General features: G+C 38.0%; 12 protein-coding genes and 2 long non-coding RNA genes across 50 annotated transcripts; 4 read left to right on the top strand and 10 right to left on the bottom strand.

Annotated features, from left to right (window-relative positions):
* The first annotated feature begins 6,171 nt into the window (after window positions 1–6,171).
* Window positions 6,172–9,081, top strand: LOC103334187 (uncharacterized). 7 transcript variants are annotated; one of them, XM_089054127.1, is made up of 3 exons: window positions 6,172–6,921; window positions 7,007–7,092; window positions 8,613–9,081. In XM_089054127.1, the coding sequence occupies exons 1-2, from the start codon at window positions 6,387–6,389 to the stop codon at window positions 7,018–7,020; spliced, it is 549 nt and encodes a 182-aa protein (XP_088910253.1). In that variant the 5' UTR covers window positions 6,172–6,386; the 3' UTR covers window positions 7,021–7,092; window positions 8,613–9,081. The 7 variants fall into 7 exon arrangements, with proteins under 7 accessions (XP_088910253.1, XP_088910251.1, XP_088910252.1 ...); XM_089054125.1 differs by having other exon boundaries at window positions 7,925–9,081; XM_089054126.1 differs by having other exon boundaries at window positions 7,907–9,081.
* Window positions 9,082–9,223: 142 nt separating this feature from the next.
* Window positions 9,224–16,408, top strand: LOC103334188 (ATPase E1-E2 type family protein / haloacid dehalogenase-like hydrolase family protein). Of its 4 annotated transcripts, none has more exons than XM_008237130.3 (2): window positions 9,224–11,517; window positions 12,853–16,408. In XM_008237130.3, the coding sequence occupies exons 1-2, from the start codon at window positions 11,195–11,197 to the stop codon at window positions 15,977–15,979; spliced, it is 3,450 nt and encodes a 1,149-aa protein (XP_008235352.2). In that variant the 5' UTR covers window positions 9,224–11,194; the 3' UTR covers window positions 15,980–16,408. The 4 variants fall into 4 exon arrangements, with proteins under 4 accessions (XP_008235352.2, XP_008235351.2, XP_088910245.1 ...); XM_008237129.3 differs by having other exon boundaries at window positions 12,850–16,408; XM_089054119.1 differs by having other exon boundaries at window positions 12,835–16,408.
* A 1,481-nt stretch (window positions 16,409–17,889) lies between these two features.
* On the bottom strand, window positions 17,890–19,174 carry LOC148916023 (uncharacterized). Its single transcript, XR_016127771.1, has 2 exons — window positions 18,623–19,174; window positions 17,890–18,520 (listed from the first exon to the last, which is right to left on the bottom strand). It is a non-coding gene; the product is annotated as an uncharacterized LOC148916023 (long non-coding RNA).
* A 1,267-nt stretch (window positions 19,175–20,441) lies between these two features.
* LOC103334190 (uncharacterized) lies at window positions 20,442–21,846 on the bottom strand. Its single transcript, XR_016127770.1, has 2 exons — window positions 20,828–21,846; window positions 20,442–20,656 (listed from the first exon to the last, which is right to left on the bottom strand). It is a non-coding gene; the product is annotated as an uncharacterized LOC103334190 (long non-coding RNA).
* A 1,250-nt stretch (window positions 21,847–23,096) lies between these two features.
* OTP86 (Tetratricopeptide repeat (TPR)-like superfamily protein) lies at window positions 23,097–26,815 on the bottom strand. The gene is made up of 2 exons (XM_089053743.1): window positions 23,412–26,815; window positions 23,097–23,300 (listed from the first exon to the last, which is right to left on the bottom strand). Exon 1 carries the CDS (start codon window positions 26,732–26,734, stop codon window positions 23,801–23,803), a length of 2,934 nt encoding a protein of 977 aa, XP_088909869.1. The 5' UTR covers window positions 26,735–26,815; the 3' UTR covers window positions 23,097–23,300; window positions 23,412–23,800.
* Window positions 26,816–27,454: 639 nt separating this feature from the next.
* Window positions 27,455–45,703, bottom strand: SPI (BEACH-DOMAIN HOMOLOG A1). 2 transcript variants are annotated; one of them, XM_008237131.3, is made up of 19 exons: window positions 44,974–45,703; window positions 43,853–43,922; window positions 43,330–43,415; window positions 42,521–42,656; window positions 42,383–42,439; window positions 41,956–42,132; window positions 40,468–40,659; window positions 40,262–40,327; window positions 39,876–39,990; window positions 38,519–39,693; window positions 37,650–38,349; window positions 37,463–37,565; window positions 36,221–37,326; window positions 34,438–36,088; window positions 31,253–34,315; window positions 30,629–30,937; window positions 30,172–30,478; window positions 29,694–29,840; window positions 27,455–29,324 (listed from the first exon to the last, which is right to left on the bottom strand). In XM_008237131.3, exons 1-19 carry the CDS (start codon window positions 45,174–45,176, stop codon window positions 28,149–28,151), a joined length of 10,839 nt encoding a protein of 3,612 aa, XP_008235353.2. In that variant the 5' UTR covers window positions 45,177–45,703; the 3' UTR covers window positions 27,455–28,148. The 2 variants fall into 2 exon arrangements, with proteins under 2 accessions (XP_008235353.2, XP_088910751.1); XM_089054625.1 differs by lacking the exons at window positions 42,383–42,439; window positions 42,521–42,656; window positions 43,330–43,415; window positions 43,853–43,922; window positions 44,974–45,703 and having other exon boundaries at window positions 41,939–42,078.
* Window positions 45,704–55,625: 9,922 nt separating this feature from the next.
* LOC103334192 (transmembrane emp24 domain-containing protein p24beta3-like) lies at window positions 55,626–56,930 on the bottom strand. Its single transcript, XM_008237132.3, has 4 exons — window positions 56,605–56,930; window positions 56,215–56,401; window positions 56,014–56,121; window positions 55,626–55,922 (listed from the first exon to the last, which is right to left on the bottom strand). Exons 1-4 carry the CDS (start codon window positions 56,830–56,832, stop codon window positions 55,789–55,791), a joined length of 657 nt encoding a protein of 218 aa, XP_008235354.1. The 5' UTR covers window positions 56,833–56,930; the 3' UTR covers window positions 55,626–55,788.
* A 129-nt stretch (window positions 56,931–57,059) lies between these two features.
* LOC103334193 (2-oxoglutarate (2OG) and Fe(II)-dependent oxygenase superfamily protein) lies at window positions 57,060–63,316 on the top strand. Of its 6 annotated transcripts, none has more exons than XR_016127956.1 (16): window positions 57,060–57,213; window positions 57,329–57,406; window positions 57,889–57,972; window positions 58,072–58,242; window positions 58,482–58,550; window positions 58,658–58,784; window positions 59,099–59,171; window positions 59,348–59,464; window positions 59,586–59,705; window positions 59,816–59,834; window positions 60,057–60,141; window positions 60,307–60,635; window positions 61,321–61,436; window positions 61,530–61,617; window positions 61,748–61,845; window positions 62,726–63,316. XR_016127956.1 is itself a non-coding variant. In XM_089054679.1 (16 exons), exons 1-15 carry the CDS (start codon window positions 57,091–57,093, stop codon window positions 61,831–61,833), a joined length of 1,689 nt encoding a protein of 562 aa, XP_088910805.1. In that variant the 5' UTR covers window positions 57,060–57,090; the 3' UTR covers window positions 61,834–61,845; window positions 62,726–63,316. The 6 variants fall into 6 exon arrangements, 4 of the variants coding, with proteins under 4 accessions (XP_088910805.1, XP_088910804.1, XP_088910807.1 ...); XR_016127955.1 differs by having other exon boundaries at window positions 61,524–61,617; window positions 62,726–63,197; XM_089054679.1 differs by having other exon boundaries at window positions 61,744–61,845.
* A 2,207-nt stretch (window positions 63,317–65,523) lies between these two features.
* Window positions 65,524–69,027, bottom strand: IDD12 (indeterminate(ID)-domain 12). Its single transcript, XM_008237134.2, has 3 exons — window positions 68,161–69,027; window positions 67,640–68,039; window positions 65,524–66,697 (listed from the first exon to the last, which is right to left on the bottom strand). Exons 1-3 carry the CDS (start codon window positions 68,339–68,341, stop codon window positions 65,893–65,895), a joined length of 1,386 nt encoding a protein of 461 aa, XP_008235356.2. The 5' UTR covers window positions 68,342–69,027; the 3' UTR covers window positions 65,524–65,892.
* Window positions 69,028–73,278: 4,251 nt separating this feature from the next.
* LOC103334195 (heat stress transcription factor A-2b) lies at window positions 73,279–77,225 on the bottom strand. 14 transcript variants are annotated; one of them, XR_016127940.1, is made up of 5 exons: window positions 76,427–77,222; window positions 74,872–75,370; window positions 74,215–74,271; window positions 73,963–74,070; window positions 73,279–73,854 (listed from the first exon to the last, which is right to left on the bottom strand). XR_016127940.1 is itself a non-coding variant. In XM_089054624.1 (4 exons), the coding sequence occupies exons 1-4, from the start codon at window positions 76,730–76,732 to the stop codon at window positions 74,051–74,053; spliced, it is 882 nt and encodes a 293-aa protein (XP_088910750.1). In that variant the 5' UTR covers window positions 76,733–77,222; the 3' UTR covers window positions 73,279–74,050. The 14 variants fall into 14 exon arrangements, 3 of the variants coding, with proteins under 3 accessions (XP_088910750.1, XP_088910749.1, XP_088910748.1); XR_016127941.1 differs by having other exon boundaries at window positions 73,967–74,070; XR_016127936.1 differs by having other exon boundaries at window positions 73,279–73,719; window positions 73,790–73,854; window positions 74,215–75,370; window positions 76,427–77,215.
* A 2,901-nt stretch (window positions 77,226–80,126) lies between these two features.
* Window positions 80,127–91,023, top strand: LOC103334197 (kinase superfamily protein). 2 transcript variants are annotated; one of them, XM_089054620.1, is made up of 22 exons: window positions 80,133–80,567; window positions 80,744–81,002; window positions 81,296–81,401; window positions 81,501–81,642; window positions 81,851–82,115; window positions 82,293–82,657; window positions 84,924–84,997; window positions 85,620–85,770; window positions 86,090–86,273; window positions 86,376–86,473; window positions 86,567–86,607; window positions 86,778–87,275; window positions 87,708–87,765; window positions 88,136–88,220; window positions 88,327–88,401; window positions 88,490–88,573; window positions 88,713–88,856; window positions 89,698–89,770; window positions 90,034–90,116; window positions 90,216–90,270; window positions 90,468–90,573; window positions 90,677–91,023. In XM_089054620.1, the coding sequence occupies exons 1-21, from the start codon at window positions 80,288–80,290 to the stop codon at window positions 90,531–90,533; spliced, it is 3,186 nt and encodes a 1,061-aa protein (XP_088910746.1). In that variant the 5' UTR covers window positions 80,133–80,287; the 3' UTR covers window positions 90,534–90,573; window positions 90,677–91,023. The 2 variants fall into 2 exon arrangements, with proteins under 2 accessions (XP_088910745.1, XP_088910746.1); XM_089054619.1 differs by having other exon boundaries at window positions 80,127–80,567; window positions 90,034–90,270.
* A 1,208-nt stretch (window positions 91,024–92,231) lies between these two features.
* On the bottom strand, window positions 92,232–96,858 carry EOL1 (ETO1-like 1). The gene is made up of 5 exons (XM_008237137.2): window positions 95,959–96,858; window positions 94,131–95,846; window positions 93,549–93,840; window positions 92,846–93,155; window positions 92,232–92,624 (listed from the first exon to the last, which is right to left on the bottom strand). The coding sequence occupies exons 1-5, from the start codon at window positions 96,084–96,086 to the stop codon at window positions 92,404–92,406; spliced, it is 2,667 nt and encodes an 888-aa protein (XP_008235359.1). The 5' UTR covers window positions 96,087–96,858; the 3' UTR covers window positions 92,232–92,403.
* A 1,647-nt stretch (window positions 96,859–98,505) lies between these two features.
* On the bottom strand, window positions 98,506–102,321 carry LOC103334199 (uncharacterized). Of its 7 annotated transcripts, none has more exons than XM_089054612.1 (8): window positions 101,727–102,321; window positions 101,442–101,591; window positions 101,169–101,321; window positions 100,988–101,038; window positions 100,587–100,682; window positions 100,204–100,506; window positions 99,762–100,119; window positions 98,506–99,308 (listed from the first exon to the last, which is right to left on the bottom strand). In XM_089054612.1, the coding sequence occupies exons 1-8, from the start codon at window positions 102,256–102,258 to the stop codon at window positions 98,687–98,689; spliced, it is 2,265 nt and encodes a 754-aa protein (XP_088910738.1). In that variant the 5' UTR covers window positions 102,259–102,321; the 3' UTR covers window positions 98,506–98,686. The 7 variants fall into 7 exon arrangements, with proteins under 7 accessions (XP_088910738.1, XP_088910740.1, XP_088910739.1 ...); XM_089054614.1 differs by having other exon boundaries at window positions 98,506–99,298; window positions 99,755–100,110; XM_089054613.1 differs by having other exon boundaries at window positions 99,762–100,110.
* Window positions 102,322–108,975: 6,654 nt separating this feature from the next.
* LOC148916022 (uncharacterized) lies at window positions 108,976–114,023 on the bottom strand. 2 transcript variants are annotated; one of them, XM_089054610.1, is made up of 10 exons: window positions 113,823–114,023; window positions 113,564–113,716; window positions 112,053–112,960; window positions 111,816–111,965; window positions 111,539–111,694; window positions 111,325–111,387; window positions 111,121–111,219; window positions 110,676–110,972; window positions 110,185–110,555; window positions 108,976–109,938 (listed from the first exon to the last, which is right to left on the bottom strand). In XM_089054610.1, exons 3-10 carry the CDS (start codon window positions 112,594–112,596, stop codon window positions 109,330–109,332), a joined length of 2,289 nt encoding a protein of 762 aa, XP_088910736.1. In that variant the 5' UTR covers window positions 112,597–112,960; window positions 113,564–113,716; window positions 113,823–114,023; the 3' UTR covers window positions 108,976–109,329. The 2 variants fall into 2 exon arrangements, with proteins under 2 accessions (XP_088910736.1, XP_088910737.1); XM_089054611.1 differs by having other exon boundaries at window positions 110,697–110,972; window positions 113,823–114,022.
* Between the last annotated feature and the right edge of the window lie 1,695 nt (window positions 114,024–115,718).

Genomic DNA, 115,718 nt, shown 5'->3' with positions numbered 1-115,718 from the left:
TTAAAATATAACGCTAATAATAAAAATTAGGCCCATAATTCAAGCCCAATGGCGCTTGAAGAACATGCAGCCCTATATTTCCTCTAGGCTTTTTATCACAAATGGTCCTTCACTTTTATGAAATTATCACGAATAGTCCTTGAGGTTTTTTGGTGACACTAATAGTCCTTAATGTTTGGGCTTTTTATCATAAATGGTCAATGCCGTTATAAATTCTGTTAAGTGTGACGTGGAAGATAAGTAGAGTCCACCTGTCCAATTACATTGTGACATGTGGATAAAAAATAATTAAATATTTTTTTTAATAAAAATTCCTCTTTTTTTTTCTGCAACCGTTCATCCCCTTCCTTACTCCGTCTCTCTCCCCCTTGACTCTCGCTCTCTACCCTTTGCTCTCCATCTCTTCTCCCTGTCAACTCCAGTCGCCAAACTTCTACTAAGCTAATCATTTGAAAAAAACACCAAATATTGTGATAGGCGTACAAGTAGTTGAATTTCTAGAAGTGCGTATCTTCTACCTCAAAAAAAATATCATAGTCCTCCATGGAATCAGCTGTCCACCCAATGATCAACCAAAAAACTAGTATATTAAGAACTTAAGCCGATTTGCTTGACTTAGAGGAACAGACCCAAATCAAATCACTATGGAAACCGTGGAGTACATAGAGTACTTGAATTTTAAACCTAGATCAGATACAAGGCACATGGTCAAACGGGGAGGCTATAAAAAGAATTGCAGTGAAGAGATTGCGAGGCAGTTTACAGTTGGTTTGTTCTTACATGGAGCAGGTCATTGGCTAAAGACAACAGGCATTCCACTTTCTTATGGTTCATAAGGAGAAGGAGACAGGGAGATGGAGAGCAAAGGGTGGAGAGCGAGAGAGACGGAGTAAGGAGGGGGATGAAAGGTTGCAGAAAAAAAATAAAAATGGAATTTTCATTAAAAATTTATTTAATTATTTTTTATCCACGTGTCACAATGAAATTGAGCAGGTGGGCTCCACTTAGTCACACTTACCAGAATTTATAACGGCAAGGACTATTTGTGATAAAAAGCCCAAATGTTAAGGACTATTAGTGTCACAAAAAAACCTCAAGGACCATTCGTGATAATTTCGTAAACGTAAAGGACCATTCGTGATAATTTCGTAAACGTAAAGGACCATTTGTTATAAAAAGCCTTTCCTCTAAGGCCTAATCATTCAAAGCTCAGCCCGAACTTTGAGTTATGTCCTCAACTGCAAAAGGACCAATTGGCAATAATTTGCCAATAACGTTAAGGACATTATTGACTATTCAGGTTTCATTTGCACATTTTTTCTTTCTTTCTCAAAGTTAGGAAGAGAACGGGAAAAAACTCGCACACGAGTATCATAAGTGCTTCGACATAAGAGCAACTCCACCCATTTGCCCCTTGCAATGGTAAGGGGGGTTATGGCATGTACTATTCACATGAATAGTAATTGCCCTTGAAAATAGTATTGTGTGTTTCCACCAGTTGCTATGGCAAAGAGTAATTACATTCTTTTTTTTTTGTTCACAAATTTTTTTACCTCAATAATTAATTTGGATAATATTTTCGGATAAGATTTTTTAGTTCATACGTGTCAATACTATTCATATCTCATAATCGGATAAAATTTTCGGTTTCAAAATTTCAAATTTTCGGTTTCAAATTTCAAATTTTCGGATAAGATATCATGCTCCATGCCCCTCCGTTTTCAATAGAAGAAGCCATAATATGATAGAGAAAAATAAAACTTGAAAGTGAATAATAGTATAAGGAGAAGAAAATATATGAGGATTTGGTGTTAACAGTGAAGAGTATTTGTTGGTATTTATAGAAAGAAAAAAAATTCAATATTTTTTTTAAAAAAATGCGATTTTTTTCATTTTTTTATTGCACAAAAATTGGCTGCCGTTGGATTGGAGAAAAAATCTGATTGGAGAGTCCAGAGTGCGACACGTGGATGTAACTCGATGACATCGGCACCAAAACTCAGTGGAGCTTGGGCGGACTTGCCCTCAGTCGACCCAGTTCTTTGGGTCTCATCTTGCGTCAGGGCTTCAATTTGTTGTTAGAAACAACTTTTGGCCCAAACCCCAGACAGAGGCTTGGACTCCTCATTGGAGTTGCTCTAAGAGCAACTCCACCCATTTGCCCTTAGCCATGGCAAGGGAGCTAGGGCAGCCATTATTCACGTGAATAGTAGTTGCCATTGCAAAATCAGAATTTTGTGTTTCCACCCATTGCCCTAGGTAAGGGCATTACTATTTATTTTTTTGTTTTATTCACAATTTTATTTACCTTAATAATTAATGTGGATAATATTTTCGGATAAGATTTACGGGTTCCTACGTGTCAAGACTATTCATAATCGGATAAAATTTCGGGATAAGATTTTTTGGTTCAAATTTCGGATGAATTTCAAAATTCAAAATTCAGATAAATTTTTGGGTTCAAATTTCGAATGAATTTCAAAATTCAAATTTCAGATGAATTTCAAAAATCAAATTTCAGATACATTTGGGTTTAAATTTCGGATGAATTTCAAAATTCAAATTTCAGATAAAATTGGGTTCAAATTTCGGATGAATTTCAAATTTCAGATAAGATTTTCATCCAATCAAATCAAGCCACGTGGCATCTTTATCTTGCCAAATTTTTCTATAAAACCAAAGGCTCACCTCATACCTCTCACACCACATCTTTCAATATTTTCATTTCTTAGAGTTTAGCATTCATACTCCATTCATTCTCAATGGAAGAATATAGGAGATGCTTGGAGAGGCATGAGAGAGAAAGAAAGGAGAGAAACCGTAGAGCCGATGAAATCAATGAGTTGCAGAGGCAAGTTGATGAACAAGTTCTCATAGCAGTGGCAATGGAAGAGGAAGAGAACCAAGGTCGCCGCCGTGGTTCACAAGTCGGCCGTCGCCGGAATGTGGACAGACATAGGCATTCTCGGGGTAAGAATCTTTTGGAAGATTATTTTATCCCAACTGCTTTGTACAATGATGTTGATTTTCGAAGGCGATTTAGAATGCAACCCCACTTGTTCAATAAAATCATGCATGATATTTGCAATTATGATGCATACTTTGTTCAAAAGTGTGATGCTACTGGGGTTTTGGGCCTTCTGGAGCAAAAGCTTACGTTATCGCATGTTGGCGTATGGAGTATCTTGATCAGTGGATGAGGTTGCCCGAATGGGGAAGTCCACTACGTTGGAGGCTTTGGTAAGATTTTGTGATGCAGATTGAAAACCACAGTACACTAGGGACTACTGCGTAGACCTACTCCCGAGGACCTCCAACGGCTTCTACAAAAAGTGAAGCTCGAGGATTTCGGGAATGATTGGTAGCATCGATTGCATGCATTGGCAATGGAAGAATTGCCCAACTGCCTGGCAAGGTGATTACAGAAATAGGAAAGGCACAAAAGTATCATCACGAAGCCGTTCTGGCTTCGACACATGGGTTTGGCATGCTTTCTTTGGAGTTGCGGAGCCCAAAATGACCTCAACGTCCTGGGTCAATCTCCGGTCTTCAACGATGTTTTGAGCGGCCAAGACCCCAATATTACCTATGAAGTCAACAATACAGTCTACCAGACGGGGTATTATCTAGTGACGGTATCTACCCAAGGTGGACCACATTTGTCAAATCCATTCCGAATCCCCGATCCCATAAGCAAAAATTATTTGCTACTTATCAAGAAGGATACAGGAAAGATGTCGAAAGGTGTTTTGGCATCCTTCAAGCTCGATGGTTGATTGTCCGAGAGTGCGGCCCGTATGTTTGATGAGGAGATCCTCCGGAGCATTATGATGACTTGCATCATCCTCCATAATATGATTGTGGAGGATGAGTACGATTATGATCTTTGGAGAGGTCTATGAACCGGATCCAATAAACATGGCCTTGACCGGATTTATGAAAGGCCCATGGGGCCAAATGGAGAACCGTTTGAGCCGGAACCGTTTGTGAGGGACGATCGTATGATGACCCGGATGATAGATCGATATACAGAGATGCAATCTTTGTATATTCATGAAAGCCGTCAACTTGACTTGATAGAGCATTTATGGACGGTGAAAGGGAATGAAGATGAATGATGGAGCGTAGATGCTTTGGTTATGTTTTAGGCCTTATGTTTTGGTTGTGTTGTTTAGTATTGCTTATGGTTTGGTTGTGTTGTTTTTTTATTTATTATTGTGCCTTGTTTGTAGTTTTTGTTTTGATTTTAATTATGTTTTGTTTGATGTATGGAATATGTTGAATAAAATTGTCTTTTATTCAAGGTTTTGTTTATTAAATAAAGAAATCCAATACAAGTCATTAAGAATTACTACTACTAAAATAAAAAACATGAAGTACACCAACTTTAATAGAAAACAAGAAAATTAAAAATACATAAAAGGTATGCCAACTAATTTAATGGTTTTGATCATTTAACCAATCCGTGTTGCTAGGCCCATCATCCTGGAAAATTCTTCTTCTCATAACATCCCTTCGTTCTAGCTTCCAATATTGTTTTGTATCAGGGGACATATGGCTTGTATCCATCGCCATAGTTTCCCGATCCGTCTTCTCCATATCTTTTTTGCGCAAATACTCCTTTTCTCGTGCACACTCGGCTTGAATTGCCACCTCCATATCTTGGCGTTTTTGCTCCAATTCAATTCTTATGCCGTTTTGCCTTGCAATTTCCTCCAAAAACTTTGAATTATGATTGCTTGAATTACCCGTTTTCTTTGCCTTCGCAGCCTTTCGGCCAATGGGCCTCGGTTCCTTTTGGATGGGTGAGTCTTCACTCATAGGGGAATCGAGAGGTGAATCCGATGTCGTTGCATCACGGAGAGGCGTCTCGTTTAACACAACGTCGGGACCCGTTGGAATAATATTGAAGCGTTTCTGATTTCACCACCTCCCAACATTCATGATGGGTGAATTTTTTTTTGCCACCCCCGGTTGCACCGAACCACATCTGTGCTTGAATGAGCTATTTAACAAAAAAATGGAAATGCAATAACTATTTAAAATATATTGGATATGCAAGTAACAAAATAAAAATAATGGAAATGCAATTCACCTTACAAATAAATTGGAAGTGCAAGAAATATGAAGAAACAATTGGAAATGCAATAAATATTAACAACATATTGAAAATGCAAGAAATATTAACAAAATATTTCAAATGCAATAAATATTAACAACATATATATATTAGGACATTAAACTTAATGATTACGAAAATTACAAAATACTTACCTCGTTAGTACGATTTTCCCCACTTCTATACAAGTTCATCGCTTTTGCCAAGGCATCTCTCCATTTTGCCATCTCTTTGTTGAGAAGTTTCCACCTACTCGACAATGCCATTTCCGTACGAGGCGAGTCCGGAATTTTATCGCAAAATTCGGCATGAATTTTTTTCCACATATGGAAAAATTTCATCTCATTGCCTGACAAGGGACAATGACAAACTCGGAGTCAAGCCTCACACAAAGAAACATCTTCCATGGTGCTCCACGCCCCTCCGGTTTCAATAGAAGAAGCCATAAAAATAAAAACTAAAATTACAAGGTGAAAGAGATGAAAATGTTGAGTGAAGAGTGAAGAAAATGTTGAGTGAAGAGTGAAAAATATGTTGAGTAATTGTAGAAGTAGAATAAAATGTATGAGAATTGATGTTGAAAGTGAAGGGTATTTATAGAAAAAAAAATCAGAATTTTTTAGGATTTTTTTTAAAAAAAATTTCGATTTTTTCATAATTTTATTGTCCAAAAATCGCCAGTAGTTGGATTAACATTTGGAATCAAATCGGACGGGGAGTGCCACGTGGCTTCCACCCGGGTGGCGTCGCAAGTCGGCGCATGCGGTTCAAATTTTTACGCCGGCGCGTGCATTGCACGCGCCAAAAAAATTTCAAACTCAGCGTGGACGACGCCACCGACGTCGTCGTGACGCCACCCACCGCGTTTTGGACCAGGGCGAAAGTTGCATTCGCCAGCCGGGTTGGTGGGTCCCACACCCCGGGCCTGGGCTTCACCGCTGGAACCAGTTTTTTGTTTTTTTCCCCCCTCCCCTCAGGCTGGGCTGCATGACTGGAACTGCTCTAAGAGCACTTAGAAGCGCACGAAAAACCTAAACGAATCCAACGAAAACCCTTTTCATTTGCGCTTTCAATCACTCAATTTCAACATATTGCAATGCAATGAAAACACACCAAGGCAACTTCATTTTTAACGTTCTCATGTGTGGTTTCTCAAAAAAAAAAATAATTCCACACGTGTTTGAAACTGCAACAGTGTGCGCCAAACCTTACCCTCTGCTCGAGAAAAACCGCGTTTCTTCTTCTTCTCTCTCTCTCAACCCTAGAAATGGCAGATTCGGAATCGAACTATATCGACGAGCATTCAGCCACCTCAACGACCATAACATTCGACCGACCGATCCCGTTGCTCCGAGGACCAGTTCGGGCTGGCCCACCCGATGACCCATCCTCTGGTCCGTACGTCCTGGCGTTTCGAGACCCCAGGACATGGGCAAACGCGTACAGAGCCTGTGAGTCCAAGATCATCGAGCAGTGTGAGGCCGGCGCCAGGATCGGGTGCGCCATCAGCGCATCGGACAAGTGTAAGCCGCCGTGGTGGCGAGCTCTGATTGGTCCGAAAGCACCGGACTTGAAGGAGAGGGAGCAGTGCGAAGAGAGAGAAATGGAGGGGTGTTTGTCTGCGGCGAAAGATAAGTGCGTTGGGTTCGCGAAGGAGAAGTGCTTGAAGCCCTTTAGAGACGCGAGAATTGCTGGCCTTCATGTAAAGCAGGCTGAGAGGTTGGTTTGCTGGGCAACTGTGATGGATCGGAGCACGTGGCTCAGTTTGATTGGATTGGACAAATTGGGTTATTTTGGTTCGGGTAATTATGGATTTGGAGCAACAAATTATAGGGCTAGTGAGTTATTTGGTTCTGATTGTGACTTTGATCTTGTTTTGGGTAGTAGCAACGGGATATTGAAGGTGTGAATTTGGAGAATGGTGTTTAAAGTTGCTGAAGAAAGTGTTGCTGATGGAGTGGGCATTTGCAAAGGTATGTTTGTATGAACTCTGATTCTTTGATTTACCATGAAAATAGTAGAAAAGATGCAAAGCTTTTTTGAATTTAGTATTAGAAATTTTCTGAGTATATCAAACTTATTGTGTTATAGTATTGGATGAGCTTCGTATGCTTTTGCAATTGGATAGGAATTTTGCACAGATTGGGTTCTATTTAGGAATCTCTGAGACTAATGCATGTAGAGCTGAACAAGCTTTTTGTTGGATCTAATATATCTTGTCCTTCTCTTTTGATGACTTCCTTTATAACTTTCCGGATACCTTGAAATTGAGTTAATTTGAATCCACAGTGTTGCTGTTGCTGTATTTTGTTTGGTGCTCGTTGGGCTGAAAGAGCCCATTTATGACCAAAAAAAGGTTGAACATCCACACAAAACAAAATCTTTAGGCCCAAAACATCCAAAAGTTTATGGTATCTTGTACTTCACGTGCATCTACACGTTCTTCCTGGTGTGAAGTCATTCCTCATAGAGGTTCTGTTTGTGCATGCTTTACCCTGAACATATTACATATGCAGATAGCTAATCTTGAAAGGATTCATTTATTTTTTTATAGGTTATCTGTGTAGACTTTTTTTTGTTTACGTATGCTTTTGTACGCAAATAGTTTCTTGAAAGCATCATTTTCATTTATAAAACAAATGAGCTACAAAGACTTTCTGCATATCTATGCTTCTTCCTTTAATATATGCAAACAGTTATCTTGAGGGGATTATTTTCTTTGTTTTAAAATATAAATGAGCTATGTATTACTTTTGGAAACTGATTTGGTTTTCTGATCTTGAATAGTTCTTTCCGTACTTTTAGGCTCCACCACTAGGTTTATGGATTCACATGAAACTTGGAAATTCTTACAAGCTATTCAACTAGGAAATTTCTGCGTCATTTAGCTGCTGACACAGTACCAAGCTGGATTGCATTATGGTATGCTGACATGAAACAATGGAAAAAATGCAGTAGAGTCTTCACACAATTTCATATACAGTATATCTGTTCTATCCTGTTGGATATCTTATCTTGTGGTTCACATTTATAGTAAAGGGAGCGCTATTCGCCCACACACAACGAATAACACTGGAGTTCTGAGGGTGACCGAAAGTGTGAATGGCGTTTCCCTTACAATACGTTTAGGAAAATAATAAATGAAACTAACAACCCGATATGTCAAATAAATAATGGCGTTTACACAGTTTACACAGTTTTACACTCCACCCGATATATCGAATAAATAATTATTATAAATGAAATCATTTAAGATAAAAAGAAAAAAATATAAAAAAGAAAATAATAAATGAAAGTAACAACCAATTATCTTTAAAAATAATAATATATTCATTTGAAGTCTTGCTTTTGGGATGTCAAAAATAACATCTCAACTTCCAACCTTCATTCTACATCACTTTGACACATCGGTTGGAGTAATGTGAGATGTTATTTCTAGTCGTTAAATATACATGTGGCACTTTTGACACATCGTTTGGAGATGCTCTTATAGGTTACATTTTAAACCGATGAAATACTGATTGATGATCAGTCTACCTACCATTAACATCATGGCTGCCGCTGTCAACGTTGTAAACAAAGCAAACACGGGTCAGCCGCGTAAGGAAAGATGCATAAAATATCTAGCGTTGAGTTTTCAAGCATTAACTGGAAGTTGCTAGGAAGTTGCAAAGACGGCCACACGGGAGGAGATAAAGTGTACAACTTGGTTTTCGGTGGATCTCGTGATTTATGAGGTAGACCATTTTGTCCGACTGGTTGGCTTTGTAGGAAATCACCAGGAAATTGCGTTTCTTGCTAATTGTCAATTGTATTTTTGTAAAGTCGGTACTTTTTTCTGCAAAAAGAAAAGTTTTTCTGGACTAACCGAAAGGACGCAAGATAGGGATCCAATGTGGAAAGCAAGTGGAGTTTGATGGACGGAATTTGTTGCAGAAATTTACTGGTTGCTGCTTTTGTGCTTTTGTGCTTTTTAGCTTTCAGATTGGACAAAAAAAACCAAAAAAATAGAATTTGTTGCAGGAAAGATGTGAAAGATGCCGCAAAATACGATCTTTTTAGGCCATTTTCCCAAGTCCAAAGCCAATCGTAATCAGCCGACTTAGCACTTTAGATTTTAAGAAGAAGATTCTATTACTAAAGAAAATTAAAAATTAAACAAGAAACAATGGCCGTAGTTTTAAGTCTATAGATTTTTTAGTGCTTTAGTTGTTGAGGAAACATCGTTGCAATTTTTGTTCATAAAAAACAGAGATGAACTTTAGTCCGGCTTGGCGGCAATTCTTTTTCCTCAAACTGTTAAACATGCAAGGACAAAAGCGGACGAATATCATTGGGTCCAACGGCTACTTGAAATTTATTTATATTGAAGTTGAATGTTTTTTATTTTTTGGGTGTTATAGTTTGAATTCAAAGTTGTAAATGATACAGAAATAAATGTGTTATAATGGTAGCTAGGACATTAAAAAATTCGATAAGCTTGGGCATATTTATAATGGGTCCCCTCGAGCCGGAGATGGAGACAATGAAACAGTGATAGACAAGTATTTTTCCTCGAGCGGGGAGCAGGAGGCTTCAAACCTAAGCACCCCTCCTTATTCAATTTCCAACCTAGCCAAGAAACACGAGAAAAAGAAGAAGGAAGAAACGTTAATCTTATTAAAAGTGTTGAACTTTTTAGGTGCATTTGGCGAATGAAGGAAAGGTATAGTTAGAAACTATGAATGCTGAGGCTTCGTGTAAAACTTTAAAACGAGCACCGGCAATGTAAACAATTAAAATGGGAAAGGTCAGTAACACGTTTCCCATTTTATGGGGTCGAGTAGTATTTAATAAAATAGTGAAATAAATATCGTATGTTACGATGATTTAATTTGATAACACATCGTTTTCGCTTTATTAAAAATGCTTAGGTTTGAAGAAAAATGCACCTAAAAAGTTCAAATTCGTGTTTAAATTACTGTTTAAAGAATTGTCTTTTTTCGATAACACATCGTTTTCACTTTATTTAAGAGATCTTAAGTTCAAATTATCATTCATCACGGACTTTTCTGAAATGCTTTTCTATTGCACCGATTCCACACAAAATGTTTGATTTATCACAAAAGTGGAAAGGAACAAATTTTTGTCCCATAACATCAATGCCAGCTGCTCTCTTCTCAGTACATTTTTGGAACTTCTCTTAGAGCATCCACAGTGAGGGGTGTATATAGGGATGTATGTTAAATATACACCCTGAGTCATCGGAATCGTCTTCAATGAGGAGATGTAAATGGATGTAAATATACATCATTACCATGGGGATATAAAATAAAATGTATATTTACATTTATTTTTACATCCTTTGCAGACGGGATCTACTAGAGAAAAGAAAAGAAAAATAAAGAAAAGTCAATATAAAAGGCTGGGACCCACGGCTACACTCCCAATTTACACCTCCCTATTGGAGCGAAAAATATGTTTACACCCCTCGGAGGTGTAAAGGGGATGTAAACGTGGCTTTACAACCCCGAATTTACATCTTCCCACTGTGAATGCTCTTACTTTCAATTCGACAGAATCCTTAGAGTAAATCTTAAGCATTTCGTTTCAATCGAGCTGGAATAACTTGGTCGATATTTTTAATAGACCCCAACCCTAGTCATTGTTTTATAGCTCTTTTGCTTCAATTTCCACTACACAGTTTTTTGTTTTGTTTTTAGTCAATGGTTCCCACCACAGTGGCGGTGCTCCCTTCTCCCGTCGCAGTTCGCACCCTAATGCAACCGAAAAAAAAATAAAAATTGAATGTTTAAAAAGACTTGAGTGCATTCTGGCTCGTCTAATTTCACACGACAAAAGCAATATCACCAATAAAAAACAAGCTGTATAGGCATTGTTATTGACCAAAATAATAGCAGCCAGAAGAATTTGCCAACAGGCACTTGTCATGAAGGATTGTGGTTTATCTATAAATACAACCCAATACATATATCAGAAAGAAGTTCTTTCTATAAACTGCTCATCTTGCTGACTTTTTATCTTTTTGCTCCGTAAAACCCTTCTACTTAAAAAACAAGAACCAAAAAAGAAGTCATGTTAAGCAGCAGCAGTGATTGTAGCACATCGCTGCTTGACGACCTTGACATCAACCTCAGAGCAAAGAGGAGATGGCGCATGGCGTATCTTGCTTTACGTGTTGTTCGGGTCATGCTAGAGCTTCCTAAAGAGATTATATCCAGGGCAAGCAACTATGAAGGCGACGATGAGATTGTTCACTACAGTATTCTGTCCAACACTGAGCATGATGACGATGCAGGCATCAAAGAAATGGCCAAGGAAAAGGAGTTGGCTACTGCTCTAAGTGATCACGGAGGATTATTTACAGCAGGCCTTGCAAATTCTGATTATACCAAAAGGTAATACATATGTTTCCTGGTTAAATTTTTACTCTTGCAGATGTAGGCTGTTAAAACAATTTTGTTGAACTTTACTGTATCCTAGGAAGAATTTGTTATACAGATAAAACTAATACCATAAGATAAACGAGATGTGGTATTTTCATGTGTTCGTATTGAGTATAAATTCGGACTGTAAAAAATGCATAACAAGAACTGCAATGGCGTAAGTAGAAGAAGAAGGAAATAGAGCCATTTTTGCAAGCTTGGGAACATGATCTAAGCAGAGTTTTCAACACGCTTTCCCTGTTGACCCAAATAGAAGTCATCATGAAGACCTCACTAAAAGGGACCCAAAGTCATGTAGACCGCACTTAGTGCAATCAAAGGTAATGTGGGCCTCAAATTAGGTTGGGAATTCTAATCTTTGATTTTGCCAGACTTGTGAAGATTGGGGTTTGAAAGTGGACACAATAGCCACCAATAATCAATTTGTGTATAACCCCATGTTTATCCTCCCTTTTTGATAATCTCTATGGTGATGGAACGGGTAATCGTGCCATTTTACTACTCAAACAGGCTTTTCTTTTAAATAAAACTTAAATTTTAATTAACAAGGAGACTATTTTGTTTCTCAATGGAAATATGTTTTTCGACCGCAAAAATGAAAGAATTTTTACATGGACGAGGATTGGAAGGGCAAATCTGACCCGCCTCAACCCTATTTTTACCATGAATGAAAATAGCTTAAGGTAAGAAATATGTCATTTCATTAAACCATCTCTCTTCTTTTTTCTTTTCTTTTTTTCTTCTTTTTTGGGAAGACATTTTCTATTGAGAGAAGCAATAATATACTAAACTCACACACTATACGAGTGCTAAAACTCGACCCTGTGCTAAAACGTCTCATTAAGTACACAGAATAGAACCACCACATTGAGGAAATGGTTTCCATTACATTTCCCCTTCGGCACATGCAGTAGTACAAGAAACCTTTGATTTGGTTGGATGACCAACTGATCACGCAATTGATGGAACTTAAAATTTCCCACCGAGCTAGACTTTGGAAGGTAGCCTTTCCCCTCCACCAAGAAACTCTTGTCATAATTTTGTCTTTTCGCAATACTTTTGTTATTTATTGACCAAATAATTTTGCTTGCAAGCATATCTCATTGATCAAATAGGCAAAATGAGAATGGAGAACACCGACTGAATTTGGCTATAAAATTGAAAGCATAGCAAGATGCATATTTAGATTTAAGTTCTTAGTTTCTCTGAACTCGGATCCTCTTCTTGACTTTATTTTCCTAACTGTGAACTCTTCAAAATTCTAACTAGTGAAAAACCATGTAGCAGCCATTATGATTATGGAAGATTGCTCACAATCACCTTCACCAGAGCCAAGAAGAGATGGCGCATGGCCTTTGCAGCCATATACGCTGTCAGGGCAATGCTTTCGCTTCCCAAAGAGATTGTAGCCAAGAGAAACAACTACAAACATCACTCCGAGATCTTCCACTCTTTTTCTCACACTGCACCGGACATCGAACTAAGCACTGCCTTGGACTTGAAACCAAGAACAAAATCTCAAACTGATGCCTACGGTTTTGTCCCCAACCCTGACTTTGACCATGCAGGGCTCACAACAATGGTTAAGGAAAGGGACTTGGGTGCTGTAAACGAGTCTGGAGGAGTTATAGGCATTGCTGCTTCTCTCAGGACAAACCCTGAAAACGGAATCTATGGAAACGATTTACATATCAACAAGCGGCGCGAAGTATATGGATCAAACACCTACCACAAGCAGCCTCCAAAAGGGTTGCTCTATTTTGTGATGGACGCTTTAAAAGACACAACCATTCTGATTCTATGTGTCTGCGCAGCACTTTCTCTTGGATTTGGAATCAAAGAGCATGGGGCGAAGGAAGGCTGGTACGAGGGAGGGAGTATCTTTGTTGCTGTATTTATTGTCATTGTTGTCTCAGCTCTGAGTAACTTTAGACAAGAATTGCAATTCGACAAGTTGTCGAAAATAAGTAGCAACATCAAAGTTGAGGTACTTAGAGACAGACAGAGACAAGAAGTCTCCATTTTCGATATTGTAGTTGGAGATGTTGTGTTTCTGAAGTTGGGAGATCAAATACCTGCAGACGGATTGTTCCTAGACGGCCGTTCCTTACAAGTGGATGAATCGAGCATGACAGGAGAGAGTGACCATGTAGAAGTTGATTCTGCCAAGAACCCCTTCCTGTTGTCTGGTGCAAAGGTGTTAGACGGCTATGCCCAAATGCTCGTCACATCAGTTGGGATGAACACGGCGTGGGGCGAAATGATGAGCTCAATATCGCAGGACACAAACGAACGAACACCATTACAAGCAAGGCTTGACAAACTAACCTCTTCTATTGGAAAAGTAGGCCTTATAGTTGCTTTCCTAGTTCTGGTAGTCTTGTTGATTCGTTATTTCACCGGTAACACAAAAGATGAGTACGGAAATAAGGAGTATAGTGGTAGCAACAAAAACATAGATAATGTGTTGAACGGAGTGGTTCGAATTGTTTCTGCTGCAGTCACTATTGTGGTGGTGGCAATCCCAGAGGGTTTGCCGTTGGCGGTCACACTAACGCTAGCCTACTCAATGAAAAGAATGATGAAAGATCAGGCTATGGTCAGAAAACTACAAGCTTGTGAGACAATGGGATCAGCAACCGTTATTTGTACAGACAAAACAGGTACTTTGACAAAAAATGATATGGAAGTCACTAAGTTTTGGCTTGGCCAAGAACCTATTGAAAAACATAATTCAATCAAACAAAATGTCTCTGAATTATTCCATCAAGGAGTTGGTTTGAACACAACTGGGAGTGTTTACATACCTCTCTCAGGATCCAAACCTAACATCTCTGGCAGTCCAACAGAAAAAGCTATTCTGTATTGGGCTGTTTCAGATTTGGGCATGGACATGGAAAAAATAAAGCTTAGTTATGATATTCTTCATGTTGAAACATTTAACTCAGATAAGAAACGAAGCGGAGTTCTTATAAAGAAAAAGGAAGATAAATCCATCCATGTGCACTGGAAAGGAGCGGCTGAGATGATAGTTGCCATGTGCTCAAGTTATTATGAAACCGACGGAGCTATAAAGTCGTTGGATGAAGAAAGTAGGTCTAACATTGAGAAAATAATCCAAGGCATGGCAGCTAGCAGCCTCCGGTGCATTGCTTTTGCTCACACACAAATTTTAGAGGAAGAAATTGAATACAGCAATGATGAGAAGACTCACCCAAGGCTCAAAGAAGATGAACTGATCTTGCTAGGAGTAGTTGGTCTCAAAGATCCATGTCGACCAGGGGTCCTCGATGCCGTGAAGATCTGCAAGTCTGCAGGAGTGCAAATCAAAATGATAACGGGAGACAATGTTTTCACAGCAAAAGCCATAGCTACAGAATGCGGAATACTGCAGATTGGGGACGAAGCAAATTATGGTGAACAAGTGATAGAAGGAGTCGAGTTTCGAAACTATACACACGAAGAGAGAATGGAAAAGGTTGATAACATCCTCGTGATGGCCAGATCTTCCCCGTTCGACAAGCTTCTGATGGTGCAATGCTTGAAGCAGAAAAATCATGTGGTTGCAGTCACAGGAGACGGCACCAACGACGCACCCGCATTGAAAGAAGCTGACATAGGACTCTCCATGGGGATCCAGGGCACCGAGGTGGCGAAAGAGAGCTCGGACATCATCATCTTGGACGACAACTTCAACTCTGTGGCCACAGTTTTGAGGTGGGGGAGATGCGTTTACAACAACATACAGAAATTCATACAATTTCAGCTTACTGTCAATGTGGCAGCTCTGGTTATCAACTTCATTGCAGCAGTTTCAGCTGGAGATGTTCCCTTAACAGCAGTTCAACTATTATGGGTGAATCTCATCATGGACACTCTTGGTGCTCTGGCTCTTGCAACCGAGCGGCCTACCAATGAGCTCATGCAGAAGCAGCCTGTTGGCCGAACCGCGCCGCTCATAACCAACATTATGTGGAGAAACCTTTTATTTCAAGCTCTGTACCAAATAGCTGTCCTCTTGATCTTGCAGTTCCGGGGAGAGTCTATCTTCAATGTCACTGGTCAAGTGAACGATACTTTGATTTTCAATACGTTTGTGCTCTGTCAAGTTTTCAACGAGTTCAATTCGAGGAGCATGGAGAAGCAGAATGTGTTCAAAGGCATTCACAGGAACAGACTGTTTATTGGGATTGTGGGGGTAACTATTCTTCTTCAAGTTGTGATGGTGGAGTTCCTCAAAAAGTTTGCAGATACAGAGAAGTTGAACTTGTTTCAATGGGTGACTTGTATTTTAATTGCAGCTGTGTCATGGCCAATTGGTTGGATTGTGAAGTGTATACCTGTCCCGGAAGAACCAGTCTTCGAAATTATCAGGAGGTCAATAGTCACATTCAAAAGAAATATGCGAGCATAGCTTGGAGACCAGGACAAGACGTCTGGTATTCGAGCGTGGAGCTCTGGCCGTGAACTTAGGGCTACAGGTCCAACATATAGAGCTCCTAGGCTCTAGATTTGGAGCTCGGCGCTCGAGGTTCATGTCCTATATCCAGATTCCAGAGCTCGAAATTTGAGTCCCGGGTCTGGATCGAGTGTTTAAGGTTTGAGGCCCAGAGCCCATGCTTGGGGCTTTTAGGTCATGTTTAGTGGGCTGGATTGGACTGGACAAATTTAACGGCTTCTTAGATATAGATCCATTTTCATTTAGATACAATAGGTATAGGATACTAATTGGACTCTCTTCAATTGCAGCCCTCCCAATCAATTGGATGGCCAGGTAAGCAAACTTTGTAACTACCATATTCGAGACATTTACAATAATGACATTGGTTGAAATTAACAAGTACATGTAACTACCACTTTTAAATATGGCTTATTTATGTACATGCCTCATGTGCTTTTAAACTTGTCTCAGATTACCACATGGACTTTGAAACATCTCAAAATATCTCCACACTTTTAAAAGCGGTCTCATGTTATCCATTCGTCGAGTATTATAGGCGTTACATTACGTCTTTGGGGCCTACTTCGTTTCAATCCTTAACATTGGAGAATAAAGATTTTTCAGCTTCAGAAGAGGGGAAAGGGGGTATTTGGATGAGAATGAGAAATTTGGAGAAGAAGGCTAGGGCTTATCCATTCACTCCGCAAGTCTAGAAAATTTGGGAAATTTGGAAATTTGGTGGTGGCTGGCGACGGGTGGCTGGCTGGCGGTGGTGATTGACCAGATATGGACATGTGACATAGTATGCTTGCCTTAAAATGAGTGGCATTGTGTGTAATTTTGATATTTTTTAATGATATTTTTGTAAAATTAGATACCACATTTTGGTTTTAGCCTTGTGCTAATTAGATAAAATTGTATTCATATCTTCCAAATTAGAAACTATATTGTGTTTTAAAACTAAACCTCCCTTAAAAAAATTTACCTTCTTGGTTATACATATAGAATTTCCACTCAAGTATAATAAAGCAACCCCCTTTTTTTTTTATTTGGATGGTTTTTTTTCAATTTGCAGATAAACAATAACCCATCAAGTATAGAACAATTTCCATTCTGTAAAATCTAGTTCTCATTGTATTCACATTTCAAAGGAGTAAACTTTACTTATTATTGTGTCAGATTAATTACCAAACTGAAAAGGAAAAAAAGAAAAGAAAAGGCAAATGCAAAAACATAAGAAGGGAAATGAAAACTCACTGCACAGCTTCATTTTCATACTGCCATGGCCTTCTTTCAATACAGTCGAGAGAGAGAGAGAGAGAGAGAGAGAGAGAGAGAGATTGTATTAGGAAAAGACCGGCGATAAAGGTAAAGAAGCCGTCGTGTGTTGTATTGTATCAAAGGCTAAATATGCTGACGTGGCAAAACCCCTTGAGTGATTGTTGGAAGCACAACTGCAATCCGAAAAGTCAATAATACCCATTCCGCTTTGGTCATGTAGAAGGGCAACAACGACATTGTCTATTTTGCATTATTCAAGAATTGGCCCCATGGTATATTGTTGTCTTATTGGAAATTATTTGCCGTTTGGACCTTTTCAGTTGAGGACAAATATTTGATTTTGTAAATGCATTTAGATGCTGCCACGTACACACGGTACTGTATCTGTACATGGGTATTTCTTGCCCCGCCCGTTACCTTATGGGCCCGTCACTAACAACGTCCACTTTCATGACCCACCTTTTTTTATCTTCTTCTTCTTCTTCATCATATTTCTTCTTTAATTCTAGGCCCATCTTTTATGTTCATTTTTTTTCTTCATATATATATATTTTTTGGTAGAGACTTTAGCTACACATTCTCTGCACATAGTAAAAGAAATATTGTGATCGAATAATGACTGCCATATGCAAAAATTCATAATAGAAATATACATTTTCAATGATACAAGCGATAGCGGGTTCGAATTTGAGACAATTAGTCTGCAAGTCAAGGTTATTTTCCATTGGAATATACCTTGTTGGCAACGCAGGCAAAGTTAGACACTAAGTACAAACATGTAGGGCAGAAATTTCACAAGCATTTTAATTCTTGAAAAGATTAAACAAAGATATCAAAGAGACTTATCAAAAGTATATACATGATGGAACAGCAGAAGCTTTATAATAGTACTTGCAGTTGCAGCCAGCCATGCACAGAGATTCAAGTGCCTTTCCCCCCCCTGTTATGCATTCTTTTACAGATGTCACCATTTAAATTGTTCTTGAACAAAACCAATACATTAAACTAAATTAAAAAGGCAATGCAATCAAAGGCTTTATTATGCAGAATAAGGACTTATTAAGATAAGATTGGAATCTCAAAAGCACCAGACATTTTTGGGTTGGAGAAATTCTGTCACTCAAAACCCTAACAATTTTGGGTAGGAAAGATTCCCCAGCATGCGCTCATACTTCCATAGCTCAAGATCATTCTCATTGGTCAAGTCAAGACTTTCTTTTGCAAAATAAAGTTCTGCTGAAATTGGCCAACAAAAGAACATGTGGATTAGACTTAGACTAACTATTCCAACCAAAAGATGAACAAAAACAAATGCTTGATTAAAATTAAACTTACCACAAAGTTAGATCCTACAAGTGGAGGCTCAACAGGAAGCCAAATAATGCTGAGGAAAAAGGAAAAGGACAGGGGAAGAGGAAAAAAAAAACGATGGAACAGTACCATGGTACTAAAATGAAAAGTAAATTAGAGCAAAATAAAGGACTACCCAAATGAGAAAAAACACATAAAGAGACTAGCCTGATAGTGTAGGGGCTAGAATTGTGAAAGTAAAGTTCGTTTTCGTGATCCCGTCAACAGGTGAAGCTACCACATGATCTGATCTTTCCTTGACTGGCCAAGAGGGAAGTTTAGATCATGCTGGCAGCTTCAACTGCTAGTGGTCCACGAGAAGCAAGCAAAACCATATCCATGTGAGGAAGAGAGAGAGAGAGAGAGAGAAAGAGAGAGAGGAGGGAGGAGGGAGGCAGAGGTCTCTGGTTTTTCTTTAGGTCTGGGATGTGTTTGGAGAAGAGGAGAAGAGAGTGATATAAATAGAGGCCAAAGAATTCCTGTGTTGAGTCTTGTGGTGATTTTGTAATTATTAGGGGACTAGAAAAGAGAATTAGTATTGTGATCAATTTAATTATGATCAGAACAGATGGCAGTGGTCCAAAGTAAGACAAATTGAATATTATCAGGCTTATGCCACCACCATGCAGACAAGGCAGTGACCTCTAGTAATTTTCACCTTGAGCTTTTATCCACTTTAAGTGGGTATCTCCTTCACAACATACATGAACCAAAAAAGAGTTAAAAACACAATGAGTTTAATGGGGACCATTGGCACGCTTCTTAGCAAATTTAGGAGAAAAGGAAAGGAAGCATCTCAACCAAAACAAGTGCATGTGACCACCCTCTCTCTCTCTCTCTCTCCCCCCGACTTGGTTTCATGCATTTTAAGTGATCTTACCTTTGTTAATTAGGGTGAACTTAGACATTCTAATCCCACACGAATGGTTTAATAATAAAAGATGAGTATGAATATGAGATGAGTTGTAAATTCGGATAGATTTTAGTTCAAAACTTATGAGCGCAAAAGTATCAACATGATATAAATGTATACAGTGATATGCAATTTGCGAGTGATTACACGTACTAACGATGGATGATAAAGTAAGTAAATAGTGAGATTTTCCCTAAAATAGAAAATGTGATTTGTGGAAATGCTTGAACCTTGAGAACATAATTGGTGTCAGCTGCACATTAAAAACAAGGTAGAAAAATGACAATGCCATGAATTAGGTAACGTTTGGGAGTCCAATGTGTAAAGTGAACAATCTGAGACCAGCAAATAGGAAAAAGATTTGTATTTATATGATCTGATAAAGTTGGGTATGACATTGACATTCTGTTGCTTTGAATTTGTTTTGATCCCCTTGGTAGGTTTAGGGGCAGATGGAACCAATAGATGCATGCAGAGTCATCCAAGTGAGAAAGTATCGAAAAGTGGAAAAACAAAATATTCTAAAGAAAAAGTTCCCAACATATTGGCTTGATTCGGATACAACTTACAAGAACTCATGATTAACTATGCATTCTCTTTTAAAAAAATATATCTCAATTGCAAGGAAGCAGCTTTTCATTGGTCTCAAAATTTATAAATATTTGTTGGCTTCGTCGAAAGAGCAACTTGGAACTTTTATTTATTTACTGGTTCAGTTAAAGCTAGTTGGATGTTGTAGTCGGTATAAGGATCTTTCTGGTTATATATGATACTCATATATCAAACCCCACCCTCATCACTTTTTTCCATCTCATATCATCAAGTTCAGATATGCGTGTGCGAGAAACCTCATCCTTTTTAATTTAGATTATCGTTTGTATTAAAAATATATCAAAGGTCAAATCAGGGTAACTTAATTGCGAATTGACTGGGCCAAAACCTCCTCCAAATTTTTACAATGTTTGTGCAAAACATAGAAATGAATGTATATAAAATATTTACAATGTTTGTGCATTAATAAATTTCCTGCGGTTGCCTTCAGATCCTTGTTCAGCATAATTTTCTCTTGCTGTCCTCCTTCCTTTTACTGTTAGGCAGTCGGTTCCCTATTTCCAATCACACAACAATACATGGTCATCCCATTCAAAATTGTATGTTCCAAATTACAAATCTTATCATCTAACCAGTTTAGGATCTGAATTACAAGCATCAGTTTAGAATTATAAAAAAATAAAAAGAAGATTGATTTAGGATCTGGTTGAGGGATATTAACATACCTTTCAAGGAGGGTCATTTGTACTACTTGGGATTAGGTTAATGAGCAGTTTATTAAGTTAAAAAAAAAGGGAAAGCAAAGAGAAAAGCTGGGCGCAAAAAGAGAAAGTTAGAACGCATGCTAAGAATGACAAAATGAATCTTAGAGCAGGGGAATATACTATACTTACAGTGATTTCTCATGCCTGCTTTATACTGCTTTCTTCTTTCAAAGTTGGAGTGGTTGGCTACTATGTATTTTGGGTCCCAAATGGGAAGGAGTGAGGCTGTCAGAGCATGACCTAGCTAGGGTTACCAATGAACTATCTATATAGATATATGTATGATAACTGTAACCAAAGCTAGATCATGCTGGCAGCTTCACTTTTTCCCTTGTGACTTTCTTTCTTTGCGCAGAGACTAGGTCAACTCCTGTTCTCATGACTGTGAGGATGAACAAAAAGAGAATGAATCTACAGCAAGGGGTAGAGCATAGAAGAGAGAGAGGAAAGAGAAAGTACAAGTTTATGAAATATTGCATGAACCCTTCTCTATTTAAAAAACTAATCTTTGCAAATGCTAACCAAAATCAAAGAAAAAAGAAACAAAAACATAACCCTTCTGTACATGATCAAAACAAAGAGGAGAGGGGAAGAACAGCATAGAGCTTAGGCAAGGGGACGTATGTCTGGGAGGAGAATGGTAAACTGAAGGAGGGCATGTGTTAATATATATAGTGGGGGAAATGAGACAGATGTTAAAGAGACGCACAAAGAGGTTCACAAAAACCTAACCCCCCCTCTTCTTTCCTCCTCTCGTGAAACAGTGAATTAAAGAGGCATTATCATGTGGACAGCGCCAAAGAGAAAAAGACTGAAAGAGATATACAGCTAAGAAGCAAACAATTGCAGAGCTATGTAGGCAGTAGCTAGCTAGCTAGATGTGATTTATAACAGCTAAGGCAGTGTTCTAGGGTCACAGGTGGAAGAAATATAGAGCGGCAGTGCAGGGGCAGAGAAGGACTCTGAGCCCTGAGTCTCTCTCTCTCAACAAAAAAAAAAAAAAACAAACAGAAGTAGACTGTGGGCTAGAAGGGTTATACCAAAAAGTCCAAAACACGATTCAAAGACACTGTTATACTGCAATTATTGGGTATTTAAAATTTCAATACAACTAATTTTTTTCATTGTATTTATTTGTTTTGGATTTGCAGGGCCATCGCAATAATTTACACATGTCTCTCCATTCGATGGCACTGAGTAGTCAGTTGTCAATTGATCATGCTAAATTTTCCGTTATGTTTTGATATTACAGGTCACTGCTGCTGCATCTGAGTTTTTTCTTTCTTTCTCATATAAAACGTTAAAAAACTTTATTGATTTTGATTAGACATCTATGAAAAAAACTGTAAATTGACATGTTAAGGTAAATGGTAGAAATCTTAAGGTTGAAATTCTTGTAAACAAAAGGAATTCCACAATCAAATTGACATCATGGTCTTGTTTGTGATATTTGAATAATAATAAAAATTGTACGTTTTACAATAACAAATGTAATAATAACTGAATAATTTTAATAGTAAAACACTTACCAGTTACCTCCAATTAAAAACTAAAGAAATCCAATAACGTGAGGAGGATCATAGCACCATGGTCAACAGATCCGACGCTGAATAATGAGGCTGTGAGCTGTGACTGCCAAAGATTTGACATTGGTCTTATTTTCTGACGAGGGTTGGGTGGAGGAGGCTGGTGAATGTGAAAAAGACAACAAACAACAACAAAAATAATGCGAATTAAAGCCGTTGATCTGATTCATCAGTGCGTGTTTCGATGGAAATGGAGATCAAAGCTGCCCTGAAAACCTATGAAGGCCAGGGCTTGTAGTAGATATGCAGGCTTCGAAAAGTACAAAATTTTGCCATCCCCCTTTTTTCTTTTTTCTTTTTTTAAGCCCCCCAAATGAAAAATACAATTTGGGTTTGATACGAATTGACTAGTCTGATCCCAATTAATTTGGATTGGTGCACTTACATATATATATATATATATATATATATATTTTTTTTTTAAAATATGTCCTCTCTGGTCAAAATAATTTCAACTTTACTGATCAATCAATAAACAAACGAAAAGAACATAAATTTCTCCTAGTTCCTGGTGTTTACATCTGAAATGGGAGTAAATGCATGAGTTGGGTTGGCTGTAAGTATCCAGTCTGGATCTGCTGCATATAGGGTAGGGTGGTGGTCCCCATTGCTTGCCCTGTTAGCCTGCTGCATATTTAGTGAGGGAAAAAGAAGAAGATAGAGAAACCTTTTATTTCTCTTGGTATGCTAAAATTACATTTATTTTGGCTGCACAAGATCTGCGCTCATTAAGCCAACAGCAGAGCCAATATAGCTAGCTACAACAATTGGTTTCACATGTTTATGGATTTGCCACTTTTGACGAAAATAATCCACAATTATTTCTGTTTCTCGTAAGATTATCCCATCTGCATAACAAGCAACCAAACAGTACAAATAGTGACATTGCCACCCCCCCTCCCCACCCTCTAATAAATCAACTAGAAATATGGTTGATTTTGATGAATATGAGAACCTACCTGTACAGTTTCATGAACTCTGGCATTTTCCTACTATTTGAAAGTATAAGGTTTCTGAATTTACATCGAAACCCATTCTCACTATGTTGTCCCATTGTAATATCTCCTTCGATGGCTGCTTAAAAGCAACATAAACCAATTCCAACAGCTCTTTCTTGGGATGCAAGGTTGGACTCAAATATGGTTTTGGAGAAGTTCTTAATGCAAGTCGAACTTTTAAGTTTCTTTCAACTACTTTGCTCATTCTCTCTGCGCAGACGGAAAGCAGAGAACTCTCAGGTGAAACCAAAGCTCCTGCTGATCACTATTTCAATGATCACCACAGCTGTGGTAATTCAAAGACGTCCATACTTTCCAAGACAGTTCAATTTCAATACAATGTTTAACCGTCACCAGAAATCGCCACAAGAACAAATCCCATCCTCAAAATGATGAAATCTATTGGCATCCCTCACAACAAGCACTTGCCTAAAAACTTTTGAAACTAGTTTAATGAAATGATGGCAATCACCACAAACCCGAAGGTTCTTTGTGATTCGGATAGGGGTTCCCTCAGGAGATTTAAGCAGACCATATGCAATGGCCAGCCTTTCACTGTGTCCATAAAGCATCTGAACTTTCTCTTCTTCCTCCACATTGTGCAAAACATATTTGGTTTGAGCCACATAGTCTACTTCTCTCTCCAACTTCTCAGTCATTTGAGCTAATTTTTGGTAAATCTCATTGGACTGAGGATGAGATTTATCCCTCGCTGTGAATGTATGAACCTTGTTTCCAATCTCAATCCAACTACATCCCGGATTTTTCTTCAACCCAATTCCCTTCATTCTCATCCTCACTTCTTCTACATCTTTCCATCTTCTGCTAGCAGCAAACATATTTGATACAAGCACATAATTTCCTGGATTCTCCGTGCCCAACTCTAAGATCTTCTTTGCTGCAATTTCTCCTAATTCTTTGTTAGAATGAACCCGGCAAGCACCAAGGAGAGCACACCATACTTCAGCAGTAGGTTCACTCTGCATGCCATTCACAAAATGGTATGCCTCTTCCAAGCGATTAGCACGACTAAGAAGATCAACCATGCAGGCAGAATGTTCTGCCCATGGCTCTAATTGATATTCAGATCTCATGATTTCATATAATCTTTTACCCTCATCAATCAAGCCCGAATGACTGCAGGCATATAGAAGAGCCAGAAATGTAATATGATCAGGAACAATTCTTTCACCTTCCATCTTCTTGAATAAATCAATAGCTGCCTTGCCATTACCATGCATGCCATACGCATTAATCATGGTGGTCCATAAAATTAGACTTTTATTTCTAATACAGTTATGTACCTTGTATGCATTCTCCAAAGTTCCAGAGCGGGCATACATATCCACTAGAGAGCTACCAAGAGATCCTTCTAAGATGAAGCCCTTCCTAAGAAGAAAACCATGAATTTCTTTCCCTTTCTTCAAAGCAGATAAGCTAGCAACAGCTGATAGTATGCTAACAAGTGCTATAGAATCAGGTTCAACGTTTGTTTCTTTCATGAGGTGACAGAGCTCAAGGGCCTCATTTGCAAGCCCACTATGAACATTGCAAGATATCATGCTCGTCCAAGACACAACATCTTTGGATTCAATCAATTCGAACATCCGGTTTGCATATTCTATGTATCCACACTCTCCATATAGGTTGACAACTGCATTTTGTAAGACAAGATCGAATAAACCTCTCCTCATAGTGTAACCATGTATTTCTTTTATCAAAGAAACACATTTCAATGCACCACAAACCAGTAAAATAATTTCCACCATCATTGCATCAGCATCCAGCCCTACCGCCTGCACCTTCCGGCACAATTCTAAGGCCCTCATGTGACAATTGTTCTGAGCGTAGCCAGCAATAATAGTTGTCCAAGAAATGAAGTCTATGTTTGGCATCTTTTCAAAAGCATGGCCCATGAAGTTCACACAACCACACCTAGCATACATATCTATCAGTGTGTTCCCAAGCTGCAAATCAGAATCGAATCCATTTTTTATCGCATAAGCATGAACTTCCATTCCAGACAATAGATATCCTAATCGACCAGATGCTGCAAGGATATTTATTAGTGAAACCAGGTCAGGTTTTTCATCAGTACTCTGCATATCATCGAACAACTGCAGAGTCTCATTATATAGACCATTTTGGGCAAAACCAGAGAGCATGGTATTCCATGAGACAATATCCTTGGCATCCAGGTCATTAAAGATTATGGCAGCCTTGTCCGTTTTACCGCATCTTAGGTACATAGCAAGCAAAGAATTTGCCACGTAAATATCTAAGCAGTGACCCGATTTCATAACAGCAGCATGGATCTCCATACCAAGTTTATCAGAAAAAGAGTCCTCACAGGCTTGAAGAGCAGCAACAAAAGTGTATGTGTTTGGCGTAAGACGCATCCTTTGCATTTCTCGAAATAGTTCCAATGCTTCAACAGATTGCCCATCCGCTGAATATGCTGAAATAATAGAATTCCAGGACACAATATCCTCTTTTTCTTTCATGCCATCAAATAACTTCCTCGCCCCATCAAGATCATTGCAGCTTGCATACATAGAAGCTAGTGAGTTGGCAACAAATGTTACCTTATTATACCCGTATTTGATAGCCACACCATGAATTTCTGTCCCAGAGCAGACATTATTAAGCGCAACACATGCTTTCAGTATACAAGGGAAAGTACAAGAATCAAGAGGAACCTCCAAAACCCGCATGTCCCTATACAGCTCAAGAGCTTTTAAAGGTTTGCCATTTGAAGCATAAGCACCAATCATTGCGTTCCAAGTAAAAATGGTTCTATGGCACATTCTACCAAACACGTTCTCCGCGTTCAAAAGGGAGCCACATTTCCCGTACATAAATACAAGCTTAGTACTGAGAAACACAGAATCATATAAATCACAAGATTTTATCAAATGGGCATGAACTTGTTGCCCTTCTGACAGAGCTTTCTTGTTCGCACAGAGCTCAAGGACAGGAGAATAAGCCCCATCTAGAGAAAGCTTAAGTGATGAATTTTGAAGTTTGAGCAAACTGCCCAGTGATTGAAAAGCTTCCTTGAGGCTTCCTTGGTCGCAAACTTCCTTCAAGGAAGGTAATTTAATGGGGTTTTGAGAAACTTTGAAGAATTGGAGAGCTGGGTTTGCCTGAGCTTTCTTCAACATTGGGACGGGGTGGACTTGTACGGCCGAAGAAGTGAAGTAACAGTGCTGGGCTGAAGCAGCCATCACAGAGGACGTGCATGGAAAACGCAAGCGCTGCTCGGGACAATATTGTAAGCACATAAGGAGCGTAAAGGCTGTGCCAGCACCATGCGCGTTTTAGAACGATAACGATGAACTCTCCATAAATTCAACGAGAGTGAACAAATGGAAACCACCCATATTTTGCTTCGTTATTCTACATTCGGTAATAAATTTTACATTAATGGAATGTTTACTAATCCGTAATTGAATTAGGAGTAATTAAATTGAGAATGAATTGAATTGAAGCGTTAGATTGAGGAGAATTAGATTCCGAATTCCTAATAAAGTTGTTTACTAAATTATATGGATTGCAGACCAAAAAAAAAAAATCATATGAACTGAGGGGAGTTAGATTCCAGATTCCTATTGAAGTTGTTTACTAAATCATATGAAATTAGGGTAGAAATTATATTAATTATTAAAATATCCTCGTTGTTGGGTTAAAGTAAATGGTATATTTGAAAATTGTGTAAGGATATAATGAGTAAAAAAAATGAATTCCTAATGAGTTAATTCTCCATGAATTAAAATATCATCTCTCACCCAATAATTGTATTCCTCCAAAATCAAGAATTCAATTCCTAATTTTGTGTAAACCCCACTTACTTTTCAATTTCTTGATGTGAAGTAAACACATGAATCCTCTATAGGTGGAAATCAATTCCTGATGAGGATTCCAATATCTAATTAATAAACACAACGTAAAGTCTTATAATCGATTAGGAAGTGGATGTAGATGTTTTTCTCCTTGCCCAAAACTAAAGAAAAATGATCGAGATGTAATAAAATGTGTGTGAATGTACAATCTTTAAATGTTGAGGCTCAAAATCCGAGAGAGATGATACATTTCACAAAAAGAAATGGGCAATAAGTGCCCATAATGCACTATTTCAAAAAGAATGGTAGCCAAGACACAAGGCACACTAAACCAATTAACCGTGCCACATTCACACTGGGACGCTCGCCCAAACGTCCCATATTCTTGACACACTTTTCCGCTATACAACTTCATCACACACTGTTAGTCCATCTATTTACATAAAAAAGAAACAAACACCTGTAGTAGACTTGGATGCTCCTTGTGCAGAAATGGAGAGCATCCTCCTATTCATCCTAAACGATGGCCCTGAGTCTTTGCCTTTCTCGACCAGATGCTTAACCTGCTGTAGCAAAGATCCTGATAGGCCGCATGCATGTGTGGTTTTGAACACCTAACATTAGCTTATAAGAAATTTCATCTTTCCTGTCAATCCTGTCAATCCTGTATAGTTTTGTCCTGTTCCAGTCCAGTCCAGGCCAGCCCTGCTGTCGCATTTCTCCATGTATCATGAGCACCACCTCCATCCTTTTCTTGATGAGGGTGGACTTGTAAAATCCTTTTTCAGGTCTCATCTAGATTCGATAGCAGCCCCAACGGCTGAAGTTATCACATTTAAGTCAAAATTTTGCATCATCACCCCTGATTCATTGAAGCTCTCAAGCTCTCATCTGGCACTGTCCATGACAGCAAATGCCCTCCAGAATCCCCACTTAGTAACTGCTTGAGGTCATTTGTAAGGTGAAGGGAAGTAACAGGATGCTTATGAGACTTGAGCACCTTGTGGAGGACCAACCTGTACTCTGGTGCCTTGTCACTGAGGTTTAAACCCCCCATTCCGTTGCTTGTTGACTTCTGTTGGGAACTCTCATGGTTGGAGTGGTGAACCATTTGCCACACCTTAACCGCCCCACTCTGATGACCCGTTACAAACCAGTTTGTATCCAGCCAATCAGAGAATGAACTACTTGTCACAGACAGAATTGAATCAGAAGGCAGTTGAGATGTGTTAACCATTGCAAGGCAGTCTCCATTAACGCTCCAAACTGCAAGTAAAATTCCAGCTGCTGTCACAATATCCCCTGTCAAGTCATTCACATAAACTGCAGAAATTGGTGCTGGGAACTCAGGGAGCTGCCTAACAAAAACCAAGGAGCTGAGATCCCATATAACAACGGTGCAGTCATCCGATCCACTCACAATCAGCATGTAAGGCTGGCTAACATGAAGACATGTAATTTTTGATGTGTGGGCACAAAGTGCCTTCTCCAACTGCAAGCGTCTCAAGACACGGGGACCATAATTACTGATTCTCCAAACAGAAACTAAGCCATCATCACCCCCAGTGACCAGAATCTGACCATCATGGCTAACACCAGTACACAGAATCTGGTTGCCCCCATGAAGATTCTCGTGTGTGGAGAGGAGTCGGTCTTGATCATAGCTCATAAATCTTAAGCTACGATCTGGAAAACCCCATGCTACGTATTTGGTATACGTTCTTGGTTTAAGCAAACAATTTGTTCCTACGACTAGGATTTTCTCATTGACAGTAACAATCTGAGTTATGGAAGATGGAGTCTTACGTATCTCATGCGGAACAAGAAGATACGAGTACTTGAGCGGATGAGGAAGCCTTCTGTCGACCTGCCTTTTCACATGGGGTTTGGGGAATAACTGTTTGGGTGTCTGCCCAAAATGATTAATTTGTGCTAGAATTGAGGCTTTCATTGCAGGATCTGTCACTGAGTCTATGTCCACACTCCCCTCATATGTGTAGTGATAAAAAACATTCACGGCTTCCTCAGCCGCCTGTCAATTATCAAGAAAATATATAATGAAAAGCATATAAAAAAGGAATAAGTAAAGTAGAAGACGAAGTCATGGAACAGAACAACAATTAACATAAGAACACAAGTGCTCACAAAATGAGATCCAGAATCTATAAATAAATAAAACCATTCAGGTAGTATTGTATTTCACATAATTTTCAACCAACAATTTTTTTATTTGATTGACCATGTAATATCTGTTTGGTTGCAAACAAAAACGCACATAATGATAAGACTTCACTGTACAACAGTTTAGTTTAGGTGCAAATTTTCATTCCCTACAATATCTTGGAAATAAAATAAAATGTGAAAAAATAAATTCATCAGTATACACAGAAATGTTACTGACCTTCCCTCTCTGTTTATATCCAAAAATGAGGTCTATCCAATGATGCAAATGTTCTGAAACATAATCAGATTCCAGTGCCTCCCTATGCTTCCTGATGAACTCTCTAGTGCTGCCTTTAGCCCATGGAGGTAAGCCAACATCACCAACCTAAAAATAGAAAATAAAGACACGTGTTTAGAATCCAAAATAAAAGAAAATTGAAAAAAAGAAAGAAAAGGAAGTAAATGGTCTATATTCAAAATCAGCACTGGCAGGTCAGCATGAGGCTAGAGGGGCTGCACACAGAACACCAACTTTCCTCTAAAATGTTCCAGTCACTTACGAGGATGCAGTTTCAAAATTCTATTTGCTGACAAAAAGGTTGTACACATCTACAAAAATGGTAAACGCACTTTGGCCACTTAAAAGAAATTTTTGGTTGGTTAGTGGCTGTTGAACATCTGACAAATTATTTTTCTAAGGCGTTAAAAAGTTTGACCTTTTCTCCTGATTGTTTCTCTCCCAAATCAAGATTGAAACGATTTTCCAAAAACTCAGGCATGTAGAAAAATTCTGGAATCAACTCCTTCACATCTGATGTGTTGCCCTTTCCAGCCGCACTGAACCAAGTATCTCTAACACTGTTAAAAAGACGATCAGCATGGTCAAATTGCCCTCCCTGTAGCTTTTGATTCTCTACACTGAAAGGAGGTAGGCGTAGAAGATAGAAGAGGACAATCCCAGCACTGGAATAATGAGAACCATAATGAAATTTGGGAACCTCTGGATCATCCCAGCTCTCGTATCTGAGTAGAAAATGGAGAAATAAGACGGATAAACAAACAATACTGATAACAAACAGGTGTCTTTGTGAAACAGGAAGAACTTCAATCAAAGAAAACACGGAACTAAAAAGTGAATTAAGAATAAATCAGTGGAATTGATGGAGGGATGACCTTTTTCTGAATTCTTCTTCACCCTCTAATGTCTGACAACCCATCGGTTTCTCAAGTCTACGAAATGTTTTTGGATCTGACAAGTCCAGATTTTCACTCTCATAATCTGCAAGAACCCATGGAAACACCGGGTATTGGGTAAGATCACTGTATCCACGTCCTGCCAGGGTGTTGAGATGCATAAGGTATTGGAAATTGCTTATTTCTCCATTTTGCCACCTCTTTGAAAAGGATTTAGCCATTGTCTTAAATAGACGGCTACCCTCATTGCTTTCTTGTTTTGCTGATCCAGAAATGGTTGTGTCCAACCTAATGCAAGGAATAGAATCATGAAGTTGAAAATTACGGGCCGAAAAATCCAGAAGATGAGGCAAAAGATATTAGGCAAGACAACCATCAATAACTTTTTTTTTTGGGGGGACAGACAACAATCCATAATAAACCAAACCAATATATAGGTAAATTTTCAGTTCATATCTTAAATGCTAATGCTCACAAGACACACACACACACACACACACTCGGTAGACTAAAACAAATCATGCAAATACATACAGCTGCAACAATGTAAAAGCAAAAAGAACAATGAGAAAATATAGAGGCAATTGGGCATTAAATTCTTACATGCTATTCCTGGGAAGATTCATGGCTACTAGATTTTTGAAAACTTCTTCCCTTTCTTTTTTGTGGAACACCAGGAGATCATTACATCCATCCATGCTAAAAATTTCAACAGCAACAGGACGCAGCTGGTAATCACGCTTCAGAATCTCATGAACACTGTTGAGTTTCCACATGTTCCAAGGATGAGGTAGATTACCACTAGTACACACTTTCTCCTTTCCCCATGCACCACCGTTATAGGCCCATGCTCTTCCCCCAACCCCCGACTTTACAGTTGCTCCCCAAGACGAAGTTGACTTGGATTGGAAATCCATACAGCCTGTAGCATCTTTCTTTACACCCAGAGCCTGATCAATAATAGAGAGTTCATCTTCGCATTCCTTTTCACAAATGCACCCGGAGTCGTCAATATAAAAATTTTCAATAACATACAGAGAAAGCTCGCCTATTAAAAATATTCCATCATGCTTGTCAAGACCCACAACTCGTTCACAGTTATATCGAAATCGTATCTTTTCAAAAGGTTCCAGATACGGTCTGATCAGGTATTCACCATTATCATGAAGTTCCTTGTCTGATTTATCATCTGTAACTTTGACATCATCAATTCTTGCAGAAGAAGATTGCCTTGGGGACCCTAGGTCAGATCTTTCTTGTACACTATCATCAAGGGGCACGGATGCTGCACTAGACTTGACACCAAACTCAAGTGCAGAGTGCAGACTTGCTTCATTGATACTACTAGCTCTGTCATCATTCCATTCATTCCTAACAGAAGCAACACCTTTGTCATTATCTGGTTCTTTAAAAAATGATCCATCATACAGCTCACCATCAAGGCCACTCTGTTTGGCACTATCAGTCAAAAGTTGAAAGAATGACTCAGAATCATTATCCGAAGCATCCAAATCGTTCTCATTTTTTTCTTTCGACAGCTCTGCTGCCCCTACTTCAAATTGTCCATCAAGAACGTTTTGGATAGTATCAATTTTCAATTTGCAGCGCTCAAATTTTTTGCGCATCCTGTATGGACCTTCAATTGGGCAAAGTTGCCACTCAGGATCTTCAGTAACAGAGGATTTTCGCATTGGGAATATTCCCCGCTCATGAACAAGTTGTTGGAGATGGGTTTGCCACTCACTCTCAGCATGCAGAACCCACCCATACTTGTCTTGACGCACAACTCTCAGCTCAGTGGACATTGCATCACGCACCAATTCCAGTGCATATCTCCGTTCATTCACCTGCTCCCAGTGCTTTAGATCTGACTTTGATGTATCCTTTGATTTTCTCCCCATTTCTCTCTTGCGACGACCTTCCATAGCTTTAATTCTCACTCCGGGAAATTTTGATGATCCAGTAATATACTGTACCCACATAATGGCAGCACACTGCTCAAGTACTTTATTCACCATCAGTTCAGAACTCTGAAGCCACTCAAAGAAAGCAGATAAATTTTCAGTCAATAACTTGTCAAATCCCCCATGTAGCACATCCAGTTGGTGCCCTTGGTTTGGTTTAGAGACCAGTAAATCTTCTAGAGCTACCCGGCGATGCACCAGGAGATACTTGACAATATCAACTGCCATGTTCTGTACATTCTGCCTTTGGTCTCGGAGCAGAGATATTAAATTCACACAAAGACAACAGTTTATGTCGGTATCCATATTGATGGGACAGAATAGAATTCGCCTGTGAGCAACTAATAACTGTAACACTGTGTAGATATCAATTCCTGAATTATCATATGAAGAGTTAGAGGACAGTCTCTTCTTTGGTTCGATGAGCAAACCTAAGCACAAAAGGAGATCATCTTCTCCTATTGTAGACAAAAATGATGGCAGAAAACAATACAGTATCATACGATTTGTATTTTTAAGAATTGAATGTACATAAGCATCAAGTTGCCTGCTCCCTCTTCCAATAGATAAGAGACTCTTTCCACTGGGAGTAGCTTCTTCAATCCGCCCATCTTTATTTGCTAATTGTAGCATAGATAATAAGAACTCCAGCGTCTTTAGTACACCAGAGGGTTGAGGAAAAGCGCCCATATAGGCACGATCTACTATCATCCAGCATAATGAATCCAAATTTGAGGACCAACGACTTTTATCCAGCTTTTTCTCATTTTCTTCATCATCACGCAAGAGACGTCTCTCTAGAAAGTTCATCAGTCTGCTAAGGCACAAGCCCTGAAATACTAACATGGAATCTGCATCAACATATAGTGGAACACTTTCCAATATGCCCTCTATAATCTGTGATACTTTCATTTGCTCGGTCACAAACTCGGAAAGAACTTCTGCAATAAAATCTAAAACAGCAGTAGCTCCAGCAGAACAAGGACCACCTCCATAGCCAGCATCATCCATTTCAAGAAGCAGTTTTGGACTAGCTGGGAAAAAGGTACTTGCAGTAGAAGGCCCTTGAGAAGGAGACTTCATTTCTGAAGATGGATCAAATTCAGTAGTAGTCGCAGAAGAATCAATGGAAGGAGAGGCAACTATGGGAGATTTGAAGTCATTAGGGCTTGCACTCCCCAGCCAAGATGTCAATGCTAGAACAGGAGAAGGTGAGGGTGTGAGTGGGAGTCTATAATTAGACTTCTCCGATAAATTGGGAGAATCAAGCATGGTAAAAGATGCAGAGCTCTGAGACTCTGTTGGTTTAATGGGCTCCAGGGTGATTTTCATGTTACGGAAGCTAAATTCATTCGTGCTGGAGGTGGCAGACACCTGGTCAGCATTGTCACCATCTAAGCTCTGAACAGCTTGTGCATTGTCTTGCACTGACTTGTGCAATTCCTCCTGGGCTGTAGTAACCTTGGTATCTGCTCTATCATCAGCCCCAGAATTTAGGGGAACAGCCGTGTCTTCAGAACTTGTACTTACCTGACCAGGAGGGAAGCTTCCAACACTAATGGAGGTTTTGGCAGACTGATCCTGTTCATGTGGTAGGCTAGAAAATGTGTTCTGTGAACTACAGGTATCATCACAATCATTCAAGTTCTTCTCTTCTGTCTTTACAGAGAGTTCCTTTGTCATCTTTACAGCATGGGCAGCTCTGCAAGACACCGGATAATGAGTTGAGTAAAAGAAAAGGTTTGAAAAAAAAATGGTAAAATTCAGGAAAATAAGTCAAAACATAACAATATATCAGAGAATATTCTCAGTTCCATTACAAACCTGACACAAGAAAAATATAGGTCAATGCAGGTTTCAAGAAATTCTGCTCGTTTGCAAACAGAAGTGAAAGGGGGGCACATTTTTGCCAAATCAACCATAAATCTCAAGACTGAAGTAGCAGCAAAAGGGGCTGATGCCTCCCCACCCATTAAGCGGGCGGCATATGTTTTATGCATCAATGCTTCACCTTGAAGCTCGCCAGCCATGTCTGCATTTCCATTCACAAGTTCTGCCACAAGGCCAGCACCAACCTGGGAAAGATTACCAGATTGGTGAGCAAGCATTGACTGAATGCTCAACCTGTCAAACGTAGATTTTGCCATAGTAATAACAGATTCCAACAATTCTACAAATTTCAGTTCCACATAACTTCCATCATTTGGCATAAGCGCGTGAAAGTCTAGCATGCGAACTTCCGGCAATCTAGGATAGACAGACCTGCCAAATATCAGACAGAACAAAATATAATATATGTCTGGGGAATCATAGAAACTTGGAAGCACACGGGCCAAGCCTTGGTAACCTCCACTGGTGCGAAATTTTAATGCAAATGTCGGGGATGAAGTAAGACAGACACCAAGAAGAGTCATGATCCATCTCATACTTGTTGGGTGAACAGATTCGTCTAGAAAATATGTAATCAATTTAGATGAAACAATCTTATGCCACTGCTCAAGCAAATCTTCTGATTTAATAGTTACTTGCAGATCAATAAGCATCTCAAGCAGCATGTTTCTCACAATTACATGCTTTCCCATGGCCTCGCGCGTTATTGGATGTCGGGGTGTCAGTTCAGGTGGATCAAATGTCATAATCACAAACCTAACCACATGTTCTAGTTCAGATGACAGAAACCCATCTTCTAAAATGACACCAAGCAATACAACTAATTTCTCCAAAACAGGAACTTCAACATCACCCCGCTGTAGAGTAACTAGTAAATGTTGAACAAGGTTTATTCGGCGCAGAACAGTAAGGTTATGATTTCTGTACCAGTGCATGGACACTAGATGCTCTAGAAAACCAAGGAGTGCAATTTGAATTGAAACCGGAGCCGTCACCCACAATGTCCAATCCAACAGGACATGTTCAACCATGTCTTCATTTGACAAGACGATGCAATTTGAGGTTTCAGCCGGCATATCAGAACTTTCAAGCTCCGAAATATGACTGAATGAATCTTTTTGTGCAGAAAAATCATCCATGTCTCCTTGAGATCCAGCTGAAGAAAATTCTTCACGGAACCTGGACAAATGAAGTTCCTCAAAACTGGTTTCCTGCATAGTTGTAGCTGGCGACAAATTAGTACGATTATATTTCAACTTCCTTGGTTCCGAAAAAGATGCTTCACAGGCAGCAATCTGGAAAAATATCTCAAGAGATTGCATGTCAAATAGTGACATTCGCCGACGCAAAAACAGAGCCAATAAATGGTATCCCCGGCATTTCTGCATGTCTCTCACATTCTGAGGATTCTGATGAAGAGCACAAGCCAGTAAAGTAAGGGCCATGTGCAGCATGTCCCTAGTCTCAGCAGCCTCAACTAAGGCCAGGATAACTGTCATCCCACCAACTGGGCAAATAGTATCACCAATTACACATTGCCTACATAGGTAAATATCCCCATGAAGACGCCCAAAACGGGGTATACCTGCAGAAAACTAAAAATAAGAACAAACAAAATAGACAAAAGAATTCTAAAATCCGAGTTCTGTCTTTTCATAGATACAATCATATTGATGTACAAATTTAGATGCAATATGCAAGGCTGTCTTAAACATACCCCCAATAGGAGAAGCAGCGGCTGACATTGGATCAACTAAATTGAGCATGGATAAATCCCCGGATGCTCGAATAGCTTCTGCACAGGTTCCATCAAATGCAAATATAAGCTTCTTTCCAGAGAGCTGTAAAGAGAGATTACCTAGTCTCTCCAAATCCCAAACAATTCCACTGCCATCTGCCTTGGAATCTCCTTGCTTACTAGCTATGTCAAGTTTCTGTGTATGAGAAGCCAAGGTCAAGTCTGCATCTAATGTATCTAAGATAGCCATGCTACCGCCGCCACATGCCGTGTTAGGGACAAATCGAAGAAGATCTGTGTCTTGGAAGAGCCCTCGATACCCTCGACCAAGAATGTACATGAAACAAATACAACCTGAGGTGAGCACCTCCTCAAAAAGGTAGCAGGAACGGACCTTCCAGGTCAAGTCACTAACTCTTGCACAAGTAACTGGGGTCCCCACCGTTACCTGCAAAGGTTTTCCAACCGGAGATGGAGAATATCCTAGTTTCCCAGTGTGTCTCAGCTTTCCATCAACATACACATAAGCAACACTGGCTTGGAACAGTCCAGCAAGAGCATTTGGTTTGCTATGTACAACTGCAAGGTGATGCCACCTGCCTTCCTCAAGTTCTAATCCTGAAAATGATAAGGAACAAGAGTTGCTGGTTGCAAGGGTTAGAACACCATCCTCATGAAGATAAAGTTCTGCATAGAATGTATTTTCATCATTTGCTGCACCAACAGAAAATATCCGTAGAACATGCCGCTCGTGATGTTGCCCAGCAGAACTGCTCCGCCTCTTAGAAGGACCAGCTTTGGACTCTGGTTCTTTAACCGGCAACTTCAAGAGATTTCGAAACTGAAACCAGCAGACAAATGAGTAACCAGCAGCTGGAGGCCATGATCTTTCTCCCAGAGAGACCTGAATTGAAGCGTGACCAATCTTGCTCATGTCCATTGCTACAAATGGTGCCAGAGAAATATTTTCTGAATCCTCCATGAGAATTAACCTTTCCATCATGTCAACAAGTATACGACCTGACTTCATCAGCCTCATTTGCAACACATAACGAATAAGCATTCGAAGTTCTGATGCAGATAACCTGCCACCACATATATAACAAACCTTTTTATACAAAATTAACAAAATCCCACCACCCTTAATTGCTAAAACTCAATTCCCACAATGAGAACTGGAAAGAGAAAGTAAACAATTCCAATACATGACGCAATTCCTACCTGTATGCCCCAAGAACTTCCACAATCTCCAGAGCATATTTAAGTATTGGGGATGAGCTCAAAAGAAAGGGCTGAATGGTTTCCAACAGCAGTTCTATGCAACCTAACAAATTTAGAAAGTAGAAAGTGAGAACACTAGACATTAGTTTAGAAAAGAAAACTAAGCATTGAATTATTTGATTCGCACCTACAGAGGTGAGGTTTTCCTGATTGAAGGGGCCAGAATGAGCAAGCCTTCCAATAAGGTTCAGCACTTCAAGCTGCATCTTTGGAGTAAAGAGCAGTAATGAACGAATAAGAACTCTAACAGCACCAGCATTGAACACTCGTTCCTTGTCAGGATGAAATGAACCTGATGTAGTCATTATTGAAAAACTTGATGACTCATTATCAAGAACATCAGGGGATGTAATACTTTCTGATGTCAAGAATGGTGGAAGCACGATTTCAAGAGCTAGTTCAAACAATAATTGTATGACTTGCTTTTCACAGTCCACACTAAGTAAGCCAGACTCCAATAGAAGATCATAGAAAGTTTGGGATGATATAATTGTGTGCAACTTTGTCCTATTAACAGCATTATCACACACTCCAGCAGTCACAACACGCAACAAATAAGTAAACACCTTAATGTAGACCACTAAAGAAGATCGATCTGAATGCTCTGCATCACTTTGGAAACTATGGAGTGTGGTAAGCAGAAGAGAAAACCCAGTGGCTTCACCAAACACTCTCTGAGCTGAGTTATTAACTCCCAGAATACGCCACAAGGCCCCCATAGTGTCACATTTTGCATCACTTTGAAGCCTGTATTGAGATCCCGAAACACTGGTCACCATTTCACTTTTTAGAATTTCAACAATCACACCTAATTCTTCAGAATGTGCCTGGTGGAAAATGAGAAACATAGTTATTTGGACAATAATGAGCACAAACAATTAGGGAAAAATGTGAATAAAAAGTTAATCAGGGATATGAAGGAACAAGAATTGAATGCAAAATCACAGAAATCCAAAATTGTACCAGAGTTACCCAAGATTAAATAAGTTCACAAACCTGGGTACTATCTTCAATGATCAAACATGACAGCACCCTAAGCACCCCTGAACGGTGTATATCAGACACAAGAAAAGGGAGAACCACAGTTACACCATTAGCCAAACGGAAAGACGACTGATTAGTTTCTGCTTTCTTTAATAATGAGACCATACAATCCCACGCAATAGCAACTGTACCATCAACTTCGAATATAGGAAGCTTCCCTGAACCAGATTCCATAAGTCTGGGTGATGAAATAATGACATCCTTATTGTCCAAGTGCTTTTTAAAGCTGCTTGAGCTGGACTTTCTCTCCAACTGATTAGAATTTCCACTTTGATGGTCTGAACCCAAAAGTAACTTGTGCTGCTTCAGCTCATCCAACAAAACTTCCAGGACACCAACTTCTCGGAGGACCTTTTTGTACTGCTGGTCAAAGGATAAAAGTTTAACAAAGAAAGAAAGTATGGTGTGCTTTAATTCTGATGATATTGGTTGCTGCAACAAGCAACAAAGTGAAAGTAATTCTTGCTCCGGAACGCAATTCACAACAGTCACAGCATACTCGAGAATTTTTAAAAGTATGTCCTGCAAAGATGGAGGAAAACCGGCCATATTTAGGATGAAAAGTGGAACAGTCCGTAACTGCTGGCACAACTTGTAGTTTTCAAGATGACTTGAAAATATTTTGAACATTCTGTTTAGAACTTCTGCTTGCAACTCCCTGTTATCTGCTTTGAGGAAAATGTCCTGCAACATCTGAACTGCTTCAAGGTCTTTAACTTTATGATTGTCCTTTTCCCAAACTTCATCAGCCAATCTGTCTGAAGACGGTGTACGACTTCTGCTATGGCCACTAGACCTGGTATGAGAAGATTTCGAACCTTTGCCAGAATAGCCTGGAGATTCAGTTGGGCCAGTTTGCGCTAGATTAACAAGAACATCAAGCAATCGAGACAGAGTGGGAGAAAGTTGTTCGGTTAAGGGGCCCTTTTCTCCCATGGCATCCTGCATGTCTACAGCATCCAGTGCATGGGAACCGGCTGAAGCAGAATTTTGGTCTGAAGATCTAAATTGAACAGAATGGAACCCCTGACTCTTAGCAATTGAGGAAAGTTTTAAAGCAAACTGAACAAGGAACTGATAACCATGGGCATTATGTATATCCTCCCTAAGCCTGACACCACCAGCCTCTACAGGCCAAAATTGTATCAAATCAGAACCAACACAATATTTAAGCTATAGGAAATCATAATAAAAGAAATACAGAATAAGGAAGAAATATTTAGTTCAACTCCCAGGACTAATAACAATTCCCCCTGATAATCTAATTAATCTAATTCAACCAAAGAAGGAATACTAATAATCCAATTACCAGGCCTATATGACAATTCCACACATTCAAGCAACAAATCCACAATGCCCATAGTGTATGTAGAATCACCACAATCAGGATTGAAATCTTTAACGGCCATTAAAAGAACTTTTATCTGCACAGGGGGAACAGAGAATCATAAGGTCAGAATAATATTAAAACGATAACAAGAAAACTATGGATCAAGGTGTGATTATTAATAAACAAAAGTCAGGATGACCTCCCTAGTCGTCCTCCACTAGCTTATGTCACCGATAAATATATTAAACTATATGTTCATTCAACATTAGTGGTATGTGGGACGCATGCATGGTCAGTTGACTAGGCATGTTCAGCATATGTAACCATGTACCAAGACAATGCATGTAAATTAAGAATTACCATACCAGATGATGTTTGCGAATATATTTTGCTGTGCTCCCATTGTCATTGACCAAAAGAAGACCAAGAATCTAGAACAATAACCAGAAGTTAACAACATTAAAATCCAAATACCAGGTTCCAAAGCTAATTAAATATTCTGTTAGTAGAAAATGTTGTTATGCAACCATGTCTCTACAAATAGAACAGGAAATATATGCAATGCACTTACCTGCATAGCATGTCTATGAAGCTGTATGATGTGGACCAGAACCAGGCCCTCCTTATATCGAGAGAAGACTGTCAAAGAGCCATTCGCAACCATCTGAAACAGCAACTGAAGTGAATCGTCCTCAATCAAACTTTGTGCTGCCAAAGGATGGTTTGCCAGTGCTTTCATAATATGCACAACACTCCCCTCTACCTGCATAATCATAGGTTAGAAACAAAAACTGGATGTTCAAAATGTAACACGGATCGATAGCAAAACAAATACAACAGGGTTGAAACACCAAGTCAAACTTACATGAAAAACTTCAAAACTAAAACAACATAAATATATATACGGTGCAACGCAATTAAAAAGTCCAAAATTTGTTCTGATAACGTAATAAAAGGTTTGGGCTAATAAGGTAACTTATAATGAACAACGCAATAACAAGCAAGCAAGACTACTGTACGTTCAGTAGGAGAACTGAAAGTTCAGAATTCAAGGGGAAAGGGTACGATATTAAGCAGGCCAAAGATGTCCAAAGATCAGATTTGACAAAACAATAAAGAAAGTAAGACTAGAACGTGGACATATATTTTTTGTAAGATCTACCAAGGAAACATTGCTTCAAGAACAAGACCAAGAAAGTCACAACTTTAGCACTTTCAGAAAAAGCTGTACTATACACCAGATTGATAACAAGTTCTTGACTATTTAATTTCTCACAAATGAAGCAGATGCTAGCAAGTGTAATAAATTATGGTCTCAATATAAATAGGGGTAAACCTCAAGAGAATACCATATTAAGACAGATCATGTCCAAAGTTTGCTCCTTAATAATCACAATTTCTTGCTTTGGGATGCCTAGGACAAAACAGTTGCCCAGAACTCCGAAGTACTATTTGATGCTTCGGGACATTACACAAGCCAAAGGTCCAACATTAAGTAACAAGACAACAATTTCTCGAAACTCACAGGTGAGGTTTAGTTCAGTTGTTGGAACACAATGTCGGACGCCCAAACCAAATCAGATGTCTCACATCTAGTTAGGATGATGAAAATTAAGCCACCACTATTATTTCATATACCAATGATAATAACACAACAGCTAAATAAACCCTCTAATCAGGATGAATGAAAATCTCCTTTCTTTTTCTTCTTCTAATCTAATGATGCATTTATGCTTATTGTAAAGCAAAACTCTACTGGTTGTAGGTTTTTTTTTTTTTTTTTGGGGGGGTCGAAATACTGGTTGTAGTTCAAATATGTGTAATATACACCTCAAACAGGGAAAATAAAATTTTCAGTAACATCAACAAACCAGGGCAGGTTCAAGAAAACAGGATGCTTGAAATTGCTACAAGGTTCTACTTCTACCAAACGCAGCACAACAGCAATCAAGCGTATTATATTGTGTTTTCAAAATTGAACTTTACATTCGCATACATCCATGCATATACTTATACCCATAAACATGCATGGTTTGGTGTACCATTAAGTAAAAGCTACCTCAAGCCGACGGACTTGACTGGCATCACCATCATATTTTTTCTCAGCTAAAGTTGGTTCTTCACGATCAGTAGCCCTTTGATTTTGATTGGCTTCATCAGGATTCAGAAGGGCATTGAGAATATGAATGAGACAGCACAATATCCCCGAATCCAGGAGAGATTGCTTATCAATAGGCTGAAAGCATCAAAGATAGAGTACAGTGGTGAATAAAAGGAAACAAGCATGAACAGATCCCAAACCTTTAAATAGCCAACACATACAATTTGTTATGACAAATTTACAATAACGATTTAACAAGTATTCAAAATCTCCAAGAATACAACGACATCCTGAGGACAGGGTTCATGAAAAGACAAAAAAATCATTTAAGACCGTCACAACCGAAGTTTTATATCTCAATCTAGTGAAAATTAAGAAAATTTACCCCAGAAGCAAGGACTTGTAAAGCAGTTAACAAATTTGAACCAGGACTGATGTCATCCTGCACAGAAGTAAGAATATGACTTCACGAAACAGATCGGAAAAACAATGCCAGCACACACTAAAACATCTAAAAACCAACCTTTGTGACTTCTGAAAAAAACTTTAGTACTTTTTCTACATCCAAATATCTTGTTCTGCTGCTAATTTTTAGCTTCTCAATATCTGTTACAAATGCTCTTCCAAGGACAAATGAGAATATATGTGTTTCAACTAACCTGTGAGTCATCAAAACTTGTAATGTTAGTCTATAACAAAAATTGTGTTTCTTTTTTCCAGGATACAAGCTCAATAAACTCAAAATAAGATAAATTGCAACTTACAGTTATATAAGTGGCAGAATTTCATTTTTACTAAAACAGGAATTCATTATCTAAGGTTAGAAACTACTTAAAAAATTCAAACAAAACCATGCATCTCCATGAAATTAAAATTAAAATAAAATAGAGGTTTCCAACTAGACATAAAGAGATTTTGGTCAAGGGAATCCAAGAAATGAATTGAGAAAAACAAATGTAAAATGGCACCGGTGATACAAGGAAAATAAAGTGGAGTAAACAGCCAATACTTCTCCATCCCAACTTCAGCAACACAAAGTTGCTGGTAAATGCTGGAACTGATCTTTTTTATTTGCAGTGGCATCAGGAAGCAAATTCAGTACACACATAAACAATAAATGAGATTAACAAGTAATCGACAAGAATTGATTCCTATTAAAGGAGCTATTTTGTACATAATTTGCATCACTATTACAGAGGAAAATTGACCCACAGCAGAGGTAATGTTATCACAACTATATGAATCATAAAATTACATCTTTTTTGTTATTTTTTCCAAGAAATTATCTACTAATCAATGCAGCAGATAAGAAAAGGAGAAGAGAATACATACATGGTAACTAATTGAGTTACATTTGCATGCTGCTTTACTAATCTACAAAAAACATCTACAGTTAAATTCAAGGCCGCTTCTTTCTCCTGCATGTACAATTAAGAAAAAACATTAGAGCCCATAACTTTCAGTTAGAAAAAAATAAATGTATCCAAGTATAAAAGCAACAAACAGTATAGTGTAGATTCTACCAAAGAAAAAAAAAATTACTTTTCTGATATTTTTGTCCTAAGTTAGATACTAGTTAGGTATTTGAATTGTGATTAAGCTGATTAGGGAGTTAATTATAGATTTTATTTTTGGAGCAGCCCTATAAATAGATCATGATGTAACTATTTGAGGACAGACTTAACTATCATATATAATTTCAAACCCCAGACTCCCTCTTGCTCTTTCTCTTCTCTCTCCTTTCCTCCCTCTTCTATTTCACACACTCTCTCTCTCTCCCCTCTTTCTCTCGCTATTGGTTGTGCATCACAGTAAAACAGAAGATAACACAAGGAGTAAATAATGAAGAGCAAACCTTTTCAGAGCTGGATGACCGGAACTCTTCCCAAAATCTCTTGAAGTCCAATTCCAATTCATGTTTGTCCCTGCTTTCACAGGCATGGATGTTAATTATCATTTAATGTTCCAGTATCAAATTGAAATATAATCTACAAACAACTGATACCATGGCATCCTTGTTCTAAGATTTATAAAAGCATGCAAGTCAGAAAAAGTTATTGCTGACCCACAAAAATCCCTGTTATATATATGCTAAAAAAGATATTATTAACTTCTTTTCTTTGGTCCAAGAAGCAGGCAGTAACTTTTTGTTACTTCTTATTCCAATCTAACCATGTTGTTTGAAGCAGAAATTGACAGTGGCATCCTTCATCCATACTGTTTTTTATAGGACTTCACCCCTATTGTTTTGTAGGAACTATGTATGAGCTTATGTGTATATATATGTTCTCTATGTGTGTGTGTGTAGACTCGCTTCTCTACCCACCAAATCCCCAGTTGTTAGCACACAAGCTATCTGCTATGTTCTACACGTCCAAGGACGGGTACATTGGCTGATCATATATCAAGACGAGGAAAACCTATAATGACTTAGGACTTCCCAACATAGTGCCATGAATGTGATGAAAATGACATCAGTATAACAATAGCCAAGGCAATGCAACCAGAGGCTATACTCTAAACCACTCCTCCACATTATAAGTTAATTGCAAAAAAAAAAAAAAAAAAAAAAAAAATTCTTGTATGGACAGCAGCGGCAGACCAGCCAAGGGGTGAGGGTAGAGGAGGCAAATCTAACAGTCTAGCAATTGATCAAACACCAAGCTGCAATCCTTAATTCAGCAAATCCTCATCGCCGCTCACTTACTCAAAAATATATATAATTTAAAAGCTTCCTTATAGTGCACAATATCATTTTAGTATAATCATAGTTGATTCTGAACTTCAAAATAAAGAACATAAAATTAAAAATCACTCAATCTAACACCTAAAACCCATTAAACCCCCACATTAACAACAAATAAGTAAATAAATAAAAGCCAATGCCGTACTGAAAACCAACCAGTTTATTATTATTAACCAACAAAACCCGCAATTCAAATAATTAATAATTGAAAAACGGGAAAATGAGTAGACCTTGAAGGAGAATACGAGCCGTGAAGAGCTGAATTAGCATTGTTATTGGAAGAGAGAGCCGCCGACGACGACGAAGAAGAAGAAGAAGCAGTGGCAGAAGCAGAAAAAGAAGACGACGGCGATTGAGTGAGACCGACCTTCTCTCTTAAGTCCTTAAGCAATGTTCCCCATTTCATTGTTTTCCCTTTCGATCCCTGAAACATGCACCTCCTCTCTCATCCGCCGAACCAGATCCAAGCTCCTCTAGAAGGATCTGATCCAGCCAAAAACCTCCCGGTCCCTCTATAATTCCTCCCTCCACAAAAACACCAAATAATCCAACCCCAAATTCCAGGAAAAGATTTTCCTGGAAAATGAAATAATTAGGAAGCTAATAATAAATGTATTCAAATGGAGCGATCGAAGTCGGGTCGGGAATCGGAGCAGCAAGATCCGGAAACTCGGATTTGATTTCGTGTTATTTCGGTTCTGAACTTGATGATCCTGTGTTCGCTGCTCTTCTTGGTTTCTTGCGCGTTTCTTTCTGTTCTGCAATGGATTTTTTTTCCGGATTTCGTTCAATTCTTTTTCGGGATTTTTTTGTTTTTTCGTTTTTTTTTTGGTTTTTGGGTTTGAGAGACGAAAAACGCGGAATAGCGGACTTTGGTTGAGAAACAAAGGCAAGAAAAAATGAATATCTCTCTCTCCTCTTTTTCTGTCTGTGCTGTGCTTGTTTTCGGACGGCCTCTCCGCGCCTTGTTCGTCGCTCCTTTCTATATCCTTCACCCTTTCTCTCTCTCTCTCTCTCTAAAATATTCAAACAAATTAAAAAAACGACAGTATATTTTATACACTCCTCGACCACGTCAGCGTGGGATCCACGTCTCCCAGCCTTCCACGTGGCGTCTTGAGATGTACGTGCAAGACGTGACTGCCTCTCCTCTCTCTCTCTCTCAGAGTGCAACAAAGCAAAACAAATGGGAGCTTTGCTTTGCAAATAATAGTTGCTTTTGAGAGGTTGGTTGTTATATTTTTTTATGTTTATTGTTGCAAGCATTTAATTATTGATGTGGCTTTTGTTTGTGCCTTAATGGCAAAGGTATAGCTTGGTAAGCCTTTTTTAAATGTTCATGGTGTACCTTTTCTTTTCTTTTTTCTGATTTTCTTTTCTAGCTTTATGATCTTTTACCCTTGCGATTTGAAGTGCGCTCTTGCTCTTATAATGCTACTTCATGGGCAAAGAAACAATCCACACTCGCGGAGGATATGAATTAAACATGAGAAATATATAATTTTTAAAAGAACGACGAAATATTTGATATTTTGAATAATGAATTTTGTGTGCAGTGCAATGGTGGAATAGTTCATAACTTCAAATTTTATTTATCCCTTTGATTAAAGGGAATTATGCATTAAAATTAAAATGTATCGAATTAATAATTCAGATTGACAGTCTAGTAGTATAATCTCAAACAATATAATAAGAGAACATGACTATCGTTTGTTAGATTTGAACCATATATATTGAACAAACAAAAAGAGAGACCATATATCTTTTCATCGAGAGGTTATAATAATTCTTAAAATAAATCGTAATTAGCGTTTACTTGAATTCAATATAAAAATATTTATTTTTGAAAATAAAAATAGTGATAAAATCACCATACAACAATTAGATTGTAAGGAACATTTTGATGGTATATCTTGACAAATGATGACATGGTAGGAACGCAGATCCGACATGTTTCATGTTCACATTCAAATGGAACTTAATTTGACCATTCTAATATGGTTTGTATGTATGGGAGATTAATGTGTTTACCAAATCTATACTAATAAGGGGACCGCATCACCATGACAACATGCTCAATGAGTTGCCACTTTTAAATTATGCGTGACTAAAAAGAATTTGCATGTTGGCTCATGTCACCTTGACCAAATAATTAGTGGAAATTGTAAAATTAGGGAATTGTTATTCTAGAAGTATTGTTTTTATTGACGGAGTGGAAATTCGAATTTGTGTGCAACTAACATTTAGGACTACCGAAATATCCATTATTATAATTGCCCGCTCTCTATTTTTATATTTCGAATCAGCGTTATAATAAATCTTTATTCATACGATTTAAATACTTAACAACCTCCTCTAACTATATATACACTGTGCACATGAACCAAATAATTATTTGTTGATTTGGTCTACTTTTGAATATATTTATAGCTCAATTGGCACATGTTGGAGGCTTTCATGCCCTTTGATTCTTCTGGAGTTGGAAACATCAGAATTATTTTAGAAGCAGTCTTGCTTGCATTATACACCAGCTACAATTGTGTCATCCAGAATTAAAACCGAATGAATATTATAGGTGAACTGGACTCTGACATAGCAACTAATCTTAGGTAAATGCAAGACAAAGAATAAATAAATTGGGGAGTAAATTCCTTTATTTTAAGAATTTTAATTTTAACTTTGGGACTATATATATATACATTTATTTATTTATTATTTTTCTTCTCGACGGTGCAAGAATTTTATGCTGAAAGGATTGGGTCAATTTACAGCACCGTGATTGACATTATCTTTTTGTTCAATCGATTAGCGAAGTGATTAAATTAATAATAATTGTAGTTAGGTGAGAGTAGAATAAGTCTTTTAATGATAGCTTGGAGGCAGTCGAAATAAGACGCAAGTGGAAATGAACCTAAGATTTGTGTCATTTTCATTTTCACCGTCCAAAATCATTAAAAAAATTTATTATAGGTAATAATTTTCCTGATACAAATAGATTTTTAACACCTTAATTAATTAAAAATTAAAAATAAAATATTAGTCGAGAACTGCACAATGCTTGAGTTATAATCTTTTCCCGCCAATCCCGTGATTTGGTCCTATGCTTAGACAATTAAATTAAACTGTCCTCATTCTACTCGCCTGTTTTTATTTTTGGTCAAACCTACTCGCCTGCTAGTAAAGGATAGGAATATTGGCCGAAACGGCAATCTCCTACCATTTTATCATATTTTACTGGTTTCGTGTTTTTAAGTTGAAACTTGAAAGCAAAAGACTCACGGGACATTTTAGAAAAAGCAAAAGGAGAGAGAAAAATTTTAAAAGAAGCAAAAATGGAAAAATGCCTTATTTATTTTTAGATTTCTAAGGAATCCAATACATTTATGTCTTTGATTTGAAAGTTGAGTGGTTTTTGTCTTTTTGAAAAAGCTTTGGCTTTTTCCAAAAGTGAAATTTTTTTAATGTCTAAAACCTAAAAAACCTAAGACTCACTAATATAGTGGTTTGGATCAATTGTTTTCCTAAGTAAAATTCAGGGTTCGAGTCATAATATTCATGCAAAGTGTGTGTAGACTTGATAATATTGTGCATGACATGTTAACACGATACAAATTTGCAACAAAATTTCAGTATTTAGGCTCGAGATAGCAACACCCTCGTCGCCAAACCCAGTCACATCACCACCCTGTCACCAACTCAAATTTGAAAATCCCCGTCATTCTCTTCTTCTTTTTATCTTTTTAATTGAATTTTTTAAAATAAATTTGCAGCTTGGGATTCGAATATAGAACTTTGAAATTATGATGAACATTAGTCATGCTTATGATAAATTTTGGGGAGAGAGAGAGAGAGAGGTGTGGTTGGTGAAGAAGGCTGGGACGGGGGCGGAGCTACTAAGTTTGGGGGTGGGGTTGGTGATGGTTGGAGGGTGGTCAGGATTAATGGTGTGGGTTGGGCATTTTTTATTGATTCAATAGCCATATCTTATTCTTCTTGATTGATTGAGTAATTAGGACTGGGGGAGGAGCAGAGAAATAGGAGAGGGGGTTGCGCAGTGGATGGTTCTATGCTTGGTTTCATTTTATTTATTTCAGTTTTAATTTTTTAAATTTTTAATAGGTGAAATAATTTGTGTCAACTCGTGTTCTGTGATTAGCGAATTGTAATGGGTAGTGTTTGTGTTTGATATTTTATACCCGTTTTCTTAAAGGGTCGTGTGGTGTCAAGCTATTAAAAAAAATTGAGTTGACACAAATATGACACAAACACTATAAACACGACACGAATATTATGTCTAAGTGTATAAATTTAATATATTATCGCTTTTCAAAATAGGAAAGTTTCTCTAAAAATTGAAACTTCAAAAAGAAGAAGAGCCTACAAGCTGCGACTGAAGACACGCGTGTAGGCTGGATAAGAGGAGAAGGCAAAAACGAAAGTCAGATATAGCGGTGGGCTCCACCATCTCGCAGACCGCGTGAAAGTGGCTCCCACATTTTGATCTCTCAATCAAACGCGAGAAAACGCGAGAGAGTTGCGGACTTGGCGATTATTATGATATTAGTAGTAGTAGTACGGGTCCTTGCTTTTTCCCAATTGCTGACTTTTGAAATTTCTTTCTTCTATCTTTTTTTATTTTTATTTTTATTTTTATCAAAAAGAAAATATGATATGTACACTTGAAATTTCTTGACCAAAAAAAGAAAAAAAAAACTTGAAATTTGAAATGCATCGCCTTCTTCCATCACATCTCATGCCTCCTTTTTCACTTTTTCTAGTAGGGTCATGACATTTAATTAGCAGGTAACAATATTATGTTATCTGACATTTGAAATATGTTGTTTTTTATTTTAAGAGAAGGTATCCTCGTATTTAGACGGGATTTCGATGTGAAAGCTTAATAGACCAAAATGCATCCGAGCACCTAGCCTTTCACATCTTACATTTATGAGATCCTATTTAAGAAAGAAGGACAAACACTAATTTATTTTTTTCACCATTCTTAAGGTTATTGTTGTTACCATTGAAGTTATAAATCCTTACGACATAAAATATTGGATTTCAAATTCACTTTTATTCAAAGTGTATACCAAAAAACCTTTGACAGAGCCATCAATTTTAAGGTGGACTGAAACTTTTTTTTTGGATAACTTTTATTTTTCAATAAGAAAGAATCTGTGTTACTCATCTTTCAATTGCTTTTATTTCTTTGACTTTGTATGATGCATAATACTTGGAGCCTAAGTTATCCGAGCTGATAAGTGGATAAGGTTCAATTCTCGGTGTTTTGCCTGGACAAAATGCATCCCAAACTTTCTTATTTGCTCCTTGAAGGCTTTGGGAAATTTCAACACGACAGATCTGGGCCGTCATCTCACCAAGCCGATTGACTGACTGGGCTTAAATTTTTAGTCGTTCGGGCCCCTCCCAATTGAAGTGCGTAAATACTATAATGAAGATTTAAAGTGAGGAGGTTATTTGAGGAGGTCAAATCTCACCATCAACAAATGTAAAGAAATCATGGGACTTAAATATTTTAAATGTTTTGACGGTCGGATCGGTCTCCTCAAATAAACTCCTCACTTTAACTCCTCATTGTAGAAGCTCCCATTGAAGTGATAACAAAAAGAAAATTGCATAACCCCACGACAAATAAACAGAACAGTAGGAACACGACAACTTGATTGAGCATTAAACAAATTAGTCCCTTTTTGCTTTGCTTATGGTCAGGTCAATTTGAGAAATAATGCCAAGCTAGCTACGCCCCACATGCCTACTGACCTAGTACATTCAAATCATTCCCAATCATAATGCTTATTTTTTTAGAAAGTGCCTTCAGTCTTCTTCCTAAGGAAAATAAAAAAGTTAAACCAAATTAAAATGAAATCAACAACTTATCATCAATATATTTGGTGCTCTGTCACGTTGATTACGTCTCATTGTCACCCAAAGTTGCAATACGGTTCTCACTTAATCTATTCAGGCTTCAGTATAGAGCACCAAAATATAGAAATTTGATCACACCAAAATATAATAGAGGAACAAGATTGAACATGCTTCCTATAAAACTAAAAATAAAAACTTCACTTAAAAAAAGATAATGGAATGTTTATAAATTGTAAACTTTGGAAAACACAGTGATCAATTTGGCTACATTTTTTTCTCAGTGACCAAATTGAATTTTCGTGTAAAACCTAGTGACCAAAAAAGTATTTAACCAAATAAATAATAACAAAAATATAATTACTAATTAAAGTAATTAATTAAGGCTAAGATATTACTTAATTACAAATATTAAACTAAACAAAAATATTGTTTATAATAAAAAAGTCCATAAAATAATATCAAATGATTAGTTATTGTTTATTAAGTAATTTATGAAACTAATTAAAAGATTTAAATACTCATTATTCACTAAATAAATAATAAATGAAGTAATTAAATAAAGCTAAGATATTACTTGATTACAAATACGGAACTAAACAAACTAATTTTTAATAATAATTTAGTGACCTTTCCGAGCAGAAGTCGTCAATCAAGAGCTATCTTGACAACTTTTGACTGGAAAGATCTATCCCGACGACATTCCGGCAAAGTTTGTCGGGATGACATAGTTGGTTTTCCAAATCTATTGATGTAGTGTTCTAACAAAATGTCACATTTTTCTTCCAACTCGAATTATATAAACATATATTGATGCATATTTTTCACAACTTTTCTAATGTGGTTTAATGCATTTCCTAATTGCTAGATCCTCTTATTTAAAAAGTATAGTTGCACAAATATACTCTTTAAATATACTCGAATATTAATCCTCTAAACTACTCTTATCGATAAACAAAAATAGGGGAAAAAAATTTGAAAGAAGAGAAGGATCCTCAAAATATATATAAAGAGTATAGCCGACCAGCTATACTCTTTTTTAAAGAAATAGAAAGAAATAGGGTATAGCCGACTGGCTATACTATTTTTAAGACACATTATTAAAATACGTATAGCCGCGCGGCTCTTTAAAAAAAAAAGAAAGGGATCCGCGGGGCAATAAGGCGTCCACGTGTAAGAATGGTATAGCCGGTCGGCTATAATATTTTTAAAAAAATACAAAAGTCGTGTATAGCCGCGCGGCTGTACAATTTTTTTTTAAAAAAAAGCACCCGTCTTGCTATTGGGAACTGGAAAGAGAAAGTAAATAATTCCAATACATGACGCAATTCCTACCTCTATGCCCCAAGAACTTCCACAATCTCCAGAGCATATTTAAGTATTGGGGATGAGCTGAAAAGAAAGGGTTGAATGGTTTCCAACAGCAGTTCTATGCAACCTAAAAAAATTAGTAAGTAGAAAGTGAGAACACTAGACATTAATTTAGAAACCTAAGCATTGAAGGGGCCAGAACGAGCAAGCCTTTCAAGAATGGTGGAAGCACGATTTCACGAGCTAGTTCAAACAATAATTGTATGACTTGCTTTTCACAGTCCACACTAAGTAAGCCAGACTCCAATAGAAGATCATAGAAAGTTTGGGATGATATAATTGTGTGCAACTTTGTCCTGTTAACAGCATTATCACACACTCCAGCAGTCACAACACGCAACAAATAAGTAAACACCTTAATGTAGACCACTAAAGAAGATCGATCTGAATGCTCTCCATCACTTTGGAAACTATGGAGTGTGGTAAGCAGAAGAGAAAACCCAGTGGCTTCACCAAACACTCTCTGAGCTGAGTTATTAACTCCCAGAATACGCCACAAAGCCCCCATAGTGTCACATTTTGCATCACTTTGAAGAGTGTGTGGTAAGCAGAAGAGAAAACCCAACAGCTTCTACTATGACATCCACAGACTCCACATTTTGAAAGTTCTCGATTAGCCACTAATTTTTATTTCAAAAAAGTTGGAATAACAAGTTGATCAGGGATATGTATGAAGGAACAAGAATTTATGCAAAATCACAGAAATTCGAAATTGTGCCAGAGTTACCATCTTCAATGATCAAACATGACAGCACCCTAAGCACCCCTGAACGGTGTATATTATCAGACACAAGAAAAGGGAAGAACCACAGTTACACCATTAGCCAAACGGAAAGATGACTGATTAGTTTCTGCTTTCTTTAATAATGAAACCATACAATCCCACGCAATAGCAACTGTACCATCGGCTTCCCTGAACCAGATTCCAAAAGTCTGGGTGATGAAATTTAAAAGAAGAAAAGGATCCTCAGCTATACCATTCAAAAAAATTAGAAAAAATCAACTACAGCCGTGCGGCAATGCGATTTTATAAAAAAATAAGTAAAACGGGAGTATAGCCGCACCGTGTATAGCCGCACGGCTATACTGCATCAAATATACTAATATTTAAACAGGATAGCCGTTCGGCAATACTCGTTAAATGTATTCGAGTATTTTAATAGTATAGCCGCGCAGCACAAGAAAAGGGAGAACCGCAGTTACACCATTAGCCAAACGGAAAGACGATTGATTATTAGTTTCCGCTTTCTTTAATAATGAGACCATACAATCCCACGCAATAGCAACTGTACCATCAACTTCGAATATAGGAAGCTTCCCTGAACCAGATTCCATAAGTCTGGGTGATGAAATAATGACATCCTTATTGTCCAAGTGCTTTTTAAAGCTGCTTGAGCTGGACTTTCTCTCCAACTGATTAGAATTTCCACTTTGATGGTCTGAACCCAAAAGAAACTTGTGTTGCTACAGCTCATCCAACAAAACTTCCAGGACACCAACTTCTCGGAGGACCTTTATGCACTGCTGGTCGAAGGATAAAAGTTTAACAAAGAAAGAAAGTATGGTGTGCTTTAATTCTGATGATATTGGTTGCTGCAACAAGCAACAAAGTGAAAGTAATTCTTGCTCCGCAACGCAATTCACAACAGTCACAGCATAGAATTTTTAAAAGTATGTCCGGCAAAGATGGAGGAAAACCGGCCATATTTAGGATGAAAAGTGAAACAGTCCGTAACTGCTGGCACAACTTGTAGTTTTCGAGATGACTTGAAAATATATTGAACATTCTATTTAGAACTTCTGCTTGCAACTCCCTGTTATCTATTTTGAGGAAAATGTCCTGCAACATCTGAACTGCTTCAAGGTCTTTAATTTTATGATTGTCCTTTTCCCAAACTTCATCAGCCAATCGGTCTGGAGATGGTGTCCAGGTATAGCCGCCCGGCGGATCGGCTATACTAACAAAGGGAAACCTGAGTATAGCTGCGCGGCTGTACTGTTCATCTAAAAAAGGGAAACCCAAGTATCGCCGAATGGCTATACTATTCATGTAAAAAAGGAAAACCCGCGTATAGCCGTTCGGCTGTACTATCTATTTTACAAAATAAGGTAAAACCGAATATCGCCGTTCGGCTATATTATTTATTAAATAACCTCGCGGCTATACTATCTATTTGACAAAATAAGATGGAACCGAGTATAGCCCCAGTTATACAAATTATAGCCGGGCGGCTATACGATTCATCTAAAAAAGGAAAACCCGAGTATAGCCGCTGGCTCGATTATTCATGTAGTATAGCCGCGCGGCGATACTATCTATTTTAGTATAGCCGACCGGCGATATTATTTATAAAAAAAAATGACAACCCTAGTATAACCGCGCGGCTATACGAATTTTTCAACATAAGGTAAAACCGAGTATAGTCGCGCGGCTGTACTAATTAGTAAAAAAATAAAACCCGAGTACCGCCCGACGGCTATACTGTTTATTAAAAAAGGAAAACCCGGATATAGCCGGGCGGCTATACGATCTATTTTACAAAATAAGGTAAAACCGAGTATAGGCTCGCGGCTATACTAGTTATTAAAAAAGGAAAACCCGAGTATAGCTGGCCGGCTAGATCATATATTTTTTAAAAATAACTTAAAAACCGTGTATAGCCGGTCGGTTATACTGCATAAAATATACTAATATTCTTGCAGTATAGCCGCGCGGCTATACTTTTATTTTTGAAAAATAACTTAAAAACTGTGTATAGTCGGTCGGTTATACTGCATAAACATATCAGAATTTTTTTTCAATATAGCCGTTCGGCTATAATCTTCAAATCTATTCGAATATTTTGACTGTATGGCAGCTTGGCTGTACGTTTAAAATACATCGGAGTATTTTAAAAGTATAGCCGATCGGCTATACGGCAATATTGTTTTCTTTTTTTGTAATTAAGTAATATCTTAGCTTTTTTAAAATACTAATTATTTACTAAATAAATAATAATTGAAATATAATTACTAATTAAAGTAGTGATTAGCTCCTTGAAGGCTTTGCCAAAGTTCAACCTACAGATCTGACCAAGCCAGTTGACTGATCGGTAAGAAATAACTGGATTTAAAGTTTTCTTTGTTGGGGCCTCTCCCAATTGAAGTGCTAAAATGATCTCAATAGAATGGTAAACAAAAGAGAAAATTGATTCGTTTTTGCTTTGCTTATGGTCAGGTCAATTTGAGAAATAATTCATGCCTACTGGGCTAGTACATTCAAATCATGCTCAATCATAGTGCAAAGCAGCTTTCTGCCTTTTTCTCACGCAGGCCTGTTGTATATATTCTCATATACAGTCCCAGTAGGGTAACACATGCAAGGATTGTTATTATGGCATTTTCTTTGTGTCCAATGTAGTACTAGTGGTAGTTGGACTGAAACGTTACAAACTTAAAAACATTTACTCATTTGTGTTACATTCAATACAAGGTCTCTTAGTTGAATTTTGATTGGAATGACGAGAAAAACTTAGTTATCACTGCCATTGGTATATGTATGTATTATACATGTGCATCTCTCTTAAACAACATACACCCGTTTCAAGTAAGTATTTCTCTGATACAACCATATTCTAATAGTTGAAAATGAAACGGAAAGGAAAATTTGTGTATTGAAGTGTTTGAAATGTGCTAGTAAAGTTTGCCTTATTTAGCTGAAGTTTCAAAATTTACCGAGAAAAAGAGAGAACAAGATAGTTATTATGAATTTATAAGAAGAAAAATAAATTAATCAAGGAAAATGAGGAAGCTTAAACTCTGTTGTAGCCAACCGTCTTGCTAAACAGATTGCGGATGTACACCACTTGAAGAGCACTTGCAGCAGCAAACACAATGTACTCTGCAAGTGTGAAGTAGATCACACGTTTTTTCGTGCTAACATTTGCTGTTAAGAAAGAAACCAGGATAATTAGAAAATTTAGGGTTGTTTAATTTGTGATTAAGAGAGAGAGAGCAAAGGGGCAGATGAGGCTTACTATATCTATGCCTGGCATCTCGTGCTTTAAGGTACTTTTGCTCTGTTGTTATAGACTCCAATGCCTCCCTCAGCTCAGCAATCTTAATATTAAGAGGGTCTATATGTTCTGCACCAAAAATAGAAAAGACAAAGATCATATGGTTTCCTAGTGTTCGTATTTTTGCTACCATGGTACAAAAAGCACGTTGAACTAACTGACCGTCTCTAGCCAAGTCATGTTCATTTGGGATGTGGCCAACATGAATGTAGAAAGATACAGTCTCCGGAGTTGAAACCGGATTGCGAAAACAGAACTTGTAGATTCCACTCTGCGGCGCCTTGAACTCAAACTTATCCCCCGATGTTCCTTTTAGAGAGAACACTATGGTACCTCTTGGAGTCATCGCCTGCATAAACCACGCAAAAGTTGCACATCCATTTGAAAACAAATCGTGCATATTTTTTTTATATGCACTCAATTATTAACCAACTGTTTTGATTTGATTCACAATTTGACAATATAACATTAGATTATTTAACAATTAAAATATTGTGATTTTCCAATATAAAGTACATGCAAATTGATAGAAATGGATGACAGGAAACTTACGGTGAAATCGATACCGGGATGATCGGAGCTCCAGAAGATGTCATGGTCGATAGCAACAAAGTTTCCGGAGACGGTATCTCCCTCGTATAAAACTTGCTCTGAGACACATTCCAAGTCTGTCACAGTGATTGAAAGAGCAGTAGCAAAATTCCCATTGCCAATGAGGCTCATAAGAAAACCATATGCTACGTAAATCTTCCCGTACGAAAATCTCTTTCTTGTCTCCATTTTGATCTTTACCCTGAAATTCAATTCACCATTGCACTGAATCTTGGGAGAGAGAGAGAGAGAGTGTGTGTGCGCTTCCTAAAATGTGAAATAAAAAAGGCTCAAATTTCGGTAAACTCGTTATGATCCGTGGGTTCGCTTCATATTTTGGTTGACCTATTGGGCCTGGAACTTGGGCTTAGCTTCCTACCTCATTAACATTATTTTTCATTATTTTTAATTTTTTTAAAATAAATTTATTTGCTATGTCTCTCTGCTATGGTCAGTAACCGAAGCTCAGCGAGAACAGCAATGGAGGAATCTCTGCAAATTCAGAGGTTGGAGGAAGCTCCTTCGGCCAGAAACTTCGAGTCTCGGATCGAATCCACGAACTTTCCCGCTGTAATTTTCTTATTATTTCACATAATAAACTGCAAATTTCTTCGCGCCCTGCTTATTCACAAGCATTGCTGGCTCTCACTTGCTCTGCGTGTTCTTGCTTTATTATTCTCAATAGGTTTTCAATGGCTGTGTTAAGAATTGGAAAGCTTTCTCCAAATGGAATCCATCGAATGGCGGCCTCGACTATCTGCAGGTTTCTCTGTTTTTTTTCAGTTTATTTTTCTTCTTCAGGTCTGCTTCGTTTTCTAAATTTTAGTAAATTAGGAACTGTGTAGTTAAAATAGTTTTGTTCGAAAAATCGGCCTAGGCGGCGCCTAGGCGCTAGGCGGGTCGGGTCCTTTTTTTTCCCTGACTTTAAAGTACCTCACGCTGCCTCTCTCTCCTCTGAGCCGTCGTCTCCTTCTCTCTCTCTCTCTCTCTCTCTAACGACAGACCACCAATGCATCATTGTATGTATTATTTGAAATACATATAATGATGTACTAAACCAGTAACCAGTTCTTTCTCCTGAATTATGCTTCAAGGAGCTAGCTGCTGCTGCATAATATTTTCTGGGATCAGCTGTTATTTTTGTTTCGGTTTCTAGTCATGTGCTCATTGCATGTACTATTGACTTCTTTCCTTTAACTGAATTGAATTTTGTGCTTGATATCATTCTGATGAATGGAAAACTAGGAACGAGTCGGATTGTGTGTTGTGGAGGCTATGCTATCTAGTTCTGCACCTGTCTTCTACGGTGATCTTAGAAGCCATGAGAGGGTAATCTATATGGTGTTTGCTAATGGTCTGGAGCTTTGAATTTTTGTCTCTTCTGGATCTCATTGGGCCTAACTAGTTTACTACCCCTTCCTTTTGTAGGTACCGCTGCCATTTTCTGCCTTCATTGGTCTATGTAAGCAACGCATGCGTCATTCAGAGGATGGTTCTGGTGTTTGTTTTGAATCAGAACAGCGTGGACTATTGGAGCCTGTATCTGAGTATGACCGTAAGCCCTATGAGGATGCTCCTCAACAAATATATTTAGCACAGGTTTAACATTCAATGGCTTTAAGATGATGGATATCTTTGTGTCTAAGTATAATCTGTTTTCTTTTCATTAATGTTGTTAATGCCATGCCTATGATTAGTCATTTTAGGATACTTTTGTTCCTTATTTGGATGAATATTTTTTAGGATGTACTTTATGTAGTATGTTAGACTTTTTAGGTTTGTTTGAAGGGTAATGGTCTCACATCTTTGGGATGTAACTTTTGTCATGTGTGATTCAGGTACCAATAATCAATACTGAAAATGAAGAGAGGGTTCAGTTAGAATCTTTGCGGGAGGATATCCAAACGGTTTGTGAATTTCCTGTACTAGTCCTTACTGTTTACTCTACAGGCTACCACTAAAGAATCCTTTTCTACATCCTTGATCTCTAATGAACACCAGTTGTTTTCTGTAGCCTGTATTTTTGGAGGATAAAGTACTAGCTTCTACAAACCTGTGGATGAACAATGCTCAAGCTAGATCAAGCACTCACTATGATCCACACCATAACCTTCTCTGCATAGTTTCTGGCTGCAAACAAGGTCAAATCACTTTCTATGGCCCTCTTAGTGCATAGGGTCTTTTTCAACTTCAGGTTCACTAGGTTTTGTATATTACCGGTGCTCTTTGTTCACGGAATGATTAGATGCAAAGAAAGAGAAGTGATCTTTGCTTTTATAGTTTACTTGCATGCCTAGAAAAGTGATTGTTTAGCCTTATTCTTGTAGGGCCGCAAATTTAAGGATTATTTCTATACTGAAAACTTGGTTTGAAGTTGCACGCAATTTTTGTCTAAAATAGAGTTTTTTTTCTTCTTATTTAATAATTTTCAATGAGAAACTTGTATGCTTCGCAGTGGTTTTATGGCCTCCTTCAGCAAGTGCTATGTTATACCCTATGCCAATATATGGGGAGGCATCAAATCATAGGTATGGCACTTTCTGTATTAATTATATGAATTCAAATTAATGTCTTCTATAATTATTTAATTATGAAAATTCAATGCTTCTATTTATTTACTCATTTGTCTATCTTTCTATCAATAAAGAGATCTATGTGCAGCCTGTCAGTGTTTTTATTTTTCCCTCTTGTGGCCTCTTGGCAGTTCCGTTCCTTTAGAGAACCCAGACTTTTCAAATTATCCAAGAGCACAATGTTTAATGGAGTACTCGCAGAAGGTTATTCTTCACGCAGGTGACGCGCTTTTCATTCCTGAAGGCTGGTAAGGTTTATTATACATCAGTGTTCATTAGGAGTCTTCTCTCTTTTCTTCCTTCCCCCCCTCCTTTTGTAATTTATAACTTGAATGAAATATTCTTAATGGCTATTTCTGTTTGCCACAGGTTCCACCAGGTAGACAGTGATGATCTGACCATTGCTGTCAACTTTTGGTGGCAGTCCAACATAGTGTCAAACATGTCAGAACACATGGATGCATATTATCTGCGCATAATATTAAGAAGGTTTGTCATAGAGTTTCTATTTTAGCTAGTAGGCAAAGCATTTCCAGAACAGCTAACTTGATTCTGTTTCTCTCTCGTGATTCATTTACTTGTCAAATCCGCATCGAAAGATTGACAGATAAAGAAATGGTACATACCTCTCTCTCTCTCTCTCTCACACACACACACACACACACACACACACACACACACAAACACACACTCAAACACACAGAGCTAGATATATATTTGTCTGTTTATTTAATATGGTGGTCATATTTTCTGTATTTTCTTCTCCCCCACCTCCCTTTTAAATCTTTGAATCAGAAGTTTATAATTGAGCACTATAAGTATATTTAATTTTTAGGACAGAACCGAGTGCTGCCTAAATCTTCTTTAGCTGAAATGGAGAACAAGAAAAAGCATACATGTGTGGTGCTTAATAATGGAGGAGTAGGTCAGTATCTATAAGCTCACTGATAGATCATCATATATTAAGATTACTAGGTATTGCTTCATTCCAATTATTTATCATAGAAAAGAAAGGAAATTTGTAATGAATCTCTATGGCCTTGGAAATTCTTTCTGCTGACATCCATAACTTGATATGATCCCCACCCAGATCAGAATGACAATGATTTGGATCAGGCATGTGAGAGAAAGGATCTTAAAGGGAAGGAACTAGAGCAAAGAACCATGTCACATGAACTGGAACCCCTCGCTATCCATGCTCTTCATGAACTTGTTTCTTTAGTTCACCATCGTGTTAATGCTGCTGAGCTAAGACAACCAGTGCGATCCACTTCAACAACTGATTCTGCAGATAGTGTGAAAGATGAATTCACCAAAGTTGTGAGAGCAAATTCATTTAGTTTGGAAGATGACCCAGTTGCTAAAATTATTTGGGCTCTTCAACCGTGCACTTTTAGAAATGTATTTCTGGCCATGGTGGTGAGTTTGAACAGTTTTACTTTCACTATATAGCTTAAACTAGTAAATTGTAATAGGTTACTAGACTTTCGTTTCATGTGAGATGTTCTTCGTTAATATAAAAAAGTGTGATAAAGCAAGGCATTTTCCATTAAGTAGGCGTGTGTTGCATGTGATATAGTAACAGCTGAAGCAAAGAGCAGGTCTTCTTACTTGGATAGGGGTAAATTTTCATATAGGACCTTCAATTTTATGGGTCGTCTTTATTCCCTATTTTGTCTATTATTCTGGATGCTCGTCCCTTATGATGATGTCTCTATGCTTTTGCTAGTGAAAATTGTCCCATCTAACAGAAAAGTGAGCTTTGGTAGTTTCTCCTTTGAAGAGGCTTGCTTGACTGCTTTTTCTCTTGTTTCTGTATGTTTTTTTTTCTAAAGGGTGTGCAAGAATGCAGCTGGGCAGGACACCCCTCCTCCCCCCTTTTTCTCATTTTAACCCTTGATTTTTAGTGACTTTCATAAGCTATACCCTTTGGTAACGCCGTCATGGCAAAGTGGTGAGGGGACTAATGCAGCTGCTCTGATTAAAGAGATTATTGTTTCTGATCAAAGATCTCTTTGTATTCTCAGCCACATTATGATAACTATATATTGGTAACTTAGTTTATGAGCTAGCGACCAAGCAACGTTTATATTATCTTTTGCAGAAAAATTTCCCAAGAACTCTGGAGGCTTTAATACTGCACTTGCTTTCACCAGTGGGAGCAGAAGTGCTTACATGTAAATTTGAAGAAATGGATCAACAGATCACTGAGGAAGATCGGTAATTGTTAATTTGTCGTTAAATCTTTTGTGAAAAGGTGAAGATCTGTATTCAGCTTCAATCTGCTATTCATATTCATCATTTCAGGAACAGATTCTACCAAGTTTTCTATGGGGCATTTGACGACCAATTCGCTGCGATGGATGCAATTCTAAACGGGAAAGAATTATTTGCACTCCAGGTAATGCTGTGCATGTTGAAACATGTCTTTTGACACTAATGATAACATCTATTTCTGTCATAAAATAGTGGAGTATAATGTGCACATATGGATTATTCTTGATTTGTTCCCATATTTTCGTGTTAGGTAGGTGGGTACTCAATAATGTTTGTAAGAAAAAATTGGGTAGGGGATGATTTGGAGCGTAAGATGTTCACTGGCTCACCTTCTGTATGATGACCATCTCTGGTATGAAAACATGATTAACCTTAGCAGACCAGTTTGTTCTGGAATAGTCAATGCAGATTCTTAAATGGTTGGAAATTAGTTAAAATTGATGTCATGGACTACCATAGTTAAGTACATTGTCCCGTTTGATATTCTTGTCATTTTAAATGTTTAAAAATATCAAAATTTGAAGCACTCTTTGTTGGTTGTCCCTAGAGTGGAGAAAGCCACTCTCCTGTTGTCCATTATGTTGTTGAGATTACCTAGTCTTGACTAGAGCTGGGCAGGGAACAGGGTCACAAGTTAGTTGTTAATATGGAACCAGGGTTCAATCTCTTGTCTTTTCCATGATCAGAGATAAGAAAAAAGTTAATTATTTTAACTTCATCATTTGATTTTGTTTGCTTGCATGACCTTAGCATATCTAATTTTACTGGAAGTTTTCTGATGGGCCGTGGGTCCTTCTTGTCATGTGAATAATGCCGTGCTGCATGGCCGCCTTATGTATGTAATTCTTCTGGATAGTTTTGGATGTATATGTTTTCCTTTATTTACAGTTGTACAGCTGGAATCCACTTCATTTGAGAACTTTGCATTCTACTCGTGAATTTTCTGATCTTTTTCAACCTATTGACAACCTTATTTTCCCCCAATTAAACAGCCTTCTTAGACTTTTCGTTTGAAAGGCCTTTGTTCTTGCCCTAGTTCTTTACATTTCCCAATCATCACCTAGATGGGGAGTTGGTGAATTTGTTTAACTCTCCATGCAACTATTGATTTCCCCTTCGTAAATGAGCAAAATTGAAAATTTGTCGGTACAGTATAAAATGTTGCTAGTTGCCCAATGATGCATACAGAGTAGATTGATGTAAATTCGCATTTACTGTATTCTTTGTTGCAGGCATACAAGAATGTGTTAGATAAGTATTTGGGAGTGGATTGGGGTGGGCCAAAACCCGGGGTCTGACGAAACTTCTTAAAGAAATTGGTCCCGTAGTATCTTGACGGAGCAAATCGATGCATATTCATTACAGAAACTTTTTCCCCCCCCTTGAATTCTCAAGAGTACTTTACAAGTGTTCATCCACAGGCTCCTAGAATTCAAGTCATCACTAGCTTTAAGCATATTGTTTTATCATTGGTTGTACATTCTATGTGATTGCATATGCTCTGCAACTTTTAGGTTCCTGATGCGCTATGTGGATTATAGTTTTTGAGTTATATGTTGCGTTACTTCACAGAGAGAGTAGAGAAAAATTGTTGGTGAAAAGAAATAGGGGACCTTTTCCTTCTTAATTTGATTTGAAAACATTGTATTTTATGTGTCGATGGAATTGATGGGAGAGGGTCAATTAAAGTATTCTTAGTTGTAACTGAGAAAGTAGAATCAGTTAAGGACCACAGGCGTGCTGGGAACATGAACAAACAGTCCATATATAGTACCCAGAAGCAAATGTTCAGAGGCTTATACAATGCCAACTATTTCTTTAAATTTTTTCTTCAAACTTACACAGCATTATCTAATTCGGATAAGTAGCATTTTTCGACTTGTTTTCTTCTATGAAATGGGTACAATTGAGCAAAATCAAGCATGAACTTAAGTTGGAGGGTGGATTCTTGTCATGGAAGTTTAAATCTTAATCCAACTTTTTCTTGGGTAAATAATTCTTGATCCCATTTTCTCAAAGCAAAACATATAAATGTGTATTAAGTTCTACATGCTTTGTTGAATTAGTAGGAGTGAGAGGGTTGTGGAAAAGGAGGAGTTGTATGGGAATTTGCAGCACAAGGGGAAAAAAGGATGGAAAAGCATGGAAAAGGGGTTTTGGGTAATTATAAGAATTGGAAGGACAAATTAAAAGAGGGGAAAAGGAGGTTTTGTTGAGGAGAGATTCCCTGGTGGAAGATGACATATGCAAGGGAATAAGGATGCTGTGAAAGAAAGAAAGAGAGGGAATAGAAGAGGGAGGAGAAGCTTTTGGTTTGTCTGGTTGTGCAGATAAAAAGATGCAGTTCCTTTTACTAGGCAAATGGCATATATTGTACCTTAACCCTGCAACTTATACATAAACTTTCTAAAAGCTTGGATATACCATAACCACCCAACCCTTCCTTTCATTAATCCCTAGGTTCTCTCTCTCTCTCTCTCTCTCTCTCTCATGGTGGATATACTGGGTTGTAGCAACAAGATCCATTCCTTTAATTAGGTCAATGATTTTTGAAAAGAACGCTTACATCATGTGTTCGAAAAAAGAAATGTTCAACAATTGACATGCACAAATGGATTAGTTAAATACAAATGAAAATTGCAACCTAATGATCCATTATATATCGAATTAGATTAGGACATTCAAATCTGATTAAGCAACTTTCTTATCGAATGGGGATTATGGTACGAGGCAATTTGACAATCTCTTTATCATCAATTTAAGCAAATCAAGACCTAAACATGCAAACATTTCTAAGCATATATAGTTTATCAAGTGTTGGGATTTGGTGATCAATAGCCGGGTCCATGTTAAAAAAAACAAAGACGACGACATTACTCCAATTATGGGAGGAGCTGCCAACCAAGCCAAAGGCTGTGAGCCAGTGATGTGGGGAAGTGCACAGAAATTGATAAAGAGCAGTCCATCCATCAAGTAAAGAGAAGACAGAATTATTTTTCAAAGTTGCATCTATCTATCTATCTGTCTAGCGAGCAAGCTACCATCTTTTTCATAAAACCGTTGACATTTTACAAGCTTTCATTTTTATTTTCCCTCTACATCTCTTTTCTTTTCTTTTTCTCTTTTGCTGGGTTTAGTAGTACCACTATGCATGTCCCCGGACCACCACCATCACACCCAGCACAGATTCACACACCATCAACTTATTAGTTTGCCTTTCTACTCACGCTCGCAGCAAGTTTTACATTCTACGGCTTAGTCTTCTCTGTCTCTCTTTAGAAAAGGCCATCTTCCCTTGAAATTTTTAAAATTTTCCACACTACCCAGTCAGTCATCCTTTCTCTCTCAAGAAATACTTCCCTATTCTCGTTGCATTGCCCCATTCGTCCTTTCTTTATTCTCTTTTAATAAGTGACATTAGGAGAATATAGGAAAAAGGGGGTCAATGCAAAACGGGAGTAAGGAAGTTTTTCTCTGCCCCAAAAAAAAGTGACATTAAAAAAGTTCTTCAAATTCTCAAATTCCAAATACCACATGATAATCATCACATACAATGGAAGAACGGTAATGATTCACTTTTGAATATAAGATATCATCATGCAAACAAATGGTTAATTATTTTGATTTGACACCTTGAAATTATCTCCATAAAAGTTTATTTAATTAATTATAGTAAAATCTTATTACATTATACGTGAAATTATATCCATGAAATTCATTGCTTCAATATAGGCTATAGCTATAAATGTTCAGTCGAAGCTATTATTCCAGTCATTTTGTTATGGCCCTCTAGCCTCTCTACCAACATGCTCTACTTCCATCTCTTATTATTTTGTTTCCATTCAATTATAATTATCGTTTTTGGCGTTAATCTATTTGTAATTAAGCTGTAAATGGAGGAGGAGGGTGTTATTGGAATTCCAGTGCATGCAATGATGCACACCGTGCATGTTAATATTAGTACTGGGAGGCAGAGTGCATTCTTTGATACGTACTCGTTGTTGGTCTACGACCAGAATGTACTCATAACACAACTAAATCTTTTCCGTGAATTAAACGGGGTCTTAGAACACAACCAAGTCTCTCATGTGATTTCCTAAAAACTTAAAAGACTTTCCAGGCAAATTGCTTCATGAAATGTAAACAAAAAGATTAATAGATAATTAAGCTAGCTAGTAAAATATGGAATTTTTTTTGTGGCCGATGGCTGAAGACTTACTCACGTACGAAATATAAAAACAACTATCACAATCCAAAAAGAGTTTAATTTCACCCATTTTCTGCCATATTTATGTCTGGAGTTTGGACGAGGGTCATGGGACGCAAGGGTCTTTTTGTCATTTCAAAAAGCTCCATATTACTCTTTTACCCTCGCGGTCAAACTTGAGGCTCAACGCAGTCAACAGTCTCCCCACGTTTCCGAGGCAGCAGCAGTGGTCTCAGCGAACCCAAAACCTTGGGGCTTCAGCAGCAGCGAATTATTATGACCACGCAGGGCCTGATCGTACGGCTGTTGCTGCTGTTGATGGAACTCTACGCCCCCGGCGTACGTTAGCATGTCCTTGACGACGTTAACAGCACCAACATTATGATTCCCCGTGCCATCCCCGGTCAGACCAAGAAAATCCCTTGTCAGGCGGTCAGTCTTCTGCCACGTGGCGAGATCCCCGGACGTGAACTCGCCTAGATAGTCGGTCGAGATCATATTCATATGGCTCGCTGTTCCAAACTCGCCCACGGTCAAGCCAGCGGACTGAGCCTGTTGGCCAGCAGAGGCTGCTGCTGATGATGCAGAACCAACGGTTGCAGCCTTTTGGAGGAGCGCAGTGGCTGACAAGTGAGCGGATGACGTGGAGGGTTTTGAGCTGGGATGTGTGCTGAGATGGAGGTTCTGGAAGGGTGAGGTCAACAAACCCTTGTGGGATTGTGTTGTTGGGAAATGGTTGTGGTGATGAGATTCAGTCTTGATGAGATGGTGATTAAGGTTAGGGTTAGGGTTTTGATGATGAGGTGGGTCCCAGGGAGTGAGGGAGATGGTGGTGAAGGGTGGTGGTGGGTTTTGGAAAGGGAAGAGAGAGATTTGAGGTGTCATAATATTTGGGTTTGTGGTGGTGTTGGTGGCGGTTAACTGGCTTGCTGACAGTTTTGCACTTTCTTCAGCCAAAGCATCACAAAATGCCCTGTGAGTTATGAAGCTGTCCTTCCTATATATATATATATGCACATTATTCACAAGCCAACACAATATATAAGTCATAATTCAGAACTTGAACAAACTGAAAAATAATGTAACAATGGAGCAGAAATTATTAGAGAAGTGAGGGACATAAACGTCAAAGAAAAATGATATATATATATTCATTAAATTACATGAATATGGATGCATGCCAATGCCATGATTGAAGCTTAATATTATATAATGCATGCAAAAAGATGGGGATGGATGAATGGATAAATTGAAATGGAAAAGAATTACGATTTGGTTGAAAAAAGAAGTCGTGCATGAAAACAAGCTCAAGAAATGAGAGATTTACATTGATGAGGGAAAAAAGAAAGCAACTGAGGTTCAGAATAGCAGCAGCAGCTGATATTCTTGCAGATTTATCAGTTTTTTTCATAATGACCGAGCTCATCTCATCAGAGTCTCTCTGTCTTCTGCAACTAATTAATGCCACATGCTTCATGTCCAAGACAAAAAAAATATATATATATATATATATATATAAAACTGGTCACGGGTTTTCCCCAACCATGAAATATATATCCCCAAAAGTTCTTCAAACTTCTTTAACTTTTTCTTAGCTTCCCCATCATTGTTCTAGACCATATGCAGCAGCAGCAGATACACTCCATTGCAAAATACCAACAAAGAAAACCAATTCGAATTGTTTTTATAAAAAAATAACTTGTGAGCAAAAGAACTTGATGAAGCATTAACTACAAGGACTTGAGGACACAACATATATAAAACCAAAAGGTTATAATTGAGTGCTACTTTCTTTCTTTCTTTCTTTAATTTCAAAGTTTCAAACACGCACATGAGCACGGCAGGCAAGTTCAGATGACAGTCACTTGTATTTATGGTGTTCATTTTGGTGCAACTTTTTTATAAAGTTAAAAAAAAAAATGAGAAGAAATTAAATCACCTGGAGAAAAGGGTTCCACAGTCGCATCTATATTCTCTTGTACCACAGGTTTTGGAGTGAGCCTTCCAATCAGATTGAACAGCATAGATCTTGGAGCACTTGTCACACTTCCACTTCTTCTCCCCATGCTTCCTGCAAAAGTGCTTCTTGATCCCAGTGAGGTCACCCAGTGCTCTTGAAGGGTGGTGATGAACACATGAGGGCTCAGGGCAGACATAGGCTCTCTTTCTGATCTGATCCTTGTTGTTCCTTTGCTTCAGCTTCCATGGAAGGTTGTGGCCTCTCCTGTGAAGCTGAAGATTCTGATCTCTCTGAAACCCCTTGTTGCAAATCTCACACACAAATCTGTTTGTGGCCAGTAGAGTCTTTGGGGATAATGCAATCACTTCAGCATCTGGGTCTGCAACAAACACATCCATAATATAATCAAACACAATATTTTTTAGTACAAGCGATAATCTTAACTATATCGAATCTAATTGAAAGTAAAGGGTAGGCTTTAAAGTGTGATTAATTAGTACCTGGGTTTCCAGGGAGACTTCTTTTCTTTTTGATTTTGTTGGTTGGGTACGGGTGCTGGTGATCAGATTGATGAGGAGAAATATTGGTGGAGAGAAGGAGTGGGTTTAAGGGGCCGAAGTCAGAAGAAAGACTATTAGCTTCCTCAGACAAAGAAGTGGAATTAGACATAGCAGGAAACATTGTTGCTTCTTGGACTGAGAGGAAAACTCCAAAACAGAGAAAAACAAATTAAATTTGAAAGGAAGCTGATGAGAGATCTCCTTAGATATTTGAGAATAGGGAGATCTTCTCTCCCTCCTTACTGCTTGTTCACTTTTGCACCTTTGAACAAATTAGCAGGAGAAATGAAAGACTTAAACCTAAGCAGAAAATAGAGAGAATCCCAGCTAGCTGCTTTTGGACACAAACTAATAAGCAGAAACAACAGGTGGCAGAAGCACAGAAACACATAAATATATATTCATTTTTGAGTGGCAAAAAAAAAAAAGCACAAAATATATATTCAATCTCGTGAAGTAGTGATGATGATGATGATGATGATGATGGGTTATTCGATCTCCATGTCACTATCTTAGCTAGGCCAGGGGTCATGGATTGCTTGTCTGAGCAACTCTGCAAAACCTATACAATACAGATGTCCCTCTCTCTCTCTCAGACCATTATCAAGAGCTGTTGTCCATGCAAATCCAACATGGAAAGAACAGACAATAAGATGTTTTTTTTTTTTTTTGACTCAGGACCTCATCACTATCCAATAAGCCTCTCCTTTCTATATGATCTCTCTCTCTCTCTCTCTCTCTCTCTCTCTCTCTCTCTCTCTATTTGAAGTTAGAGAGCGACAGGGTAAATTATGAAGAGGATATTTCAGTACTCAGTAGCAGCCTGGTGTGTTATTTTGTAGGCTTGTAGTGTACAGGTAGTGTGATGATTATAGTGGCAGACTAAGCGAGGCAAATTGGAAATTTCTTGAAACAAAAGGAAATAAAAAAGAAATAACACACAAGTAGAGGAAAAAGGCCAAGCTAGGGAACCCAAGAAAAAGCTAGAAATTCTGCAAAGGAGGTCAGCTAAAGCAAAGACGAGGAAGAAGCCCAATATCCACCCAATTCATCACTAGATTTCTTTTTCTTTTCTTTTCTTTTTCCTTTTTTTTTTTAATAAAAAAAATTCAATTATTTTTTTTGTGTTCGTTTTCATTTTTGAAGTGTGACGTTGGCACTTTCTGTCTTTTCCTTTGTTGCTGTAATAAAATACCCAAACCCTAAAAGGGCCTTGATTGATTTTGAATGGAATGAATATTAAAAGGAGCGATTTCTTACATGAAGGAGACTTAGGAAAATGAGAAGCTTAAAAAGCTTTGTCTCAAGGCAAAGGGTGGTGGTGGCAAAAGGCAATATAGATAGATAGATGGACCGACCCTTCTCAACTCAACCTTTTTCTATAATATATTGTACCCCACTATTAACATGATTGATCCATTGATTGACTATTTTATATTTAATATTTTTTTAATGTGCAATTATATAAAACACTAATAAAATTTGTCTACCTTTATTCAATCATTAATTCCTCCTAAAACCCATCTTAATTTTTCCTATTATGTTTTTTTATTTTAAATCTAAATTAAAAGAAAATGGATTCAAATTCGGATGCAGAGTTGGAAGCACATATATTGTAGCCAACTTAACTTAGGGTTCATTTGGAAGTGCTTCTAGATTCTAGAAGGGTTAAAAGCACTTTATGACAACTAAAAACCTTTCTAACAATGTTTAACATAAAATTTTAGAAGTGCTTATGGGCCATAGAAGCACTTTCTGGAGAAGCACCTATTACGTGCTTATTCAGAAAACACTCCCAAGTGTTTTTCCAGAAAACACTTCGATTTTTTTATGAAATTCTCAACAACTTTATAATAAAAGCACTTATAAGTAGAAGTGCTTCCTAGAGAAGCAGTCCTAAACGAGCCCTTATATTCACAAGTGAAAAATGAATCATTTGGGTGATGTTGAATTTTTTGATTTGAAGCCTTGCTTGCTTATTGTGAGTTCCATTCCACCTTATTTCTATCTCAACCTATAATTATTGAAAAACACATAATGATTTTTTGGGTGATTTTAAATATTATTCCAAGCTTCTCTATCTGCAATTATTTTCATCAAGTTGTCATTGAATTATTATGGAGGGTTAGAATTAATTCATTTTCTTGGTTGCCATAATATATTTGAGGATTTCTTTTCCCTTTCTGTCTCTCTTTCTTTTGTTATTATTATTCTCTCAGATCCTAGTGTACAGTGAAAGTGCTCCAAGCAAACCCCACCAAGGAGGGAATTTGGAAGGCCCTCCTCCTACCCTCTTTTCTCTTTTCTCTTAACTTTCTTTATTCCAAACCCAAATCTAAAGCCATAAGCGAATTGTCCACTTTGTCCCCATGAGTTGCCAAAATTAGCAAGCCCTTTGCCCTCTACTTTTATATCATAAGATGGTTAAAAGTGTCCTTGGCAAGGGATTCTCCTCCTTTTGAAGCCATGCGTGGCCTAATATAACATGGCAGCAACCATGCAAACCAATCCCTTAAGCCTTAGGCGTGTTGGGCATAGGACCCATCACAGTTCATCTATTTTTTTTTATTTTTTATTTTGCTCTTATAAATCCTTTTGGAATCCTATGTGGTTTCTTTTGATCTAAATCTTTTGAATATGCAGGGCTTTTTAGTGAGATTCATCTTCTTTTCTTTTGGGATAAGATGATATTTATGCTTCACTGATCATCACCTTTAAGGCAAACAGTGCAATGCACAATGGCTCATGAAATTAACAAAAGATAAATAAAGCATCAATGGACTTTAGTCAACTCGGTGAAACAGACGTTCTCACCACTTTGCACTCGACTTTGAATTCCCCTCCTCAATTTGGGTAAAGCACTCTAACTATAACATCATAGTCCATATTTAGAACTGAACTGAACAAGGCAATATTCTCTGTAAAATCACTGCCCAAAACATTTTCCACCCACCATTTTGGCTCTTCACCAAGTTAACCAAAATTTTATTGTGAAATTGTAAGGGGGCAAACAGAAACTGGATCATTTTGCTTTATTAATTGAAACTTGAGAAATAGAGCAATCCCTTGCCTTTGAATGTGTTTTGGTTTTTTGGGGCTCTTGTTTGTTGTTTAGTGTTTGGTTGAGTATGTTTTGTTACCTTTTTTTTCCTTGTTCAACACATTAATTTGGTTTTTAGCTGAAAAAGAGAAGATTAAAGGACATTTGACAAACAGGGGAGATCCTTTCAAGGACAAACAGAGGTCAAAATTTGTCCTTCAGAACCATATATTTGGATCCAGCTAGGCGCCTGGAACTGGAATTTAGTGGCTTTACAAATTGACCAAAATGTTCAATGGGACTGGCTTATTATAGTCTTAGTTTGATGATATTGTTAAGGCAATGGACAATATTCACAAGTGCACGAATCAACAATAGTATAGATATGCAAGTAGGAAGTCGAACCCACAAGGGTTTATAAAACAACTTAATCAATTAAATTGCACTAAACTTAATTAAGCAAACAATTGTTCGATTGATAGGAAAGTATTTACATTATCATGACTATAATGGTTTCATTTGATCAAGAAACTATGAGCAACCCCTCAATTAAAAATGGGATTTTGCTAATTAAACACAATCATCTACAAAGATGGTGTAAAACAACTAACTATTGTTTAATAATAAACAAAGCAGGTCCACAAGATTTGGCCAAGCTGAGAAACCCAAGTAGCATGGAGATGTGAAAGTTTTACCCTTTCAAGTAATTGAAGCGTACTGAAGTTAATGACAGCCATCTCATATTGTTTGTTTGTTCTTTGCTGATTCTAATTTGAAGCTACCTTATTATAACTCTCTTCTCTTCTTATGCTCTGTTGTGCATGCTGAGAGAGAGAGAGAGAGAGAGAGAGAGAGAGAGAGAGAGAGGCACATTTCATATTTTTTTCATGAACTGGAAAGAAAATACAAATGCGGGCCATGCCTTATTCACGGGTTCTTTCTATTGCCAGATTCTCACATGCAAGTTTTGGCTTTGGAGGCAAATGAAAAGGCAAAAAAAATACAGAGGAGGACCTTCCATGACACTTCACTTTCTCTGCTCACCTCTCCAAGCTTAATTAGTAGATAAACTTGTTTAGGCGCCTAAACTACTCATTTATGACATGGCTTAAAATATCTTAATCAATATATTAATCTACCAAGAAGAAACCCTCTTGCATTGCATCCTTTACACACTCAATAATCTTGTCCAGACTTACAAGTATCTCATATTTTGACTTTCTGACATGTTCCTATTGCTAATGCCTTGCCCTGCATGCTCTGCCTCTAATAAAATATATGCTCTGCCTAAAATCCCACCGACACAGAGCATGAAAGCTAAAAAGTGCTCGCTTCCAACCCTATGAAAAATACAAAGATTTATTATATATTTGATTTTTTTTTTAATTCAAGCAATACTGGAGAGAAGAATCGAACCTAGGACCTCAGTGCAAAGGTTAATGCTCTTATATATTTGATTTTTAAGGGAGGCTCCCAAGCCTTCAAACCCCGAGTCATTCTTTAGTGACGACCTTATATATGACCCTTAGGTAACGTCATATCTCTTAACCGTTGGATCAAGCGAACCAATTTAATTTAACGGCTAATCAATTTGATCCAAAATTTTAGAAATAGACCTCACTTAATGACCATATATCAGTCCCTCACCATAGAATTCTTGATCTCATGAAAGCTGAGTATTTCCTGGCCTCTCAAACTATGGGCTTAAAAAAACATCATCGGCGGCTGCAATGAGCCACGGGAAGTTAGTGGGCACAACTACAGACCCAATTTGATCAACACGGGCTCAAGTGATGGTCATTTTTGTGAATATTACACGTTGGCCATGTATCAATCAGGTAGAAATATTTCCAAGAAGAGAAGAAACAGGCTCATGGCATGGGGATTGTTCTCTTGTGGGGTTTGAGGGTTCCTTCTGGTGCAGGAACTGATGTGGGTTTTGGGAGGTTGATGAAATGGGAAACTGGATTTGGTCGAGGAGGCTGAGAAGATTAAGATTTCAAAATTGGACCGACCGATATCCAAATACGAGAAAAACTTTTATAAAATGGGGATGTCACCAGACAATATCCCGAGCCAATCACACACTGCCATGGGGAATGTTAAACACATGGCAGCCTAATAAGTGCACAACACTAGACTAAGCAAAAATTAAAGGGTTGTGATTTCTTGAATTGGTTTGCCTAAGCTTTTTAAGGGTGGAACAGTCCATCTTCTATTGAAACTTTCCCAGTAAAGTATTAACTTTCTATCATCCGCTAGGCACATAACTTTCTATAATCCACCTCACTAAAAATCTCAGCTTAATTACAGAATCTTGCAGACCCAAGTTTCAATGATTACTCACACAAATTAAACACATTCTAACCCTACTTGTAGAGTTAGAATCATATTATGCTCTTCAAGTTCAACCCAGTCAATCTACTTTGATACTCGGATCCTGTCTTTCTTCATCTGTACTGTAAGTAAGACATCAATTGGGTAAGGAACACATTTTTTATGGTGATGTTTTAAAGAGTGATACTGTACCAGTTTGAGAGTCCACGGCTGATGAAGTGACTGATGAGAACCGTATTTGCCCGACATGAACAAATCTACATGGTACAAATGTAACATTATGAAGTTCATATTACCCAACTGCCTCTGTTTATATCTTTACTCAAACAACATAGGACAGTACTCAGTAACAGAAAGTATCATACTGACAAAGTTATCAGCCAATAGTCACTTGGATCCAAAAACAACATTTTGTTTATGGTTCTTGGAGCTTGCAGCTACTCCTTTTCAAGTTCAACAGCTTCTCAACAAATCTACATTCATTTAAGAGGCCAAAATAGATTACAACAGGCAGAGAGAGAGAGAGAGAGAGAGAGAGAGAGAGGGAGAGAGAAACATAATTAATTTCATGTATGATACATGGAACAGTTTTTCAGATATGAAAATTAAACAAGAACCTTGAGATAAATCATCATAAAAACTAGCACAGATTCTGTCCAAGCAATGCCTGCAACCTAACCAAGATAAAGAAACAAGAGAGGGCATTATTAGATGAGAAAAGGAGGCAATTAATAAACAAGTGCAGGGTTAGAAACACCAGAAACTAAGATGGTTTCAACGGATATCAGCCTGCTAATCCCCCTATCCTGTCAATACCAAGAAATCCAGAATGAAAGTTATGGCCTAATGGCACTTGACGAGACTGTAGAGATGCAAAATGAGAGACTATGGAAACAACTGTTGGAGGCCTTAGCCTCCTACCCAAAAAGAAATGGTCAACGAGGCAGTGAACTGAAGAGGACAGAGATAGAAATGCAGAAGAAGTGCAGCTAGCTAGCTCTACTTTGGGCATGAACCTAAGTAACCTAAGCGATCAGCCAAGATAATCACATCTTCATCTTCCCCTACTATTGCACTTGGAATGCTTAAGTCTCCCTCAAATCTCTCACTAAATAGTTCTTCCCAAAATCCCTCATCGAACTCTTTCCCACTCTCTAGTGGCTCTAGCTCTTCATCCTGTTCCTTTCTTGCCTTTCCAAATCCTTGCATTTCCAATGCAAGTGCTTCTAGCTCTGACATTTCATAATCACAATCTCCAATTTCAAGAGGCTCACATTTAATGAGGTTTGTTCCCTTGCCCTTTAGGCTCGATTTGCCACCACCAACACCACTAGGTCCTTGATCAATTGGCCTCCTCCTTTTCTTAGTCATGGCTTCCTCAAGCTCCTTCCTTTTATCCTTCTGTTGGACTAGCTGCTGCATAAAAGCTGGGTTTTGCATTGCCCTTGCCAAGAAAGCCATCATTTGTTGCTGCTTCATTTCGGTCCCTTGTATCCTTTGTTCCATTGCTTGAAGGTAAGCTCTAGTATTCTGCTGCTGCTGTCTAAGCTTCACCAACTCCATCATTAGGACCTGCTTGTCGCGCCGCAAACGATCAATTTCTCCATCTAGCCCAAACCGCCCTACTTCCACACAAGGGCCTAGAGCTTGTTGTGCAGGAAGAGGCTGAGAAGGTGTCTTCTTTCTTTTAATGTTCTTAAGGAGATGCTTCTGACCCCTTACAAACCCCTCATTGGCAAACTCCCATCTGTCAGGATCAACCTTTCTAAAGCCCTGCAGAAGTTCAATTACATTTAGGACTAAATTCCCAAGAACCAATGACTTTACAAACCTAATTGCCCAATCAGATTCAGAAATCTATTAAAGCTTCTCCATTACCGCTTTCACCCAATACCCGTCAAGTAATTGATAGACACAAAAAATATATAAATCTATCATGAGTGGTGGAATGAAATTAAGGGAATCAATTAAAGCCCTGCAGAAGTTCAATTACATTTAGGACTAAATTCCCAAGAAACAATGACTTTACAAACCTAATTGCCCAATCAGATTCAGAAATCTATTAAAGCTTCTCCATTAACGCTTTCACCCAATACCCATCAAGTAATTGATAGACACAAAAAATAAATATATCTATCATTATTGGTGGAATGAAATTAAGGGAAGCCTGCACAGATAGTGCTGAATATTGTATTACTAACTTTTGAGATTTGACACCAGTAGAAATTGAGCAAGGTGAGCCATTGGGAGGAGATATTAAAGAATCAAGAGTATTAAATAAAGAAAGCACTGTGGAAAGTAACATAAATTTAAAAAAAAATGGAGGGTGGAGGGGAAAACACAGCAGATGATAAACACAGAATAATTTATTTCCATGAGCACACAGTACAATCATATGAAATTCCAGAACCTACAACAACATCCATACACAAACAAAAGATATGTAAACTTTTATTTTCACCAAAAAAGAAAGAAGAAAGAAAAAAACATTCATAATTTACAGAAAACCACCAGTACATTGAAACTTCAGCAACCCAAATGAATTCTAAGCAGATTCAAGAGAAATAATTCAACATGACGAAAGAACATTTAGGTCAATGGGAAGATTTTTTTTTTAAATTTCTATTTGTTTGATAAATTAGCTGAAAATAAATAGGTAAGAAAATTGAAAGGGACTCAGACAAACAACATACCAGAGATCAATGAAGGGTCATCCACATGAACTGGATTATTTCCATATACATTTAAACTGAAGATCTAAAACTTGATGAGAGGATTGAAGGTTTCACTAACCAATTAAAGATTTCAGCTTGGGGTGAAAACACTTACGTAAGTGTTGAGCTGCCTGACAAAGCTTGAGAAATTACTGTGCTTGAAGTATCTAGGAAGGAGATTCATAACAAAGGGATGAGGATCCCAAACAACAAAGCTTCCACCTCCTCTGCTCCAAGAAACTATCCGATTGGTACTCGGGTCATCCACCATGTCAAAGGTCTTGGTCAGAAATGGAGGAGGGCCTATGTCATTCAGACCCTCCATTGGCTGTGGCGGTATCATCACCACCGGGTCACCAGGACCCGATTGTGATGAACTTGAACCCGGGAACTCTTCCTTCACTGGGTACAGATAGTTCATGGCAATAATTGCAGAAAGATGAACAAATTCCAGATGGGTTTTGGTTCTCTTACCAATTTTACTACTTTGCTTCCAAATCAAATTCTGGGTCAGATTGTTCAACACAAAAAACAGGAAAAAACTGATATGGGTTGTCGTTGAAATGCAAGAAAGAAGACGAAGTTGTCAAAAAGCTGCTGAGTACGAACTCAAAGGCACAAACTTTTGAGATTTACTGATCAAGGAAAGGGAAATTTGAGCTGAATCTTACTAAGAACGAGCTCTTCAATGGAAAGAGAGAGGGGGAAACTGCAAGAGAAAGCCTTTGGATTTGGGCGCTTTCTTCTTCGGGAAAGTCGTTTAAGCCGTTATATAGTTGGCAGTTTCTTGTTACACGCACATAGAAGAAGAAGCTGCTTCATTAAGAGCCCAAGGGTTTAAATAGAGTTTAGTCTTCTCAATCATTTTTCTAAAATATTTTGGGAAAGTTCTAGATCTCTTGGGGGTTAAGTTTAATTTCAATTTTTCTATTGGGAAACTAACTCTTTCTCTCACTTGCAAGCATTTGAGAATAGAGAGTGTGGTGCTTAGGAAAGTTCTGGAAGTTCCATTCCATGGTATGGTGGAGGCATGGGGGGGTCTTACAAGATTGGTTTTCTGAATTTCTAAACTCTGATTGGACGATGTATGGACCCCACTTATAAGTTATAATTGGGTCACATCACATGAAAAATCACTATTTGGTAGAGCTAAATATTTAAAAAATAAAAAATAAAAAATTTATGCAAAGGGATTTTGGAGTTGAAAAACGCGTTTGGTAGGGACGAGGAAATATTAAATCATTTCTGGTACAATAAGTGAGGTGTCAATGTGTCATTGCGTTGAGAATGTTTTGCTTTCTTATCTGCTTAGGTTATGATGGCATTTTCTTTGTCTTGTTTTCCTCTTTCCAAAAAGATTAAATCAACTTTGCCTTGGGTCTTTAGTATCAGTTTTAAACGAGTAAAACTATATGGTAGTTTTATTTTAAACAAAGCGATATTGTAAATTATTCTCGTATTTAAAGAGAGATCAAACTCGAGTGCACAAGCTAAATATACTGTCTTAATTAACTGACTTACCACAAAGATGCAAACTATATACTTGATTGACTAAAAAGATAAAAACAAGAGCTCTATGGTTGTCCAACAAAAAAATCAAGAGTCTACCCCTACGAGTCTCCAGAGGCCCACATGGGTAAAAGATCCCACCTTTCCCATATTAGGGTTTGGTTCAAAGTTGCATGCAATTTTTTAATCTAGTGGCCATTAGAGTAATCATTTAAATCCAAAGGGAATCCTTCTTAATCAAACACTGCAAGACCAAATCAGCAGGTTGAGTCTAGGCAAAGAAAAATATACCCTCTCGGTTCTCTGCACAAAAATCACCACAAGGGCATACGTGGGCCAATCACCGCCGGACACGTACGTCCAAGGGCTGTTATTATATGCTTATCTTCGTTCATTACGTTAATGTAACGTATTTTAATCTATAAATAAAGAAAATGGGCATACGTGGTGCCCTCAGATGTGGACACGCTACCTTATCGGTACAGGTGTAAGAAAGTGGATTGGTCAGCACAGGGCCATCGGTGCTCCCTACCCACAATATAATATTTACAATCACAAATCAAACACCGCGCCTATTCGGACAAGTTGCAATTTTTTAATCAAATAAAAGTTGAGCATCACTAATATTATACGTTATTTTTGGGTAAGATTCTCACTCTCTCCTGTTCAAATTATAGGACCACAACTGTAGAACAAAATATCTAAACTTCATTATTCTAGAAGCTACTAGAATTTTTTTAATATAAATTTTTGTTTATCTATGATAATTAGGGTAATCCAACAAGGATTGGGTTTAAGATTGAACCGTAAACCAAAATTACGGGTTGAGTTTCGGGTTGAATCTTAAAGCAAGGATTAGGCCTGCCTAATGTGTTAGACTTTGTATTTTTGGTTTGCACGTGTTATAAAGAGAAGATCATGACTTGTGGTTTCATCATTTGGGTCAAGGAGTTCTGGGCACGTGTCAAGAATCCAGGATTTCATCGAAATGTAAAGACACAGGTGTCCTTGACACGCTTGCCTTTGAAGAGTTTAGGATTTGACCAGTCCGGTTTTGTGATTGCATTTGACCTACCTTAGTGGACAAGTACCAAGGATTTGGTCCTAACATTGTCGTACCATCCAAATGTGATTACCTTAAGTGTAAAGTGTCCCCTCTCAGGATATTGCCATTTGGAAGTCATGAGTTGACCAGCCTACCCTTTTAACTCTAATTTGGTTTTGGGCGACAGAAAAATTTAGCTACTCTTGTTATATGTAATTTCTCTTTACGTCACTTTTATCACGTGACAGTCAAGTAATAGGAAAAACTTTTAGAAAAATTGTATACAATTTATTCTGATAAGTTTTTCTCCTTTGGGCTTTTGTCCCACCAGTATGAAGTTACAGTTTGCTCATTTCATTCACATCAAGTTCACAATGAAGATGTGACACAAGATGCATGAAGTACTCAGCTAGGCAGGCTGGGGCGTTATAAGAAGGGATGAAAGGTCACTGAGGTGGTGTTGGGTTTGGTGGTGGATTAATTGAATGAAATTATCTCTATATACGTTTGAACCGTTTCAATGTTTTTGATTCATAGACTCAAACTTGGACCCTAAACCTAGGGTTTGTGATTGAATTCCAAGGGTCTGGATACCCAAGCATGAGGTATTGCTAATGATTACTATTTTGTCGGTAAATTTCATGTTTTGTTCCAATACAAAAGTTCACTAATCATAATTGATTGTCGATTCTTATTTTAAATAAAGCTTAATGGAATATAATTCCCTTCTTGTTTATACTCCGTTTCGTTTCACCAATCAAACACCACTCAAGGGATATTAACAATGGGGGAGGAAAAAGAACGAGAAGGTGAAAAGTATTTTCTTTGTTTTTCAATTATTTTGGACAAATTAGAGTTCATTTTATCAATAAACCTTTACATGGTATTGCAATGACCAAAAGCAAGGATATTGGTTAACCTTTACAGATCACGAATTAAAATCGTCATACAGTACATCAGATATAAAATAAGGAGGTTCCTTGAATTAATACAGAGAAATCCTTATATGCAAAGTAAAGTACGTTATACGATGAGCCACACTATTAACAATACGACAAATATAAATAAAACATTTTCCAGTGACTTGTGTCAACAAATTCTTGATATCCTCCACCACTGGTCCAATGACAAACCTATATATGAAGTTAGATCAAAGTATCGTAACGATCAGGACATCACCACTTTCAAAAACAACATTTTGAAAACCCTTTTCCATCGCCAAGAATGGGCATTAGTTATTTTTTATGAGAGCACGGTCTCCTTTTTTTAAATCAATAAAACACAAAAAAATTGAAGCGGAAAAAGCCGCCAAATAAAGCGTATAAATAAGCGATGGGGTTGCGGGTTTCCAATTTCCGCTCACTGTGAAATCGTTATGTTAGAAATTGAATTTTACAACGGATAGTAACAAACTGGCAGTAGATGGAGGCTTACAGAGGTCTCCTGTTCCCATTAGGGTTTCTGATAATGCTAGCCGTGGCGACTCTCTCTCACGGAGAATCGTCGACGTGCTTGACGGTCTACAAAGAAGGCGGTGCTCCGGCGGTCTTTCAATCCCCAAAATGCCCTCGCTGGACGCACTCCGATTACGCTTCCTACTCTCGAAGCACCTCGCGCTGTCAAACCGCCATGCTTCAAGGTCGCCGGAAGTCCCTCGAGGATCGCACCCTCTGCGCTCTCGACCTTCGCATCCCCTTCCCTGGTGCCCTAATCTATCTCTCTCTCTCTCTCTCTCTCTCTCTCTCTCTCTCTCTCTCTCTCTAACATCTGAATTGTTAATTTTGAATTGGTGTTAGGGCATTGTTGTAATTGGATTGGACTCTGCGTTTTATATTGGTATTATTGACCGTTCATACTATGAATGTGATATTGGAGCAGGTAAAGCAGGGGTTAAGGAGGTTACAGTTGGAATTGTTGCTGTTTTCGATGGTCATAATGGGGCTGAAGCTAGTGAGATGGCTTCGAAGCTTTTATTAGAGTATTTCGTTTTGCATACCTACTTTCTCATCGATGCATCATACTCTGCTATCTTGAAGAAAGGCTCGGGAAGTTTGCAAACTAGTGCAGACCATCATTCTATTTTTCAACGGTATAATTGGGATGGCCTACTCGATCGGCATGAATTGGATCTAGGAAGGTACATTTCTTTATAATTATCTCCTTTCTATGTAAACCACTGAAATGCTTTCCGTCGTTTTACATGAATAATTTACAAAAACCAGTCAAACAATATGAACTTGAAACTTAACATTGTTCAACTTTTACTGGTCTAGAATTTTGAGTTGTAGGTTTTACTGGTTTGGTTATCTCAGAATGTAAAATTGGTACATGGAAAAACTAATCTCATTTGTTCCTGTATAGTTTTGTTTTCTAGGGGCCTTTTTGGATACCCATTTTGGCACTTATCTCTAGTTTGTTATGATTTCTCAGGTTTAAGCATTCATTCCAAGCAAATTTTGACGATTCATTTCACTTTGAAATTTTGAAAGAAGCATTGTTGAGGGCGATACATGATATAGATGCAAAATTTTCGATGGTATGTTCTATTTGATGTTTCTCTGCTTGGTTCAAATTGTATTGCATAATGTTCTATATTTTAGCCTTCTATTGATGTTCCTCATATTAACTTGTGAAGGAAGCATCTAGAAAAAATCTGGTTTCCGGATCCACAGCTACGATTATACTACTTGCTGACGGTCAAATCTTAGTTGCAAATATTGGAGACTCAAAGGCTTTATTGTGCTCAGAAAAATTTCAATCTCCTGCAGAGGCTAAAGGTCAGAAGGATTTTCCTAAATGAAGCTGTTTACTGTTTAACGCACTTAATTTTTAAAGGAAAGAATTGCATGACCAGAGCTTTAAGTCAGATTCTTGTATGTTTGAATGGGAGTATAATTTACCATTGCACTGTTTGGTTAACATTTCAAAAGATAAGAAAATGGTGGAGGTTAATTTTTTATTTTTTTTGGTGCTTATGCATTGCAGCCACTTATTTAAGATTATACAGGCAGGAAAGGCGTAATGGTGCTATTTCACGCCTAAGAAACTATAAAAACTTGGACTTGGCTTCCTCCACTGGAGTGGTGCATTTTTCTGTTAAGGAATTGACAAGAGATCATCATCCTGACAGAGACGATGAAAAATTACGGGTGGAAACTGCCGGTGGCTATGTTCTTGAATGGGGTGGTGTGCCTCGAGTGAATGGTGAGCTGGCTATTTCCCGAGCTATTGGTGATGTCTCCTTTAAAAGGTGAGGTTCAGAAACAGTAGCAGAATATGCAAATTTTGTACGTTTTTTTCTTTTGATCCTATTGTATTTTAGAAGGAGCTTCTGATTAGGTGTAGTAATTTACATTCCTTGTTTTCCCTTCTCATGAAAACCTTAATTACGTTTTCCCTCAATTTAACTTTTATGGACTGTCATCAGTTATGGGGTCATTTCTGCACCAGAGTTGACTGATTGGCAACCCCTGACTGTAAATGATACCTATCTGGTGGCTGCATCTGATGGAGTTTTTGAGAAGCTGAACGTGCAGGATGTTTGTGATTTGTTGTGGGAAGTACAGAGTTATGATTCTGGGAGATCCGAGCTCTCTTCCTCATGTTCATACTCATTAGCTGATTGCATAGTGAATACTGCATTTGAAAAGGGCAGTATGGATAATGTGGCAGCTGTTGTTGTTCCGTTGGTATCTACTGGGTTTTCCGGAAGTTTGTTGAAGGAAAGGTCAGTTGGAGAGGGAGACATAAAGTACACAGCATCAAGACTTCAGTCCACCCATGAAGGATCAGGTGGGTCTCTTGTGCTTTTACACCTTCTTCTGGATGTCAATTGCATTGAGGATTTGGAATCTCACTTTGTAGGGGCACAAGTCAAATTTTGTTGTCACTTGCCATTTAGCTTGAGTTTTATTTGTCTTACCCAATAATTGTAGGAACTGTATATTCAATTATAATATTTGAGATATTACAACCTACATTTATACACAAACTATAAGATATCTTCCTAGTGGTTACAATGAAGCGGAAAACTCATTATATCCTAATAAAGGCTAATAACAACATAACAGCTAAAACACTTATGTATTGTCATTGAAGACCCTTAACTATGGTAACTCCCGTAACCCTCTAACACTCCCCCGCAAACTTGACTCCGGAGAGGTGACAAGTTTGGAAATAAGACGTGAAAAGAAGGAATATAATAAAGATGAGGAATAGAAACAAAAGAAAATTAATCACATGGAAAGCAGAAAGGGATGCGCGCAGAGAAAAAAGAAGGAATATTTGAAGGGAATAAAGGGGGTTAAGAAAGGATGCAGCACAACAGTAGAGGGTAGAAGGTGAAACCAACTTGGGACACAAAGAAAAGAAAACGAGAGCATGGGCAAGTTTGAATTTCAAAGCACCATAGAAACAATAAGGTATGGGGAAGAAAACCACAGGGGAACAGAGAAGTAATAAAGAAAAGATTATCACAAGAGGATAGAGGCCCATATAGATTAAAATAAAGAGGGATGATTGACCCAAAAAAACAATAGTAAGAAATAAAGGAGGAAACCAAGTGAGACAGAGAAAGGAAAAGAGAGTGTGGGCAAAACACAAAGTTAAAATCCTTTCAAAATAAAGACGGAAAAAGGAGAGAGAAAGAGAGGAGAAAAGGTAACACCCATCAAAAGGAGAAAGTATTCAAGAGAGAAAGAGAGAACAAGATGCAAGAGACAACCCATGAAAAGGAATGGAAACTCGAGATGCCAAAGACAACCCATGACAGGGAGAGAGACAACACAATTGAAAAGAAGAGAAGAGAATACCCCAGTAACATAAAAGAATTATAAAGAAAAGAAGACAATACCCTTGTAAACAGAGAAGAAGAAAGGCAGGGCAAGAGAGCATTGAAGAAGACAGAGACCAACAGTAAAATCAAAGAAAGAGATTGGGCTTAAGAGGGGAGGAGAACATAGGTTGAGCATAGATAGAGCGTGAGTGGCCGATACCAAGTCGGCAACACAGAGGAAGAAACATGGGCTGTGCAAAGGGAACACCGGTCGTGTAGCACGGCAGAGAAGGCTCGACGAGCATTGACGAGGCTCAAGGAGGAAAGAGAGACGGCTCGGTGAGCGATGACAGGCAACATCAACAAACAAGGGAAAAGTATGGAAACCACGATAGAAAAACCATCAGAAATACATGAAAGAGAGAGAAACCACGATTGCAGACTAGGATAAGGCTCGGTGAGCATTGACAAAGCTCATGGAGGGAAGAGACACAGTTCGGCAAGAGAGACTGCGCAAGGTAGATAAAGAAGTGGACAGAGATTTCAAGATAACGAGAGAAACCAACAATAGAGAGGTGTGGTCTCTGAGGGAAAACAGAGATATGGCCATCATGCCAAGAGACGGACATGGATAAGGAGTGGGACTAGGTATCTAAAGAGTGGAAGAGGCACTAAGCTGTGGAGGAGAGGGGAAAAAAAACATATTCATCTTTGAGAAGAGGAGAGGAAAAAAGAAGAAGCACTATACATACAAACACCCTTATGGGTAAGGAGTGAGGAGCGCCAACGACTCTCAATGTTGGCAACTGGAGGATCGCTAGTCAGCGTTAGCCATTAGCTCTGATACCATGTAGGAACTGTATATTCAATTATAATATTTGAGATATTACAACCTATATTTATACACAAACTATAAGATATCTTCCTAGTGGTTACAATGAAACGAAAAACTCATTATATCCTAATAAAGGCTAATAACAACATAATAGCTAAAACACTAATGTATTGTCATTGAAGACCCTTAACTATGGTAACTCCCATAACCCTCTAACAATAATTTCATTATAAGGTGTTGCATGGTTGCAACCTTGGCACCTCACATAGAAAGAAACTGAAGAAGTAAATGACAAATAGAAGTGTAGAGCATACAATTTAAAGTCTATTTAGATCGTTATCAAATGGAATTCATTATTTTTACTTTTAATTTTTGTTCGGTCGTTTATACACTTTTGATGATTGTTCATTTCCGAATGTATTCATGATTACTTTTGTTACCTTGATCAGCTAATGACTTCTCTTATGCCATAAAACAATTGGAGTATGCTCATCCAGTGGTTTCCAAGTTTGACAGGTTATTGGTAAGCCTCTTTTTCCAACTGGAGGGGTTATTGAAATTTATTTTCTCATTTGTAATTCTTAACTTTTCAGTATGGAGTGAGTGAGATAATAGTGATACGGTCAATGTTTATGTTGTTCCAGAATTCTTTGTACCTTTTTATTTTCTTGAATAAGAAAGATGTCAGGATCCGTTTGCCCCACAATTGATTTTTATTACTTATTCGTATCAGTTGGATGTTGTTTCTTCAATTATAAAAGGAATAAGTACCTATGGTCCTATGGCCTTTAAAAAAATTATTTGGACAAGTATTATTTTATCTCAATCTTTGTTGTTACGTGCATACATTAAAAAAGTTTAATGCAAAAGGTTTCTGTGATTGATTGAGTGTAACCATTCAACTATTATGATTCTTTTAGCACTAAATTACCTATAATTTGTTTGTAGACTCTCTTCTATTGTGTTTGAAGCCATCAGGAAACTTGAATATCCAACTTTCAAGGTCATTGAAACAAGTTTTTTTTATTTTTTAAAGTATTTTCTTTGTGTTGGATGGGCAATCCTTATATTATTTGATGACTCGTGCCATACAGGGAAGATTGAATGGAAGGTGTTGACTTTGTTGACTGCTTGTCTTACTCTAGGTACAAGGAAAACATGGTTATATTGGCTGTTTTATTCTGTCTGAGAACCTTGATGAACATGCAGAGTACATGTTGCAAGCAAAGGATGAGCATGAAGGTTATGTGTATGACCTGCGTCAGGCTCTTCCTGAGGCCGTTGGCCAACAGTTTGGTAAGTGTGAAAGACACAACTTCAGCTCCACATTGGTGATGAAATTTTACTGATACTTAGCAACTTGCAATCTTCTTGTTGCTTCCACATGGATGGGCAAGCCTGTGAAGTTGCTCTTAGAACCTGTTTTCCGAATGTGTGTCTGAAGTTTAATTTGAATCTCTCCTCTTACTTAAACAGGAAATTATACTCAGAAACACATTCCTGATGTACTCTAATAAGAATGCCTTATGAACTTTTATACAAATTGTTTTGTAGTTGTATATTGTATCTGTTATACAGGGCCTATTTAAACTTTTTTTTTAATTTTAAATGTTAGGGGGACCTCTAAATTTGTACCATGACCAGAATTTTTGCTTGCACCTTGGAATTACTGTTGATGCTAAAGATCAATGCTTAAATCCTGAAGGCTTTGCCAGTTTCCTTGCTTTGCTTGAATCAATTCCTTTCCATGATGCTGGCTCAAACAATGGATCATTTGAATATTCAATGCCAGACAGGAGGTAAAGATCTTTTCTTTCCTTGATTGTCTTGTTGGTGACCTTTGTCATATAGTTCAGACTACTAAAATGATCTTAAGAAACACTGTCCTTCCTGGCTGTCAGGTATGTACTAAAAAAGAGGTTTGGTCGTGGATCGTATGGTGAAGTATGGCTGGCTTTTAATTGGAACTATCATCAAGGCAGCAATACGTCAAATTCAAGTGGGAAAAATAAGAATATCTCATTTAGTTCTTTTCTCTTTTTTGACTTTCACATCAAAGATAATAGCTGAATTCCTCACAATTGTCATGCAGGCCTTCCTGATGAGAATTTGCTCATTTTAAAACGCATAATGGTATTTACTTTGATCAATTAAATCGTATGACTAGTAATTTCTCTGTAAACAGAATAAACAGGCGGGGTTCAAAACCTTGAAATCAATTTGTCTTCTTGGTTTATGGTTTTATATATATGTTTTTGCAGATGATTCTTATTTTAAGAATGGGTGCTTGATAATTGCAACAGGTGGAGAAAGGGGCTGCTGTTTATTTAAGTGGTTTACGGGAAAAGTATTTTGGGGAAATTTTTATGAATGCCTCTAATCGTCTTGGAGGTTCTCTATCAGCTGGAATATCAACCTCTGTCTTGAATGAATCACAGTTTGATTTCTATGGCTTGTTAGAAACAACTGACCCAATGGCCTATGAAACGGGAAATAGTTGGACTTCTGAAAACTTGTTTGAAGAAAAATTTCATGGAGGTTTCTATGAAGAAGGGTTGAACCATATTGCTAGATACGTGGAGTCTTTTGAATCTCAAGCAAATGAAATATGGCTTGTATTTCGTTACGAGGGCGTGTCTTTATCAAAGGTTATGTATACTGTGGAAGAAGAGACTAATGCAGATGAAGAAAGAGCTGAAAAAGTGAATCATGTCCAGATGCTGCGTCCATCAAAATGGTGGCATTGGTTGAAGACAACAAAAGCAGGACAGGAGCAAATGCGCAGTCTTATATGGCAGTTGGTATGTCATGTCTTTAATTTTCATGGAACTGCTTTGATACTCAGTAATTACTGATTTACATATTGCTATCATATATCATTGGGAGGTTTACTATAAAAAGAATCAGTGAATAGTTAATCTTAATCAGAAGATGGCCTTTTCATTCAAAGATTCTGGCGTCTCTGTTTTTAAAACTTTGTCAAGTTTGCTAGTGAGAATACAACTATGTGCCGAGGGACTATCCCTAGGCAGTTTTTCTAGTCATAACCTAGATTGGTGAACTTTCTTTCTTATAATTGGTATTAAAATTGAATTTGTTTCAAAAAACATGGTGGCATAGTTTTCATAAGTTTCTTTCAGCCTTTTTTTGTACCATAGTTGTTCATTTTCTTGCGCTTGTGTTTGTAGACCAATGCACTCATTTAGATACTTGATCTTCTTCAATTTTTCCAGTTGATGGCATTGAAGTCCTGTCATGACCGTAATATTACCCATAGAGATATCAAACCTGGTGAGTACATCGTTGTTTTCTAATATTACACCTTAGGAATATATTGTAAAAAATAATTTGTTCATACGTATCATAGTTTTGAAAAGGAAACCAATTGGCTAGCAGTCATACTTGTTTCTTTCTGATTTTTGTTGTTGACCAATAAAAATAATATATTAAATATTTTTAGCGTGTAGTCAAGCAAATTTAGCATGTAGTCAAGCAAAATCTACAAAGATTTTGAATCTGAGTTCTTCTTTCAGGTCGTTCAGGATCCATTGGTGTTCTCTTTATGTCAATGAAATTTGTTCAAACATTTGTATACCTTGTCCAGCTGTAGAAGCTAGATCTTTTGCATCATGCTTATTTTAAATGCTTTAATATTTTGTAGAAAATATGGTGTTATGCTTTGAAGAGGAAGACACAGGGAGATGTCTGAAAGGAATTCCAAATGGTGAAAACTTCATCACCAAAATGTAGAGTTCACCTTACGGTTCTAGTATATAACCCGATATATGATATTAGTCATGCTTTTAATTAGATTGTATTATTAATCTGATGCCTTTTGGGTAAATCATTAAGGCGCATTATTGACTTCGGTAGTGCAATGGATGAGTTCACTCTAAAGCATTTATATGGGTCTACTGGACCATCCAGGTATATCTTTTACTGTGGGCATTTCCGGTTATCTATCTATTTATAAAAAATCGTGACAAGTTTATGATTGATTTTTGTGTTTCTCCAGAGTTGAACAGACTAATGAATATACTCCCCCTGAAGCCTTACTTCATTCTAATTGGTACCTGAGGCCCACCAACACAACATTAAAGTAAGTTGGTATTATTAGATTAAGTTTAGCTCTTGATCCATTTCCGTGAAGAAAAATGATCTTATGTGCTAACTGTAAATGTGTATCTTACCACGTCTGTTGGACTAAAATTTTCAGATTTACTTGATTTTTTTGACAGGTACGATATGTGGAGTGTTGGTGTTGTGATGTTAGAGTTGATCTTAGGATCACCAAATGTTTTCCAGATTAGTAGTCACACACGTATTCTTTTAGACCGGCATATAAAGGGATGGAATGAAGGCTTAAAGGAGCTTGCATACAAGTTAGTTTAAGACACTAATATATTACGTGTATATTCAACTAATCAAGGGAAATAAACTTTTGGATTGGCTCTCTTTGTTAGAGTTGTTTCTGTTACAACCGTCCACGGCATGCTTTGGTTATGCTTTTATTTTGTTACACTGAAAACTTTGATGAGATGATACTCACTGATCTATGTACAGGGCTGTTTATTGTTTCATGTATTCGTTATTATTGAACTCGAGCTCCATTTCTTCTGCAGTATACTGTTGGATTATAAACAATGTAGTTCATATATACATATATATATTATATTAAAAAGGTTTGGATATACTGATTCAGTTATCAAAAGTAACTTTCCATTTTAATAGGGGAAAGCATGTTTCATCCATCTGCAGGTTTTCTTAACCATGCACCATTATCTGTAGAATGATGTTTGGTCTATGGTGTATACATGTATACGTGCATATAAATGGAGAGAGTAATTCTCTCGTACTAGACAGTTGTCACACCCATAATAAAGTGAGTAAGTAGCTACCAGCTTTTTGTCAAGCCCTAGCAGTTATTGGAGGGATTCATTGTAAAAGGATGATGTTATTTTAGATTTTTATGGAGTTCCTATTTTGTTCATTATGATGTGGAAGCATGGTAGCAGGAATATGATATAATATGATGAAGTGATACTCAGGCCTAAACGTTGATCACTATGTTCTGCAACATAATATGATCCCCTTCATGCAAGGAGTACTTGTTTTTAGAAAATGATGCATGCAAGTAGTATGAGTATTATGCATCCAATCTTTTTCCATTTTCTAAGTTTATGTTTTAATTTTTTATTTACATATGCATTTTCTGGTTGACAGACTTAGATCATTCATGGAGTTGTGCATTTTAATCCCTGGGAGTTTCTTACGACATCACCGAACAACGAGCCAGGTAAATTAACCACGTCACTGCTAAAAAGTTCTGTGAATGTGTCACAATGACATCATACTCTCATTCTTAGTCAGTTTTCTTTTTCCCCTCATCCTAGAGGACAGTGTGGTGATAAATGTAGTGTGGAAATGATTTTCTTGGATAATATGAGGACGGTTATTTTCTTCTCTTTTTCCTTTTAAACTCTTTATCCATTGCATGTTAGCTTGTGCAGATATTCTGGTTCCAATGTTAAGCTAATGTGTTTTCGCTTTTGAGACTAGGCTGGAGCATCACCGGCTTCTTGGAAATGCTCAGAAGAGTTTTTCTCCCATCAGATAAAAAGTAGAGATCCGCTTAAGTTAGGGTTAGTAACTTTTTGTATCAGTTGTGTCTTATTAAACATGATTTATGTTGTATTTATTGATGCTGCAATAACATGCCATATACTTCTTGGAAACTGCAGCTTTCCAAATGTTTGGGCTTTGCGGTTGGTACGCCAGCTATTACTCTGGGATCCTGTAAGTTCTAATTCTAAGTTTTTTTGTTCTCTAGTGAGAGGAGTTTCTAAGAATCGTTGGTTAGTGGCATCACATTAGGGAATCACAAGTTTCTGGGTTAGGAGAACTCGTTAAGTTTCGTTTCTTCTACTATGTGGTTATCTGGCAAACTACGGAATCTCTTGTATAAAGTGACAATTGAAACATTTGAACTACAGGAGGAGCGGTTGAGTGTTGATGATGCTTTGCAACATCCATATTTCCAGCCTCCTTCCAGGGAATGAGTTCATTGGAACGTTTTACCCACTGATTTTCCTTCTAGAGGTACTGACCACTGACCAAACTTATAATGGCTTTACATACAGCTCATATTTTTCAATTAAAATGCAGAATGCAGGTTTATATTTCTTTCTTTTATTTACTTCAGACCTTAACTTCCTCGGCATTAACAAACTCAACTGAGATAGTACCATCATTTTGATGGATGCAACATCTGCACATGCTTCAGCTAATCAACTCTTTCTTCATCGACATTAGTATCTTGTTCCGAAGTGTACGTAATGCTGTCACGATGAAATATACAAACTAGAAATTTTGAAAGATTGTACATATGTAGCAAGATTGTTCAAGTGAATCTGTGCCTCACTTGCAGCTGAAATTTTGTTACCAACGGTTGATCTTAAAGATCATTTAGATGTACAGGTTCTGTCATGATTTCATGACTGATACGTCAAGTTACAACAAAGATCAAATATATTCAAAGGAATTGTCATATTTGCCCGTGTCCATGGTTTCCATGTTGGTTTCTATATGCGCCGTACAAGTTCTTCTTTCTTAAAGAAAAAAGCTCAAATACAATGCGTTTCTGGTTGATGCAATAACTTGCTTGCCTGTAGCTTTTCTGGGCGTAGTGCATTTTCCACCCATTTGTAGGAAGAGAAGGTCCTAAAAAATCTGCACAAATTTCTTCTCTAGATTATTACATTACACTTCTTTAAAGCATTGGAAAAATCAGTGTTCGAAAAATCGGCCTGGGCAGGTCTGACCCAGAAAAAAACGCCATTTTGGAATCTCCAAGGTCAGGGACGAGATGACGATGGTGCTATGAGGTAGAGAGAGAGAGAGAGAGAGAGAGAGAGAGAGAGAGAGAGATGAGGATTGAAGAAGAGAGAACGAGGGTTTTGTCTGAGCAAGAGAGAGGGGCTGGAAAACTGCTCGTGTTAGACTTGTATGTTCACAGAAAAAAACAACAGGAGAGATGGGCTTTCAATTGGGCCTGGACTTAAAACTCTAATAAAACCAAATGCCCTATTTAGATATATTATGGTAATATTTTATATCAATTATGGTACTTTATAATTTATATATCCTTTTATTTTGTAATAGCCTCTCTGCAAGCACTTCCGTGTCTACGAGAGGTTTTTTTTTTTTTTTTTTTTTTTTAAATTTAAATTTATTTTAGAATTAAAAAAGATAATAGGTAATTGTGTTCCATAAAAATAGAATCAATTATCTGAGTTTTTTTTTAAATATGAAAAAAAATGTGAATTTACCATATTATCCACATTTAATTAATAATTTCAATTCTTAATGTTTGCATTAATCAAGGACATTTTTTGGTATTTTGAATGTTTCACCATTCTGTCTTTTGTTTATATATATAGATAATTTTGGTATAAATTTTATAATTTATAATACTAAATAATATTTTTTATAAAAGAAATGCCTAAGCACCCGTCTATGCCCCGATTACTCCTCTAGGCCCTAGACCTCTGCCTGCCGACCATCTACCACCTAACGATTTTTGGAACATTGGGAAAAATATAACAAAAATTCAAGAAACAAAGGATTTTCTTCCGTGGGATTGTAAGCATGTTGCCCCGAATATTTTATATTTCCCCCGAGCGCCAACTGGAAGGGGAAGCCAGTGAGTTGGTGATGGCAGTAGGCTTTGAAAAAAAAAAAAAAGGAGAAAACATGGGTAACTTGCAATTGATATATTATATTGCCAAAATCATAAATTACAAAATTTTGACCTGCTAAAAAAGAACAGAGATATGGCATGGAGGTTGCACAATACTTGCTAGTATACACGGAGGGTGGTTAACACAACTTTTAAGTAACATTTCATCGTTTAAGTTTCCACTTCTATGTTCATGGTTCATGGCTGTTTACACGGCTATGAAGCTCCAGCATCTCTTGATGGTTTGGGTCGACAGACAGAGCAGCTCGACAGTCTCGCAAAGCACCCATGACATCCCCGGTGTGCTCATGGAATGCAGCCCGCAAGTGCAGAAGGTGGAGGTCAGCCTTGAATGCAATTGCTCTTGATAGTTCTGCAATGGCCTCTTGTTCTTTGTGGCTATCCATCAACACTGTTCCATCGAACAAAACAAAATTCCACTTCAATACCGAACTTTAACAAGTAGGAGTTACTGTCAGACAATATCAAGTCTTGCTTTTAATCGGAAACTTCTAAGAAGAGACTCCAGCAATGATTATCAACATCATGTAATTGTTTTAGATATCTTATGCCACTAACATTAGGTAGTATTACAATTATACAGTTACGAGGGTTGAGGAATAAAAATCAAACCTGCAGCTCTATATCTGTAAGGATACACCCGAAGTGGATCTAAGCGGGTGACCATCTCTAGATCAGTTTTTGTGAGTTCACGATCACAGTATTCAGACCTCTTCTCATAGGCAGATGCATTATTCCGTGCCTTCTCAATCAGTTTGGTCATTTCGTCATATGCAGCAGCCTTATCGTTTCTGAGAAAGTGAACCCGAGCAAGCCCCTGGTGGGCTCGGGTATGCCTGATCTTCAGAGCATTTATGTAGCAATCAGCTGCCAAGTCTAACTTTGCACAGTCAACATAAACACTTCCAAGGTTGTTCAGTGCCTGGTAAATGAAAAATTGAAGGAAACATAGAAAGGTTAGAATATGCTGAAACTAGAAGTCCATGACCACAGCTTCTTTAACAAGTTTAGAGAGCTCCAAAAAAACTCTGGTTGCACAGTTGATCCAATTTGTCATATTGGAGCTATTACCTCTAGATGGCCCTAAGCCATTAGTATCCTCAATCTTGTAGACTTTCCCAAGGAGGGAACAAGTTTCATGCCCCTTGCCTTTTAGGCCTTTCTTGGAAATGATTGATATAAGCCATCCTAATAATCACTAAAGACTACAGACTTTTGCACCATAGTCCAGCGGAATGTGAAATACACTTTTGCTGGACAACCGGTAGAAATTAGAATAAGGAAGATTTTCACCATTTGGTTACAATATACATACCTGACCTTTCCGCAGCCTGTCCGAGGGGCACTTCAAGGCATCTTCAAGGAGAGATACAACAGTTGATGAACAAGACGGATCTTGGCTAGAGTCTGCCAGTGCATAGGCTTTCAAAAAGAAGGCCTCAAAGGATCTTTTAATTTTGATAGATTCCTCTGCTTTGCGGAGCCCTTCCTCACAATGACCTGTATCGTACAAGATCCACCCCTCATAAACCAACTTTTCATGCTCGCTGGATGCATGTTGACGAGCTAATTGTAAACTTCGCATTGCTGCTTCAGGACAGTTCAACCTGATCAAGTTGAAACATGAGATTTCTACTGAAATTTTCATTAACAAGATAGAATGTCACCAAAAGTATCATATCGAAGAGAGCAGGGAACCAAAGGCAGAATTTGGGAAGAAAGTTTTCTCATTGGAAAATTTTAATCTTAAGATTTGGGAAATCATCAACTTTGCATGGGCACATTATTTGGGTTAAACATGGATAAACACAAGTCACATGATAACAAAAAACTTGAGCCTCTTTAAATAAAAGGAACTATATCACAATCCACAAAAATTTGGGGGTCCAGAACATACCTGAGAAGAAGCAATGACTGTCTGAAATACAGAACACCTTTTGCTGCATCAGATTCAAGCATCTGGTAAATAACAGAGAGGGAACCAATATCATCAACTGAAGACCACCGATCATACAATTGCAGCCAACAATCTGCTGTTGTCCAATTTTCTACATGCTCACGCACAAGTGTACGAAGTTGGGATGCTGCCACTCGTCCCTCAAACATTCTATAATCTGGGGAGAGAGTAAGAATTGCTTGAACATCACAAATGGCTGACTGATAATCCTCGAGGGCAAGATAGAAACAAAACCGTAGTTCCAAGCATTCTAATGCAAGTTTAAACCCCAGAACACGATTAATTTCGGCAAGCGCAGCTTGAACATTCTGTTTTCTCATTAATGTAGCCGCCCGATACATGTAAGGGTAAGTGAGAGTTGGGTCCAGCTCAGACGCTTTCTCAAGGTTTTCCCATCTCTTATCACCTTCACAGTATAATGACCTCTCCTGATACATCCATCCAAGTGGGGTAAGAGAGCAGATTACAGAGCTCATCTTTTCATAAGACCAAAGTTTATGGCCCTTAATGTAACTCAGCCTAGCTAAACCTGCAACTGAATATATATGGCCTGCATTTAAAGCTGCCTCAAAAAGACGCTTAGCTTCGTCATACTCTTTTCTCAAGAGCCTCAGACATCCCAACTGATGGAATGCCAGCATTCTTTGCCTATCATTTCCAGAAAAATCTACCAACCGCTCCAGGAAACAAGCTGTTTTATCTGACTGAGGATCAAGGTTCATACAAACTTCACTTAATAAACAGTACAGCGAAAACGAAGCTAGCCCAACCATGATCAATCTTTGTTGTTTATCAGCACCCCTGAATATTTCCACCACTCGGCTGTCATTCAAACAATCAGGAAGATCATTTAAGAAAACTTGTAAGCATGACGCAGCAAGGACAGGACAATTCTCTTCAAGAGCATATTCCATGAGTTCTACTGCATCTTCTCTAGAAGACACCAAGGATGCAAGTTTCCTGTCACAAGCATCCTTGAGCTTTTCGCAACAAAATTTGTTTGCAAAAACTAGTATTTCCAATAAAAGATGAGTAGGGACTTCATTCAAGCTACCTGTCATACTAAATTCATTGATTGTCCTCATACCTGATGCAGTGATATTGTTTTGCGACAAATCTATGTCCTCTCTAAGTGATTCCGAGAAACACCCATTAAGCATGGCATGAAATGGAGCAGAAAGACTCGATATTTTCTGCCTGTCACAATCTATTTTCTCATCTTCAATTCTAAAACTGACATTTCTGGATATTTGGTTCCCATTCATTGAAATATTCTCATGGGTACTACTCACAGTTGCATCAATAGGAAGCTCAGTCAAAATATCTACTGGCCCAAATTCATGTGCACATTTATCGCAGGTCACGAGCAAGTCAGAAATATGCTCTTCCCCTTGCTTCTCGTACTTTAACCATGCTCCAAATATGAGCTTCTCATGAATGGAGCTGGCTTTCTGCCAAGCTGCACGGAGGCTTCTTCGCATCAATTTGACTTCTCCAAGACCCCTAAAGACCTGAAATTGTAACAAATAAAGGTTTGACTGCTCTTCTGGAGGACACAACTCAAGTTCTTCATGAATTTGAGCTAAAACTTCTACATAATCAACGGGCTTAAAGAATGGGAGTACTGGCGGCTCAGGGACCTTGATAAGAGATTCTCTACAGTAATTCCACATCCATCATCGCAAACATAGAAAAGAAGAAATCAATATTGTGAAGTGGGAAAAAAAATACAGTTACTGAAACTAAAACAATTGGAAGAATGACTTACATGGAAGAAGAGGAGGAGTTTGATGGAAGCTTGGGAAGCTTCCCCCTTTCAACCTGGAGCCAAGACTGTGGATTGAGAGCATTGAGCTGTGATTCTTTACCAGACTCAGAGGGGAAAAAAGTCCTCATAGGGCATAAGATACTAAGCAAATCTCAGATCTCCAAAATAGCCAGATGGGTTTCTCTCTCCAAAGCTCAAACACAACAAATATTGGGGAAATAAAATACAGAGAAAAGTTTCAAGTGATCCCAAATCACTTGGCTGATAGATATCCCACCAATGAACCCACTACAAGCTAAATCATACAAAAAATTTCAAATAATAAGAACAAAGACAAACACAATTAATGTCTATATGGGCCTATTTCAACAACTTGATACACACCCAATTCACCCTAGAGAAAAAAAACTAGGGGTCCTTTTTCATTCACCAAATTTTTCTCTTTTTAGCATCAGAATCATACAGACAATCCATGTTTCTGTTTGAGCTCAGATGCTTTTTAGTTAACAACAAAATATCATTACCGTCTTCTACTCAATATACCCTAAACCAGAAAAGACCAAACACCCACCGATAGTTTACATAAGATCTCTACCAGAAACGTGGTCGAACAATCTCATCAGAGCCCACCCAATCCCCTCATAAAATGCCAAAACCCCCATAAGCAAACAAGTGAGATGGAGAAAGGAGAAAGAGACCCACTTCACTTATGGCTTGAATTTGCAGGACCCTTATCACAGATAACAAGCCAAGAGCTTCAGAGACATGGGGCCAGGCCAGCAACCAAGTGAAGGAATCCAAATGAAAAATACCCACTTTAACTTTGCCTTCTTTTTTGTTTGTTAAAAGAGAGAGTCTTTTCATTTTATCTCTCTCTCTCTTTCTCGTTCACTTTTCTTTAATTGGGAGACCAGAGAAGAAATAATAATACATCCCCTGCTGGTAGGGCGTACAAAAACTAATCTCAATAAATTAAACAAAAATGACAACAATTACACACCATTTACAGGAAAGATATGGCCAAGTTGGAGTTAATGCAGCCCAATACGACCTCATTTTAGTGTGCCAAAGCCTATGATTTTGGCAGATTTGACTGGTTTCTATTACATCAATAATTGTCTCTCCAGTTTCCATAATATGGGGTCCTCCGAATTTAGTGTCAAATATTTTATGCTGCCCAATAGAAATTAAAGAATTTGGAGGGCATAGTGTTGTGTGCATCACTCAGATCAGAAGCAATGTATTGACACGAAAGTTGTTAGGGACTTGTAATTCAAATGGATTGTTATTTGTACATTCGGGGTCTTGTGTTCGAATCTCGGGCTCTGAATATCATTTGTATGAAAAGTAAAATAAAATAGACACGGAAGTTATTGCAAATCTTCTTACCAATGTAATTACCTCAATACAATTACGCGAGGGAAAGTAAAAAAATACAGTGAATTCGCAGTCTCTGCAGCAGCAGAGCGCACTAAGAAAAGGAGGTAACGGTAACCAATAATTTAATATAAGCATGAAGACCGGAAGCAATTGTGTGCGTGTTTTATATGGGAGATTATATCTTCCCCTATACAAAGTGCGAAACGATCAGCTGCTGCACATGCTGACACTTCTAGCAAATGCCGATGTTTTCGGCTTGAAAATCTCGGAAAATTAACTTTATGGAAAGACTAAAATGACCCTGAGACATTCGTTCCTTTGTTGTGGGGCACTGAGAATGAGATTGGGAGTTGGAAAATTGACCTTGGGAAAAAGAGCTTTAAACTTTACTCTATTTTCCAAGATGTACTGCATAGTTTGAATTCAGATACAGCCTCCTAGCTACAGCCACAAATTGAATTTTCAAATTCATCACTTGCCTGGCCTTATGGAAGACCCAATTCACACGTCCAAGCGTGATTGAATGAAAATCGTAAAATTGTATTATTCCCGTGACATGCAAGTCATTCTCATTATTCGAAAGAAGAATATCATTTTCCTTTTTATTTTTTTTAATTCATATACTTCCAAATAATAGTCAACCACTAATGCGAGCAATGGGCTTGTGGATAGAAAAGGGCATTATTGAATTGAATGGGTCGTGATGGGACACGATGGGCAAAATTAGATTAGTGCCAATAAGTCCTTGTGTGTGTATGTGTGTGGTGCGTTTAGAGTCGTTTCATCATGTGCCATTCTAATCATCATGGGAAAAAAGACTAGGTCGACAAAACAAACATTCATATAATTGATGCCTGCTTTGAACAACTTGTGCCCATTCAAATTTTCTCCAAAAGATATTATTATTTTTCACAATCATGATGAAGTAAATTCGGGAAAACCCCATAAATGATTTGGGGTGGACAAAAATCTCTATTCATGAAATGATTTGGGTTAAGCACAGAGGCCCATTAAAGTATGGAATTGACAAGCCCAATTAATAAAGCACAAAATCCTATCTAACCAGTCCAGTAACCTATGTTGTATGGGTACGAGTACGGATACATATCTGACGTGTATCGTATCGAAAATGTATCCGGTACTCGCATACCCCTTTAAGGGCGTATCGGTGCAACATAGCTTGTAAATGCCATAAATCTTAATTTGTTCAGTCTCTTACATAGAAAAGATTGCATGAAAACAAACAAAAAACAATTATTTTTTTTTAATTTAAAAAAAAACATAAATAATATGTGTGTAGCACAAAACAAATCGCATAAAATTGAAGCACGCATATTGAAGTTGGAAGCTAAAGCGAAGCAGCCTTGTAACTCCTCCGCGGTACCTTCTTAAAGGTAGCCCAAATGAGATCAACGTAGAGCGGAAACTGCACCATCGCAAAAAACGTCACAGGCAAGCAGGTGAGGGCATAAACCGGAAACACAGCGTATTTCAGCTTATCTTTAAGCACGAAGAAATGCCCCGCGCAGAAAGAAACCAGCATGGAAGCTATGGACACGAACAGCGACGTCAGCCCTACCAGGAGCTTCCTGGGCAGGCCTTGGCCGAAGTCCTTCTCTTGATACCGTGACGTCAGAATGGACAGGAACATTACCATGGCCGTGACGGAGAAGCAGAGAGCCACCAGTGATGCAATGGCGAACATGTCGAAAGCTGGTTGGTTTTCGAGGGTCGGTTTGCCGCTGTCCTCTTTGATGCCGCCGGGGACGGTGGTTGCGGTAGCGAAGGCGACGGTGGCGATGAGGGCGGCGACGACGGAGCAGGACTCGGAAGTGTTGGTGAGCCACTGCCCTCCGTCTTTCACGATATTTTTGTGGGATTCGGTGAAGAGGTCCCTTGCCGTCTGGCCTATTCTATTGTGGCGGGCAAAGAAGTGCAGTGGCATGGAGTTTTTCACGTACTGCATAATGCTTCAAACAGAGATTAAGCAAGTGTTTGTTGAAATGCCTCAATGAGATTGAACGAGTGTTTGTTGAAATGCCTCAATGAGATTAATGGTCTATCCCGACAAAAAATCCCCGGAATAGGTCTATTATGACAAACATTCGCGGGGAGAGGTCTATCCTGACAAAATGCGCTGGGATAGGTCTCCCGACAAGGGTAGGCTCCCGACAATATTCCGCCGGGATAGACCACCAGGATAGGTTCAAATCCTATGCAGCTAATAAAATTGTTGAAATAGCACTAAATAAACAAGCAATTTGTGATACTTACCTAACAAAATGAATTTTATGAATGACAGAGTCATAGCTACTATTTGTTGAAATGCCTCAAAGAGATTACACAAATAAGCAGCTGATATGTTTGTTTTAATATATAGGATGATTTGTTTGTTTAAGGGTCCTTAATTAATTACCTCATACCATTTGATTTCCCATTGCATTTGCAGCGCAGCTCCAGGAATGAGCCAAGGCTTATGCTCCTCTAGCTTTGCTGCGAGATGCAAAGCACTGTTTCCTTGGTCATCCACTTTACCGAACACACTGTCTTTCAAAACATTCCTCTTTAGCAAGAGCTGGTACACATGGGGCTGCCTGTTCTCCACCGCCAACAGCACTACATTCTTTTTCTCTGTGTTCGTGTCATGGATGGCCACCGGAAAAAGTTCCAGGATCTTCTCCACCATTTCAGTCACACCACTTTTTGCCGCAATCAATATCGGTGTCTCCTTCTTTGCCAATAACTTATCAGTCTTCTTCTCTGTCACTTCTTCTGATGACCCTAGCACGTAACAATATTATTTTATCGTATATCAATAGTTCAAGTATCACAGTCTGACAAAACAAGAAAGCGGCTACCAATTACCTTCTCCAATCTTTTTTTTATCAGTTTTTGTCTCCTTTTTATCATCATCTTTTGGAAGTTCAATAATGCTTTCGCGTCCCATGATGACGTCACCGTCATCGACAATTTCATAAGGCAGTGTCTCTTCTTTGTCTTTGCCGGGATCCGGATTCATACCGCTGTATTCGTACTCATACATATACATGGAAGTACGTGTTAGCAGTTCATTCATGATCTGAACTGACCATTTGTGCTTTTCTTTCTTTTCCCGTATCTTTCTTATCTGCGTAGACCCTTCACACATTGATAGAAGGAAAACATATCCTTCTCAAAACTAAATAGGTGAACCCAGATGAATTAAACAGGAAAATAAAAATTTAGGATTAAACAAAAAAGTGACTTACCTAGTCCAAGAACAATCAGCATTGCCTTCGATAAAAGTTTGACATACTCAAAGCAGATGCGGTAATTAGCAGGAAATGAATCAAATGATTGGTGACCTTCATCAAATGGACTGTGTGTTAGAAAAGACACGAGTCACAGACTCACGGGGTACTATAATATGACTAATACGTATTTTTTTATTTCAAGACCTTTTGCTTGATGCAATTCTATGTGTGTATGCATAAGCATTTATACAATTAGTTTTACACTGTGATCTCCCATGTATGGTACCTACTAGTTTTTACTTCATAGGTGTCCGATATACTGAATAGTTAAGAGGATCTTACTAGTTGTTATCGTCATGGCTTCTTCTCAAGTTAATATATAAAAGATTAATTGTTTATGGATATACGAGACTTACTCTTGGGTTCAACAGGCGTCTCAGGATCTGCTTTCTGACAGATGGGGCTAACTGCAAAGTAGTAGCTTGTGTAAAGTCTTCTGAGTAGATAGCATATAATTAATATTTGGCTACAATTAATAGTTGCTTGGTGTTTGGAAAATACGCAACATTTTTGTATTTTGATTTTCATTTCACATACCAAAGCGAATCAAATTCCAGAACAACCTAATGAAGTTGATGCATGTCTGGTAGTTTTCTGGATAGTTTGGATCCTTTTCCTCTTTGAACGTCTTAATTATCCCCTGATTACAGCTCTCCGGTCGCTCCAACCTGAGCTCATCCACATATATACCTTTCAAAAAAACCAGCCATACAGAAGAATATGAGTTCTATAAGTCTATAGTATATATGGAACTATCAAAAATGAATTATACGTGTTAATTTTGAATCTCGAGATATCATATATACTTACAGTGGTATATGATTCTGTCGGTTGGGCTAAGGTGGCTGCCACTTTTGAAGGCAGAAGGCTTAGCGGCCAGAAGATGGAGAGGGGAAACCCCTTGCTCATTCACAGTATTAGCAAGATCTCCATAAAGTTTAATTATCTGAAATGCCAGATCTGTCAACCACAACATATATATGTTACCACATTAATTGTTACTTAATTTTATGCTCTACATAAACAAATAGCTCATCACACACATATATATATATATATATATATGCAGGTGACTAAATTTAAGTGTTAATTTACCAAAGTAATCCCCAGAAATTGCACAATGCAAGATAGTGTCGCCGTCCTGCCTCCTACAATAGTTGTAGGGTTTCTGCCCACCATCCGGGCTCTTGATGTAGATGTAGTGGAGGCATAAGAAGGCATATTTTTTACCATGGAGAGCGGCCAAGAAGAGAGGAGTCTCATTGTCGTCGTTAGGAGCACCAACCAGCAACGGATGGCGTTCGGCAATGCATGCGCACATCCTCACATTCCCCATTGATGCTGCAAAATGGAGAGGGTTGTTCCCTCGCTCGTTTTGCATTTCGAGCTTATCATGGGAAATTAGTTTTACCAGTTCTTCAACATGATCTTCTTGCCGGTCGGACACTGCTATGTGCAATGCTGTGTCACCTGTCCTGGTGATCTTCGCCTTGTGAGCCTCCGGGTTCAGCCTATAGGTTCTCACAACTTCTTTCCATTGGCTTTTCATGGCTATTTGGAACAAGTATTTCTTGATCTTCTCGGTGTCCATACTCTCGATCATGTCATCCGTTGCAGAAGAAGCCATATTGTGATCTATATTGAGTGACAATTGAACCGATGTTGGTTTTCGTGCTAGTAATGAACCATGTTCTGCATGATTTTATAATTGCCAAAAGAAGATACTTTATCCATGACCATAACTCTGTAATCTTCTACAAGAATACTAGTATACTACTTTTGGTAACATTGTATATGAAGATTGCACCTCAGGACCTTTTCTTTATCGATGCTTAAAAGAGGGACGTCAATCCCTTCTTCCAAAGTCTAAAGACAATATTCATTGATCTGTAAATGCAGCAAGGTACATGGCCTCCGTTTCAATTTCCCTTGTTGCCCATCTAAAATGGAGAATCTGGCTTGCAACAGGCTCTGCAGTTCGATTTCCAATATGATGTCCTTACATTTAAGAAAAAAATGGTACAAATTAAAAAGTGCATTACCATGGTTATACGGGACTTCAATTTTGCAGCACTCATAAAAAGGGTCTATAAGATCACTTGGATCTTAAGTAAGTTTTGTATGCTCCTATGATCCCTCCGCACACGTGGTGTTTCTTTATCATATAGAAATCCTGATCTCAACTCAAGTATATATGCATGGCTCCATGAGAACCTGCAGAAAAGGGGAGAAAGTAGAGAGGCTGGCAATTTCTCCTTTACCGCTTTAGTTATTTTGGCTACAAATATATATATCTCCACCCTTTACACTTCTTAATTTCCATGGAAAATTCTCTCTTCACCCTTTTCTTTTGGCCATTTATATCTATATCTCTCCTTTACACTTCTTACTCTTTATTATTACCAATATCACAAGTTCACAGCAGGACAGCTATTATTCCATATTCACTTTCCCTTTCATTTTGCGGTTTCCTGCCCGTGGACCAGATAAGCAAGATGGCCCAATGATCTTGGTTTTAGGATGACTTTTTTAGCTATAGAGATTTACAAGTGATTGATCCTTGCAAGTTGCAAATAATAATCTGAACTAATATATACTTACAATAGTTATGAGGATTTTGTCGGTCCGACTAAGGTGGCTACCATTCATAAAGGCTGAAGCCTTAGTAGCCAGACGATGGAGAGGGGAAGCCCCTTTTTCATTGACATAATTAACAACATCTCCGTAACAGGTCAATTATACGAAATGCCAAACCTTTCAAGCACAACACGGACACAAACACAAACGCAAACAGATTGTTAATTAGTATATGATATCATATCCAGGAAGTGATGAAATTAAGTGCCACTTAATTAATTACCAAATTAAAGTAGTCCCCCAGCAATGGCACAATTCAAGATGGTATCGCCGTGGCGTTCCGAATGACCATCAAGGGGGTTGGGGGTATGGATGTAGATGTAGTGGAGGCATAAGAAGGCATCTTTTTTACCATGAAGAGAGGAGTCTCATTTTCTTGCCCATCGGACACTGCTATGTAATGCTATGTCATTGCCACCCCTGGTAGAAGTCATCTTTTCTCTTCTTTTCTCTCCTCTCCTTATATCTTCAATGCTCTTCTTGCTACGAGTGACAACCAATTTACTCTAGTAATTCATCACCATGCCCTATTTCTATACAATTTATTCTTGTAATCTTGTAGAACTTTTACTTTATAAAATATTATATAAATGAAGATTGCTCCTTTTTATTTATTAATTCGTAAATAAGATTGAGGGAGGCCCACCCAATCTTCAAAAGTGATGCCCATGATTATTATAATTAAAGGCTAAAGAACATGAACAATTTCTAAAGACAATATTCATTGATCTGTATATATTCAGCAGCATGGACTCTGTTTGCATTTGGAAAATAAACAATGGAGCTTGAAAACTGACCAATTATATCAGAGAAGTAAGGCTGCAGTTATCAAGAAGCACATTCCCATGATAATGTATTAATTTTGTATCCATGGAAAAGTATTTCGGTATACCTCTAAGAATCATGACTTCGGTGTTAAGTAAGTGTTGAATAACAAGGGGCTTGTAGTGGTTAAGAGCATTTATCCCTGTACTCAAGGTCCTTGGTTCGATTCCCCCAATATTGCTTGTATAAGAAAAAAGAAAAAAGAAAAAAAAAGGGAAGTGTTGAATGTTTCTTTATTCCATCCACACATGGAGTTTCATTCTTAAATCCAACTATTCCTTTTCATTATCAAAGAAGAATGCTGATCAATCTCAAGTACATATGTATATATGCATATGGCTCCCTGAGGGGCCTGCAGAATGGGGAGCAAGTATACATTAGCAAATTCTGTCTTAACCCCTCTAACTGCTTATTTCTCTCTAAGCATCCTTTACGCTTAACTTCCACAGCAAATTCTCTCTTCACTTTTTCTTTTGGCCAGTTATCTTCCCTTTGCACTTCTTACGATCTTTACCAAGAAATTCTAATGACCATTTTTCAAATGGACAAGATAGAGGCCCCAAGTGTTTAAATTTAAAATTAAAAAAGAACCACAAGTACTGAATAGAAACACTGCAAGTTCCTCATGATCTGCCTCACATTTTTTTTTTGTTCTGAGTTTTTGACACAAAAAATTGTGTCGTGGGAAAAAAGAGTTTCTTTTGCTTCTTTCACAAACAATTCCATGTATTACTTGGCTTTTTGTAGTTCTTACATAAATAAATTTTTACGGAGGAGCTACGTTGTAACCCTGTTGTGGCACCTTCTTAGTAGCCCCATAGCAGATCAACGTACAGAGGAAACTTCGCCATGGCAAAAAGAACGTTATAGAAATTTGTCCCACTTTAGAAGGTTAGTTTGGTTGGGCCTGACTATTGTATTTACTAGGCCCTTAATGGGAACAATTTTTTTTCGCTTCTTTGTTGCTAAGAAACGGAAGAACAAGACGAAGTATTCAACGACCAATTACAATCCATCGAAGTTTAATAATGATGTAGAATAGATGGCTGACTTAATAGAAGAGGAGTTGGAGAGTCACGCGCGTAAAGGCAAAACCGGCAAGTCATGGGCAGAACCACATAGTGGGCTCCATTAGGCTGTAGCCCAGGAGGTTTTCTAAGGGAAAAAAAAATTATACCTAGCCTAATATGTTGACTTAAAAATACATAAAGTTATACAATTTCAAACATTGTTAGAGGTCTTCCACTTTTGTATCTATTGTCAAATAGTGTCCCAACACCCATACGCATAATAAGGGTAAAATCCTTAGCCCTAACTCTTTAATTTTAATTTTTTTTCATTGATTTGTCTCCAAAAAAGAATTTTTAAAAAATAAAATGAAATTCACGTTTTTGCAAACAATATGGCTCTAATGCCATTGTTCTTGTGTTTACAACTAATATGCAAGATACAGTTAATTATTTATGTTTTTACATTTTGTATTTGGGAAGCTTATTCAGTTGATGCCAATAAATTTTAACGGACACAAACTGTAATATGTTTTTGTTATATGTTATTTGGTTGCATTTAATATGTTTTTGTTATATGTTAAAGTTTATAGAAATTAGTCAATTGAGCTATATATATGAACTAGTGTGGTTTATATGATTTTGAGTAATTCTGTGGTACATCACCTGTACCGGTATAGCCGATCACATGCCAGTCATGTGCTTTTTTTTTAAATTATAAAAAAACATGAGAAACATGCTGCTAAGGTCAACAAATGAAATGATTTCACGCGCCCAGACAACCCATCAGTCGACGTCGTCTTCTTCCTCACACTCGTCTGCTTCAACTTCAAACTCATTTCTTCGTGGTCTTTAAAGTCATCTTCTTCAACTCTTCTTCTGTAGAAAGTTTCTTACTCCTCTCTGCAACCTCTCTCTCTTCTTTGTCATCATTGTTAGAAACCCCTATTTTAGGGTTTGGATTTTGGGGATAATTTTAGGGGTTAGCATTTCGGGTTGATAATAAGAATTGGAATTGAGTTTTTCCCGTCACTGGTGGGTTGTTGGCACTCATCTCGTATGCAATCGAGCCCTTGTGAAAGCATTTGGTATTAACTCCTTGTGAAGGTAAATTAACACTATGTTTTATGTTATCGTTAATTGAAATTCTATGGTGATGACTTGGGGCAAGAGGGGAAGTGGGTTTCTCACATTCATGGTTGTAATGTTCATGCAATTTTAACTATTGTCATGCAATTGCATATGTCTATATGCAATTACTAATCGCATGTCTGCAAATCCAAGTCATTGAATGCAATTACAGTATATAGTTGTGTTTTTAAATTATGCAAGTGAGGTGATTTCGTTGTAGGTAGGTAGGTTTGATTGTGTTTTTGAATATTTTGTTATCGAGTGTAAAGTGTTCCGAATGTGTAATGTTAGGATTGGTTAAGATTTGGATTGGGATTTGAAAGGATTGAGAATCCTGGCCCAAGAGAGAAATGCTTGGGTGGGTTGTGTGCATTATTTGTGCAATGTTATAATGGAGGGTTGATGCACTTGCAAGTAGTGTCGTGCAATTGCATATCGGTATATGCAATTACTAAGCGACTGTGTGCAAATCCAGGTCACCGTATTTTTGTAATTAAGCAATGTAATGTTGTGGTAGGTAGGTTTGATTGTGTTTAGAATGTGTAGTAATATGTGGTGTTTAAGGGGTTTGCTTTGTGCGTTTTAATATTTTAGTTTACCAAGGACATTCTGGGGTTACTTAAAATTTCATTTTTAAGGGCTTTTGCCTTTATATATAATAAATAAGGTTAACTGTTAATTTACCCTCTGAACTTGTACGATACTTTCAATTTGCACCCTCAACTTCTTTTTTTGGAAAATTACGAAAATTAATTAATTTTTATTGCCAATTCCCCGTATTGTCTAAATCAACAACATGTCCATCCAAATAGTTCGTCAAATTATTAAAAAATATTTTTTTTGAAAAAATTAAAGAAACAAAGATCAAAAAGAAAAAAGAAAAAGAGAACAAGAACAAAAAATATAAAAAAATCCTAGGGACCCACCGAGAACCCGACCCCTCTACTTTTTTCTTCTACTCCCATTCCCCCATTCCCTCGTGACCACCACCCTTCACTGAAGACCAATCCCCCAACCCCACAAACCCCATTTCCCATCTCCCCTATTCTATTTTTTCACCCCCAGACCATTCACCCCCCTCCCTATTCTTGTTGTGATGTTTTAGACAACCTGCAAAATAGAGATTATTTCAAACACGCAATATACTCGCAAGTGCACGAACCGTTGGTAATAAAGCTTATATAAGTGCGAGGTCGATCCCATAGGGATTGGGTCACCTATTTCCATTTGATTTCCTAGTGAAGATTAGAAAAGAAAAATAAAGAAAAACAACTTTGTTTATTAAAATGATTTATTTATTTATTTTAGATTTCATACTATTTTAACACATAAAATGACCAATTTGCCCTCATATTTAACAACAAATTGGATGAAATATTGAGATTTGGACGATATGGGGAATTAGCCATAAAAATTAATTCGTGGACTTGATTTTCCACCAAAAAAAGAGAATTGAGGGTGCAAATTGAATGTAGGGTACAAATTCAGTGGGTAAATTGACATTTAACCTTAATAGATAAAGATAGGCATGCACTTTTTATTTTGAATAATAAAGGAGGATGCACATCGTGAGGCATCATCATTTCATTTGGGTTGGCTTTCTCTTCATCCCAAGGCAATGATGGTCTTCATCTCCCATATTTGTATCTTCTGAACCATGCGGAGGCTCAGGCACTCCTATGGGGTTGTAAGTTTGTGGCAGAAACGTGGTAAAAGATTGGTGGAGTTTGAATTTGACTCCATATGTGTGATTAAAGGTATCAAGGGGAATATTGCAATGGGAGCTTGGGTTCTGTACCCCACCCTTAGCAAGATAAAGGATCATGAATCTAATTTCTTTCACTGTCATTGGTCATGGATTCCTTGATCAGCAAACGACGCGGCCAATTTGTTGGCGATGCTAGCTAGAGAGAGGATGAGCCCAGAAGTTTGGGTTTATAGACCCCATCCTTTCTAACCCATGTTCTGAACAAGGACGAACTTCCTTGTCCCCCAAGTGTTTAACGAAATTGCTCCAAGTTGGGAGGAACAGAAGGAAGTTGAGGTTCCACCCCAAAACCAATTGGCAATGGGGGGAGGAGCTCAACTCCTTATAAGCCCTTGCTAGGTTTCTCAACTTTCCAATGTGAGACTTTTTACCTTCACATTTTTACACGGACGTTGTATACTTTTGTGTCCCTGGATTTGTATTTCCTTCAGTTTGCTTTCTTTAGTTGTTGTATTGTCTTTCTCTGGCTTTATTTCCGTGGGCACCAAACTATTCCTTATTGTGGTCGGGACCCTTGATTTGTAGCCTTGTTAGTGGCTTTTCATAGTCTAATGAATGCAACATCTCCAATAATTTAAAAAAAAAACCATGTGGCATGGGTCCACCTTCTGTTGCATAAGCTAAAATGAGTTGGTGAGAGCTTTATGCAATTTGCAAGGTTGCTTTTGCAAGAATCCATCTTCAGCATGATGTTGCGTGGCCTTTCGATGGTTTTGACCAGAGTAGTGCTGATCGGTAAGGTAGTTGGGGCTGGTTGTAAAAGAGCCGAAGGGCATTGAAGAAAAGGAGAAAAGTTTTTCGTACCGATTCCCACGGACAACATCAAACTGTTGATGTTAAAAAATGAATGACCATTGATGGACCCAACTTAGATATGTAATATGTGTGTATGCCTTCAGCAAGGGGAAGGTGAGGACCTTCAGCAGGTAATGACAGAAGAAAGATAAACAAGCATGCAAAAGACATACATACGTGGTTCACTTAAATAATGGGTTACCACAAGAAAGATGTTCTTATTATAATAATATATACTTACATTATACAGGGGGTTTGACCCTAAGAGAAGGAAGAAGGAACAAGCCGAAGGCCGAATCCAGAAATCAGAGAGCCCTCCTTTCTAAGTGGAGAGTGGTATCCTTTTGTAGGTGGGCGGGAGTCTTCACTTCTCGTCATATTTTAATGTGGGGCTCTTGGCTTTGCTTCTAGGTTACATAGAAAAGACTGAACAAAAACAAACTAAACCAAATTTTAAAAATAATACATATATAGTATTAGTATGTGTAACACAAACAAAACAAATCCCATAAAGCACACATGAAGAAGTTGGAAGCTAAAGAGAAGCAACTTCGTAACTCATCTGCGGTACCTTCTTAAAGGTAACCCATATGAGATCAACGTAGAGCGGAAACTGCACCACGGCAGCAAACGTAACAGACAAGCCAGTGAAGGCATAAACCGGAAACACAGCGTATTTAAGCTGATCTTTAAGCACGAAGAAATGGCTGGCGCAGAAAGAAACCAGCATGGAAGCTATGGACACGAACAGCGACGTCATCCCTAGCAGAAGCTTCCTGGGCAGGTCTTTGCCGAAGGTCTTCTCTTGATACCGCGTCAGAATGGACAAGAACATCACCAAGGCCGTGACGGAGAAGCAGAGGGCCACCAGCGATGCGATGGCGAAGATGTCGAAGGCTGGCTGTTTTTCGAGGGTTGGTTTGCCGGTGTCCTCTTTGATGCCGCCGGGGACAGTGGATGAGGTGGCAAAGGCGACGGTGGTGATGAGGGCGGCGACGACGGAGCAGGACTCGGAGGTGTTGGTGAGCCACTGCCCTCCGGCTTTCACAATTTCGTTATGGGATTCCGTGAAGAGGTCACTTGCCGTCTGGCCCTTTCTATTGTGGAGGGCAAAGAAGTGCAGTGGCATGGAGTTATTCACGAACTGCATAATGCCTCAAAGAGATTAAACATGTGTTTGTTGAAATGCCTCAAAGAGATCAAGCAATTGTTCAAAGAGATTGTTTGTTGAAATGGCTCAAAGAGATTAAGCATTGTTTGTTGAAATGCCTCAACTAGATAAGGCGAATAAGCAGCTGATAGGTTTGTTTTTATATTGTTGGGAAAAAAGTATTTGACTGAAATATAATATAAGATGACTTGTTTATTTAAAGGGTCCTTAATTAATTACCTCAAACCATTTCATTTCCCATTGCATTTGCAGCGCAGCTCCACGAATGAGCCAAGGCTTATGCTCTTTTAGTTTTGCTGCTAGATGCAAAGCACTGTTTCCTTGGTCATCCACTTTACCAAACACACTGTCTTTCAAAACATTCCTCTTTAGCAAGAGCTGGTACACATGGGGCTGCCTGTTCTCCACCGCCAACAGCACTACATTCTTTTTCTCCGTGTTCGTGTCGTGGATGGCCACCGGAAAAAGTTCCAGGATCTTCTCCACCATTTCAGTCACTCCATTTTTTGCAGCAATCAGTATTGGTGTTTCCCTAATTTTCATTGCTTTAGGGGCTTTCGTCGCTATCGCTTCTGCTGATGATGATGACCCTAGAAACATTTTATGAGATACTTAAGTTACTGGTTGGCTGTGGCTACAGCCATATATAATTTCCAGGCATTGTGGCAATGTGACATGTGCTGAATTAAAATTATTCGCAGAGCAGTTACCTACTGCAATGTTTTCTTTACCATTATTTGCCTTGTTATCTTCCTGTTGGCTATCTTGTAAAGACTCAATCAGAGGAGGAGTTACAATTTCCTGCTCAATGCTTCCGAGGGTCGTTAGGACCTTACCACTATCAACAATTTCATAAGGACTTGTCTCATCATTGTCTCTGCGGGATGGTGCTGTACCACTGTCTTCGTACTCATACATAACAGCTCTTTTTAATAGTTCATTCATGATCTGAAAAGCCCATTTGTGCTTTTCTTTCTTTTCCCTTGTCTTCCGTATCTCCATAGACCCTTCAAGCATTAAAAGGGAAATGCATCTTACATTATATAAATTATGTCTGCACTGGATGGGTGTAGTATCTGTAGATTAGTCTAAAATAGAGGCATGAGATGATGAAAAATACCAAGAGGTTTAGGATTTAGAAAAAAAGTGCCATACCTAATCCAGGAACAATCTGCATTGCCTTTGATATAAGCTTGACAAAATCAAAGCAGGTGCTGTAATTAACAGGAAATGATTGATGCCCTCGAGCTCCATCTATATAAATAAACATATTTTTCATGACCAACTAACAATTTTGTAAGGGTTTTACTTCAGACTAGGCTTGAACTTGAAGCATATGAAAGAGTAGGCCTTTCTTGCCTGTATCTGCTACAGGGTTCTCTGTATCTGCTGAATTTTGTCCTCTTCCCAGAATTTTGGTAACTGCAAAATAATAACTTGTGTACAGTACTTGATAGCACAAATGGTTGCTTCCTTAAACTGACTGATCCTTACAGAAATGCAAGTATAAATTAAAGCCAATCTTGACTAAAATACTTTTGTAGTTTGAATAAAATGGATTTAATTCACATACCAAACAGTTGAACCAATTTCCTGAACACCCGAAAGTAGTTGACGCATGTCTGGTAGTTTTCTGGATATTTGGGATCCTTTTCCTCTTTGAATGTCTTAATTAACCCCGGCTTAGATTGATCCTTTTGTTCCACCTTGACATCATCAACATATATACCTTCCAACCAGTCATACAGAAGAATTATTACTTTAATACAGAACTGATTGATCGCAATATATGTTAGTTTTCGATCTTATGCATCCTTGCAAGTAATACTAGTATCTGTACTAATACTTACAGTGGTAAATTATTCTCTTGAATGGCCTAAGGTGGCTACCACTTTTGAAGGCAGAAGGCTTGCTAGCCAGAAGATGGAGAGGGGAAACCCCTTGCCCATTCACATAATTAGCAAGATCTCCATAAAGGTCAATTATCTGAAATGCCAGATCTGTCAACACAACATTAATTGTTACTTCATTTATTTTATATATGCTTATGCTACATAAACAAATATGTATGGAAGTCACTAAATTACCAAAGTAGTCCCCAGAAATTGCACAATGCAAGATAGTGTCGCCGTCCTTCCTCCTACAATAGTTGTAGCGTTTCTGCTTATCTTCCATGCTGTTGATGTAGATGTTGTGGAGACATAAGAAGGCATCTTTTTTACCATGGAGAGCCGCCAAGAAGAGAGGAGTCTCATTGTCGTCATTAAAAGCACCAACCAGCAACGGATGGCGTTTGGCAATGCATTCACACATCCTCACATTCCCCATTGATGCTGCAAAATGGAGAGGGGTGTTCCCTCGCTCGTTTTGCCTTTCGAGCTCATTATGGGAACTTAGTGTTACCAGTTCTTCAACATGATCTTCTTGCCGGTCGGACACTGCTATGTGCAATGCTGTGTCACCTGTCCTGGTGATCTTTGCCTTGCGAGCCTTCGGGTTCAGCCTATAGGTTCTCACAACTTCTTTCCATTGGCTTTTCATGGCTATTTGGAACAAGTATTTCTTGAGCTTCTCGGTGTCCATACTATTGATCATGTCATCCATGACAGAAGAAGCCATATTCTGATCCATATTGAGTGACAATTGAAACCGACGTTGTTTTTCGTATGTGCTAGTAATGAACCATGTTCTGCATGATTTTATAATTGCCAAAAGAAGATACTTTATCCGTGACCATAACTCTGTAATCTTCTACAAGAATACTAGTATACTACTTTTGGTAACATTGTATATGAAGATTGCACCTCAGGACCTTTTCTTTATCGATGCTTAAAAGAGGGACGTCAATCCCTTCTTCCAAAGTCTAAAGACAATATTCATTGATCTGTAAATGCAGCAAGGTACATGGCCTCCGTTTCAATTTCCCTTGTTGCCCATCTAAAATGGAGAATCTGGCTTGCAACAGGCTCTGCAGTTCGATTTCCAATATGATGTCCTTACATTTAAGAAAAAAATGGTACAAATTAAAAAGTGCATTACCATGGTTATACGGGACTTCAATTTTGCAGCACTCATAAAAAGGGTCTATAAGATCACTTGGATCTTAAGTAAGTTTTGTATGCTCCTATGATCCCTCCGCACACGTGGTGTTTCTTTATCATATAGAAATCCTGATCTCAACTCAAGTATATATGCATGGCTCCATGAGAACCTGCAGAAAAGGGGAGAAAGTAGAGAGGCTGGCAATTTCTCCTTTACCGCTTTAGTTATTTTGGCTACAAATATATATATCTCCACCCTTTACACTTCTTAATTTCCATGGAAAATTCTCTCTTCACCCTTTTCTTTTGGCCATTTATATCTATATCTCTCCTTTACACTTCTTACTCTTTATTATTACCAATATCACAAGTTCACAGCAGGACAGCTATTATTCCATATTCACTTTCCCTTTCATTTTGCGGTTTCCTGCCCGTGGACCAGATAAGCAAGATGGCCCAATGATCTTGGTTTTAGGATGACTTTTTTAGCTATAGAGATTTACAAGTGATTGATCCTTGCAAGTTGCAAATAATAATCTGAACTAATATATACTTACAATAGTTATGAGGATTTTGTCGGTCCGACTAAGGTGGCTACCATTCATAAAGGCTGAAGCCTTAGTAGCCAGACGATGGAGAGGGGAAGCCCCTTTTTCATTGACATAATTAACAACATCTCCGTAACAGGTCAATTATACGAAATGCCAAACCTTTCAAGCACAACACGGACACAAACACAAACGCAAACAGATTGTTAATTAGTATATGATATCATATCCAGGAAGTGATGAAATTAAGTGCCACTTAATTAATTACCAAATTAAAGTAGTCCCCCAGCAATGGCACAATTCAAGATGGTATCGCCGTGGCGTTCCGAATGACCATCAAGGGGGTTGGGGGTATGGATGTAGATGTAGTGGAGGCATAAGAAGGCATCTTTTTTACCATGAAGAGAGGAGTCTCATTTTCTTGCCCATCGGACACTGCTATGTAATGCTATGTCATTGCCACCCCTGGTAGAAGTCATCTTTTCTCTTCTTTTCTCTCCTCTCCTTATATCTTCAATGCTCTTCTTGCTACGAGTGACAACCAATTTACTCTAGTAATTCATCACCATGCCCTATTTCTATACAATTTATTCTTGTAATCTTGTAGAACTTTTACTTTATAAAATATTATATAAATGAAGATTGCTCCTTTTTATTTATTAATTCGTAAATAAGATTGAGGGAGGCCCACCCAATCTTCAAAAGTGATGCCCATGATTATTATAATTAAAGGCTAAAGAACATGAACAATTTCTAAAGACAATATTCATTGATCTGTATATATTCAGCAGCATGGACTCTGTTTGCATTTGGAAAATAAACAATGGAGCTTGAAAACTGACCAATTATATCAGAGAAGTAAGGCTGCAGTTATCAAGAAGCACATTCCCATGATAATGTATTAATTTTGTATCCATGGAAAAGTATTTCGGTATACCTCTAAGAATCATGACTTCGGTGTTAAGTAAGTGTTGAATAACAAGGGGCTTGTAGTGGTTAAGAGCATTTATCCCTGTACTCAAGGTCCTTGGTTCGATTCCCCCAATATTGCTTGTATAAGAAAAAAGAAAAAAGAAAAAAAAAGGGAAGTGTTGAATGTTTCTTTATTCCATCCACACATGGAGTTTCATTCTTAAATCCAACTATTCCTTTTCATTATCAAAGAAGAATGCTGATCAATCTCAAGTACATATGTATATATGCATATGGCTCCCTGAGGGGCCTGCAGAATGGGGAGCAAGTATACATTAGCAAATTCTGTCTTAACCCCTCTAACTGCTTATTTCTCTCTAAGCATCCTTTACGCTTAACTTCCACAGCAAATTCTCTCTTCACTTTTTCTTTTGGCCAGTTATCTTCCCTTTGCACTTCTTACGATCTTTACCAAGAAATTCTAATGACCATTTTTCAAATGGACAAGATAGAGGCCCCAAGTGTTTAAATTTAAAATTAAAAAAGAACCACAAGTACTGAATAGAAACACTGCAAGTTCCTCATGATCTGCCTCACATTTTTTTTTTGTTCTGAGTTTTTGACACAAAAAATTGTGTCGTGGGAAAAAAGAGTTTCTTTTGCTTCTTTCACAAACAATTCCATGTATTACTTGGCTTTTTGTAGTTCTTACATAAATAAATTTTTACGGAGGAGCTACGTTGTAACCCTGTTGTGGCACCTTCTTAGTAGCCCCATAGCAGATCAACGTACAGAGGAAACTTCGCCATGGCAAAAAGAACGTTATAGAAATTTGTCCCACTTTAGAAGGTTAGTTTGGTTGGGCCTGACTATTGTATTTACTAGGCCCTTAATGGGAACAATTTTTTTTCGCTTCTTTGTTGCTAAGAAACGGAAGAACAAGACGAAGTATTCAACGACCAATTACAATCCATCGAAGTTTAATAATGATGTAGAATAGATGGCTGACTTAATAGAAGAGGAGTTGGAGAGTCACGCGCGTAAAGGCAAAACCGGCAAGTCATGGGCAGAACCACATAGTGGGCTCCATTAGGCTGTAGCCCAGGAGGTTTTCTAAGGGAAAAAAAAATTATACCTAGCCTAATATGTTGACTTAAAAATACATAAAGTTATACAATTTCAAACATTGTTAGAGGTCTTCCACTTTTGTATCTATTGTCAAATAGTGTCCCAACACCCATACGCATAATAA

This window comes from Prunus mume, linkage group LG6 (assembly GCF_029339155.1).
Source record: "Prunus mume cultivar Tortuosa linkage group LG6, ASM2933915v1, whole genome shotgun sequence".
NCBI classification, from domain to species: domain Eukaryota; kingdom Viridiplantae; phylum Streptophyta; class Magnoliopsida; order Rosales; family Rosaceae; genus Prunus; species Prunus mume.
The sequence above is the reverse complement of the archived record's forward strand: the minus strand, read 5'-3'. Positions and strand labels throughout refer to the sequence as shown.

Bases quoted from the DNA above. Each gene is read 5' to 3' on its own strand.
- LOC103334187 (XM_089054124.1), top strand. From the start codon at position 6,387: ATGGCAGATTCGGAATCGAACTATATCGACGAGCATTCAGCCACCTCA.
- LOC103334188 (XM_089054119.1), top strand. From the start codon at position 11,195: ATGTTAAGCAGCAGCAGTGATTGTAGCACATCGCTGCTTGACGACCTT. The intron at 11,518-12,834 runs GTAATACATATG...AATTCTAACTAG, and splicing joins AATTCTGATTATACCAAAAG to TGAAAAACCATGTAGCAGCC.
- OTP86 (XM_089053743.1), bottom strand. From the start codon at position 26,734: ATGTGCTTACAATATTGTCCCGAGCAGCGCTTGCGTTTTCCATGCACG.
- SPI (XM_008237131.3), bottom strand. From the start codon at position 45,176: ATGTTTCAGGGATCGAAAGGGAAAACAATGAAATGGGGAACATTGCTT. The intron at 43,923-44,973 runs GTCTACTCATTT...CTGTGAAAGCAG, and splicing joins GGCTCGTATTCTCCTTCAAG to GGACAAACATGAATTGGAAT. The intron at 39,694-39,875 runs GTAATTGGATTA...TTTGGCCTGTAG, and splicing joins GGAATTGTCATATAGGCCTG to AGGCTGGTGGTGTCAGGCTT.
- LOC103334192 (XM_008237132.3), bottom strand. From the start codon at position 56,832: ATGGAGACAAGAAAGAGATTTTCGTACGGGAAGATTTACGTAGCATAT. The intron at 56,402-56,604 runs GTAAGTTTCCTG...TGGTTTATGCAG, and splicing joins ATCCCGGTATCGATTTCACC to GCGATGACTCCAAGAGGTAC. The intron at 55,923-56,013 runs GTAAGCCTCATC...CTTTCTTAACAG, and splicing joins AGATGCCAGGCATAGATATA to CAAATGTTAGCACGAAAAAA.
- LOC103334193 (XM_089054678.1), top strand. From the start codon at position 57,091: ATGGTCAGTAACCGAAGCTCAGCGAGAACAGCAATGGAGGAATCTCTG. The intron at 57,407-57,888 runs GTTTCTCTGTTT...ATGGAAAACTAG, and splicing joins GCGGCCTCGACTATCTGCAG to GAACGAGTCGGATTGTGTGT. The intron at 58,243-58,481 runs GTTTAACATTCA...TGTGTGATTCAG, and splicing joins AACAAATATATTTAGCACAG to GTACCAATAATCAATACTGA.
- IDD12 (XM_008237134.2), bottom strand. From the start codon at position 68,341: ATGTTTCCTGCTATGTCTAATTCCACTTCTTTGTCTGAGGAAGCTAAT. The intron at 68,040-68,160 runs GTACTAATTAAT...TGTTTGTTGCAG, and splicing joins AAGTCTCCCTGGAAACCCAG to ACCCAGATGCTGAAGTGATT. The intron at 66,698-67,639 runs GTGATTTAATTT...ATATATATATAG, and splicing joins TGTGGAACCCTTTTCTCCAG to GAAGGACAGCTTCATAACTC.
- LOC103334195 (XM_089054622.1), bottom strand. From the start codon at position 76,732: ATGAACTATCTGTACCCAGTGAAGGAAGAGTTCCCGGGTTCAAGTTCA. The intron at 75,371-76,426 runs GTAAGTGTTTTC...GAACTTCTGCAG, and splicing joins TCAGGCAGCTCAACACTTAC to GGCTTTAGAAAGGTTGATCC.
- LOC103334197 (XM_089054619.1), top strand. From the start codon at position 80,288: ATGGAGGCTTACAGAGGTCTCCTGTTCCCATTAGGGTTTCTGATAATG. The intron at 87,766-88,135 runs GTGAGTACATCG...AATATTTTGTAG, and splicing joins CCATAGAGATATCAAACCTG to AAAATATGGTGTTATGCTTT. The intron at 88,857-89,697 runs GTTAGTTTAAGA...TCTGGTTGACAG, and splicing joins TTAAAGGAGCTTGCATACAA to ACTTAGATCATTCATGGAGT.
- EOL1 (XM_008237137.2), bottom strand. From the start codon at position 96,086: ATGAGGACTTTTTTCCCCTCTGAGTCTGGTAAAGAATCACAGCTCAAT. The intron at 95,847-95,958 runs GTAAGTCATTCT...GAATTACTGTAG, and splicing joins AACTCCTCCTCTTCTTCCAT to AGAATCTCTTATCAAGGTCC. The intron at 93,156-93,548 runs GTATGTATATTG...TTCATTTACCAG, and splicing joins ACAGGCTGCGGAAAGGTCAG to GCACTGAACAACCTTGGAAG.
- LOC103334199 (XM_089054612.1), bottom strand. From the start codon at position 102,258: ATGGCTTCTTCTGCAACGGATGACATGATCGAGAGTATGGACACCGAG. The intron at 101,322-101,441 runs GTAAGTATATAT...TTTTTTTGAAAG, and splicing joins CGACAGAATCATATACCACT to GTATATATGTGGATGAGCTC. The intron at 101,039-101,168 runs GTATGTGAAATG...ACTACTTTGCAG, and splicing joins CTGGAATTTGATTCGCTTTG to TTAGCCCCATCTGTCAGAAA.
- LOC148916022 (XM_089054610.1), bottom strand. From the start codon at position 112,596: ATGGATCAGAATATGGCTTCTTCTGTCATGGATGACATGATCAATAGT. The intron at 111,966-112,052 runs GTAATTTAGTGA...TTGTGTTGACAG, and splicing joins AATTTCTGGGGACTACTTTG to ATCTGGCATTTCAGATAATT. The intron at 111,220-111,324 runs GCAAGAAAGGCC...TTATTTATATAG, and splicing joins GAACCCTGTAGCAGATACAG to ATGGAGCTCGAGGGCATCAA.